This window comes from Pseudorca crassidens, chromosome 3 (genome assembly GCF_039906515.1).
Source record: "Pseudorca crassidens isolate mPseCra1 chromosome 3, mPseCra1.hap1, whole genome shotgun sequence".
NCBI classification, from domain to species: Eukaryota; Metazoa; Chordata; class Mammalia; order Artiodactyla; family Delphinidae; genus Pseudorca; species Pseudorca crassidens.
The window spans coordinates 96002110-96146288 of NC_090298.1; positions in this window are offsets into that span (position 1 = coordinate 96002110).

Here is a 144179-nt window from a genome sequence, read left to right on the forward strand (position 1 = left end):
AAGGAAAAAAGAAAAAACAGAGAAAAAAGAATAGGGATGGGACCTGTACTTCTGGGAGGGAGCTGTGAAGGAGGAAAAGTTTCCACACACTAGGAAGCCCCTTCACTGGCAGAGACGGGGGTGGGCAGTGGGGGAGGCTTCAGAGCCATGGAGGAGAGCGCAGCAACAGGGGTGCAGAGGGCAAAGCGGAGAGATTCCTGCACAGGGGATTGCTGCCGACTAGCACTCACCAGCCTGAGAGGCTTGTCTGTTCACCCACCAGTGCAGATGGGGGCTGGGAGCTGAGGCTCGGGCTTCGAAGGTCAGATCCCAGGGAGAGTACTGGGGTTGGCTGCGTGAACACAGGCTGAAGGGGGCTAGTGCACCACAGCTAGCTGGAAGAGAGCCCGGGAAAAACTCTGCACATGGCTAACAGGCAAGAGACCATTGTTTTGGGATGCGCAAGGAAAGGAGATTCAGAACACCGCCTAAACAAGTTTCAGAGATGAGTGAGAACTGCAGCTATCAGCACAGACACCAGAGCTGGGTATGAAATGCTAAGGCTGCTACTGCAGCCACCAAGAATCCTGTGTGCAAGCACAGGTCACTATCCACAACTCCCCTGCCAGGAGCCTGTGCAGCCTGCTACTGCCAGGGTCCTGAGATCCAGGGACAACTTCCCCAGGAGAACACATGAACGCCTCAGCCTGTTGCAACATCATGCTGGCCTCTGCTGCTACAGGCTCTCCCTGAATTCCATACCCATCCCTCCCCCTGGCCTGAGAGAGCCAGATCCCCCTAATCAGCCACTCCTTTAAGCCCCACCTGTCAGGGCGGGGAACAGACGCCCTCAGGTGACCTGCACACAGAGGTGGGGCTAAATCCAAAGCTGAACCCCAGGAGCTGTGCGAACAAAGAAGAGAAAGGAAAATCTCTCCCAGCAGCCTCAGGAGCAGTGGATTCAATCCCCACAGTCAACTTGATGTACCCTGCACCTGTGGAATACCTTCATGGACAATGAAGCATCCCAAAATTGAGGTGGTGGACTTTGGAAGCAACTATAGACTTGGAGTTTGCTTCCTGCGACTGACTAGTTTCTGATTTTTATGTTTCTCTTAGTTTAGTTTTTAGAGCTTGTTATTATTGGTGGATTTGTTTATTGGTTTGGTTGCTCTCTTTTTTTATTACTTTAAAAATTTTTTATTTTAGTAATATTTTTTATTTCTAATTTTAATAACTTTATTTTATTTTACTTCTTCCTTTTTTTTCCTCCCTTTCTTCTGAGCCGATGGGTCTTGGTGTGCTGGCCTGGTGTCAGGCCTGAGCCTCTGAGGTGGGAGAGCCGAGTTCAGGATATTGGACCACAAGAGACCTCCCAGCCCCACATACTATCAATCAGTGAGAGCTCTCCCAGATATCTCCATCTCAACACTAAGACCCATCCCCACTCAACAACCATCAAGCTCCAGTGCTGGACACCCCATGCCAAACAACTAGCAAGATAAGAACACAACCCCACCCATTAGCAGAGAGGCTTCCTAAATTCATACTAAATTCACAGACACCCCAAAACAGACCACCGGACACGATCCTGCCCACCAGAAACACAGATCCAGCCTCATCCACCAGAACACAAGCACTAGTCCCCTTCACCAGGAAACCTACAGAACCCACTGAACCAACCTTACCCACTGGGAGCAGACACCAAAAACAATGGGAGCAATGAACCAGCAGCCTGCAAAAAGGAGACACCAAACACAGTAAGTTAAGCAAAATGAGAAGACAGAAATACACAGCAGATGAAGGAGCAAGGTAAAAACTCACCAGACCAAACAAATGAAGAGGAAATAGGCAGTCTACGTGAGAGAGAATTCAGAGTAATGATAGTAAACATGATCCAAAATCTTGGAAATAGAATGGAGAAAATACAAGGACTGTTTAACAAAGACCTAGAAGAACTAAAGAGCAAACAATGATGAACAACACAATAAATGAAAATAAAAATTCTCTAGAAGAAATCAGTAGCAGAATAACTGATGCAGAAGAACAGATAAGTGACCTGAAAGATAAATTAATGGAAATAACTACCGCAGAGCAGAATAAAGAAAAAAGAATGAAAAGAATTGAGGACAGTCTCAGAGACTTCTGGGACAACAATAAATGCACCAACATTAGAATTATAAGGGTCCCAGAAGAAGAGGAAAAGAAAGGCACTGAGAAAATATTTGAAGAGATTATGGTTGAAAACTTCTGTAATATGGGAAAGGAAATAGTCAACGAAGTCCAGGAAGTGCAGAGAGTCCCATCCAGGATAAATCCAAGGAGAAACACGCCAAGACACGTATTAATCAAACTATCAAAAGTTAAATACAAAGAAAAAATATTAAAAGCAGCAAGGGAAAAACAACAAACAACATACAAGGGAATCCCCATAAGGTTAACAGCTGATCTTTCAGCAGAAACTCTGCAGGCCAGAAGGGAGTGGCAGGATATATTTAAAGTGATGAAAGGGAAAAACCTACGCCAAGATTACTCTACCCAGTAAGAATCTCAGTAAGATTTGACGGAGAAATTAAAACCTTTACAGACAAGCAAAAGTTAAGAGAATTCAGCACCACCAAACCAGCTTTACAACAAATGGTAAAGGAACTTCTCTAGGCAGGAAACACAAGAGAAGGAAAAGACCTACAATAACATCCCAAAACAATTAAGAAAATGTTAATAGGAACATAAATATCAATAAGGCATAATTGATGTCAATCATAGTAAATATCAATAAGGAACATAAATATCAATAACATAAATATCATAAGGCAAATGCTAACAGCCATAAAAGGGGAAATCGACAGTAACACAATCATAGTAGGGGACTTTAACACCCCACTTTCCCCCATGGACAGATCATCCAAAATGAAAATAAATAAGGAAACAGAAGCTTTAAATGACATATTAAACAAGATGGACTTAATTGATATTTACAGGACATTCCATCCAAAAACAACAGAATACACTTTCTTCTCAAGTGCTCATGGAATATTCTCCAGGATAGATCATATCTTGGGTCACAAATCAAGCCTTGGTAAATTTAAGAAAATTGAAATCTTATCAAGAATGTTTTCTGACCACAACGCTATGAGACTAGATATCAATAAGAGGAAAAGTAGTATAAAAAATACAAACACATGGAGGGTAAGCAATGCACTACTAAATAACCAAGAGATCACTGAAGAAATCAAAGTGGTAATCAAAAAATACCTAGAAACAAATGACAATGAAAACATGATGACCCAAAATCTATGGGATGCAGCAAAAGCAGTTCTAAGGCAGAGGTTTACAGCAATACAATCCTACCTCAAGAAACAAGAAACATCTCAAATAAACAACCTAACCTTACACCTAAAGCAATCAGAGGAAGAACAAAAAACACCCAAGTTATCGGAAAGAAAGAAAGCATGAAATCAGAAATAAATGAAAAAGACATGAAGGAAAGATAGCAAAGATTAATAAAACTAAAAGCTGGTTCTCTGAGAAGATAAAATTGATAAACCATTAGCCAGACTCATCAAGAAGAAAAGGGAGAAGACTCAAATCAACAGAATTAAAAATGAAATAGGAGGGAAAAAAATGAAATAGGAGAAGTAACAACTGACACTGCAGAAATACAAAGGCTCATGAGAGGTTACTACAAGCAACTATATGCCAATAAAATGGACAATCTGGAAGAAACGGAAAAATTCCTAGAAAAGCACAACCTTCCGAGACTGAACCAGGAAGAAATAGAAAATATAAATAGACCAATCACAAGCACTGATATGGAGGCTGTGATTAAAAATCTTCCAACGAACAAAAGCCTGGGACCAGATGGCTTCACAGAGGAATTCTATGAAACATTTAGAGAAGAGCTAACACCTGTCCTTCTCAAACTCTTCCAGAATATAGCAGAGGGAGGAACACTGCCAAACTCATTGTATGAGGCCACCATCACCCTGATACCAAAACCAGACAAGGATGTCAAAAAAACGAAAACTACAGGCCAATATCACTGATGAACATAGATGCAAAAATCCTCAACAAAATACTAGCAAACAGAATCCAACAGCACATTAAATGGATCATACACCATGATTAAGTGAGGTTTATTCCAGGAATGCAAGGATTCTTCAATATACGCAAATCAATCAACGTGATACACCATGTTAACAAACTGAAGAAGAAAAACCATATGATCATCTCAATAGATGCAGAGAAAGCTTTTGATAAAATTCAACACCGATTTATGATAAAAACCCTGCAGAAAGTAGGCATAGGGGGAACTTTCCTCAACATAATAAAGGCCATATATGACAAACCCACAGCCAACATGGTTCTCAATGGTGAAAAACTGAAGCCATTTCCACTAAGATCAGGAACAAGACAAGTTTGCCCACTCTCACCACTCTTATTCAACATTGTTTTGGAAGTTTTAGCCACAGTAATCAGAGACAAAAAGGAAATAATCCAAATCAGATTTGGATTATAAAAGGAATCCAAATCAGAAAAGAAGTAAAATTGTCACTTTGCAGATGACATAATACTATACATGGAGAATCAAAGTTGCTACCAGAAAACTACTAGAGCTAATCAATGAATTTGGTAAAGTAGCAGGATACAAAATTAATGTACAGAAATCTCTTGCATTCCTATACACTAATGATAAAATATCTGAAAGAGAAATTAAGGAAACTCTCCCATTTACCATTGCAAAAAAAGAATAAAATACCTAGGAATAAACCTACCTAAGGAGACAAAAGACCTGTATGCTGAAGACTATAAGGCACTGATGAAAGAATTAAAAGGTGATACAAACAGATGAAGAGATATACCATGCTCTTGGATTGGAAGAATCAACATTGTGAAAATGACTGTGCTACCCAAAGCAATCTACAGATTCAGTGCAATCTCTATCAAACTACCAATGGCATTTTTCACAGAACTAGAACAAAAAATTTCACAATTTGCATGGAAACACAAAAGACCCCGAATAGCCAAAGCAATCTTGAGAAAGAAAAATGGAGCTGGAAGAATCAGGCTCCCTAACTGCAGACTATACTACAAACCTACAGTAATCAAGACAATATGGTACTGGCACAAAAACAGAAATATAGATCAATGGAACAGGATAGAAAGCTCAAAGATAAATGTATGCACATATGGTCACCTTATCTTTGGTAAAGGAAGCAAGAATATACAATGTAGAAAAGACAGCCCCTTCAATAAGTGGTGCTGGGAAAACTGGACAGCTACATGTAAAAGAATGAAATTAGAATACTCCCTAACACCATACACAAAAATAAACTCCAAGTGGATTAAAGACCTAAATGTAAGGCCAGACACTATAAAACTCTTAGAGGAAAACATAGGCAGAACACTCTATGTTATAAATCACAGCAAGATCCTTTTTGACCCACCTCCTAGAGAAATGGAAATAAAAACAAAGTAAACAAATGGGACCTAATGAAACTTAAAAGCTTTTGCACAGCAAAGGAAACCATAAACAACGCGTAAAGACGACTCTCAGAATGGGAGAAAATATTTGCAAACGAAGCAACTGACAAATGATTAATCTCCAAAATATACAAGCAGCTCATGCAGCTCAGTATCAAAAAAAAACAAACAACCCAATCCAAAAATGGGCAGAAGACCTAAATAGACATTTCTGCAAAGAAGATATACAGACTGCCAACAAACACATGAAAGAATGCTCAACATCACCAGTCATTAGAGAAATGCAAATCAAAACTGCAGTGAGGTATCACCTCACACCGGTCAGAATGGCCATCATCAAAAAATCTACAAACAATAAATGCTCGAGAGGGTGTGGAGAAAAGGGAACCCCCCTGCACTGTTGGTGGGAATGTAAATTGATAACAGCCACTGTGGAGAACAGTAAGGAGGTTCCTTAAAAAACTAAAAATAGGACTACCATATGACCCAGCAATCCCACTACTGGTCATATACCCGAGAAAACCATAATTTAAAAAGAGTCATGTACCACAGTGTTCATTGCAGCACTACTTACAATAGCCAGGACGTGGAAGCAACCTATGTGTCCATCGACAAATGAATGGATAAAGAAGATGTGGCACATATATACAATGGAATATTCCTCAGCCATAAACAGAAACAAAATTGAACTATCTGTAGTGAGGTGGATGGACCTAGAGTCTGTCATACAGAGTGAAGTAAGTCAGAAAGAGAAAACCAAATACCGTATGCTAACACATATATGGAATCTAAAAAAAAAGAAGAAAAAATGTTTCTGATGAACCTAGGGGTGGGATAGGAATAAAGATGCAGATGTAGAGAATGGACTTGAGGATACGGGGAGGGGAAAGGGTAAACTGGGACGAAGTGAGTGAGTAGCATTGACATATATATAGTACTAAATGTAAAATAGATAGCTTGTGGGAAGCAGCTGCATCGCATGGGGATATCAGCTGGACCTAGAGACTGTTATACAGAGTGAAGTAAGTTAGAAAGACAAAAACAAATATTATATGTTAACCATATATGTGGAATCTAGAGAAATGGTACAGATGAACCAGTTTGCAATGCAGAAATAGAGGCATTGCATATGATAGAGGCATTCCATATGATGTATGAGATAGAGAAATGTTATTTAAAGTATTTCAGTCTAGTTTTTTATTCTTCGAAGAATCTGTTTACTCTTTCCTTCCTAATTACATAATGGGTAATTCAAGGGGATGAAAGTACATACCTGCTTCCTGTGACAAATCCAATGCCTGTTAAGGCTGGTTGATTAAAGAAGCCATAGTTCTTGGTCATAAATGACTCCGAGTCTACGATAAGGCTCATGTACTTCCAATGAAGTCTTTCCTGTCGTGGAACAGGAAACAAGATTGCAAATTTGAGCATGGATGCTAATGACTAGTATTGGGTGCTATTTATAATCAGTGACACAGGAAATTAATTAGTTGTTTTCAATACAGTGACTGAGCTGATCCCAATAGAAAAAGTGCATATGATTTTGTAAATGAAAACTATTTTTAAGAGGGCTGAGACATTTCATGGCTTTGGTAAGGTTAGGAAGAAAGCATGCTGAGTAGTTAAAAAATGTCACAACTGGCAATTTTGATTGTAGCCAGAGATGATTATTTCAAACTTATTTTAATAAAATAAGTAACATAGAGTATTTGAAGGAACTTGGGTATGTATTTGTAGAAAAAGAGACCTTTCTACTTTGGTAATGACTATCATCATAAAATAATGTTATATTCTCTACATATACAAAGCATTTACCCTGTGGGAATAAGTATGAAATGTGTTAGTAACTGACCTAAATTACAAAGATACTCTTTAATGCACTATGGGAATATTTATGAGTGAATACCGTGTGACCTGAAAGAGCTGATGAATGTTGTTTGCTAACGGGCCTAACTTGTTCCCAGAGAGCCATTCACAAACTGGCAGCATTTGGCTGATTATGGGAAAGCATGACCCTCAAAATAAAAGTGAAAATTGCAAGTGCCTCCGATAAAGAAGTCTAAGGTCAGAAAAGGGCCAGTCTGATTCTAAAATGCATACTACCTGCACAGTAATCGGAAGGATCACCTAGATGGTGGCCCGGCATCAGGACAAAACAACTTGCGTAGTGCTTCCTGTACTTAGTGTCATTGATTCTTCCACATCAACAGGTTTAAACCATTTAAGTAATTTAATTCAGATGACTAGTGATAATATTTCTTTATTGACACCCTATAATGGACCAGACCTTTTGCTACAGGATTTACCTGCCTTATCTGACTCTCTTCTTGCAAGAACCCTTAAGAGGTACTTCTAATAGACGCATTTTATAAAGGAGGACACTAAATCTGGGAGTGAGGTTCCGAAACTTGTCCAGGATAGCAGAGCATGGCAGTGGCACAGTCAGGACTGAAGCCTGGGTATGCCGAGTTCTGAGGTGGAGATCTTCTATCCCTAAGGTAGGTCTTGAAACTTAGTCTTCAATATCCAAGTCCGCTGCTCTTTTTTCCACTTGGCCCATCGTAATCCCTTCTTTCTTCCAATAGATAATCAGGTTTTCAGCATTTGGGGGTTCTGGGTTGTTTTCTTAACTTTGAAAATTTTGCGTGTGTATTTTATAAGAGATTTGTATTTTTCAGAGTAGTTTTAGGTTTACAGGAAAATTGAGCAGAAAGTACAGAGTTCCCAGTTACCTCTCCCCTCCCCATACAGTTATTATTTGCCTCTTGCATTCTTCTTACAATTGATGAACCAATAGTTGATACATCATTATTAACTAAAGTCTATAGTTTACATTAGGATTCATTCTTTGTGTTACAAACTCTCCGGGTTTTGACATGTGCGTAATGTCATGTATTCGCTATTATAGTATCATGCAGAATAGTTTCACTGTCCAAAAAATCCCCTGTGCTCCCCAAATTCATCCCTCCTTCCCTTCTCCCAGGGCCTTGGCAACTACGGACCTTTTTACTGTCTCTGGAGTTTTGCCTTTTCCAGAATGTCAGATGGTTGGAATTATACAGTATGTAGCCTTTTCAGACTGGCTTTTTTGGGCATAACAATATGTATCACTCCATGCTTTTTTGTGGCTTGAAAGCATAATTATTTGTTTCTTTGCTGACCTACACAGTAGACTGGCAGAAGCAAAGTCCTACTCAGAGTTTGTTTTTTCCTGTACCAGTGTCTGCCGGGTAGGAGGTCTTTAAGACGACAACACTGAATATTGACTCCATCTTCTCAGTTGTTTTCTTTTACTCATGTGGTCTTGTTACTCCTTTCCATTTGAAGAATAAAAGAGGACCAGGACCACAAGATGCAAAAAAAGAACCCAAGTCAAAGGGACGCTGGGATACTTTCCCCCTTAGCCACAGCTGAGCATGGGGCTGACGGGACCATACCCAGTCTATCAGGGCACCTTAGTCACCTTAATGATCCACACAGTTAGTAGCATTATTGATTGGGCCACCAGGAATATTATTGATCATAGAGATGACCAAAATTATTGGAGCAGCCAAATTGTGGTTCAGTCCAGTGAGTACATGCCTATTTGATGAGTGTTCCTGTAATCTGGTGATTTTTCTTTGTTTGCTACAGAATTCCAGCATTAGAAAGAATCTCAGAAATCATGTAGCACAACATTCTTATTTTAGAGATTAAGTCATTTAGTTCAGAGGTTAAAATCTAGACCCAGGGCCGGTGGCTAGTGTTTGAAACACTGGTCCCCAGGCTCCTAATGCCTTTTCCTTTCAACAGCACTCTAGTACCAGTGAGTAGTAGAGTGAGAAATAAGCTTCTGTTTTTATATGTCTCTTGCATTTCTTTTTCCCTGTGACTGCAGTGTATCCTAGCCCAGGCTGTCTGGTCCCTGTATGACTAATTTTATGAATAATAGAGTTCTGTGGACATGTAAGTTCCCTCTGAAAGGAAGAGGTGGGTGTAGCACCAAACTCGTACCCTCATGCCCTGGTGTTGACTGTCTACTGTTTTAGAGCCTCTTAGGGTGAGTGTATGTGTGTGTTTGTGTGTGTGTGATTGTTGTTATATTGTATTTAATGTTATAGATATTGCACATCTTTCCTGAGACTTAGAGCTTTTTTGGGGGAATTTGTGGTTTGGGAGTTTATTTTCTTGAAGAATAGTTAGTAGAATCAAGGAAAATAATGTAGACCTAGAATCTCAGCTGTCATTCCTTAATTATGAACAATGTGTTGGAGTAGAAAAACCAAAGGAGGGTAGATTGAATCATTCATCAACCTTTCATTTCTCTTTTTAATGATCAAAGGTAATATATAAGAATCTCAACCCATTGAAAGAAGTTAATAAGAAACTTAAAGGGAGATTTGACAAAATAGACTGAACTGATAGTATTTGAATGGTGTACATTTCCAGCCACGCTGACTCATGTTACCTGCAAGCCTGGAGATCCCACAACTCTTAGGTATAGACCTGAGTGTGCAAAGTGGGGCAGAAAACTGGCTTGTGCCCTCAGAGTGGTTGAGACTGGGTCCCACCAGGGGAAGACCTGTTCCAGTCCAGATTCTGTTCTTAAGAAGTAACGGAAATGATGCCTGGATGACAGTGATGTGACCACAGCTCAGTACCCAGCTGGATACCTTGTCTACCAAATCAGCTCTTCTGGAAACAGACACTTGAACAGGAGGTAAGATTTTGTTGCTGTTAGGCTTAGGCTTCCCAGAAACAATGACATGTTCTGAAAATCTTCGTAACACTTTCAGAAGTTCCAGTAATTATTTTAGACTCTGTAGACTCTGCTAACAGTAACACAGACATTGGAAACATCCCAGGAGCTGTTTGCCAAAAGGAACACCATAAGTGCACCTTATGATTCACATCTGACTGTTCACCTTTCCAAATTCCACGGGCGCTTCCCCAACCCCTGCTTTTGCTCTTCCTCTTCCCAGAGCCTGGGTGGCCTTTATTTCCTTTTCTCCCTCATCCTTCAAGGTTGAGTTCAAATGCCCCAACTTTCATGGTAAATACCCACAAAAATGTTAAAACCCACACTGACCTTATAGCCCAGCAATTCATTCCTAGTTATTTACCCAATCGAAGTGAACATGCATATTCACAAAAGACTTGTTACAAGAGTGTTCATAAGAGCTCTGTTCAAATAGCTAAAAACTGCGAACAATCCGAATGTCCGTCAGCAGATCCTGGATAAACAGACTGTGGTGTATTCATACAGTGGAATACTACTCAGCAATAAAAAGGAAGCAATTACTGGTTTTCATAACATGTGAATACATTGTGCTCCATGACAGATGTCAGAAACAAGAGTGCATATAGAGTATTTCCATTTATATAAAATTTAAGAACATAGGTAGGTGATACTAATCTATGGTGAAGAAAATGAGAACAGTGACTGCCTTTGGCCAGGAGGGCAGTGGAAACTGATTAAAAAGGGCTGGAGGAAACTGTGTGGGATGATGGAAGAGCGTTTGAATTCATGAAACATCAAACTGTAACATCTAAGATCTGTGCAGTCACTGTAGGTAAATTAAAACAATTAAAAAAAAACATGGAAGGAAACACATCATTTCTTTTCTAGCTCTTAGTTTTGCTTATTTCTTATTACTTTAGGCATTATGCTTTCCCAGTCACCTCTCTGCAAACTTACTATCAGAAAGACAATAGAGTATAATTACACTTAATGTTTATTTCAATCGATGGTTTACATCTCCTAGTTTCCAAGTCCAATAGTGGATTTAAAGTATTTTTCTTCAGGTCAAAGTATTTCAGACATTACACAGAAGACAAGAAAGATATTTGGGGGTATTGCAAGGCTCTTTTTGGTGCTTCTGATATCACAGCCAGGTGGTTCACTCACCTATGGAGGTTATTCCTAATACCTATGTAGTTATATGTTAAGGATAGTTTTCTGTTTGCCTTTCTTTTCCATTTCTTCTCACTTACCCCTACACAGAAGACTGTATAGGTTTGTTTGTAAACACACATTATCTTCCTTTAAAACCCACTCTCAAAACTTTCTGCTGAATCTTTTTCTTTTATGGAACTTCCAAATTATTTTATGATTTCCCTTGGCATGTCTCTCTCCCCCATTGAACTTGGAGCTCTCTTAGGGGTGCGAAGTATCTTAAAAAGTCATTGCCACAGTGCCCAGCACAGGATCTGAAAAAATTATAGGCATTCAATAATGTTTATTGAAAAAATTAATAAATGACACTATTTTTTTCCTTATGTGGCTGGTGAAGTGAAAAAGAGCTACATTCAGAGAGGCACGAACTTTTGGATGGTGTGTGTTTTACAGTTATATTATCTGTGCTCTCAAAACCATCTCGTTTTCTTCTTACTCTTACCCTTGCCTCCCCATATGACTATTTTATGACCGTATCAGTGTAGTATAAGTGTTCGTACTAATTTCATACTAGAGAAGTCTTTGAAAAAAATGACATTATAAAATGAAAGCAAGTTGAATCCCCAAACGGGATTTCTTTTCAAATGAGATTACAGAGTTTAACACCTTGGCCTTTTACTTTCTTGAAGTCAATGTTTTTTTCACCATGCTTCTCAAAACACAATATGTTCAGATTGGATTGGGCTTCAAATGTAATATTTAAACCAGCAACATGTCTGACAGATCCCAGAAATGAAATATGTCCCTTTCTTTAGCAAGGAGCAGAAGGCAACATAAAGCAGCTGCAAGAATGAATTCACCAAGATAGTTGACATTTTCGAGCTGACTGCCTCTTAGAGAAAATGATGTCATCCTCCAGCAGCCTAATGACAGTCATCAGCCTTAGAGGACACATGCTAATAAGGTTCATTGCTTACCTACTTCTCTTGTTCAGCCAGCGTGAACTTGGATGCCCATAATTTGGCTTTGTGTTCCTAGAATAATTTCTAAGAGGGACTGGAGTGTGAAACTCAGGGAATGATTTTTTTTTGGTCAGAAAAGGGAACTAATAGATTTCTTCCTTCTTCCACTGACTCAAAGTTCTATTTCCAGTTTGCTCATCAATAACCACATTCGGGTTGACTTGTCTTTCTAAGGTGTTGGAACCAGTGATTCAAAGGTGAAAGACCATTGCTTCAGGATGCTGGGGCAGTTCTGACAATGAAAAAGAAAAGGTGGCATAAAGATCGAAAATTTTATTTTCAACCATAATGAACATTACATCTGAAATGTCTAGAATACCCAGGGTAGGTGTCCTGGGTTTGGCTTTAGTCCTGGACAAAATTACGGTTTTCAAAGGAGTTTTGAGATGAATTTCCACAGACCATATATGAACAAGGGAACAAACAATACCAGCTTAAGGGAATGAACTATGCCGTCTCGCCCACAGCTCTCTGACAAGGACTTTCAAATCTAGTATCAGGACTCACCTCGAACAAAAGACTTGTTAAGTTTCCCAAGCCTTTCTATCTTTATCTCTTCCCCAGTACACAGCACCAGCATAGCCTCTTCTGAGCAATTTTGCACTGGGGACATCCTGATATATCTAATGGCACCTGTATATAAGTCCCTTCCCTAGCAAGGCCCACTGGAAATCGTTCAATTGAGAACTGTCCTGGACAAGTAAAATATGTTGGCTAGGGGCCAATAAAGAAAGTGCGCCATGGGTTTTGGACGAAATCAGTGAGTTGCAGGTATCAAAGGACTGTAATTCAGAGTAGTGTTTATTGCTAAGGAGGTTTTATTGGACCCTACCTTTGCCTTCCTAGTCTCCCTAGAGAGGAACTTTTGGAAAAAGAAGCGCTTCTCCACTTGGTTGAATGCTTGAGAGTTAGACATTTAGACCCAAATGACAGGAGAAAAACTATCTCCTTAGCAACTGAGGTGCTCCAGGTGATTTCACGACTCCCTACACTGGAGGACAGGCCGGTCACTGACCAAATCAATGGTCAGTGGTGTTTTGTTGATAATATAATGAAAAAGTTAGTCTTCATTGAATCTGTGGAAGCATAGGTTCAATAAATTTAATAAACTAGATAATTTATATCCTCTGGATATGATGTCTGACATCCTTCAAATCAGCTGTATGTTAATTTGGTTAATGCTTATTTAGCACCAATTCTGTGGAAGACCTCTTCGAGGCTATGGAGGAGGGAGAAGATAAAGGAGATACTGTAGTTGCTTTCAAGGGTATGCACTCCAAATTGTGTGTTAGCATACTTACACAAATAACTTACGTTTCATGAGGCATATGTCACATATATTTAATCATCACAACAGTCCTGTGAGTTGGGTACTATTATTAATTATACACCTTTACCTCAGTGTGAAGTTTTTCTTTTGTCTATGCCTCAGTTTGTTTTCTGTAAAATGGGAATGTTAGACTAATACTGATAATAACAATGGCTAACATTGATTATGTACCATTTGTCAAGTGCTTTGGAAGCATTAGCTAATTTAATCTTCACAGCAACTCTGTGAATTCTATCCCCTTTTACAGAAATGCAGCAGGGTTAAGTAACACACCCAAGGTCAGAGTTGCAACTCAAATCATCTGACTCCAAACCCAATGCTCTTTCCAAGATGCCATGCAGCTTTCCTTCTAAGTGGTAAGCAGCATGTACAATAGGCAAAGGGCACATGAAATCCATGGAGGGGGCGTTACTTCTGGCTGTAGAATTCCAGAGGCTCTATGGCAGACTTGGTATTTTAGATGTACACCTGGAGGCTCAAGTTTGACCGTGGACTGAGGAGGCAGCACAGTGAGCCCCCTTTATAGGTGACCTTCTAGTCCCTTGTAGATGTTATCTTTTTATTCTTTCTTAATTCGAAAACTTATTCTTGACAACTTTCCAGGTAGGAAATCCTGTTTCCTATGATGAAATTGTTGTAGTTTTTGTCCAGTGCAGGACTAATCTTTTATTTGTTTATTTATTTATGTTATTGAAGTATAGTTGATGTACAATACTATATAAGTTACAGGCGTACAATATAGTGCTTCACAATTTTTGAAGATTATACTCCATTTATAGTTATTATAGAATATTGGCTATCTTCCCTGTGTTGTACAATATATCCTTGTAGCTTATTTTATAGCTAATAGTTTGTACCTCTTAATCCCCTACCCCTATACTGCCCCTCCTCCTACCAGGAGAAAAGAACTTGAGGCTGCATTTGGGGCAGAGTTAGGTGTGATGGTCATTCATGGAGAGATGCAGATTGGTTTTGGGTGAGGGGTCAGGGATGTGGGTTATGGTCTTGGCTTTTCTTGTTACTGTTTTTATGTCTTTGATGAGCATTCTCCTTTCTCCAGGCTCATTTCCTTCCTCATGTGTAAAACCACTCTATCTTCTGGACTTCAAACAACTGTTGGTAGTTTCCAGTGAGACAAGGGACATGAGAATGCTTTGTGAATGACTCCACCAGTGTAAGGTATGGCCACAGTCATTCATGATTTTTCTCTTAAGCAGTATTGATACACATACCCTCTGGATTTTTCAGACATCATGGAAGATTCTTTTTCTCCAGGGAAAAAGAGAATCCTGAAATATCAATTAAAATCAAACTTTTCACAGCAAATAAAGTACCTTTGTGTTATCTAAGTATGTAATCTCCATTTTTTAATTCACTTAAGGAATTTTGAAGAACTAGATCTCTTTGATATCTTACATTAATTTTTTAAGCCATGCATAAAAATACTTAGAAAGGAGGCTGTAGGCAAAATGAGTGCAGAAGAGGCATGATGGAATTCCTTTCCTTATAGGTCAGGTCATTAATGTTGGAAGGAGAGAATCAAGTTCAATGACTTTGAGACAAAGAGGGAAGAGATGGACTTCACTCTCCGTGTTGACAGGTAAGAAGAGACATTTTATGGCCCAAATGATAAAGCGGAGTGTTCAAACCATTCTAGTCAAGTGGCCCAGACAGTGGAGTACCAGAGAAACACTATTCTGAAGGCTCCTGTTAAGTGATATTCCTGGTCATTGTCAACATGGAAATCCCACAACAGGGCAGAAACATTCACTCTCTTCATTAACATTCTCCTTGCTCTCAGTTTGCATCTCTCTCTCCATTTTCTTGCTCTGAATGGAAGTTTCCTGGGAAACCTTTTCTATGAATGGAATGTATGAGGTTTGTCCCGTGAGAGAAAAATAAAAAAACACAAGGAACTACAACAAAAAACTTCTTCCCCTGAAATATTGCCTTCAGGAGCAGATAACACCTATCTTTTTTCAAGGATGGGTGAAGAGTCCCACCCTCTGGTATTCAGTAGTACCAAGTATGTTTCTCCCTCAGTTTAACAGCAGAGCTTCCTTTCTTACTGATTAAAAAAATTAAAGGGGGTTTAAAATTACGTAGGTAAAAAAAAACTATGGTGGAGCCTTCTCAGTCACAGATAAGCATCAGCTCTTTCTGATCTGCTCTATTGTCAGCTAAGGAATGGCTCAGTTTGTGCATTATTCTCTCTGTGCCAAACAGAAGGGAGAGTAAACCTTATCCACAGGCTCCTGTTACCAGCAGACACCCGCTCCCATCAGATGTGGACTCTGGGGACACAGCACATTCACCAATTAAAAGAAGGGGAACAGCCAACATTTACACAAGTTACTGATATACCCTCTCCCAGGTAAACCTTGAGTTTTTGTCTGTACAGTGTCGTCTACTTTGTTTTTAAAAAAACAATGAGAGAGAGAATATATAGACTCCTGAGTTGTATTGCTAACACAAGGAACACTTGAGGGGTGGGGATGAACCACCGCTAATTAAAATCAGGTTTTTTGTTTGAAACCTCTTACTACTTTACTATAGCAGCTTCCTTGCTATAGTAAGCATTCTGTTCCTGAGCCGGGTAAGACATGTCTTAAAAAAAAAAAAGAAAAAAAGAAAAAGATAAACAGCTTTACTGAGATATCATTGACATACCATTAAATTTACCCAAAATATATAATTCAATGGGTTTTAGTTTATTTATGAATTTGTACAGCCATCACTATAATCTAATTTTAGAAAGTTTTTATGACTTCAAAAGGAAACCCAGCACCCATTCGTTGTCACTCCCCGTTCCCTCCTCCCCCACCAGCAACAACTAATCTACTTTCTGTCTCTATAGATTTGTCTATGGAATCTTTCATACATGAACATGCAGTACATGTGTTTTGGTGACTGGTTTCTTTCACTTAGCATAATGTTCTCGAGGTTCATCCATGTTGTAGCAGTACTTCATTTCTTTTTAAATCACCAAATACTATTCCACTGTGTGGATAGAACACATTTTGTTTATCCATTCATCAACTGATTGACATTTGGATTTTCCCCCCTCTGGGGCTATTAGGAATAACACAGCCATGAACATACATGTACATGTTTTTGTGTTGACATATATTTTCATTTCCGTTTGGTATTTACCTAAGAGTGAAATTGCTGGGTCATATGGTAACTTGATGTTTAATATTTTGAGGAACTTCCAAACTGTTTTCCAAAATGGCTGGTCCATTTTACATCTCCACCAGCAATGTATGAGGGTGACACCTATCTTTTTGCAATTTTCTCCTGTTTCTGGGGATCTAAAGCCCTGTGAAAGATTAGAAATGTAGCAGGTAGTTCATTTTGACACTTATTTAGGAAGTCTCCCGTCTCTTCCCAAAATACAAACATTTCTGTTGGTCTAATGAGGAGATGCTATCACCTATGAAGCAGCAATACAAATTTCTTCTTTGATTTATAATCGTCTTTAATAATTACAGAAGAATCTGTATGTATTTAGCTTTCTATGTATATATGTTCTAGAGTACTAATGTTCCTTTCTTTTGAAAATGCACATTCTTCAGTGTTTTCCTAGTTACTAATTTGTACCTTGATTACAGGTCATTAATGCCTGTTTTAAAAGCAAGTTCATGTTTGCATTTCAAGACATACTGTTTATTTCATACCGACTCCAAGCAATTCGATTCTTCATCCATAGAAACATTTAGGCCAAGTTATAAAACAGCTACGGTAAGCAGACTAACATTTAGTCTTTGGAATTGAAGCGTATTTATCTTTTATTTATACTTGACCTGAAAGTGTTAGGTGTGGAATGAATTTTTGTGACTCAAATGTTGTTCCACTGGTAAAACCCTTCTCTTATAAACATAATAGATAAGGCTACTAAGATAAACCTATTTTTAAGATTAAAAAAAAATTGTACATTTAGATTCATTTCTTCATTGTGCTTACTTAATGTGAAGGATAGTTTAAGAACTAATCGTTTTCCTGTTTCAGACATTAGTTGGCATTTTAATTTCAACATTTGCTAATAAGTTAGGGGTCCAGCTCATCTGCGTGGACCAGTTTGGAGGAGCATCCTTAATGAGCAGTGAGCTTTCCCTAGATACTACCACCCATGCAACTTGAAACCAAGGCTCCTAATGACATGTGTTGAAGGACAAGGCTTGATTGCAGATTTCCCTTTGGCTTGTTTCATCTCCGTGTGCTGACCCTGGATTATGCAGATAATATCCTGCTTCTAGTAATCTGGCCCCCTGTGCCAGACCTTGGCTGTCATACTACATTATAACCAATGGTTCAAACACTTCTTTTACATAAGGACTGTCTTCTTCCCAGCAATCCCTCTAAGATATTCATGGCTAACTAAAAATACTGCTGAATCTTGTTCTTGAGTAGAGTTTCAAGGTTAACATGAGAACAGTTATCACTTGCTTATGCTGCATAAAAATCCGTTTTATCTTTGTAATAATCCTTTTATTAAAAAAAGCATTGCCATTCCTCTGCTACGTTAGTGCTTTCTCAGATACCAAGCAGACTGTGGCTTGCTGGCAAGAAAACAGGTTGTGATTATTTATATGCCAGTATGCATTTGTTTCCATCTAGTTATATACAATTAATTTATGATACTCAATCGTGATGGCAAAAAGAATTTCTACCACACTAGCTAATATTTCCAACAACAGAGGAACACAAGTAATTTGATAATGTCTTGTGTGTCCAGTGAAGTAATTTCCCTATTACTGGTTTATAGCAAGACCTTATAATTAAATCAGAGTGAAAAAACACTGACAGCCAACATTGTGTCACATTGACTTCAAGTGTAATGTCAGAAATTTCGTGGATGGTCATTGAGGCATTGAAAAAGCACAAAGAATAGAGAACAGAAATGAGGCCATGAGGGTTTATATTCAGTTTCCTGCCTTCCCAAAATAAGAAGGGTAAACATAAATAAAACTATTTGCTTAACAAGGCACTTGAGTTTCTTTGTAAATGAACAATTGATAAGATGGAAATCTACCCTCAGATTTTTTCAAATAAAGTAAATCTCTTAAATCTGTTTTTTTTTAAAGAAGTTGTCTGTATATACAATACTCCTATGTCTATATATATATATAAAATCTTTAAAAAATGGATTTAAGAGAATTACTTTATATATTTTATATATGTATAAAATATACGTATGTATGTATACATATATATGTATAAAATATATAAAGTATACATATATATAACAAATTTGTATGTCACTCATTAAGGATTTGAGAACATATTTATGCAGGTTTTTCTTTCCCATGTCTGCCTATGTACTTTTTCAAAAGGCTACCTTTTCCGGAAAAGGAAAAACATTAACAGCATTGCAAGATTAAAACTATGTTTTATGGCAAACGATTTAAAACTTTAGGAAACCGTCTTTAAAGGCTGCAAATGAATGCCTGCTTTTCGCTTAGACCAGTGGTGATTGTGTATCACCTAGAAATACAGAGACACTCTGTAGAGCATGTGTACTAGTGTGCGTTCCTGTCCTCATTATAACGTGGCCTGGGGCTTGGAGCTAAACATTTTTCTAGGACATAATGAGCTGTGTACTGTAATGAAGGTGTTTGAAATTGATTTGACTGTTATTTAGTATAAAAAGTCCCAGATCAAAGACTCTGGCAAGCCCATAGACACATAGGCGTCCACAGACAAAGGATGTCGTGTGATGGTCGAGGGGGAAGTGGAGAGGTGTGGTGGCTTAAGCTGTGCCAAGGAATCTATCAAGCAGTTATTTGCTCGTTTTTATTTCAAGTCACCATACATCGCTTGCAAACTGCCATATGGCACTAGATGATTTTGAGGATTATTTTGAAGAATATTGCAAGCCCAATTTAATTTCCCTCTTGTTTCCTAGTATTTTTGCATTGCTCCTTCATCACAGTCATGGACACCCTCCCAAGCTAATTTGTAAAATGAATTTTACTGAATGCCATTTAATCTTATTGCCATAGTTACAAACCAAGAAATCAAAGATTGCTAGGCTGAGCTGAAAATAGCTGATACACGGAAGAGGACTAATTCTTATGCAAAGCTCTGTACTTGCATACAATCTCTGATTCAAAGAACAATGGAAAGTTTGATCCTTGAAAACCCGACCTTCTGATGCCTTTTCACTCTTGAACACAGAAAAATCATAGGTTTGAATGCAATGTGTAAAGACTATAGATGAGGTTCTGCTTTGCAACTTGCTGTTTTAGCTTCTATGTTATTATTGCAATGAGTTTTGATATTTGTCTTGATATTTTCGTAGGCAATACTGGGGATTTTTATAACCACTTACAAATTGTAAAGCTAGGAACCCATGTAATGTTCATAATTTAAGAAAGGCTTAAATTATCTCTGAGCATTAGTATTTATAATTGACAAATTATATCTATTTGTCTATCAGCCTGACAAATCTGTCTTTCTTTCTGTCTATCTGTCTGTCTATCTATCTATAATTCTGTCATCATAAAGCAAATCCATAACCTGGGTAAATGCATGTACTCAATGGGAGAGGCTCAGGATTTGTTATGTGAAAAGAAATTGAGGTGCTAAACACCAAAAAGCTTACTTTTGTAGATATACGTATACCAAGATTATACATACCCATATACATATATTGAATGTAAAGAGATAAAAGAGTTATCAATATAATTAAATATATTTGAAGGAGAGTTATATGCTTGTTTGATAAGTAATCAGTTTTAAAGATTTTTCTCAACACCAAGGGTCCTTTAATCTAATATTCAATATACTAAAAACCCATTCTATGTGCTAATGATTTGTCACCATCTAGTTTGCGTTATTCTTGGTCCTTAAATCAATTTCTTTTGACATTTAATATTTCATTTCCTTGGCTTTCCATTCTGTCACCTGTAAAATGAAGGGTTTAGACCTTTGAGATCTTTATCAGGCAGAAAATTCTGATTTAATTGTTATTTAATTTCACTAATTCAACCTGCAATTTATCCAGTTTAATTTAGATGACTAAGGCTTTGGTGTATTTGAATACAATTTTATGGTATTTGACCAACAATTCAAAAACAACCATAGTCACTTAAAGATTCTGAGTAAATAGGAAACACAGCATGTAATGAGGGAGTCAGCACAATGAGGTTCACTGCACTTGCCAGGACAGGAAGCCAATAGGCCAGAAGCTGTATAGCTATTACTGTATAGTGCTTGCTGACTGTCCTGGGGCTTCTGTACTTTCCTTTTTATATGCAAAAGTCTCCAGAGGACTTTGGGAGTCCTGGAGAACTGCTTGTTGAATGTGGGAGGCACAGAGGCTACCACGGTGTTTTCTTTCCATAATCACCCCACTCAAGAGGCTGTTTGGGCAGACTGGCCTCACCCATGTAGGGTAAGGAGTTGCTAAAACAGGATTTTGCAGTGTACATTCTAAGGGACCTTCTGTTACTTTGAAAGTGTGGGAAGTGCTGGGTTAAGCATAGGAAACAGGCTTCCTTACTGTAGGACTTCTCTAGGTCTTTATTTATTTACTTTTTATCAGTTTTTTTGTTTTTACATCTTTATTGGAGTATAATTGTTTTACAATGGTGTGTTAGTTTCTGCTTTAAAACAAAGTGAATCAGTTATACATATACATACGTTCCCATATCTCTTCCCTCTTGCATCTCCCTCCCTCCCACCCTCCCTTGCGTCTCCCTCCCTCCCACCCTCCCTATCCCACCCCTCTAGGTGGTCACAAAGCACCGAGCTGATCTCCCTGTGCTATGCGGCTGCTTCCCACTAGCTATTTTACATTTGGTGGTGTATATATGTCCATGCCACTCTCTCGCTTTGTCACAGCTTACCCTTCCTCCTCCCCATTTCCTCAAGTCCATTCTCTAGTAGGTCTGCGTCTTTATTCCTGTCTTACCCCTAGGTTCTTCATGACATTTTTTTTTGTCTTAAATTCCATATATATATGTTAGCATACGGTATTTGTCTTTCTCTTTCTGACTTAACTTCACTCTGTATGACAGACTCTAGGTCCATCCACCTCATTACAAATAGCTCAATTTCGTTTCTTTTTATGGCTGAGTAATATTCCATTGTATATATGTGCCACATCTTCTTTATCCATTCATCCGATGATGGACATTTAGGTTGTTTCCATCTCTGGGCTATTGTAAATAGAGCTGCAATGAACATTTTGGTACATGACTCTTCTTGAATTATGGTTTTCTCAGGGTATATGCCCAGTAGTGGGATTAGTGGGTCATATGGTAGTTCTATTTGTAGTTTTTTTAAGGAACCTCCATACTGTTCTCCATAGTGGCTGCACCAGCAGTGCAAGAGTGTTCCCTTTTCTCCACACCCTCTCCAGCATTTATTGTTTCTAGAGTTTTTGATGATGGCCATTCTGACTGGTGTGAGATGATATCTCATTGTAGTTTTGATTTGCATTTCTCTAATGATTAATGATGTTGAGCATTCTTTCATGTGTTTGTTGACAGTCTGTATATCTTCTTTGGAGAAATGTCTATTTAGGTCTTCTGCCCATTTTCGGATTGCATTGTTTGTTTTTTTGTTATTGAGCTGCATGAGCTGCTTATATCTAGGTCTTTAAAATGCCAATTTCCAAAAACGTAAGTCCCCAAAAGTGTGATGGAGGATGCAACACTGCTTACTTTTCTTGATCATGAAAGCTTTTCTCCTCTGGGCCGCCAGTATTGTGTGGAATGATTGTGTCATTAAATGCAGTTGGGCAGAGTAGCAAATAGGTATTTTCTTGAGTGCCACATTTGCTCAGTCGGCAGAGACTTCCTGCGGTTATTCTAAGAAGGGCTTGGAGTGCTGGCTCTGGTTAGAAGGGAAGAGAGGGATAGTTGTGATGGACGTACATGGATTTGCCATCCCTGCTCTTGTTCTCAACCCTTTCTGAGTCTTTCAAACATCGCTCATAAATATATCCATATCCTACCCTATTTGGAAATCCTGGAGATTCCAACTGCAGTGTGACTGAGTCTAAGATACTCTTGATTTCACATAAGTTGGAAGGTCAGAAACTACCATGGAAGCTCTCTAGTTGGCTGCAGGCCCACCAGCTGGGGCTCTGTCCAGTGAAGGTGCTGCTTTTAGGGCAGGGACTATTAGAACCAAAAGGGCAAGAGCCCCAGATTGACATCAACACACACTTTCTAGGTCAACACACACTTTCTAGGTCTAAACTTCATTCACACAAGTACAGTCAGTGAACCACTGCACACATTCAAGGCATGTTCATCTATTTATTATGAAAGAGGAATTATGTTTTGGGCTTTTTCTGAAAAACCTGTTGAATAAAACCTTATTAGCTATTTGCTTGGAGCAAAAAAATCATTTATTATACACTATGTAAACTCTAAAATATTTATTAAGCTTCACTGAAAATGTAGTTTCCACTCCTTGCATTCTTGTGAATATATATTATCACATTATATCCAGACCAATTAGACCAAGTAAATATAATCCAATGAAATTTGGATGATGTTAGCATCAGTCATACTGAGTTATTGCTTGAACCATCGTCTACAATTCATCATCAAAAATGTGGCAGATATGGTTTGTTAAAGACAATGTAGACAAATTTTAAAGGTAAATGACCTGTAGCTAATGACAAATAATAAAATGTTAGGGTTAAATTAACCCCCCAAATGTCTATGAGAAGAACCGAATATAAGAGCAGACAGTTTGAACCAGACAAAAAGACAGGAGCCCAGTGCCTTTGAAATAGAAGACTTGTGTGGGACCCACTGTCTTGCAGGCTCTAGTGTATGCTTTGCCCTTCAATTAATAGGGGAAAAGGCGAGAACACTCGAACTGCTGTAGGATGCTTAGTACAGCTACAGATAGAACAAGAAAAGATGCTAGCTCCTCCCTATGAGTTCTTTACCCAGAACTGTTTGTGGAAATCATTATCAAAATATTGGTACTTCAATTTCAAATTCTTTGATCAAGCTACCGTTGTTGGGAGAGTTGGCTAATATGGAAACTTTAATAATTTGAGAAGAGCAGTTTTTTAAGAACTAATGGCATCTATATTACTTATGTTTGGAATACACCTGTGGTTTGACTTCATGCCTTAAGTAGGTGTTTCTTATAAACAAAAACAACCAATTATAGATCTCTATCTTTATTTCTAATCATCTATCTATCTGTCATTTATCATCTATTTATATTTTTCCCAAAACAACAAATTATGGATCTGTCTTTATTTCGACTCATCTATCTACCTATCATCTACTTGTTTCCCAAAATAGTGGCGCTGACCCACTTCTTAAGGATTGCTTAAAGACAGACTAAAACTCTATGCATGCTACAACCAAAGTAAAAATCAAATTTTTAAAAAAAATTTATTTATTTATTTATTTTTGGCTGCATTGAGTCTTCGTTGCTGCACACCGCCTTTCTCTATTTGCAGCGAGCAGGGGCTACTCTTCGTTGCGATGTGTGGGCTTCTCATTGAGGTGGCTTCTCTTGTTGCGGAGCACGGGCTCTAGGTGTGCGGTCTTCAGTAGTTGTGGCTCGTGGGCTCTAGGGCATGGGCTCAGTAGTTGTGGCGCACAGGCCTAGTTGCTCTGCAGCATGTGGGATCTTCCCGGACCAGGGATCGAACCCCTGTCCCCTGCATTGGCAGTTGGATTCTTAACCATTGTGCCACCAGGGAAATCCCCAAAATCAAATATTTTTGAAGGAGAAAAAGGCATCATATTAAACATGGTTACCAACATTTAAAAATGTGGAATATAAAAAGTCCGTTGCACTTATGATCACGAGTGAATGTGTGTGACTGTGGCCCTCTTTCCAGCCTGCCTTTTTGTGTCTCCTCGACAGATATTAAGGCAGAGATTGGGCTCACATATGCAGTCTTGAGAGTCAACATCCAAATGTTTTGGGGAAGATCTACTTGCATCTCCCAGGCCTAACCCATAGTGATCATTAAAGGAAAAGTTTTTGAGCAGTGAACAAATAGAAAATGGGTGGGAAAGATACATATCTAGGATCTTTGCAGGCATCTCTGATCTGTGGGCTTTGGGGGGGTTTAAATCTGAGTTCTGAGCACTTATTAAGTATATGATAGATCCCCTTATATTTTGGAAAGGTAAACTTCATAATGAGGTAAAAGATGATTTTAATTAATTCAGTAATTTAATCTTTATCAAAGCCTTTGTTACTGCATTTTTCTTTTTCTTAGAGCGAGCGTTGGAAAGACACAGTTTTACAAAAAAGTTTTCATATGATACTACGGTCTGGAATTTCCTAAAACATTTCCAGTTACAAAATGTTGAAAGAATTATTTCTCCTAAAAAATCAGTGTAAGTATATGGAACATTTTTTGAAAAGACGACTAGTGAGCAAAACCAAATCTTTACCTCTTCATAAGTAATATTAAGTGTTAAAAATATACAGTGTGTTACCAAAGGCTGGGTCCAGATGTGCCCCATAGCGACATTTTGGCATATTTTGACATAAAATAAGAAAAGTTTTAAAATCCTTCTAAATGGCTCAAGTTAATGAACAAGTAATTTAAAGTGAGGCCACGATAAGTAATGCCCCAGGAGGAAGACGAGAGTAGAAGAAAATGACATGTGATGTTGTCCCTTGAAATGAGGCCAGCTGAGCACAGCAAAACCCTTGGAGGCACGCATGTTGAAGAGGCGAGGATTATTGCTGTGAAACTTCACTCATCCTGAGCGCTGTGCCGTCCTGCTACTCTACCTTCCTATGTCTATAGGTCCTTTATGGTCTAGATTAATTTAATCAGAGAGCCTCACTTAACAGTTTTTTGAATACTGCCTACAATAGAAGCTTTTTATCTGAAGCAGTGGGGACTGGCAGTGGGTCAGTGAATTAAAGTCAAAGCAGGGAATCACACAAAAATATCCTTTTTAACTTGAATATTTTATTTTAATCTGACATATATAAATATACATATACATTTGATATTGGCCCACGGGCCCCTCTTTGGAGTTTTCCATAGCTTTTCTCATCTAAACTAGACCATAATGCATTTCATTGATTTCCATTATCAGGGATTTGTTTAAAATGGAGCAAGAACTCAAATATACATGCAGAGCAGTTTGAGTGCAGAAATCTGTATTTTTCCCTGATCATTTACATTTGTCTGGCCCATAACTAACTTAACAGCATTTTTTTTTCTTGGTGACTCATCTTTATCACGTTTTTCAAAGCGTGCCTTTGATGTTCGTGAGAACGACAATGATTTCTCTTATCCCACTTTTATTTCTTTATTAATGATAATAAAATGTGCAATAGGTACAAACGGGTGCAGAGGGCAAAAGTCTACCAAACTCTGAGAGGAGCACCACCTGCCAGAAGCATGCCATGTGCTCTGGCATGAGTCACTCCATTAAGGGAGCTTCGACTGTGGGTGTGACAGGTTTTAGGAGGTGAGAAAACAAAGGGGAATAAGATGCTTTTATGGGATAATGCAAGAGGCCCATTAAACATCAAATGCACACACACACACACACACATATATATGTATATGTATAATTAAAAAAAAATACATACAAAGCCGTATAAGGGAACCAAGGACTGGGCTTCCCTAGTGGCGCAGTGGTTGAGAGTCCGCCTGCCCATGGAGGGGACACGGGTTCGTGCCCCGGTCCGGGAAGATCCCACATGCTGCAGAGCGGCTGGGCTCGTGAGCCATGGCCGCTGAGCCTGCGCGTCCGGAGCCTGTGCTCTGCAACGGGAGAGGCCACAACAGTGAGAGACCCGCGTACCGCAAGAAAAAAAAAAAGAGAACCAAGGACTAATTTGTGTGTTTAAAGAAGCTTTCCTTGATCAACACAGTTCACACTAATCTTTCTCTTCTCGTTTATGGTTATTTCAAATATGCTTCATACGAATGATAAGGAAATGAGAACAAATTAAGGTTTGTTCTATCAAATTAAGGTTTATTAGACTTCTATCAAATTAAGGTTTATTAGAAAACATTGTAAGTTAGAGTTAATTGTTGCATATAGTGTGTATCATTGAAACGCTCTGCTTTGGTGGTGCCGTTTCTATGGGGGATGGATATGGTGAGTCGTGTCTAAAGGGGTAGGGGGGAGGTAAAGACGTCTAGTATAAACTACTTTAAGGCTGAACTGAGAAAGTTCTTATAAATCTTTGACAGAGTGGCTGCAAACTTTTTGATATTTCCAACTATGCTGAATTTCACCAGGCTAAACTTGGTTCCAGAATATCTATCCTGTCAATGGTCTGCACGGTGTGCTTGAATTGATGATTTTCTTTTTGATGACATTTCTAGGCCATAATAATGACTAATCAGGGAAGCAATCAATGAAATGTGCATAGTGCCTTTGATTCAGTAGGATTAGAGTAACTGCATAATGTGACAGGGTATTGTGTCATTTAAAACATTTAATTGAATTAAACACATGGCCATTTGCTGTTAGAACCCTAACACCTACACTGACAAGCCAAAAATAGATTTGGTCATAAAGACTGGACATCATCATTGAAAAGCAAATCGTGTTAATAGAAAAGTTTTAAATCAATAAGGTAAAAATTTAAGGTATTTTTTTGAGTCAGGATATGTTTGTTGGAGAACAAAAATAAAAGTGAGAAAAGCACAAAATCTCTTTGGAATTTTTGTAATGTTGGAACCTTACATATAAAACATTTGAGTGACTGTTATTCTTATAGTAAAGTTTTCTTTGGCTGAGCTTACTGTGAAAGATAAAGATTTAACAATAGACCCTTAGATAAATGAGAAACAAGACAGAAATTCAAATACTGAAAATATTAACACTTAGGAAAATAAGGTGAAATACAACTTTTACATTACATCAGTGGCAGGGAAAATAATCATTCATCACATACAAGTTTGTTTTGTTATGAAAAAAATGTAAGAAAATCATTCAAATTGTTCACTGTTACCCTGGCCTTCAGAAGGAACCTCTGTCCTAGGTTAAACAAAAGCTTGCAGTTGGTAGTAAGCAACCACGAATGTCTGGGGATGTCTTTTTAGCTGGAAATGTATGAATTAAAACTTGAATAAATCATTATCGTTGGGGTTTCAGTTAGGTTGTTGTACCTTGGAAAAATATAGTACCGATCTGCCGGAAGCCAGAGAATTAACCTTTTTCTATTTGTTTTTAGAGGCACGTTCTCATTTTGTACTTAACCATAATTACTTCCACTTTTCACACTGATTCCCTATTGTTGCCAGTTGTAAAATTTCTGTTACCATGTTTTGATTGCAGTGTGTTATGAGGAATGTGTTCAGATGGGAAAAAGCTTTACTAAGGCCTTATTCCCTAAGATGTGGGCTGCTCGTCCTGAGTTTGCCAGGCTGAGAGTCAACATTATTAATAATTTTTAGGGAATGTCCACTTTTCCCCAGATGTCTATAGTTAGCATTTCTAATATGAGGTCCTTTATCTAAAATTTTATTTAAATGTAAAAAAGGATTGGTTGAAAAATGACCGACATTCTCTTTTGAAACAGTAATAGGTAACATTTATTGAGTGCTTAATGCATGCTAAGTTTTATAAACATCACTTCACTGACAGAGTGGCTGCCGCTCTTTGATATTTCCAACTATGCTCAATCTTCAGTTAGCCTTCTGAGATTGGTAATGTTCTTATTTCTGTTAAGAATCATTTTCAAAAAAGGTAAAATCATGACTATCATACACATATAAAAAAGAACGTCTATTAAAGATTTTATTCTATTCATTAATCAATGAGAGAACCAGGCAGATGTTATAGGTGATGCAAAAGAGAATCCAAAATACAAACACATTTGCAGATCAGAACCATTGAAATGAGTGTACAAATGGAAGCAGAACATGTTTTTCCATAGCAGAGTAAAGAGAGTCCATTGAACTTGTACTTAACTGAACAGAATTTGCATGTCTACAGACAAATATACTGCATTGCTGTCAGTTATTTATGACGTACAGAGTTGTAGAACAGCTCCCTGGAGGGATATCCCCTAGATAATGCACAGTTTTCCACTTAAGCACATAATTTCCCCTCCATGCCCACGTGTGTGTGTGTGTGTTCATGGATTGGAGGAATTAATGTTTTTATTTTAATTTTTATTTTATATTGTAGTTGATTCACAGTGTTGTGTTAGTTCAAGTGTACAGCAAAGTGATTCAGTTATACATATACATGCCCATTTTATAGATGGTGATATCAAGGTTCAGAGGGGATGGGTTTTTGAATGGGTAATGTTCATTAGTAGGAAAAATCACCATATTGTGGGAAGGAGGAGATATCTGAGTTAGTTAGTGGAAACAAGATACATGAGGTGAGTGAAGTCACTGAAAGATGTCCGCAGCTCCAGAACCTTGTGGAGAAACTAACCAAATAATGAGTGGAAGAGGACTGCAGAATGTTTACATTTGACCCATTTGAGGTCTGGGCAAATGAGGCAGAGGATCCAAGATGACTGCTTGTGCCCTGCAGCTGATTCCTGACAATGGGAGCCCCTCTCCAAATGCATGGCATTCCAGTGAAAACAAATGCACCAACTATACAAATGGTGCTTAGAGCTGCATTCATTTTTCTTCTTAGTTTCACCTAACGTGAAAACCTGGGGAGGAGCTCTGGAAGGGTTTGTGATGCAGATAAAGAGTGAGGTTATTTTGAGCCTATAATCAAGACAGCTTCTGGGCGTGGTGCAGATTGCTCTTGCATCTCTGACTCTAACACAAGTTAAGATAGTTGACAAACTGTGTAGTTACCCTTTGTTATGTCATCACTTCCTGGAAGGAAGCTAGGTAGGACAGGGATATGACACAGGCTCGTTTCCTTGGTGCTCTGGTGGGTTATCTCGAGGCTGGAGCAGTTGCTCAGATGGCTCTCATCCCTGCCACTTGCCAGAACTGGGAGGGTTGAGCCAACGCAGAGGAGGTAGTAAGGATCAAATAGAGAGCATACATGACATACTGATGGACACAAACCTAATAAGTGACAAAGCCCACATTCAAACACCACTTTGTTTAATTCCCAATTGTGTTCCTAAGTTCTCCACCACACTGTTTACCCTGTTTCCTTTAAAAAGCTGCATGCCAGAGGTCCAGAGTAACTGCTAACTGTTCTAGGTAATGAGCTGTTTATCAGTCTCCAGTGTCTCTTCACGGAGTCATTTGGTGGGATCAGCATTGACTGATTGGTGACAATCTCTGCTCTGTGCCATTACTACGGGTGAGAGCGGTTTCATACACCTTTCACAGCAAAGTGACTTCATTTAGAGTATAAACTGAAAGCCGATTTCCACTGCATGAGGCCAGGAAATGTCCAGGGTGGCATCACACACCATCCACAGTGTCTTGGGTCTTATATTTATCCACTTCACCTTTAGTATCATGTTGGAAATGCATGGGCTCAAACAAGAGCAAGCAGTGGGAAGTCTTGAATATTGTCCCAGCCCTTGAACATCATTACCTTTTCTGTGGCTCCATTTTTCTCATTAACGAAACAAAGATAATAGCATTTGAGCTATATAGCTTCTGTGTAATTAATTCCATGAGAGAATGTAAAATGGGGAAAATGTTTCACATGTAAGAAATGATGCTGTTTGTTGTCAACCATAGAAATGCAGATTCAGGCACTGTCTGTAACAACCAGAGAGCCAGAGTAAAGTTAAGGTAATTTGGATATTGGATAATTCAGAACAGTCCCTTAAAAATGCCTCTTGTCCCAGTGTTTTAGTTGAGTTTCTCTCCATTGCAAGTGATCAAAAACCTAATTCAAATGATCTCAAGCTAAGAAGGGTTCTGATTTTATTTTTCATTTAGGACACCTGAAAAGTTCAGGGGTAGATATGGCTTCAAGTGTAACTTGACCTAATGGTTTAAATGTCAGTATCAGGACTTGGTTCTTCCCTCCCCTCCCCTCCCCTCCCCTCCCTCTCCATCTGGACTTTGCTTTCCTTTGCATTGATTCCATTCTCCAACAGATTTTCAGACCAAATAGCAAAATATCTGCTAGTCACTTGGAATTTACATTGGAGAGAGAATGTTTCTCTCTACGGTTCCTGCAAAAGATATGGGGTTAGGTATGATTGGCTCTACTTGGCTACTCAGGCCAGTTTTTGGTTCTAAACTCACCCTTAGGGCTGGGATTGGAGTCAGCCTCATAGATGCCATGTGAATTGAGATGGGGAGGAGAGCATTCACAAGGAAAATAAGGGTACTCTTACGAGAAAAAGAGCAAATGTTGTCAAGGCAGAAGTGGAAACATTCTGAAGGTATTTGCGATAGAAAGAAGATTGAATTATCCTGATTGACTAGATGGCAATCAATACTATAAAATATGAAAAGCACATCAATTAAAATATCATTCTTATTTTGCTATGGGGATGTTAGGGAGATTGAGGTCAAGAGGAAAAATTGCTTGGAGTTAGAATAACAGTCCTATCAGAAATATGTCTTGAAGGGGTTACAGAATAAATGTTTATTTAGTTGGATTTTTAAATTTTATTTGTCTAATAGAATAATGGAAGTTCTAGGAGTAGTGATATAAACTTATCATTTATCTGTCTACCCCTGATACTCTGAAATATGGAACCTATGTTAAAAATTTTGTGGACTCAATTTGTCTTTTCTTTTTTGAGAGAGAGATTTTCATGATGTCGGCTGTTTTATTCATTTGTTCAATAATTACTTATGGAGATATATATACAAGGCACTGTATACTCCAGGAAAAATAATTTAGCCATGGTCTTGCTGTATTTTAGTATATGTTTTCCTGATTGAAAAAAATGACATGAGTTATATAGTCAATTAACAAAAGATGAAATTTAGCAGGCATATGGAAAATTGCTTAACCTCAGTAGTAAATAGAGAAATAAAAACTTAAATCAGTTTCCTTCCTGGCTCATCAGTGTTGATAATATCAGGGGAGAAATGGTAAATATAAATTATACAGTCATCATAGAGGGAAATTTTGCAATCTATTAAAATTTAAATTATACACAAGGACTCACATAAAAGAAAGCTTATTGTGGTATTGTTTGTGATAGAAAAAAGCTGTACATAAACTAAAATTCTAGCAAGGGATAAATGGTCAAAATGGTCAAATAGGCTAAAGAAAAAGAGTCCATGCTTAGGAATGTGACACAGCCATGAAAAAGAATTTGGTATGCTCTAATTTAATCTAACATGGATATATAAATATATAGATTATATTGTATCTATATACAAATATGTTTTTAAATACATAGAAAAATTTCTGAAAATAGACACATCCAACCTAAATAGAATAGTGTTTCTGCTGGGCCCCCAGAGGATGTGAGGAATGGAATTGGCTGATGGGGTGGGAGTGGGGAGGCTTCATGTTACCCTGCATTGTCTGAAGAGTTTATGAGAACGCTCTCATCATCTACACTTACAAAATTGAAATCCAATTAATTTTTAAATTGGAGAGATACATATAGCTATGAGTAAAATATATACTGACTTTCTGCAAGCAATCCATTTATTACTGATTCTGTGTAAAGAACTTTATATTTTGATGTAATTTTATTCTTTTCATGAATATATTTAAATATAATTTTTATATCATTGTAAGACATATGTCCAAGAGGTGTGAAAAATCTGTGCTCTTCAATACAGTAGCCACATGTGACTGTTTAAATTTAGATTAATTAAAATTATATAAAATTAAACATTTATTTTTTCAGTTGCACTAGCCATGTTTCAAATATTCAGCAACCCCATGTGATTAAGAGCTACTGTACTGGAGAACACAGATATAGAACGTTTCCATCATCACAGAAAGTTCTATTGAACAGTGATTGTCTAAACGATTTTATTTTCCAGGTTCTCCCCTGTCCTTTGAAATTGTGGGTTGCTTTTTTTTTTTTTTTAAATAAATTTATTTACTTTCTTTTTGGCTGCATTGGGTCTTCGTTGCTGCACGTGGGCTTTCTCTAGTTGCGGCGAGCGGGGGCTACTCTTCATTGTGGTGCACAGGCTTCTCACTGCGGTGTTCTCTTGTGTGGAGCACAGGCTCTAGGTGTGCAGGCTTCAGTAGTTGTGGTGCATAGGCTTCAGTAGTTGTGATTCGCAGGCTCTAGAGCGCAGGCTCAGTAGTTGTGGTGCACGGGCTTAGTTGCTCCTCGGCATGTGGGATCTTCCCGGGCCAGGGATTGAACCCGTGTCTCCTGCATTGGCAGGCAAATTCTTAACCACTGCACCAGCAGAGAAGCCCCTGTGGGTTGCTTTGGAAAACATAAAATGTATTAACTCTGACCAATGAAAGGGAAAAATCCATATATTTACATCTATCATCATCTAGCACTTCTTAAGTTAATAGAAAAAAAATGTTTTCTCAAACCCATGAAAATTTAGTATTTGGAGATACTCATATTTCCAGTGTTTGTTTGAGTGAAGGCTTTCTTTAAAGTTGCCCCAGACTTTCATAGGAGAACCCTGAAGTGCCCTAAATGAGGGTTGAGGCATAGTATTAGAGTCCACTTTGCACCAGAATGGAGTTCACCAAATTTCCTGAAACTTTATTAATATGGAAAGCAACCAGCCCCCAGTAGGAGAGATTTGCCACCTTTGCTCTTGTGGCCCACACTAGGGGACCTGCGAATTTTCAGTGAGTTGATACATGTGCATTGTCCCATTGGAGCTTTGGGGTTTGTGAAGTTTTGTTGTGCATTTTCTAGGAAATTCTATCTTTGCCTAGTTGTAACTGTCGTGAGCTCAGAGTGCGAATTCCTGGGCTAATATCTTCAGCTCCAAGAGAGTCTGTAGGGTAATAGGTATAACCTTGACTGTTATGACCATGCCGAGAAAACAGTGGCCACTTCAGATTCAGGGAGAAAGAGATTGAATACAGAGAGTAAGGAGCTGACACAACCATTGCAAATGTGGGGAGTGGGGTGGGGTTTAGGTTAGGAAGGTTGCTTTTGGGAAATCTTAATGTAAGTGAGCAGGACCGTATGGGGCCTTCCCAGGACAGACCCTTCCCCCCTATCCTCTGCTCTAGCTCCTCTCTGAAGTACCTAGATACTAGGATCTGATGCACACTTACTGAGTTGTTTTATGGATGCTAAACCCAGCACCAAATGAAAGAAATTAACTACTTGATGATCCTGAGTCCCCAGGCCTACTGGTGCCTAAGGATTAATAATGTTAACTGCCCTGTTACCTCACCATCAACCAGTCAGAGAATTGTCCATGATGAGACCACTCCCCCACTCCTCCCCCATGCCCCCACGTAGGCTTTAAAAGTGCTTTGCTGAAACCCTTTCTGGGAGTTCAGGGGTTTTTTTTAGTACGAGCCACCTGTTTTCCTTGCTTGGCCCCGCAGTAAACCTTTCCTTGCTCCAGGCTCCGACGTTTTGGTCTATTTGGCGTCACTGTGCATCGGGTACACGAATTTGTGGCCGGTATCTTTAGCTCCTAGTAGTTGGAGGCAAACACCATAGTCACCTATCTACCCATATCTACACACCTGCCAGGAACTGCTGCTGGAGAAACATGGCTTCTTCTTTTCTGTCTCATCCCTCCAAATTGAGCATAACTGCCAGACATTGATGGAGTCTAGCTGGAGCCCTGCTGGTATGGAAGGCTGAGAAACGTAATTGCCAAGCTTTCTGCTCCTGAGGGATAGATGAGAGCAATGAAGGCAAGGAAGACACAGAGTGCTACAAACAACATCCAGCAGGCACTGTCCCACCCTGTATCCTAGCACACTGCCGTTGCACGTGCAGAAGTGGGAACGGGGCAATCCTTTCTTCCAACCTCTAATTTGGGACACATTTATTTCTATGATTTGTTCAGTAAGTGCAAACAATGAAGATGAGGATTTTGAAAACTCTCAAGGGTCATTTAATTCACCGGGTCCCCAGATTTGCTGCCTATCGGTGTCACTGAGAGGTGTTCTAAAAATCCCGATTCTTGAGCCCTACCTCAGAGCTCCTGAAGGGGAATCTTCACTCTGGGGGTTGAGGCTGGGGATGGGAAGAGGGATCATTAGCCATGGATGGTACTGATCAGGCACTGCTTGTCAGACCAGCATCTGGGAGACTGATGATACATTTTTCTCCTGTTTTCTGGGAGGCCATGCAAATTCTTCTTAGAATGATGAGAATCTGTCCTCTGCTATAGCTGTAAATTCTGGCTTTAGAATGGAAAAGCCCTGGCAGATGCTGCTACCTAGTCATATCCTTGGGGGTCCCAATGGCTGTTTATGAAGTCACAGTGTCAGCCTGAGCATGGTCCCTGAGATGATGAAGACATCCCCAGAAAGGAAATGTTGATAAAACCCTAAGTATTGGTAAAGTTTTGTTTTGCAGGGAGAAGAAAGGGGAAATGAAATATTTTGAAATGGCTTATATCAGTAATAAACATATGTTTTCTGCATTGTGCAAAGGCCAACTATTAATAAGCATTACTGCTGTCACTGCAAATAAAAGACACACAAAACACATACTGGGGGACTTCCCTGGTGGTACAGTGGTTAAGAATCCGCCTACTGTTGCAGGGGACATGGGTTCGATCCCTGGTCAGGGAGGATTCCACATGCCACAGAGCAACTAAGCCCAACAACTACTGAGCCTGTGCTCTAGAGCCCGCTCGCCACAACTAGAGAAAGCCCGCGCACAGCAACGAAGACCCAACGCAGCCAGAAATCAATAAATAAATTTAAAAAAAGAACAAAAAAACCACATACTGGACTGATTATACTATTTTTTTATTATAAAAACATATATTGGGCTTCCCTGGTGGTGCAGTGGTTGAGAGTCCACTTGCCGATGCAGGGGACACGGGTTCGTGCCCCGGTCCGGGAAGATCCCACATGTCGCGGAGCTGCTGGGCCAGTGAGCCTGTGCTCCGCAATGGGAGAGGCCACAATAGTGAGAGGGCCGCATATCGCAAAACAAAACAAAAAAACAAAACAAACAAAAAAACATATATTAAGCTGAGGCCAACTCTAAAACACAACTTGTGTCTGTGAAGGGTGCTCAGGGAACTTAGCGGTGAGTAGGTGTTTGTTGCAAAGGTATGGCAGGTACATTAAAAATCCTTTTGTTTGTGTGATTAATTGGGTATTCTCTGGGAGCATGAAATATTAACTGATTTCCAGTTTTCGTTAAGGGCTCTGGTTAATTTGTAGGGTGACTGGAATATATGATTTGCAGTATATTCTTATAACTAAAGTGGGAGGAGGAGTGACCTGGTAAAGAAAACAAGGGATTGATCTCTGCCGTCTACCGTTTCACAGCCTAAATAAATTTGCGGAGTAAATGTGTGCTTGTTGGGGTATCTTGCCCTCTCATCTTTTTTTCCTTAGCTTTTTATTTTTAAAACAGCTTTATTGAGGTATAAGTGATATACTGAGAACTGCACATATTGAATAAATACAATTTCTTCCACCATTATCTTGTGCCAAAATTTTAAAAACGAATTTTTGCCAGAAGAATAAAACCATGTAAAAGTCATTCAGCCATGTAGATTCTGAAATCAGACTTGCTGGTGCAATAAACTTGATAAATGATGCTACTTACAATTGATGAAATTTCCTTTTATGATTCTGTGTTCAGAATGGAAAATCTGTGAACTTTAAACATACATGGAAATTGGCTGACTTTGCAGCATGCACTTTGAGCCATTGGACTTTGAATGTTTAAAAAATACTCATTTCCTCCAGTGTCAAAAGAAAATTCTAGACAGTGATGTCAACATGGGTACATGAAAGGAAAGAGTTTGAGCTCTTTACACCAGGCAGAGATTGTAGACATGAACTGACACTGGAACTACATGGAACATAGGAGCAAAGCAAAGATTAATTAAACTGGCAAAATTATCTGATTTCAGGTTCAAATTCAAGTTCAAATATCCAGATCTACCAAATATCAAAGTTTGGTTTTCAGATCTTACTTCCTGTTTGAGGCGAGGAAGAGGATATTCTTGGCTATCCAGTCAGAGAAAACAATTGGATTAACCAAGATATTCTTCATGACAATAGTAGCAAAAATGCAACATGACTTTTAAAAATCTTGATATTAGCTTTAAGAACTGTTCTTGATTTGGGGGAGAGTCAATAACAGAATCTGAAAAATCCTCTGAACATTTTATTCATAAAAATAAACATGTTTCTGGAAACATTTTATATATATATATATTTTTTAATTTCTGTAAATTGAATCATATAGTATGGATTATTTTGTGTGTCTGGTTTTGCTTTCAGTGACATGTTTGTGAAATTCATCATTGTTTTATGTGGTTGCACTCATTTACAATGCTTTATTCTTTCCTATGTTTGACTATATCACAATTTAATTATGCGTTTTTCTGTTGGTGAACATTTAGGTGGTTATATGTTTGTTATATGAACAACATACATGAATGCATGCATTTCTGTGAGGTATATGCTTAAGACTGAAATCACTGCATATGCAAATATTCAACTTTAGTAAATTATGCCAAACTGATGTTCAGACTTGTGCAAATTTATACTCCCATCAATAGAATATAAGATATCCTTTTGACTCATTTTCTTGCCAAAACTTGGTGATGTCAGAAAAGCAAAAAAAATGATCATATTATGTTGCAATAGTGGCTTCTTGGAAGCAAGACAGACCAGTGATTGGGAGAGAGCAAAGGGGGACTTTTGTAGGTACTGACAGTTTTCTGGTTTTGACCTGGGTTATGCTGCTTTGATGTTCACCTTGTGATAAATTGTTGAATTGTACACTCTGTGCACATTTCCGTATACTCATTATTTAACAATTAAAAAGTAAAACAAAAAAATGTTATCATAAAATTTCACATATGATCTAGGATGTTCACAGATGTTTTCTGTTGTAAATGATTAGGAAATAAATAATCTTAATTGTGAAAATGAAATTTAATGTTTGACATTGTCCAGCCAGGAAGTGGGAGTTTCCCTCTTAAAAATGACTCCAAAATGCTCTGAAAATTAGGGGGGAATAAAATATTTGTGTTATAAATTCATGAATTTGTGCTATTTTAAAAAATAGAATCTTCATTCCTATTCAAGATGGAAAGTATTATGAAAGCAATCAGCGTTTTGACTGTGGGTTTAGTAAAACTCTGAAGTTGCATCTTGGCACCGTGGGGTCCACTTATGTCAGTCATCAAGTGGGGCTTCATAATTGTTAGCGTGCCTGAGAACTAACTGAGGAGATTATCTCGGTTACAGATTTCTGGGTCCAAGCCCCCAGAGAGTCTGACTTGAAGGTTTAGGGCGGGTCCAACAGTCTGGGTCTGAACAAGTGCTGCAGGCAATTTTCATGCTCCTCTGAGCACAAGCTGAATAATGCTCATTTGAAGTGATGAATCTCTTGGTCCATCTCTTTTTCTTTTTTTTCAGTATTCTTTTCTATCTTTTAATTTGCCTCTAGCACTTGATCTCTGTTTCTTTCTTTTCTATTTTAATTTAGAATTTTCCTAATATCTGTGAGAGTATAATTTTTCTCTTTTTTCTAACACTTTATTCTGTCTCTGTTAACATAATCCTTCTTAGATTGTGTTTACTCTGATTTCCTCCCTCTTTTTCTTTTCTCTTTTCTGTCATTTTACCTTAGCAGAATGTTCCACAGAATTTATTATAAATAATATTTACTAAATACATGCCAGTTTAATGGTCTTTTCTTAATTTTAAACACAGATAGGTGAAACATCTGCTGTTTCTCTTTCTTTAAATGTGACAAAAGTTAAATTAGGTTGCTTTTTTTACTAATGTGTTCATTTGTCTTCCTACTCTATTTTGCTGATTTATATATCCCTAGTTTAGGTATTACTGAAGAAAGAAACCAGGGAAGAATTCGAGATGCCTCTGTATCAGGACATAGGCTGGGTTATAGTCCTTTATAAATTGTTCCAGAGGAAGCTGGGCACATCTGCTGACAACTGACAGACTTTCACTCCCTTTTCTCATAGGAGACAAAGAAAAAGAAAGTAGATTGTTTCCTTTGAAAGATATGTTAATTTTTTCCTAGGAAATCAGATCACTATCTTGGGAAAAAAATGATCAGTTGACTCTAGCTGTCTACAAGAAATCAAAATATAAATTACCTAGCTCAGTATTTGATACAGAACAGACTGCCAATAAATTTTGGATGAAAAACTTCTGGCAAAATGTTATTCCTGGTGTTTTTGAATATATGCCAAATATTAGCTATTAGCTATAGATTTAATGTATGCTGTCATAAATGCCATATTTGTATACATAACATAAAAGAAAGTAAAATCTGAAATACATCCGTATTAGTGATCATTTGTATGTACTGAGATTTCATTCTTATATACTTCCCAGCCCAAGGCTGGGAAGCTGCAAAGCCTAGTGATTAAGAGCTATGGAGTCAAGTGGACCTGAGTTCAACTGCTAGCTTGACCACCATATAGCAGGAGACCTAAGTTACTTAGCCTCTCTCAAGTCTGTTTTCTCATCTGGGTAATAAGAATAGTCGCTCCATCATTGGCTTGTTTTGAGGCCTCAGTGAGATATATAGGTAAAGCATTTAGCACTCTGCCTGACACATAGCAGTGTTAGACTACTGGAACTATTATTATTCTTCCTGAATACAGAACATTTGTTACTTCCCAGAAAGTCTATGCTAAGGAAAGGAAACTATCAGCTTTTACAATAATACTCACCATTGCTTCTCATTTAAAAAAATTAAGGGCTTCCCTGGTGTTGCAGTGGTTGGGAATCTGCCTGCCAATTCAGGGGCCCTGGTCTGGGAAGATCCCACATGCCACGGAACAACTAGGCCCGTGTGCCACAACTGCTGAGCCTGCACTCTGGAGCCCGCGGGCCACAGCTGCTGAGGCCCGCTTGCCTAGAGCCCGTGCTCGACAGCAAGAAGGGCCACCGCGATGGGGGGGCCCACGCACCACAGCGAAGTGTGGCTCCTGCTTGCCGCAACTGGAGAGAGCCCACGAGCAGCAACATAGACCCAACTCTGCCAAAAAAAAAAAAAAAAAAAAAAATTAATAATCAAGATATTGTTTATGATGCCTAGAATGCCCAAACAAAACCATTGAAAAGCCATATCATTTCAAAGTCTTTGCTTTATTAACCGAAATATATAACAAATACAACCAAGGTGTATAACTTCCACCAAGGGTGCTGATCTTTCACTGGAAAGTACATGGGCTCCAAAACTGCCTCTCGCCCTATGGTCTTGAACAAGTCGTTCAAAATCTTTGAGCATCATTTATTTTTTCAAAATGGGGCTAAAATCCTATGTCATAAGATTGCTGCAAAGATTGAGACAACAAGTGAAAAGGCCTAGCAACCAGAAGTTGGAATAGATACCTCTCGGTACTTTCTGCAAGCGTATCTGTAATTCACAACCCTTGGGGTAGGGATGGGCCTCAGCCTCCCCGTCAGAACCATGGGACACTTTCCCTCCCTTGGTGACTCAACCATGGTTGAGTGGCTCATCCAAGCTAGACCAATCAGACTCTCTTTTCTGGTCATTTGTAATTGGGACACAGAGACTCTATTGGCCTTGGGCTCTGAAGGTAAGAGGTCAGTGGTCAGCCAGGGATGTGCTGGCTATTTTTTTTTTTACCATCGAGGCCACTTTTCAGTAGTGCAAAGAAAACCATTGGGTAGAGAAAGGACAAATAAAGGCAACACCCAGAGAAAAGTAAGAGCAACAACAGCCTGTGTGAACTAGAATTTGATCAGTGTCATATTGGCTCTGCAGTGCCCATGTTTTGGACCTAGTGCCTTATCAGGCCCTACTCTGATGCTTGCCTTTGGGTATTCCTTACACTTGATGAAAATGTTTCTTTTTTGTTAAGCTAGCTTAGGTATGTTTTCCTTTGTTGCAATCTCATGATTAACTTCGGAAAGCAAGCACTCACCAAATGCTAGTTTCCTTTTCATTTACTTTAAAAGTTACATAAAATCATAAACAGGGCTTAAAGGGCATGAGTAAGGTCATGGCCCCCTCATTATTCAGGTATGGAAAATGAGTCCCAGAAACGTGTTTGAATGATATGTCCAGTATTACATGAGAGCTAACAGAAGCGTCAAATTTAAACCCAAGTACTTCGCCTACCAACTGCGTGACACAAATAAGAACTGAGGTTTGTGTGTATGAGTGTGTATGGCAAGGAGGGGGGAGGGACAGTGGTTTACATAGTTTACATAATTTTGTTTCCATGACCTACCCAGATGCATTTCAAGCTTTTGAACAGAGATAGAATGCTTCTTTTGGGATCAATTGCTTCTCTGTTATTCTTGGTGAGGTTGGCTAATGGTTAACTGAGCCTGTTATCTTATGTGAACATATTGTGTAGACATGTATTTAGGATCTTTTGAATATAAATGAAATTCATTATGAGTTTTAGAATTTCTGATGAATTAAAAAAGATGGACCCCTTACATGAAGTCATTTCAGTAACCAGAATCGGAATCATGAGAAGTTTCTTGCCTCTTTATTTCAAGGCTCCCAAACGTTGGAGGCAAATTCCTTAAGAGATACTCCTGTTTACCGTGAAACCCAAGAACATAAACAAGTCGAGAAGCATGCATTCTAAAGCCTTGCAGATGCTCAGCTTTCTTCCACTTAAAGAACAAAGCCTGAAAACATTCCTAGCTATATGAAACGTTTCCTTTCTTTAACATTGTTTTATTACTTTACTTTTTATAGTTAGGTTGAGAAACAATAGTGACGTCTTGATGATATGGCAATTTGGGTCTCCTTTACTAAGTCTGGGACCTGACACTGTGTGCAGAAGAGGTAGGTAGTGTGTGGGAATCGGGGTTTTGAGGGTCCTGAGTCCACTAGGTAATATCTGCCCCACGTGGAAAAGATTTCTCCAGTGACCTCCACAACCCACATTGAACTTTTAAATGGTATTTCTCTGTTGAATTAAATTGAATTCCATAAATGTTTATTGAACATCTATTTTATTGAAGTGGTAATGTTGGTGAGGATTGGGGATTGGGTGATGTTCTATAGAAATGAACAGTGCACGTTCTCCATCCTCAAGAAATTTACAACCTAGAAGTTTACCTAATGATGTTTCTGATCCATATTTTAATGAATGGTGGTCCTCAGTCTTAGAAGATGCACATGAGAATCACCTGGGGAGATTTAAAAACTCTTAATGCCACAGGCTGTGCCCCAGACAAATTAAATCATAAATCTGGGGGTGATATCCAAGCATTCGTAGTTTTTAATGCTCTCCATGTGATTTCAATGGGCAGCCAATGAGTATTTCTTGAAGAGTTATAGGTATGTCCAGATACTGATCTTGTTAACTCTTTGAGCTGTTGTGCAAGGCCTGGAGTAGATGGAGCCCGCATCCTGTTAGCTCTGGCCACAAGCATTCTCCACCAGTAAGCTGTTAAAATATATTTTCTAGGTACTGATATAAAGAAGGTTGCGGAGCACAGAAATGTCTCATTTAAACCTTATGATAACACTGTAAGAGAACCATTTGTTTCAGATTTTACAGATGAAGTATTTAAAGTTTTGAGAACTAAAAACTGACTGCACTAAAGTCACAGGGTCATTCACGGAGCTGATATTTGGACCATACTTTCCTTACATTGCAGCTTCTTAGGTATATTACATTGCAGACTGTGAAAAGGACTGTGGAGTCGTGCAAATAAAACACTATGGAAACCCAGAGAAATAGACATTGATTCTGGTCTAGTGTGATCAGGAAAGAATTTGTCATTTGAGCTGTACCTTCAAGAACGTATGGATTTCCAGAGGTAAAAATATGATGTTATCCTAGGTTTATATAATAAATAGTGATCTTATTTGGCTATAAAATAAAACATTAGAAGCTTACTATCCTGGATCCCTAGTAGAATCGTTTGGAAAGCTTTCAGAATGTATTAATGCCAGAGCCCCACCATAAAAAATCAAATCAGAGTAGTGGGATAGGACCCTCTGGGATGGTGTGGAAGGAAGCAGCAGGAAGTAAAACTGGTTTGGGGTTAGATTGCAGAGAATATAGAATGTGAAATTTACTTGATTTATTACTTAGGTAATGGCAGGCCAGGGAAGGCTTTTTTAAGCAGGACAGTGATAAAGCAATCAACTTATAAACTCTGTCTAACTCCCTGCTGTCTTCTGTTTTGTTACTTATTTAGAAAATATCAAGAATCCCAGTGGAAGTGGTTTTAAATCCAGGAGCCTATCAGGATTCCCTGGGAAGGCTTTTCAATTACACCCTCTTTCTCTGGTTCTGGGACGATGCCAGAGTCTTGAGGACGCCTGGATAGTTCCGCAAACTATATTGAAAGAAAACCCCTTCTCTGGCCTACCCCAATTTTAATATATCCAATTAGGGGACAGAGAATGTGAAGTTAGGGAACAGGCTACCATCCTCACTTCTGACGCCAATTTCAAATTTAGGGAGTCCCCCAAACCACCCTCCATTTTTTTTTTTTTTTTCACCCTCCATTTTGATAATTCACCAGAAGGACTCACAGGATTCACTGAACTCTGTTATGCTCCCAGTTCTGCTTTATTACAAGGAAGGATCAGAATCAGATGAGGGGAGAGATGCCCGAGGCCAAGTCCAGGAGGGTTCCAAAGGTGGACCTTCCAGTTGTCCTTTCCCAGTGGAGCTCCGAGGGAGGGGCCATTCCCTCCTGTGGTCTCAGGAGGGTGGGACAAACACTTATTGATTTTATTTCTTTTCCTGTCTTCCTACAGCTTGGCCCTGATGTGACATAGTCTCAGGAAGTGCAGAGCAGTGTAAAAAAAAGCCCCCTTTTCTAATAAATTGATCCAAAAGGGGAGCTTCAGTGAACCAAAGAGAACTGAAGAGATCTCAAGAGAGGATGGATCTTGGGAAGGGACTCTATAAAGTTGTTTATGAACTCCTGTGAACTCTGGGGATCACGTCTAACCTACACATGTGAGTATCTTACTCTAAACAGTAAACTGTAGATTTTGAAGACTGAATTATAAGATAGAACACTGCCCAGATCCCAGATTGGTCACTGGATAGCAGACAGAGGATAGATCCAAAGAGCATTACAGAGGCTTTGAAAACGGAACTGACATTGGAACCACAAACACAGTGGAAGGCTGGTCATAACTTGAGACTGGAATCGAACCAGGTTGATTGTCTACTGAAGCAAAAACGTCAACATTTTCCATAGAATTTAAGTGAGACCTAGAGTCTTACAATATTCAAAATGTATAGGATACAATTCAAAATTACTTGGCACAGAGGTAGCCAGGAAAATCTCAACTCACATGGGAAAAGACAATCAATAGATGCCAATGACAAGGTGACACATGTTGGAATTACCTGACATAGACTTTGAAGCAGCTATTATAAGAATGCTCCAACAAGTAAGGGTGAATACTCTCAAAAAGAAAGGAAATGTAGCAAGTCTAAGCAAGTAGAAGATACAAATAAGAACTGAATGAAAATTTTAGAATTGAAAAATATAATAACCAAAGTTGAAAACTTACCTGTTGGCATAAGAGCAGAATGGCAATAACAGAGAAATCAATGAACTTGAGGACAGATAAAATTACCCAATCAGAGTAACAGGGATAAATAGTATTAAAAACAGGAAAAGAAACAAAGTTTCACAGAACTGTGGTTGGAAAAATCATACTACCCAATTTTAAGACTTACTCTAAAGCTTCAGCATAAAGACAGCATGGTATTTATGAAGGACTAGGCCAGTGGAACAAAACAAGGAGTCTAGAAATAGACACACACACACAAATATAGCTAATTTGTTTTTGACAGAGGTGCCAAGCAAATCAATAGAGAAGGCATAGTCTCTTGGTGTTGGACCTCTGTCTGTAAAAAGAAAACCTTTGATCTAAATCTCTCGTATTATTCAAAAATTAACACACAATGGATCTAACATCTAAATGTAAAATATAAAACTGTATGATGTTTAGAAGAAAGCATTAGAAATCTTTATGACCTGGAGTTAGACAAAGAGTTCTTAGAGATGGTACCAAAGACAGATCCATAAAAGAAAAAAACCCATAAATTAAAATTTATCAAAACCCAAAACTTTAAGAGAATGAAAAGACAGGCTAGAGATAGGGAGGAAATACTTGCAAATCACATATCCAAATAGCTTGTATCAAGAGCGTATCAAAAACTCTGAAAACTCAACATGAAGAAAACAAACAATCCAATTGAAAAGTGGGTCTGAGACTTGAACAGACACATCACTTAAAGAGGAAATATGGGTGATAAGTAAACAGGAAAATGTACCCAATGTCATTAGCCATTGGAGAAGTGCAAATTAAAATCATGGCATACCTGTTACAATGACTAAAATTTAAAAAAAAATAAATAATATCAAGTGTTGGTGAGAATGTAAAGTAACTAGAATCCAAAGTGGTACAGCCACTCTGGAAAACTGTTTAGCAGTTCCTTGTAAAGTTAAACATATACTTACCATATGACCCAGCAATCCTATTCTTAGATAATTTTCCAAGTGAACTGTAAACGTATGTTCACATAAAATCCTGTACATGAATATTTACTGAAGCTCTGTTTATAATCACTAATAACTGGAAATAACCCATGTGTCCTTCAGTGGGTGACTGTATAAACACACCATGGTGCCTTCATATAATGGAACACTAAACATCTCAGCGGTAAAAAGGAAGAAACAATTGATGCACACAAAACTAGGATGAATGTCAAAGCCATTTTGCTTGGTGAAAGAAGTCAATCTCAAAAGGTTACATACTCTATGATTCCATTTATATGACATTCTCAAAAGGACAACCCTATAGTGATAGGGAACAGAACAGTGGTGTATGTGTTGGGGTGGAGAGGATGTAACCCTATGAAAGATAACATGAAGAGGTTTTGGGGGTGATGGGATTGTTCTGTAAACTGTAGTTTATACATGCTTTCCCCACATAGATTGTCAGCTTCAGTGATGATTCTATGATTTCATTATCAGAGCTTATAATAGAAGCAGGGCATAGGTTTTCTTTTTTTATCTTCCAAAAATTGAATAAATGGAGAGAAACCCACAGGCTTCAGGAAAAATGGTCTTTCTCCACTGGGGTAGTACTGTCATTGTTATCTTAGACCAGGGGTTAGCAACCAATAGCCCTCAGGCCAAATCCTGCATGCTTCCTGTCTTTGTAGAGCCCCAGAGTAGAATATTTTTTACATTTTAATGGTAGGTAAAAATCAAAACAAAAATATTTCATAGGACATGAAACGTCAAATTCAAAAGCAAATTCAAATTTCAGTGCACATGAATGAAATTCTGTTGGAACCTGGCCATGCTTGTTCATTTACTTATGGTCTGTGGCTGTTGAGTAATTGTGACAAAGACTGAACGGCACTCCCAAAGCCTAGAATATTCTTATGTGGCCCTTTATGGAAAAAGTCTGCCAACAATTGTTTTAGAATACTCCTTAGATAACGTAAGTATTTTTATTTAATAGCAGAACCCTAAGTGGATTAAGATCTAGTTATACTTTGACTCCATGAATAACTTTTGACAATTTTTTCAGAAAAATAATTTTTCTTACATAAACAAGAATCTTAAAAAGATCCACAATATTTCAGATATTGTCCCTTTTTTCCCCCTTCAAGATCTGATATTTGATCAAGGAAAGAAAGTTCAAAAGTGTCCCCTCACTGACACTAAAAGATGGGGAATCTATTATCTTTTTTATTATCTGTGGGCTGCTTATTGGTATCTCTGTATTAGAGGTTAATTATAGCAGCCCATTCCTGGGTGATGGGTTGTGAAACCAGAAGTTATCAGAGATAAACATTGCAGGATCTGATTTACTTGTTCATGAGTATACCATAAAATCCTCAGTTAAATTACATTTTATAACTATAGCCTCCAAGTTTTTAAATACAGCCATTTGATTACTTCATCGTTGTAAAGGCTGACTTCCTTTTTCCTGCGTGGCAGTGAGTAATTTATAACGTCTGTTAAGTGAACAGTATTTACCAAGTGCTATCAAACAAGATAAAGATATATTTCACTGTGTCTTTACAGCAGTGTAGATAGCTAGAGAAAATATATTCACTACTTATGACTGCACTCCATGACATTAGAGTTCTATGAAGCAATTTATGTCCTACCTCTATTTATTCCTTGCTGAGTGTGTTTTTGAAGACCACTTTGGACGTCTTCTTTGAAAGGAAAAAAATGATGCCTTTAAAATATGATTTTCTTTAAATGCAGCTTCAATGACTGTATTCCGTATGTTGGGAAATTTATGTGCCAATCACATGTGATATATTGAATCATGCCATGACTTCTGTTCACAAAGTTAAAGACTATATAAAATAATAACTTGTCTATTTGTGGTGGTTTCATATGTCAATGTAATAGTGGGTACAGAATGTATTGCAAAAATACAAAAATATCAGCTATATAGTTTCCCAAACATGTTCATGTACATTATCTCAGTTGATTATAATACGAATATAATCTCAATATGAAATATACAGGCAGATATAATCATCTTTATCCTACAAAGGAGGGAAATGAGATTCAAATAGGCTGAGCGACTTACCCAATGACACAGTTTATGAGTGGTGGATTGAGGATTAGAACAGAGATCTTCTAATTCCCAGTCCAGAGATTGTTCTGCTACAATATATTTGCTACCTTATTCCTTATTAAGAAAAATACTCTTTTGTCCTATACATGGTAATGTTCTTTTTAAACCAGGGAATGACTTCTATATATATTAAAATTCAGAAGTGCAATCATTTTGCATAAGTGTTGCCCTTCACCCTATCCTACCAGATTTCTAGATCCCAGCTGTATAATGGAGTTGATTTATACATAATTTCCTGCCTGAATTTGGTAGTGAAAATACTAAATGAAAGTGTTATATGGGTGTGGAAACATGTAACCCCCATTGTGGAGTTAGAACAAATTTCTTTGGGGGTTTATGTTCGTGCGGTGTGGTCAGGACTGTTTCTATATTGATCTTTTCTCAGCAGCACTAAACCTCAGACAGTAGGAACACCACTGAAGTTTTACTTAACACCAGAGGCAGGATCGGTCTTCACAACTGACTCATGCAGTTAACGTCATAGGATGTATTGAGGTGGCAGATTGTAATTTCTTACCCAACAGTTTGTAAATATTAGATAAGTGGGGGGCTGTGGCATGTATTACCTCAGAGCTATATTATATGAACAGTTTATTTTAAAACAACCAGTTGAGCTGTTGGTACATAAAACCAGCTACCCTTTTCCTTTACCATTCCCATGAGGCCAAATTTCTGATCCTGGGTATAAGTCAGCGCCTATGGCCAGGGTTGCCTATGGATAACATGTGTGTGTTTGGCAGAATCCTTGTACTCAAACTCCTCAAAATGTTTTTTTCCAATTCTCTGTCTGTTGGCTTCTGTATTAGTGATTTTTCTCACCCTTCTGTGATCCACCTTTCTCTGCCTTTTGGGACCTTGACTACTTCAGTGGATATACTCCTTTTTTAATGGAGTTTATCATATGCTTGTTGCACTGAGCCTTTATTGGTTTTGCAAAGGGAAAGAGAACTTTGTTTCCTTGAAATTCACCTTCTCTATTTTACCTTGCTAGATATATCTGGTTTCCACTTTGACCTTCACATTATTCTCTTCTTTAAAAAAAATTGTATGTATTTAAGACGCACAGCATGATTTAATATACATATACATAGTGAAATGATTACTACAGTCAAGCTAATTTACATATCTTCTCACACAATTGCCTTTTTTTTTTTGGTGGTAAGTGCATCTGAAATCTATTCTCTTAGCGTATTTCCAGTGTTCAATACAGTATTAATTTAACTATAGTCATCATGCATGTAATTTAGTAGTTTTCCGGTAGCATCTGTAGGATTCTTTATGTATAGTATCATGTCATCTGCAAACAGTGACAGCTTTACTTCTTCTTTTCCGATTTGGATTTCTTTTATTTCCTTGTCTTCTCTGATTGCTGTGGCTAAAACTTCCAAAACTATGTTGAGTAAGAGTGGTAACAGTGGGCAGCCTTGTCTTCTTCCTGATCTTAGTGGAAATGCTTTCAGTTTTTCACCATTGAGGATGATGTTGGCTGTGGGTTTGTCATATATGGCCTTTATTACGTTGAGGAAAGTTCCCTCTATGCCTACTTTCTGCAGGGTTTTTATCATAAATGGGTGTTGAATTTTGTCAAAAGCTTTCTCTGCATCTATTGAGATGATCATATGGTTTTTCTCCTTCAATTTGTTAATATGGTGTATCACGTTGATTGATTTGCGTATATTGAAGAATCCTTGCATTCCTGGAATAAACCCCACTTGATCATGGTGTATGATCTGTTTAATGTGCTGTTGGATTCTCTTTGCTAGTATTTTGTTGAGAATTTTTGCATCTATGTTCATCAGTGATATTGGCCTGTACTTTTCTTTCTTTGTGACATCCTTGTCTGGTTTTGGTATCAGGGTGATGGTGGCCTTGTAGAATGAGTTTGGGAGTGTTCCTCCCTCTGCTATATTTTGGAAGGATAGGTGTTAGCTCTTCTCTAAATGTGTGATAGAATTCTCCTGTGAAGCCATCTGGTCCTGTGCTTTTGTTTGTTGGAAGATTTTTAATCACAGTTTCAATTTCAGTGCTTGTGATTGGTCTGTTCATATTTTCTATTTCTTCCTGATTCAGTCTTGGCAGGTTGTGCATTTCTAAGAATTTGTCCATTTCTTCCAGGTTGTCCATTTTATTGGCATAGATTTGGTTGTAGTAATCTCTCATGATCTTTTGTATTTCTGCAGTGTCAGTTGTTACTTCTCCTTTTTCATTTCTAATTCTATTGATTTGAGTCTTCCCCCTTTTTCTCTTGATGAGTCTGGCTAATGGTTTATCAATTTTGTTTATCTTCTCAAAGAACCAGCTTTCAGTTTTATTGATCTTTGCTATTGTTTCCTTCATTTCTTTTTCATTTATTTCTGATCTGATTTTTATGATTTCTTTCCTTCTGCTAACTTTGGGGTTTTTTTGTTCTTCTTTCTCTAATTGCGTTAGGTGTAAGGTTAGGTTGTTTATTCGAGATGTTTCCTGTTTCTTAAGGTAGGATTGTATTGCTATAAACTTCCCTCTTAGAACTACTTTTGCTGCATCCCATAGGTTTTGGGTCGTCGTGTCTGCATTGTCATTTGTTTCTAGGTATTTTTGGATTTCCTCTTTGATTTCTTCAGTGATCACTTCGTTATTAAGTAGTGTATTGTTTAGCCTCCATGTGTTCGTATTTTTTACAGATCTTTTCCTGTAATTAATATCTAGTCTCACAGCGTTGTGGTCGGAAAAGATACTTGATACAATTTCAATTTTCTTAAATTTACCAAGGCTTGACTTGTGACCCAAGATATGATCTATCCTGGAGAATGTTCGATGAGCACTTGAGAAAAATGTGTATTCTGTTGTTTTTGGATGGAATGTCCTATTAATATCAATTAAGTCCATCTTGTTTAATGTATCATTTAAAGCTTGTGTTTCCTTATTTATTTTCATTTTGGATGATCTGTCCATTGGTGAAAGTGGGGTGTTAAAGTCCCCTACTATGAATGTGTTACTGTCGTTTTCCTCTTCTATGGCTGTTAGTATTTGCCTTATGTATTGAGGTGCTCCTATGTTGGGTGCATAAATATTTACAATTGTTATATCTTCTTCTTGGATTGATCCCTTGATCATTATGTAGTGTCCTTCTTTGTCTCTTCTAATAGTCTTTATTTTAAAGTCTATTTTGTCTGATATGAGAATTGCTACTCCAGCTTTCTTTTGGTTTCCATTTGCATGAAACATCTTTTTCCGTCCCCTTACTTTCAATCTGTATGTGTCTCTAGGTCTGAAGTGGGTCTCTTGTAGACAGCAAATATATGGGTCTTGTTTTTGTATCCATTCAGCCAAACTGTGTCTTTTGGTGGGAGCATTTAGTCCATATACATGTAAGGTAATTATCGATATGTATGTTCCTGTTCCCATTTTCTTAATTGTTTTGGGTTCGTTATTGTAGGTCTTTTCCTTCTCTTGTGTTTCTTGCCTAGAGAAGTTCCTGTAGCACTTGCTGTAGTGCTGGTTTGGTGGTGCTGAATTCTCTCAGCTTTTGCTTGTCTGTAAAGGTTTTAATTTCTCCATCAAATCTGAATGAGATCCTTGCTGGGTAGAGTAATCTTGGTTGCAGGTTTTTCTCCTTCATCACTCTAAATATGTCCTGCCAGTCCCTTCTGGCTTGCAGAGTTTCTGCTGAAAGATCAGTTGTTAACCTTATGGGGATTCCCTTGTGTGTTATTTGTTGTTTTTCCCTTGCTGCTTTTAATATGTTTTCTTTGTATTTAATTTTTGACAGTTTGATTAATATGTGTCTTGGCGTATTTCTCCTTGGATTTATCCTGTATGGGACTCTCTGTGCTTCCTGGACTTGATTAACTCTTTCCTTTCCCATATTAGGGAAGTTTTCCACTCTCATCTCTTCAAATATTTTCTCAGTCCCTTTCTTTTTCTCTTCTTCTTCTAGAACCCCTATAATTCGAATGTTGTTATGTTTAATGTAGTCCCAGAGGTCTCTGAGACTGTCCTCACTTCTTTTCATTCTTTTTTTGTTTATTCTGCTCTGCAGTAGTTATTTCCACTGTTTTATCTTCCAGGTCACTTATCCGTTTTCTGCCTCAGTTATTCTGCTATTGACCCCATGTAGAGTATTTTTCATTTCATTTATTGTGTTGTTCATCGTTGTTTGTTTCATCTTTAGTTCTTCTAGGTCCTTGTTAAATGTTTCTTGCATTTTGTCTATTGTATTTCCAAGATTTTGGATCATCTTTACTATCATTATTCTGAATTCTTTTTCAGGTAGACTGCCTATTTCCTCTTCATTTGTTAGGTCTGGTGGGTTTTCACCTTGCTCCTTCATATCCTGTGTGTTTTTCTGTCTTCTCATTTTGCTTATCTTACTGTGTTTGGGGGTCTCCATTTCGCAGGCTGCAGGTTCGTAGTTCCCATTGGTTTTGGTGTCTGTCCCCAGTGGCTAAGGTTGGTTCAGTGGGTTGTGTAGGCTTCCTGGTGAAGGGGACTAGTGCCTGTGTTCTGGTGGATGAGGCTGGATCTTGTCTTTCTGGTGGGCAGGTCCACGTCTGGTGGTGTGTTTTGGGGTGTCTGTGGACTTATTATGATTTTAGGCAGCCTCTCTGCTGATAGGTGGGGTTGTGTTCCTGTCTTGCTAATTGTTTGGAGTACGATATCCAGCACTGTAGCTTGCTAGTCATTGAGTGAAGCTGGGTGCTGGTGTTGAGATGGAGATCTCTGGGAGATTTTCGCCGTTTGATATTATGTGGAGCTGGGAGGTCTCTTGTGGACCAGTGTCCTGAAGTTGGCTCTCCTACCTCAGAGGCACAGTACTGACTCCTGGCTGCAGCACCAAGAGCCTTTCATCCACATGGCTCAGAATAAAAGGGAGAGAAAGTAGAAAGAAATAATTAGTAGACGTAGAAAGAAAGAAAGAAAGAAAGAAAGAAAGAAAGAAAGAAAGACAGGAGAGAGGGAGGGAGGAGGGAAGGAAGGGAGGAGGGAAGGAAGGAAAAAAAGAAAAGATAAAGTAAAATAAAATAAAGTAAGATAAAATATAATAAAGTTATTAAAATAAAAAAGTAATTATTAAGAGAGAGAAAAAAAAAAAAGGACAGATAGAACCCTAGGACCAATGGTGGAAGCAAAGCTATACAGACAAAATCTCACACAGAACCATATACATACACACTCACAAAAAGAGGAAAAGGGGAAAAAATCATAAATCTTGCTCTCAAAGTCCACCTCCTCAATTTGGGATGATTCGTTGTCTAAAGGAGGGAAGGAAGGAAAGAAAGAACGAAGATAAAGTAAAATAAAATAAAGTTATTAAAATAAAAGTTAATTATTAAAAAAATTAAAAAAAAAAAAACGGACAGATAGAACCCTCGGACAAATGGTTGAAGCAAAGCTATACAGACAAAATATGACACAGAAGCATACACATACACACTCACAAAAAGAGGAAAGGGGAAAAAAATCATAAATCTTGCTCTCAAAGTCCATCTCCTTAATTTGGGATGATTCATTGTCTCTTCATGTATTCCACAGATGCAGGGTACATCAAGTTGATTGTGGAGCTTTAAGCCACTGCTTGTGAGGCTGCTGGGAGAGATTTCCCTTTCTCTTCTTTGTTCTCACAGCTCCCAGGGGCTCAGCTTTGGATTTGGCCCCGCCTCTGCGTGTAGGTCGCCGGAGGGCGTCTGTTCTTCGCTCAGACAGGACGGGCTTAAAGGAGCCGCTGATGGGGGCTCTGGCTCACTCAGGCCGGGGGGGGGGGGGGGGGAGGGAGGGGCACAGAGTGCGAGGCGAGCCTGCAGCAGCAGAGGCCGGCATGACGTTTCACCAGCCTGAGGCGTGCCATGCTTTCTCCCAGGGGAGTTGTCCCTGGATCCCGGGACCCTGACAGTGGCGGGCTGCACAGGCTCCCCGGAAGGAGGGTGTGGATAGTGACCTGTGCTCGCACACAGGCTTCTTGGTGGCGGCAGCAGCAGCCTTAGCGTGTTATGCCCCTCTCTGGGGTCCGCGCTTTTAGCCACAGCTCGCGCCGTCTCTGGAGCTCCTTTAAGCAGTGCTCTTAATCCCCTCTCCTCGCGCACCAGGAACCAAAGAGAGAAGAAAAAGTCTCTTGCCTCTTCGGCACGTCCAGACTTTTTCCCCGGACTCCCTCCTGGCCAGCCGTGGCGCACTAACCCCCTGCAGGCTGTGTTCACGCCGCCAGTCCTCTCCCTGCACTCCGACTGAAGCCCGAGCCTCAGCTCGCAGCCCTGCCTGCCTTGGTGGGGGAGCAGAGAAGCCTCTCGGGCTGGTGAATGCTGGTCAGCACCGATCCTCTGTGCGGGAATCTCGCCACTTTGCTCCCCGCACCCCTGTTGCTGTGCTCTCCTCCACGGCTCCGAAGCTTTCCCCCTCCGCCACCTGCAGTCTCCGCCCGTGAAGGGGCTTCCTAATGTGTGGAAACCTTTCCTCCTTCACAGCTCCCTCCCACTGGTGCAGGTCCTGTCCTTATCTTTTTGTCTCTGTTTATTTTTTCTTTTGCTCTACCCAGGTATGTGGGGGGTTTCCTTGCCTTTTGGGAGGTCTGAGGTCTTCTGTCAGCGTTCAGTCGGTGTTCTGTAGGAGTTGTTCCACGTGTAGATGTATTTCTGGTGTATCTGTGGGGAGGAAGGTGATCTCTGTGTTTTACTCTTCCGCCATCTTCCCAGAAGCCTCTTTCCTCAATGTTTTATAGTACTCCGTGTACAGATTTAACCTGCTTGGTTAAATTTATTTTAAATATTTTATTTTATGCTACTGTAAACGGGATTGTTTTCTTAATTTCTTTTTCAGATAGTACATTGTTAGTGTGTAGAAATGCAAATAAATTTCACACATTTATCTTGTATCCTGAAACTTTACTGAATTCATTTATTAGTTTCAACTGTTTTTTTTGTGTGTGTGTGGAATCTTTAGGGCTTTCTGTATATACGATCATGTCATCTGCAAACAGAGACAGTTTCACTTCTTCCTTTCCAATTTGGATGCCTTTTATTTCTTGTTCTTGCTTAATTGCTCTGGCTAGGACATCCAGTACTATGCTGAATAGAAGTGGTGAGAGTGGACATCCTTGTCTTATTCCTGATCTCAGAGGAAAAGCTTCTAGCTTTTCACAGTTGAGTATGATATTAGCAGTTGTTGGTTTGCCACATATGGTATTTATTTGTTGAGGTACATTCCTTCTGTACTTAATTTGTTGAGAGATTTTCTCATGAAAGAGTGTTGAATTTTGTCAAATGTTCTTTTTTTGAATCTGTTGAGATGATCATATAATTTTTATACTTCATTCTGTTAACGTGTTGTATCACATTATTTATGTATGTTGAACCATTCTTGCATCCTGTGGTTAAGTCTCACTTGGTCATGGTGTATGATTCTTTTAATGTGCTGTTGAATTAGTATTTTGTTGAGGAGTTTTGCGTCTGTGTTTATCAGGTATATTAGTCTGAAGTTTTCTTATAGTGTCCTTATGTGGATTTGGTATGCAAATGATACTGCCCTTGTAAAATGAGTTTGGTAATGTTCCCTCCTCTTCAATTTTTGAGAGAGTTTGAGAAGGATTTGCATTAATTCATCTTTAAATGTTTGGTAAAATTTACCAGTGATGCCATCAGGTCTTGGGCTTTTATTTGTTGGGAATGTTTTGATTACTGATTCAGTCTCTTAGTCATTATTGGTCTGTTCAGATTTTCTATTTCTTCATAATTCAGTCTTGGTAGGTTTTATGTTTCTAGGAACTTACCCATTTGTTCTAGGTTATCCAACTTGTTGGTATATAAATGTTCATGGTAGTCTCTTATGATCCTTTGTATTTCTTTGATGTCAGTTGTAATGACTCCTCCTTATTTATACAGGCATACTTCATTTTATTGTACTTCACAGATATTGGTTTTATTTTGTTTTGCTTTTTTTACAAATTGAAGGTTTGTGGTAAACCTGCATCAAGCAAGTCTATTGTTGCCACTTTTTCAATAGCATCTGCTCACTTTGTGTCCCTGTGTCACATTATGGTAATTCCCACAGTATTTCAAGCTATTTCACTAGTACTGTATTTGTTATGGTGATCTGTGTTCAGTGATCTTTGATGTTACTGTTGTAATTGTTTTGGGGTGCCACAAAGCATGTTTATATAAAATGATGAACTTAATAAATGTTGTGTGAGTTCTGACTGCCCCACTGACTGGCTGGTCCCCAATTTCTCTCCCTCTCCTCAGACCTGTCTATTCCCTGAGACACAAGAATACTGAAGGCAGGCCAGTTAATGACCTTACAGTGGGCTCTAAGTGTTCTCGTGAAAGGCAGAGTCAATCGATGTGGCAAACTTTGTTGTCGTCTTACTTTAAGCTATTGCTGCCGCCCACCCCCACTCCCCACCTTCAGCAACCAGCACCCTGATCAGTCAGCAGCCATCCACATCGAGGCCAGACCCTCCACCAGCAAAAAGATTACAACTCGCTGAAGGCTCAGGTGATGGTTAGCATTTTTTAGCCATATAGTATTTTTTAATTAAGGTATATACATTGTTTTTTTAAGACATGATGCTATTGCACAGTTAATAGCCTAGAGTATAGTGTAAACATAACTTGTAAATGCAAAGTTTGTGTGACTCACTTTATTGCAATATGTGCTTTATTTCAGTGGTCTGGAACCTAACCTGCAGTATCTCTGAGGTATGCTTGTACTTTTATTTATTTGGATCTTCTCTCTTTTTTTCTTAGTTAGTCTAGCCCAAAGTCTGTCCATTTTGTTTATCTTTTCAAAAACTCTGTGTCTTATTTTCATTGATCTATTTTACTGCTTTTCTAGTCTCTATTTTATTTATTTCTTCTCTGATCATTCTTCCTTCCTTGTGCTAAATTTAGGTTTAGTTTGTTGTTCTTTTTCTAGTTCCTTGAGGTGTAAAATTAGGCTATTTATTTAAGATCTTTCTACTTTTCTTAGTATAGGTGTCTGTTGCTGTGAACTTCCATCTTAGAACTGCTTTTGCTGCATATCATCAGTTTTGGTAAGTTCTGTTTCCATTTTCATTAGTCTCCAGATATTTTTTTATTTCCTTTTGATTTCTGATTTCTTCTCTCACCCGTTGCTTGTTCAGGTGTATTTGTTTAATTCCACATACTTGTGAATTTTCCAATTTCCCTTCTGTTATTGATTTCTAGTTTCATACCATTGTGGTGGTAAAAGATTCTTGACATGATTTCCATCTTCTTAAATTTGTTAAGATTTGTTTTAGGGGCTAACACATGATCTATCCTGGAGAATTTTCCATGTGCACTTAAAAAGAATGCATATTCTGTTGCTATTGGATGGAATGTTCTATATATGTCTATTAGTTCTATTTTACCTATAGTGTTAAGTCTACTGTTTTCTTATTGATTTGGGGTCTGGATGATCTATCCATTGTTGGAAGTGGAGTATTAAAGTCCTCTGCTATCACTGTGTTGCTATCTATTTTTCCCCTCTGTTCTATTAATATTTGCTTGATATCTTTAGTTGCTCTGATACATTACTCTTTTATTTAAATATATGTATTAAGTCTCTATCACATGCCAGAGATTATTTTAGGTTCTTGGGATGCATCAAAGAACAAAACAGAAAAATACAAATTTCTCTAGTGGAATTTATATACTAGCGGGGAGTGGGTTTGGCGGGGGATTTGGGAGAGAGAAAGACAATTAGTGCTGAACAAAATTAGCAAGTACATTGTGTAGCATATTAAAATGAGGAGAGAGGATGGCTGTGCAGATATCAGGGGGATGAACACTCCAGGCAGAGGGTAGCAACATCCAATGTTGAGCTATTCCTGGCGTGTTTGAAAAATAGCAAGAAGGCCGGTGTAGTGGAGTGAGCAGGTGAAGAGGAGAGCAATAGGAGATGAGGCAGAGATGAAAGGCGTGGGGTGGGGGAAAATCATGTATGGCTTACAGACCACTGTAAGCCTTCCACTTTTATCCTAAGTGAGGAGAACCATTGAATAATTTCAAACTGAGAAGGACATGGTCTGATTTACATTTCCATAGCCATGTCGCGTCTGATGAGCCCATCAAAGACAGTCTTCATTTCTGTTGCAGTATTTTTGCCTAGCATTTCCTTTTGGTTCTTTCTTACAGTTTCCGTCTCCCTGCTTACATTATTCATTTCATCTTGCGTACTGTCCACTTTTTCCATTATAGCTCTTAATCGAAGTTATTTTAAATTCCTGGTCTGATAATTCCAACACCTCTGCCATATCTAAGTCTGCTTCTGATGCTTGCTTTGACCCTTTAGACTGTGTTTTTTGCCTTTTACCAGGTTTTGTAATTTTTGGTTGAAAGCCAGACGTGATCCTTCTAGGAGTTAGGCCGTGTTTATTGTTTGTTGTACCTGTGGAGTCAGAGGCTAAAATTTCCCCTAATGTCCTTGGTTTTGTCTTCTCTGTTTTCCTTGGGTATCACTAGAGAGATCTCAAACAGAGTCTGGATCTTGGAGTACTTTTAGCTGTAATCCCCTATTATAATAAAGAAGCCCTATTGATATGGTGGAAAGACGTGGGTGAGAGAAAGCATCTATAGTCCCATGACTCTCAGGCTTTTAGTGAGTCTGAATTGGTTATTTCCCTCCCCCCAGGTCAGTTAGGTTCTGGTAAAATAGTTTCCTTTGAGGGCAGGCCTTGTTAAGAAAGGTGACGGAAGAGAAAGAAAATACATGAGAGGAAGAGCCATGCCAGGGGAGGACTTGTGCACAGGTTGAGGAGAATGCCACCTATTCCTTGCCCATCTGAGTCTGTAGAATGAAATCGCCCATCTCACTAAGAGACAACTCTACTTTTCAAGTTGCTCTAGCCAAAAATCAGAGAGGGTTCATGACTGCTTTCTTTCTCTCATAACCCACATCCAACCCACTAGGAAATCCAGACTGTTCCATATTTGAAATGTTTCCAGAATTCAGCTGCCTCTTACCAGCTCTGCTACTGATGCCACAGAGCTGGTCTCCATCCTCATTTACCTACATTATTGCCATGGCCTGCTGACAGCTTCCTCCTGTTTCTCCCTTCTAAATAGTACTCTTGTGCTCCAGACCCTCCCCTCACAGGCCACAAGGTCCTGTACAATATGGCCCAGCACCATCTTTCTCACTTACCTCCTTTCACTCTCCTCTTTCACTGTGTCTTCTCCAGCCAGTCCACATGTTTTCTTTCTTTCTTTGCCGCGTATGTCTCTACCTCAGAGCTTTTTCACTTACCGGTCCGTCTTCCTAGAATGTGGTTCACCTATACAGATTTGTGACCAGTTTTCTCACTTTTTTCACTTCTCTCCTCAAATGTGACCTTACTGAAGAGGACTTATTGACCGTACTGTAAAAAAAAATCAATCTCCCATCTTTCTCTTACTACTTGGCTTTATTTTTCTTCTTAGCATTTAGCACTACTTGGCATAATATAGGTATGTTTATTGTTGGCCTTCTCTTACTAGAATGTGTGTTTGATAAAAATAGTCTGTTTACAACTGTGTCAGAGATACAGTAGCCTTTTTGTTGAGTGACTAAATGAATGCGTGAATGCGTGAATACCTATACTTCTTTTCAGAGGCTTTGGTAGTCCAACCGCTGGTACTACGTATTCTTAAATTGTGAAACAGTCTTAGTCTGGGTTCTCTCCAAAGCAGAATCTCAGATAAAGACTGTGTATAGACAGCTTACTGGGATCGCGATCTTGGCAGCAGGAGTGAGGGGTGCGGACACTAAGCAGTGAAGGAGGGAAAGCTGTTATAAGGATAACTTATCCACAGCTACCAGCATCTGATGGTAACAGTCCCACAGGACCTTCTGAGTAAGATCTGTCCCCAACTGGTTTAGCACAGTCTCTGAGGCATTAACTCCCCTGAACTTCTGGGTCATTTGCATATGAGTGCCAAGTGAGTAACCACTAGATTTTCACATGATGATATCAGGGAAGCCCTGAGGTAAGAAGCCAGAAGTCCATGTCACAGGCCAAGGTGAGGTGCTGGTAAGTTACTCGTGCACAAACTTGGTCATAGTCCAGAACTAGCTGCTGGAGCAATGACTGGAATAAGAGGTAAGGCCAGGAGGATTTGAAGGGATACATAAGAGGTGTTCAATATAGTCCATTCCCTCAGATTCACCACGCTCTACGGTGAGTCCCTTCACGTTGGTGAGCAGTCACAGTATCAGCAGAGACTTAATTAAAACAAGTAAAATGACTACAGTCTCCGCTCCTTCACCCACATTCTAGATTCCCTTTACTTTTAACCAACAGTTTGGCTGGTCTAAGTTGCTTGTCTGTTAGATTGACCCAGAACTTCATCCCTGAGGGTATGAGGCTTTAGCTGCCTTGGTCTTATGGGGCTGTGATCACTAAAATGCCCATGCACCATTATCGCCAGATATGGGTCCTAAAGCAGCATCTTTGTTGCTTTCTATCCCATCTTAAAATCAATGCCACTTATTTTAGGTTTTGTCCCAGCAGCCCCCTACTTACAGATACCATTCTTTACGACATCCAGCTTTTACAGCATTTTAACAACTACAGAGCTCCAGTGGCATACAGAAACCAGCATGTATTTTTTCTCACATATCTTTGGATCATTTGGAGCCGGTTGGGATAGTTCTGCTTCGTATGTCTCATTCTAGGACCCGAGTTGAAAGGGAAACAGGTAAATGGGTATGTTTTTTCTCATGGGGATGGCTGAGCACAAGAGGGAATATTTCAAGCTTCTGCTGGTGTTACGATCACCAATATCCCACTGGCCAAACCAAGTCACATGGGCAAGTTGAAAATCAAAGTGCGGAAAAGATAATCTACCCGCGATGAGTACCAGCATGGATGTGGATATACAAAACTACTAAAGAGGAGTGAAGAATTGAAACCAATAGCTCAATCTACCACAGGGAGTGAAATAGGAGGCGAGAGAAGGCTAATGTAATAACCTATTCCTAAGTTGGCCATTGCTGTAAGCAGTCGGTGTGAAATTCTACAGGACCTCCTGAGAAGTCCTTAAAAGATGCCTTAGAACCATTTGCTCAAGTGAAAGAAAGGGAAAGGGTCTCTCCATAGTTCCTTCTGGGTTACAGATGTATGAGTGCTGAGCAGGCTCCTGGGGGTGCTCCCTCCCCTGGTATCACAGAAGCCCTTGAGCAGGAAGTAAGAGGCCAGCAGTTTCATCCCACAACAACACATTGCCAGTTTTCAACTGTGAAAAGGGGACGACTGTGTGGAATGAGTCAAGTCAAGGAGACTTGAAATGCACAAAGTGTTTCTGGTAAAGCCCCTATCTCACCTCCCACACCAGTATCACCTTTAATTCTGGTGTTCAGCTTTCCGGCCCCCAGGCCCCATACACCAGTGGATATCTAATCCTGGGTCTCATTTCAGCAGAACCTTGTTCTTAATGATGCTTTAATCTAATATATTAAATGTTGGTTGATTGAGGCTTTGGGTATTACCATGCAGATATTTTTGTTCTAAGAAAGGGTATGCTGCGGTGTGTGCCTCTGACAAAGATGGAATAACGGGGATTGAATTTATAATCCTGCCTGAAAGAACTAAAAAAAAGAATATCTCAGACAACAGTTTACAAAACATTGGCTATCAAGCAGTGAAGGGCAGTGATCCGTTTGCGAGAAGTCTTGTGATTGCTCCAGCTCACTGCCTGGAGAGAGTTTACAGGACACAGCACAGGCATGGAGAATGCAGGTGAAGCCTGACAGTCTCCTTGATTTGAGGAGACAGAGCTAGAAGTCCAGGGAGGCCAAAGCAGGTAGAGTTTGCAGGGAATAGCAGTCGGGAGGAGAACACTGTACAGAAAGAGATAACTTCAGAGAATGGTTGAAGGTCCAACTCGAGTCTTCAGCTGAATATTACTCAGTGCATGCCAGGGAAAGGACCATGTGGAAGGCGTAAAAGGAAAAATCTCTGGTGTTCACCCAGGGCAGGGCATATAGTTCCTGTTATCACTAGCCAAAGCAGAAAATCTCATAATTCATGGGGCTTCAAGTTTGAGTATTTAGAAGGGTTTTGTCTTAGTAGGGGAACAAATATTGTTCTGTACTAAACACTGATCTATCTGGTCCTTAAAAGCAAGACCTGAAAGGATCAAACTGACCTAAAGCTGTGAAATTCACAATTCATAATATCCAATAAAAATCACCGGACAAGCAAAGCAGCAAGAACATACAGCCCATAATGAAAAGAAAAATCAATCAAGACTGACTCAGGCATGACACAGATGATAGACTTAATAGACATGAACATAGAAGTCCTATATTCCCTATGTTCAAAAGTCATCAAGGCATAGAAGATATTAAAAAAGACCAAAATTGAACTTCTAAATGAAAAGTAGAATGTGTAAGATGAAAAAGATACTGGATGAGATTAATGGAAGATAAATATTGTAGAAGAAAAGATTAGTGAACTTGAACAAATAGCAATAGAGACTATTGAAAATGAAATGGGGAGAAAAGAGAATTAAAAAAAACCCTGAGCTGTGAAACAGCTTCAAGCATCTGGCCCTTGGAGTGGGCCCTGCTTCCCCAGTGCCCAGTGCAGGGGTTCCTCCTGCAGCAGGCTCCTGAAGCAGGGCCGTCTTCTCTCATTCCTGGCTCCTGCAGTACACAGCGGTCAGCAGCACTCTGTGGCTAGCGGATTCCCCCTCAGCAGTTTTATAGTAGAATACCCCTAGGGAGACATGTCTCCATGAACGGTTTTCCCTGGAGGGTAGATTTCTCTCATCTTTTACTAATGTGAACCATAGTGACTAGTCTGTCATTGATGAGCTACACCATGCCTTCTCCACCAGCATCTGGATTTCAGCCACAAAGCAGGGGTGAATCTTCCTTGGGTGCTCTATTTCAGCCCTAAGGATTGTTGGTTGCTCCTAATGACTGCTATGCCTATTTAGACTTCTTTTACTTCTTATCTGCCAGTACCTCATTACTCCATTCCCCAGTTTTAGGTAATTATTCCTAATTTTATTTATTTATTTATTTATTTATTTATTTATTTATTTATGGCTGCATTGGGTCTTCAGTGCTGCGTGCAGGCTTTCTCTAGTTGCGGCGAGTGGGAGCTACTCTTCCTTGCGGTGCACAGGCTTCTCATTGTGGTGGCTTCTCTTGTTGTAGAGCATGGGCTCTAGGCGCGCGGGCTTCAGTAGTTGTGGCACGTGGGCTCTAGAGCACAGGCTCAGTAGTTGTGGCGCACGGGCTTAGTTGCTCTGTGGCATGTGAGATCTTCCTGGACCAGGGCTCGAACCCATGTCCCCTGCATTGGCAGGCAGATTCTGAACCACTGCGCCACCAGGGAAGCCCTAATTATGCTTTATCTTAAACTTCCCTGTTTAAATATGTGTCCTCATTCGACCTTGAATATTACACTTTCCAATTCATTCTGTTAGACCATCATTGCCCTGACACTAAAAGCCAAATAAAGATATTATTAAAAAAAGAAAACTAAAAAATAATATCCCTTGTGAACATAGATACAAAAATTCTAAATAAAACGTTAAGAAATTAAATAAAAAGTGTGACACATTATGACTAGTAGGGTTTCTCCTAGGAATGCAAGGGTGGTTCAACATTTTAAAAAATCAATGTAATTCAATGTATTATCAAAGTAAAAATGAAAAGTCATGTCATAATCTCAGTAAATGCAGAAAAGAAAATTGACTAAATCCACCATCTACTCCTGATAAATACTTTTAGCAAACTAGAAATAGAAACAAAATTCCTCTATGCTAAAACCATAGAGGCATTTATGACAAATCTGATACAGGGCATCTATAAAAAATCTACAGCTAATATCAAACTTAATTGTGAAGACCAAATAATTTCCCCCCTGAGATCCCTAACAAGACAGGGATGTCCACCCTCACCAGTGCTACTCAACATTGTACCAGAAACTGTGGCCAATGTACTCAGGCCGAAAAAAGAAATAAAAGGCATCTACATGGGAAAGAAAGAAGTAAAACTATCTTTACACTCAGATGATATGATAGTCTATGTGGAAAATATGATAGAGTGTACAAAAAAGCTACTGGAGCTAATAATTGAGTTTGGTAAATTTGCAGGATACAAGATTAACATAAAATTAATTATATTTCTGTGTACTAGCAAAGAACAGAAATCCAGAAAGTGAAATTAAAAATGCCACTTGCAATAGCATCAATACATGAAGTACTCAGGGATAAATCTGACAAAAGGTGTGAAAGACTCGTTCCCTAAAAACTACAAAATACTGCTGAGTCAAATTAAAGAAGATCCACAAAAATGGGAAGATATACCATGTTCACGAGTTGGAAGACTCAATATTGTTAAGATGTCGATCTACCCAGATTGATCTATCGATTAAGTGAAGTGCCCATCAAAATCCCAGCAGGCTTCTTTGTGGAAATTGACAAACTGATTTAAAATTCACATAGAAGTGCAAAGGCTCTAAAGTAACCAGAACAACATTAAAAACATCATTATAAAAATGTAAATTGCTTTTTTTTCAAGAATGATTTCAAAAGGGCACAAGGAAACTTTTTAGAGTTTTAGATATGTTCATTATCTTTAATTGTAGTAATGATTTCACATATGTACATATATATCAAAACTGACCAATTTATATGCTTAAATATTCTTTTGTACTTGAATTAAACCTTAATAAATCTACTTTTAATAAGGAAGATGTACAGTAAGAAGTCTTTACTAAGTTCTATCTTTAGAAATTGCTCTGCCTCATTTATGAGGCAGAGCAATTTCTAAAGATAGAACTTAGACCCTGAGCAATTTCTAAAGATAGAGCTTAGACCCTGGGACGTATGTGTGGAGATATAGACAGCTATTTCAGTCTCTTTGAATTATGCCCTTTTATGGCAAACATCAATGTGGCTGGTCCTTTACTACTACCATTAATCTCTAGCTTTTTTCCTTTCCCTCTCCTCAGTTGCACTCATGAAAGAAAAAAATGCTTCTGGACAGGCTTATGATGTGTGAAAGATGTGAATAATTGCCTTCTTGATGGGGACAGAGGTACTTCTTCTGTCTTTGTTCTTGAAGACCCACTGTGTGCACACTTCAGTTATTTTGGGCACAAAGCACTTTAGAGATTGACTCCAGGAGGAGAAAGCATGAATGAATGGGTCATAAATAGGCTTCATCAGAGGCCTCAAATTAACTTATTTTCTTTTTTTTCCTCTGTCTCTTTATCCTTCCATCCCTTGGTCCCTCCCTTCCTCTCTTCACTTCTTCTATCCTTTTTCCTTTATTTCTTTTTTCTATTACTAGGGCTTTATCATCTTTTCCTGTCTAAACACTGAGAAATTGTTGACATATTGGGGAATGAGGTGGTCCAAAGTTGGATAAGTGTCTGTTTATTAATTATTTTATAAAAAATATACTTTGTTCATGGATGGATCTTCTCATCCATTGCAGATTCAGTAATGCAGATGCTTTTAGGTTGATAAACTAAAGATAAGTACTCAAACAATGTGACAGGGAGATGTTATCTCTGCATAAAATAACAAAGAACAAGTATAGTGATTATTTGAGGTTTCAAGGTTCAGATTTTTACTCTTCACACTTGGTTTAAAAGAAAAACTGACCCCAACTAAAACGTTTTCTAAGTATTTTCTTTTGCTTAGATTAAGAAGAGAAAATAACTTTACTAAGAACTAATCAGAAAGGGAATACTGAATATAGCCTGAACCAATTCTAGGAGATCTGAACTTGAAATTAACTTAAAATTCCATTACAGTATTAATATTTAGTATCTATGTAGCACACTATTGCCCAGAGCTTCCTAATCATCTGAGTTACGCCCTTTCATCACTTTTAAAATTCCATTTATTCGTTGTCAAGTTCCAAGAATCTTGTTTAGTGGCTGATGTTTAATTTTACTGACAGTACTCTGATACTGCAGAGAAAAAAAATCTTAGCCTCTTGAGCTATTTCTCAATAGGAGCGTGGACTCTACTTGTATAGTTTAAGAAGCTATATTTTTACGTCCATGCCACAGCTGTTCTAAGGCTTAGGATAAGAATTTAGCAACATGCTGACTCACCAGAGAGATTTTACAGTAGACAGCGACTTGTAAAGACTGGGCGCCCTGGTAAAAGAAACCAGTAAACCGATGCTTAGCATTCTCGGTGCTCCTGCCATGAGGCCCATTCTCTGTTAAGGACAGTGAGAGTTGCAAATTATTCGAGGCCTTGAGTAGGTCTGTGCTGATGAAAGGCACCATCACTAACATTATTCATGAAAAAATATGAAAGGCCATCTGTCTCTCTAAAGGCTCATTGGGTGCACTTTTAATGAATGACAGATGAAGTGCAGAGGCTTTGTTGTGAAGGGGCTGTGCCCTGAGAGAGGTTGGATGACTGCTGCTCTTCCGGACGCTTCTCCAAACATTCTCCCAGTCTTTCCCCATCATGGATTTTTTTCCCCCTGATGGTCTTCAGATTCTCACATTTCCTTTTTTTCTAGGCGTTTAGGAAATTTGATTTCTCTCATGCCTCTGTCTGCTAAGTCTTTTATTTCCACACCCTTTTTTCCCCTTGCCTTTAGTTGCTTGAGGTAAATGATGGCTTCCTAGGGTTAAATAAATCCAAGTCGCTATTGCTTACGCCAAGGTTTTGTTCACGTCCCCTTTTAGGTAGCCTACCTTGGTGTAATCTTTGAACTAGTTGAGCTGCTTCCTCTCCCATCCCATTCATTCCTGCTTTCCTTCATTCTTTTCTTTTCCTCTCTAACACGTCTGCTCTGTTCTCCTGAAGGTCACCTTACACAGCCACATCTCCTTCTTTCCTCTCCATTTCCAAATAATCTTGATTTGCTTTCCTCCTCCAGTGTATTCTCTGTTTACTTCCAGAGGAATAGAAATGGGCAAGATAGAGTCTTACCTGGGATAGTCAAGAATTCTGCAAGGTCAAGTTATTGTTGAGGGAGGAGATTCTAAAGACAGAGGAACTTACTTGGAGATGGGAGCACAGTGGCTGATGGGTCAAAAGTGTCAGCTGGAACTGCACACGTGGGTGAGAAGGGGGAAAGGCAAAGTCAAGGAAGGGTGTCAAAGGGTATCGAACTGTTGAGACTGAAAGAAAGGAATTGGGAATAGGATGTGCATTCAACGTAAATGAATTTTAAGAAAAAACCTGGTTCACATCAGGCTACAAGGGAAGTTAGGATCGGAAGCTAAGGTAGTCTCATGGATAAAATGCAGACATGGAGGTCTGGCTTTTAGTCACTTTGCATTCTCAGGAGGGCTACTAAGTTCAGGAGCGTGGCTAACTGTTGAATGAGAATGAGTCGCCTGCCCCTGGAGGGCAGGATCTGCAATCTCATTGGGGTCTGTGAATCCAGTGCGCCCAGGTCTCAATCTCTCACATGCATGGTGGGAGGCCAGTACAGTGAGACCAAAGTAAACAGAGCTCCACTGTGAGCATTTGGCAGTCTTTACCATCAAGGAATCAAATCCGAAGGCTGTGAAATCAACTGAGGGAAGTCAAACTTAGCAGGAGAAAGGAATCATGGAAATATTGAGATTACATGTTTCCAGAAGTGATTTAGAGCTCAATTTTTTTTTGTCTTTATCACTGTGTGTATTCTTTTGTTCTTTATAGGAAAAAGAGCCAACTGTTTGCACACATAGCTTTCCTTGCTCAATATATTACTGTAAATATATACACACATATGTGTGCATTCTTGTAAGTACACTCATTTTTGTGTGGGCAGGCGGAGGCATCATATGTGCAGGGCTGTGCATATCATAGTAAAGAACAGCTGCTTTTCAGAGCTTCTTTTTTTGTTCAGTCACGCTGGTGACAGATTTCTGTGATCCTCCTTAGAGAAACATTTGGCCCTGCCTCCCTGCCCTGCTGGAGTCCCTAAACTGCAATAGCTTTTCTTGTTGCCCGTCCAGGTTTACCTTCTCATACTTCGGTGTTTCTAGGTCCTCATCTTCTAGTGCAAAAGTCAAAGCAAGCACATGGCAGAGCAGGGCAAGACTGTCCTAAACAAAACGATACTACAACATGGAATAAGTTTGTCTTCTGTGTTGCTCCCCTCCGTCCACACACCTCACTCAGTCTTCATGCTTCTCACCAATATTCTCATTCTTTCTCTTCTTCCCTCTCTCTTCATTTCTACCCCGCCCCCAATGCACATCCCTTCCTAGTTAAGTGCTTTCTGGCTTTTGATTTCTGCTAGGTAGTCCTAGGTCGCTCTGGAGGGGAGGTATTCACCACCTCTGCGTAGTGAGAATAGATATTAACAGGTTAAACATTTCCCTTTCCAGGAAATGCATTTGCTTAACTATAGATGCAATGTTTTAACCAAAGACTGGTTCAAAGATGGACCTTTTGAAAAGTCTGACACTGTAATGTGTTGGGGCTGGAGAGAACAGACGTTTGAGGCAGACCGACTTTCCATGGCTTCTGATATCACACCATAAAGGCTCAGTGGTCCATGATTGAAATCAACCCAGCAGATACTTGGCTGATCAAGTGGAAGATTATGCTGCTTTTGAATTATACAGGACCTCCTGCCCTCATCAGATGAATCAACACTGACGCTCAGAAACCTGTCAGGGTATCTCCTTGCAGGATCAATCGATAAAGGAAGATCACAGCATTAAGCCATGTGCACCAAAGAGTTCAGCTTTCTTTCATGGGAAAGCTCTTCTAGGTTTGTGATCATAATGGGGTATTAATTTGCTTTATGGTGTATGCTGGGATATTTTTCTTTCTCCTGCCGGAGAAGGCATCTGTCTTTACCAATAAATCTTGCAAAGTTTGCCACTTTTGAGGAGTCCTCTGGTTCAAAGCAGAACTGTTCTTATAACCTCAGGAAAAAATTTCAAAATCTTCTGCTCTCTCTTAAATATCCTTAGAACAAGACATGTTAAAATCTTATTTCGTATTGCATGCCACACATTCTTGTAGTAAAAATGTCCCTCCTAAGAGGTAACTCAAATTTCTTTTTTGGCCCCAATTTCAGCCATTTTCTGAACATGGCTAAAGTGAGAGTCCAGAACCTAAAATTTTTTCTACAGCTTGAGGGAGACTAATATGTCTGCAGAGACCTGAGCAGAATACGAAGTGTCCTTAAAACCTTTCTGGTCCTACCATCTATCCATTTGGATGACTTTTCCTTGTGATCCTTCGGGATTCTGGGTCTCCCCGTCAAAGACGAGACAGACAGGAGCAAAGATGCTCAGTAATCCTTTTGGCTTTTCTGGCCACTGTAGAATTGAGGACACCTTCTTAGGAAAAGAAGGCAATGAAGGTAATCCTCAGGGGCCCTGGGTGGATCAGCTGTGTAATGGGGAAGGACTGGGCATGCTCCTCCATTGCAGAAGGAGAGAGCTGTGCTGGGGGACAGATGAGGTTGGCTCAGCTCGGCCAATATCCGTGGGTCCCCAGCCTCAGCCTGGCCTCAGTGTTAACCTCAGCGCTGCTTTTTTTGTGACTGTTTCCTCCGCCCGATTCCCCAGCTGGCCCTGTGCTGGGACAGCCTAATTCAGGGGTTGTGTGGAGGAGGCGGCCTGCTACTGAGAGCCCTGGCTGCGACCGTAGAAGAGCTGATTAGCTTTTAAGAGCAGACCTCCAGCAGACAGGCAGGGGTCTAAAGAGTAAATAGACGTGCTGGCCCTGGAACCTTTTTTTAAAGGCCCCAGAGGAGTTTGTTCACTGGCTTTGAATTTCTATAGAAAAGCTCTGTGAAACTCTAAATTAAACCAAGCTGACCCCTTTCACAGCCCGAGTTATTTACAGTTCACAGGTCTTCGGAGAGTTCTAGTTTGCATGGCAGTTGAAAATAGGTCCCTGGTTGGCAAAGGTAGCCTACTGTGGGGCTATTTGCATCACACTACCTTGCTTTCCTTTGGTGTGGGCGAGAGCCCGGCAATGGAAGCCAAAAGATGTGGTCTAGCTGTAAACAGGCCTTTGTTTTTCAGCAAAGGAAAGGCACCGCCAGTAGGAATATCCACAAAAAAGAGCCAGTGACTAGAGAGCAAGTAACCGAGTTCTCGCTATAATTAAATGCATTCCTCAGAATAAAAACCAAGGAGTAGGAAGGAACCCAAGTAACACCCCCTCCCGCTCTGTAACTGATTTCCTTTGCAGTTTAACAATCAGATCAGTCAAGAAGACTGGCCCTGATTGCAGTGCCTAGTTTCCCCTTTTGCTCCCTACTGGAAGAGTAATTAAGTTAGAGAGCTCTCAGTGCCTGAGATCTGGTTAATGTCAAACTCAAATCAACCACTAGTTCAGGTTTGTTGATAGGCGCATTGAACTTACCTTGGGTCCTCCCTTGGAACCACTGTGGGGTTTAGTACCAGGGCAAGTGTTGGATGGAGAGGTCCTGAAACCCCTCCCAAACCTTATTTCCTGTGATTGAGAATGTGCCTCTCTTTCCCAAGATTGGTAAACTTGCTTTGGCCCATATTTAGGAGAAACTTTTTGCGATTCATCAAATAAAGGAGAATAGCTTGCCAAGAGTTAAGTCTGAATTTAGTCACAATTTCTGAAAGCTGGATTTCGTGGTCAAAGCGTAACAATAAAAGTTGTAGTCTAGAATCAGGCGGAAGGTGAGAGTAGAAGGCCTGACTGAAGAAAAAGAAGAGGTCATCTTACACTTCACTCCTTTTCTCTTTTCTCTGCAATTCAGTTAAAAACACATCATACTCCCTTTTCTATGGAGGAAAGCATACGAAGAGTGGATATTGGTAGTGATGGTGGTGACTGCGAGTGTGGTGAGTGATTAGAGTGGGAAGGATGGCCACCCAGTACGATGATTGCAGAAGAGTGAGGAGCCATCAGTCAGGTCTTTAAATTGTTTATACTGTACTTGGAAAATAGGGCAAACACGTGAAAAAGGCATGAAACCATATTCATGCAGAAGAATGTGTCAGAAGTACTTGATACAGGTCACGCACTCAAACAACATTCGTGAAGTACAGGAATGAATGGGTAGAATGAAGGTGGATGGATGGGTAGGAAGCCAAGTCCTTCAGCAGAAAACACTGCCATCACAGAAGTATTCTGCCGAAATGGAATTAATTGTCCATCTCCTGCTGGGAAGAACACCGTGGGCCATATTTCTTAGTCGTACAGCTAAATTTGAACAAATGTAGGTATTATGTGAATAGATTAGGCAGTGTATGATGACTAAGCCTCCATATTCCTATGCATTAAAATTATCCTTATGTAAGCTGTAGGCAAAAATTTATGCTGTGATATAGAAACTAGATTATCAAATGTGGAAATTAGAGTACGAGTTTTATATAAGTCTAAGGAGAACAAGGTAGGTTGGCAACAGAGAAAGCAGTGACCAAGAGGATAGGAACTGAGCCCTAAAGATGGGAGGAAAAATAAGTCTACATGACATGTTTAACGTTTAGACTGGAGACACGCATATGGGAGTCCACAGTGTTCTGGGTCTGTATGGGAGCCGCTCCTCAGTCTTTGAAGATCCAGGTCAGATGTTGTTTTCTCTGGGAAACCTTCCTGACTGTGTAGTCATTCCTTTCTCTGCAATCCCCAGGGCTTCGTACTGCCTTGCAATTATTTTCCTCCTTTTGCAAGAGCAAGAACCTAGCATATGTTAGCAGTCAATCAGTGCTTGTTCATTATAGACCAGGAACCGTGCTAGTTTCTTTCAAATAAAGCAACTTATGCAATCCTTGCAGCAACCTGTTCATTCTCATCATACATACGAGGACCTTGGGCTAAGTGTGATATGTGTGGTAAGAGGGAAAGGCTTCAAACCAGAGGTCTCCAGACAGCAGGTTCACTGCTGTTTCCGCCATAGCAACTCCATTCTCTCGAGCAGTGCTTTATAATAGGATAATTTTAGACACGTGTGAAATTTAAACATTTTTAGTAGCCGTGTTAAAAAAATGAAATGGGTGAAATTACATTTTTGTGATAATATTCCATTTTAGAATAGTTTTAGAGTTACAGAAAAGTGAATATAGGTAGAGATTCCTGTATACCCTGTACCCAATTTCCCCAACACTAACATCTCACATGAGTGTGGTATATTTGTGACAACTAATAAATCCATACTGATATATTATTATTAAGGAATATCCATGCTTTATTCAGATTTCCTTTGTTTTTACCTTATGTCCTTTTTCTATTCTGAGAGCCTATCCAGGATATTCATCGTGTCTCCTTAGCTTCCTTTATGACAGTTTCTCAGACTTTCTTTGCTTTGATGATTTTGACAATTTTGAGGATACTAGTCAGACATTTTGTAGTAGGTTCCTGAATTGGAGTTTGTGTGATGTTTTTCTCATGATTATACAGGGATTGTGATATTATTGTCTGTAATAAGATATATATATATATATTTGATCTTCGTCCCATTTCTGGCAGAGCTCCTAAAACCCTTGGAATTTCCTAAGTGATAAGAGCAATAGAGGTGTCTCGAAATTCATAACAAACCCCTTTCTACCACACCTGCGTTTATGTTAATGAGGTGACTTTGGGACAGCACCTAAGGGTGGGGGCTGGTTGCCAGGGGAACCAACCATGTGATTGGAGGGTTGGGATTTCAGTCCCACCCCTGACCTCTAAGGAGGGGAGGGGGCTGGATGTTGATCTCCAATGTTAAGGTTAACAGATGATGTTAACCTTGATCACCTGTCAGGTTTCTCCACTGTAAAGTTACTCCCTCAGCCCTTTCTATACTGTACTCCTTGGAAGGAAGGCTTAAGGGGTGGGGAGTTACGTTCTGTTTCCTTGAGGAAGGAGTATTTACATAAACCATTTGGAATTCCATGTGAGAAATTTATCAATTGTCCCTCATTTCTTTATTGAAAATAAATAAAAACATCATTTATCTATAGCAGTATAGATACATGACTATTTAATAAAATTAGTTTATATATATATTTTTAACCCCATAGATAAAAAAATTATTTCAATTCATAATCAATATGAAACATTTACGAGATATTTTTCATTTTGTTTTCATAAAAGTCTTCAAAATCTGGCATGTAATTTACACTTATAGCACATCAAATTTGGATGTTAAATTTTCATCAGCAATACTTGATCTAGATTTAGATTTCATAAAATTTACAGTTGAAAAGGTAGATTCACACACCCAAGTATCTAAACATACCTAAAATTTGTTCAGTAATTAAAGCAGGTGCCCCAAAGTCATTTTCCTTTAATATTTGCATCTATTTGACAAAATTCTTCTTTTTTTTTTTTTTTTTTTTTTGCGGTACGCGGGCCTCTCACTGTTGGGGCCTCTCCCGTTGTGGGGCACAGGCTCCAGACGCTCAGGTTCAGCGGCCATGGCTCACAGGCCCAGCCGCTCCACGGCATGTGGGATCTTCCCAGACCGGGGCACGAACCCGTGTCCCCTGCATCGGCAGGCAGACTCTCAACCACTGCGCCACCAGGGAAGCCCCAAATTCTTCTTTTTTAAAGAAGAATTGATTTGACATAGTTTCAAAACTATGTCCAAGTTAATTAAATTCACTAACTCCTGTGTCAGCTCAGTATTATTGCCATCGAATTCTACAGTATTGCATAAAATGAAAAGCATATTTAAATTTATCACAATTAACAAAGCATTATTCAACTATTCAATTTTTCTTTTAGTTTTGGCAGCAATTTACCTAACACTGTTGGTTATGATTAAGATCTTTGCTAAATCAATTCATATTGGAAATAACTGCAAAGTAAGTATTATTGAATTTTACTATGAAAAGCTTCTATTTCACCATAAATTCCCATACTGTACCGCTAGGTCACGAATTAGCTTTACTTTCTTTGGAGCATCAAATTTAGCTCATTTATATGCAGTGTAATATCAGTGAGAAAACATAAATCACACTTATTTTTTGTGGCATGAAGCATATTGCCATTTTTTTTTGTTTTTGATTATTGAATATTTGGCAAGCATTTCTTTTGTTTCAAGAAAATCTTGAATTAGAATTAACATTATAGCAAATCTCTGTAAAACTCTTCCACAACTCAACCCATGAGCATTTGCAAAGAATAAAGATCATTAAATTGTTTTCTCTTTCTTTTGACAGTTTCACAAATGGATGATTTTTCATTTGCTATGTACAGAATGATTTTAAGAACTCTATACATGACATTTTTAATGAAGTCTTCCTCGGAAAACTGATCACAGATACTGTCAATATGTATCATACATTAGTATAAAACAATAAAGGAAACACCAGTCTCTTGTTTTAAAATTCCCATAAATCCAGATTTTTTTGACCTATAATATAGCTAGAACAATGTCTGCCATAATAGGAACTAATATTTTTCATATCCAGCTAAAATTCTCTGATAATTTTAAAAGATTAAAAAATACCTATGCCATGAATTGGATTTTTTAGGCTGGGAAATAACAATTTTTTTTTTGTATTTTTGGAAGTCCTTGGAGATAAAATACAACCAAAATATTAATCAGGCAGTGACATATATAACTCAATAAATAGTAAAAACTTGCAATTTAAAAAATTTTGAATCAGTTAATCTTTAATACTGTTTGTGAGATCTTGGATTCTATGTGCAATCATTTGGTGGCTTAACTGAAGATCTTCCACTTTTTGTAAAACATCTTTTAAACCTTGTTCCTCATAGTTTTATTTATTTACTTATTTATTGAAGTATAGCTGATTTACAATGTTGTGTTAATTTCTGCTATACAGCAAAGTGATTGTTATACATATATATACATACTTTTTCATATTTTTTCCATTATGGTTTATCACAGGATATTGACTGTAGTTCCCAGTGCTATACAGTAGTACTTTGTTGTTTATCCATTCTCTATATAATAGTTTGTATGTGCTAACCACAGATTTTTTTTCCTCATAATTTTCTGACAAAATTTTAATAACAAATAATTTATTTTACTATGTCTTCATCTAAAAATGGTGTTCTATTTTGTATAAGGATCCAAACTGTTACATAGCTGGTCAGACTTACAAATTCAGATGCCACTGAAAAATCACTTAAAGCTTTATTGGACATTAAATCTGATGTCAGTAAACTAATCTCGCCGAATACTTTTTGACAGTTTCAAATTTTTTATCAAATTCAAAATGTATTTGCTGAAAATGGCTCTCAACTTTGCCTGCTTAATTTTGTATAATTTTTTTAAGACAGCAAAGAAGCAGATTTTTCAGTTTGCTCTGCTGCAGCAAATTGTAATTGTCATTCTTTGTGAAAACTCTGACGTATTCTTCCAGTCTCTTTTTCCTTCCTACTGTTATGGTCATAATACTAACTCCTGATTTCCACTTGATTTTCTATGAGTAGTATGTCTTCATTTTAAATTTGAAAAATTTTCCATACTTATTTTTTTGTACTAGAAATGTGATTTAATTCTATTATGTTTTTTTTAAAAAGTAATTTAATTATCAAGTGGACTTCCGTAGATATCACTGTAATTTATGCTGTCTATATAAAATATTCAAATAAACATATTACAATGTTACATCAGTCCATAGGAAAAAAAAATTATTCAAACTGAACCAATCTGTTGACAACTAGGAGACTGGTCATGCGTTTCCTTGTATGCTCAAAATGGCGCATGAGCCAGAAACACGCACTACCATACAATAATTATATCCTACAAAATGCAGTGATTAAAGCAAAATGTAATCTGCTAAAACAGTAGTGTTTAATGGAAACAGTTTACACTGCTTTAATTTTTAAATTTAAATATTAAATAAAAATTCAGTCCTTCAGTCACACTGACTATATTGTAAGTGTTCAGTTGCCACATGTGGCTGGTGACTACCATGTTGACAGAGCAGCTCTACAAGCTACAGTCTGAATGGCCTGACTTTTACTCCAAGGTCAAGGTCTGAAGAGAAGCAAGCCCTTAATCCCTTAACTAGGGGCTGAAAAAATAACTAGAGATAATTTATAGAAGCTTTCTGCCTCAATACGCTTTGTGTAGTTTTGTTACAAGGGAAAAGTAAGAGAAAAACAGAAAAAGACAAAGAGGTTGAGAAGCACATATCCATAAAGTAATGGTACTTAATAGCTGATAGCTCATTGGAGGTAAATTTCCCTGTCTTTTACACCAGAACTCATCCTAAGGCAGGAGGTGTCTGATAGCAGATATACATCATTGGATTTTAGGCTGTAAAAGAGAAATTTGACTTGCCCTATGAATGGATGCTGATGAAGGGGAAGAAGATTTGGACCTATTTTCCAGAAGGACCTTGTAAAAATCAGAGCCAGACCATGAAGGTATGCATTGCCTTAGGTGGGCCCAGGGCCTCTCACTGGACATGTTCAACTACAGACTGAGTACAGAATCCAGGACATTTCAGCATCAGATGGAAAAATAGATTTAGATGACCCAGAAAGTCTACTCCAATCTTTAGATTTTGTGAGTCACAATCAGCAAGGCATAATTGGCTCTTTTTCTCTTTCAAATTAGGAAGCCACCAGGTGTTACAGCTTTTCTGTATTCTTTTTTCAGTTTGTGAAGTGGGTGGTACTTTCGTATTTCATCCCAAATCTTAACCAGCAGAACTGTTCTGGCCACATAGATAAGCACAATCCTTTGACAATTTCTCTATTGACTAATACATGACTCACTTTGCCTCTATTTATGGACTTATTTTCATCTTACTCCCAGAGAAGATTTGAAGTAGCTCACAGTAAAAACAATATACTTAGGCACTTTAGAAAACAGGGCCTAACAAAGGATTGTATCAGGTTACAATAGTCGTTATTTCCAAAGAGAGAAGAATCCAGCTCCCCTATGTCTTTTTTGTAAGATTGGTGACTTGAGCCCAAGGTGTTTAAATTTAAATCAGCAGTCTCTTAATGACATGAATGAGATGATCTTACTTTTAAAACATAGTTGCAGATTAAATTATCCGAACACTGGAAGAACTCACCCATCCTTGAAGCTCTATTTCTAAATGTAAATGAATAGCCAAAGTCAAAACAGAGGAAAGCAACATGACAAATTTCAAATTAACTTTTCCCAAATGCACAGTGTTTTCACATATTTAATGGATTTAATGCATAGCCACCCTAAGCAAGAATCTGCTTTATTAGAAAACCACATCAAATCTGACCCAATATAATTAAAATTGTCTACTGCTACCATGTGAGTAATGTAAGTTGTGTTTAATTCATTGATTAAGGGTCTCAAGCTAGTATTTTAAAAATAACATTTCAAAGTGATGTTTTACATTTAGAATTTGCTCCCCTTTTATCCTTCCATAATCAATAAAATAAGGATGTTGGGCTAGATAACCTCTGATACAGTGCGCTTTCTAATTAATAATTTTCAATATTTCTTCTGTCCTTGTCTCTTTCATGAAAGAATCTACCTTATTTTCTACCCTAGAGAAGTCCTGTGGTTCCCCACCCCATGCCACCCTTCAGCCTTCACCTATATTCTGTAATGGTCCCCCTGACCATTCTTTGTTGTGACCACTACATATGTGTAGTTTACCCAGAGAGACATACACACCCATCTCTATAGAATGAGGCAGAGATAGAAACTGCAGCACAGAGAGAGAAAAGACAAGGCACAGCTCCAGAGTGGTTGAGTCTCCAGAGGGAGAAATGAACAGCAGTATCAATGGTGGTTAAAACTTACAAAGTAAAAAAAAAACTGAATTCCTGTCTGCATTTTCCCCCAATTGTTCCAGTGGGCAGTTGCTACAGAGATCAGTCAGTATCTGTCCAGGAATTCTCTTCTACTGAGCTCTTGTACCCCATGTGATTCTTCTCAACATCCACATCCTTCTTTTGCTCTTTACCCCTCAGGCAACTGCTACTAAGTACTCAACTAAGACTTCTTTCCATTCAAGGATTTCTGCCTTTGTTATCTATTTCTAACAAACTTGAATGTCCTCTACTGTCCTAATGTTCTATATTTCAACTTTTATTCTAAAGCCAAAGAGGCAGGTGGCTTAAGAATAAAATATGTAGCTCCCCTATTCAGATTTCTCACTCTTCTTTTTCTTCTACTTGCTTCCATGACATAAGAAGCTTTGCTAATTGTAACTCGATAGTGGTTTCTTCTTTCAGTTCTCTTCAGTTGTATAGTCTGTCATGAAGGTTGATAAGTTTGAGGGCAGGTTGTAAGAGTTCAGTGAAATGCATTTTCTTGGTGTAGGCTGAGAGGTTGAAAATGATCAAATCAGAATGAATTAATTGGATAGAGAAAGAAGCAATGTGCAGATTGAGGTAAGATATAATCAGTAGAGAAAACAGCTCTTAAATTAGGTTGGGGTACACTGGAATGAGTTTCTAGGGCAGTGTCCTTGTATCCATGGGGTGTTAGGGAATGAGTAGAGGCAGAGAAGGAGAGATTTAGGTGAACTCTTTAAGAACCTACTCATTTCATTTTTATTCAGCAAATATTCACTGAATTTTTATGTGTCAGTAGTGTACTGAACAAAACCACAGTGCATGTAATAGACACAGCCCAGTCCTATGAAGCTTACTCTTCGATATGAAGATAGACATTAAATAAATGGGCTACAAATAAAGTATGTAATTGCAGAGTTATTCACTCTGCACACAGAAAGTGATTCTGACCATTTGGAAGACAACATACATCTCAGAGAAACTTACCTCTCTCCAAAGGACATGAGAAGGTGTCTGTTGGTTTCAGAATTAACATTAAGATGCCACAATACAAGTGCTCAATTGTCCTGGTATGACTCCTAACTCTACCTAGCTAGGTTGCCTTGAGCATGTTATTTAACATTATGAATCCACTCACTAATTTGAAAGCGACAACAACCTAGCTCACAATACTGTTCTAAATACATAATGAAATCATTTATGAAAAGTGTCCAGTAGAAAAGTGGTAGGTAATACCATAAAGGAATGTTTGACAAAACAGTCACAGTGCTTAGTTACATAACCAAATTTTTCATTTAGTAGAAACATGTATTAGCAAATGTAAAATAGTTAGTTAGTGGGAAGCAGCCGCATAGCACAGGGAGATCAGCTCAGTGCTTTGTGACCATCTAGAGGGGTGGGATAGGGAGGGTGGGAGGGAGATGCAAGAGGGAGGAGATATGGGGATGTATGTATATGTATAGCTGATTCACTTTGTTATAAAACAGAAAGTAACACACCATTGTAAAGCAATTATACTCCAAAAAAGATGTTAAAAAAAAAAAAAGTGACCCTCTCTAAAATTTTGGGTCCGAAAAGGATTTGCAGGGAAGAGAAAAATTGTAGACCATGGGTCTCTGTTTAAGAAAATAGTTGTACTGATACTTTCACCAAAGAATTTTTAATAAAACCAAGTCAACAGAATTTTAAGTGGCTACTGTTGATGTGTCAAAGATGAATAACAAGTTTTTTTGGACCCAAGAAGTCTAAAATCGGTTGGGGGGGTTGCTGTAAGACAAATATTCTCAAAATAATAATTTTTGATATTTCTTTTATGTAGCCTGCATTTTTTTCTCTCCAGTTTCCTTCCCCCACAACCTCAGAGAATAGGGCTGTGACAGTGTATCAGTTAGGTAGTGCTGCCTAACAAACTACCCCCAAACTCAGTGACTTAATATAATAATTATTTCCACTCATGTGTCTGCTGCCACACTGGGGGTCTGCTGATAGGGGCTGAGCTCAGTCAGCTAGGCAACTCTGCTTCAAACTGAGGGTCCAGCTGGACATGAGTTTTTGATATGGGTTGTGTTCACTTTTGCTGCCTGAATATTCATTTTTGGGCACAGCATGAAGGGACATCAGCTACTCTGTGAGGGGCCTTTTTCATGGCATTTGCAGAGGCATGAGATTGCAAGCAGAAATCCATGATGTAGTGAAAGCCTAGGCCAGCACTGGCATGCTGTTACTTCTGCCCGTAGGCTGTTTGGCCAAAACAAATCACACAACCAGATCCAAAATCAAGAGGCAAGGAAATACACCCTACTTCTTGAGACCAAGAGACTGCTTTCTCAGCTGACAAATGTTAGGGATTCTGTCTTAAAGTAGGATGGGAGTTATGTGCAAGATCAGAACGTTCACATCTAATTTGAAAGAATTTTCACTGATCAATAGGAAAAAAGAAGAAAATGGTAAAGAAGTATTATTGAATTATGAATTTCTCCATGAGAAATTCTAACATACCTTTCAGAGTTTTGAAAGATTCCTTTGCTCAGTTGTTAAGCACCACTGGCTAGTATTTTGAACATTTCAAAATAAACTGTTTCAGTGGAGCTGAAATGTACTAATTTTGAATACTTAGCCATCTGGAGCATTAGATGTTTAATTACAGCTAAAAACTCATGAATGAACAGTATGAGGCAGTTTTTCTTTCCAGTGGATCCCAATTGTCTTTGTCTTTATTTTCGGTAGAGAAAAAAAAAGAAGAAAGATGCCAGTGGTCATATTGTCCTATTTCTTGGGCTTTGTTCTTTTCTTCTCTTTTTGTGTAAGCTGATCTTAAAAACATTGTCAAACCTTGCCAAGATCTCTGTCTCATTTCATAAAACATCAACTATAAACGCAAGTCTATCTGTTACGTAAAATAACAATAGTCATAGGAAAGTATTTTATTATGTCAACTTCATTTAAGGTCAGTTTCCTCAAAGCTTATGAGTTTATATTTCTTTTGGAGCATATTCCTCCCTGTTCAATCTATTTAACACCCTTAATAACTAACCACAGTCATAGACATAAAAAAAATGATGGCTCTATTTTCAGTATGAGAAGTAAAATTATAACAATTGAGCTAAAAGTTAAGAGGTTTTAAAGAAATTAATCAGATGAGATTCTATATTTAAAATTTCATAGCATTTATAACATTATAGATTTTACGAATCTCGTTTTTCCATTCTCTCCTGAACATACTAAAGGTCAGTAAAAACCAACTCGGTAAACACTATTTAATGCCCCTAAGGTATGTGCAACCCTGGCCAGGTAGTGCAGAACTTGTAGATCTAGTTTAAGACCCTTCCCTGCCATTGAAGAGCTTGCAATCTGGTTGAGAAGCAGAGAGACTGGTATGAAATAGTCAATTGCAAGTCTAGCAGTATATTATATGCTACATTACTCAGGATTAAAGGTAACCCCCACTTCTCCACCCTATTTTAATTAGGTCTGTCCTCACCATCCGTTATTATCTCTTAGCACACCTTGCTTATAACCCTCAGAGCATCTATCATAGCTTGTGATTCTATATTTGTATGCTTGCTTATTGCCTGCTACCCCCATTAGATCAGAAGCTCTGATAGCAGGTGCCTCTTCCCATTGATCCGCTGATACTAACACCGTGTGCTTACGGTAAGGGTCAGCATCTGTAAATACTGTTGAGTGGTTGACTAAGTGAATGAGTGAAATAAAAAATAAATGAATAAATATCACTGCCTGAATAAAATTAGAGGGTTTCAGTTTGATTTCGTGCATTAGTTGGAAGCACATAGTTTTGGGGTGTTGTTTTTGCTGTTGTTTGGGAGGTGTTATGGTAGACGCAAGAGAAAAGGGCGGTCACGGAGGCAGATGTGGAAGAACTGTGTGTGTGACCACGCTACTTCTCTGCCACCCTAGAGATGCGAGTCCACGCTTCGAGGGGCAGAGAGTGAGGCTGTGGCCAACCCGGTCTCAGCCTTCTGGTTCTCAAAGGTAGGTCTTTGGGAGTCAAGTGTGTCATAAGAAGAGCTCCTCATTACCGAGCATGCAGTCATAATAGCAGTTACTATCTACAGAGCACTTGCAATGTGCTGCAGCCTGTGGCTAAGGGCTTCTACAGTGTAATCTCTGAACAGCAGCCCCAAGAGGTAGATAATATTACCAAACCCATTTTCCATTGATGTGACTAAGAATCAGGACGGCCTAAAGGGTACCAAAGCGTCTGTGCTGCGATTAGAACCCAGGTCTTGCTCCCTAGCCCATGCCTCTCTCAAGGAAAAGAGAAAGGAAATAAAAATATTCTTCTGATTAATTTCATTTGGTTCCCTTTCTTGTGCATGAAGACATCTTTGGGACAGGCATTTATGCATTCATTCAATCCATCAATAGTTGTTGAACATCTGGGTCCTTTAAGCTACAAAAAATTCACTCATTCACCTGGTCAACTAGTTCCTGAACACCCCATTACGTGCCAGGTACAGTTCTAGGTGCTTATACTTTATCAGTAAGTTACAGTTAAAGACTCGTACCCTCATAAAATTTATATTTTAGGTAGGGAGATAAACCATCATCAATAAACAAAATAAGTAAATTATGTTGTGTTTTAAGAGGTGTTCATTGAAATGGAAAAACAAAGGTCAAGGGGCCTGGCCAAGGGGCTCAAGGAAGGAGGAAAGCCAGGTTGTACATGTAAACAGAGATTTCAGATGAGACCTCAGCAACAAACTGACGTTTGAGCAAAGATGTGAGGAAGTAGGGAGTGAGCCATGAGGATCTCTCAGAGAAGAATGTTCCAGGTCAAAGGAACAGCTGATCCAAAGGCCTTAAGGTGGAGTAAGGACAGTGCCTTCCAGGAGTTCACACTCTTGTGGCGAAAAAGCTAATAAACAAACAAAGTAATTATGAATCATTGTCCTTGAGGGTAATAAATCTTAAAGAGAAGGTGTGCCTCATGCGATGAGATCACAGAAGCAAAGGAACTGAGTGCCCAAGGGCGTTTGGAAGAGCCTTGCTGAGAAGGTGATGTTTTCATTCCTTTCCTTAAACACAGAAAGTATTCAGGTGGATGGAGCGGACTTGCCAGAAGGCAGCACTGCACATCCAGGAAGAAAGAAGAGCTTTGCCTGGTGCCTAAAGGGGACAAAGGAGGTGATGGGTTAGAGAGGTGAACTGGGGTCAGATCATCAAGAGCCTTGCTTACCGCTAGAAGAACATTTCAGTTCTTGAAGATGGTGTGGAGGCCCTGAAGGATTTAAGAGGCAGTGTGTTTTTATAGGTAAGAAAATTGAGGCTCCTGAGAAGGTAAGAAACTTCCAGGAGAGGGCCACAGAGCTACTAAGTGGTGGGTCCAAGATTCAAGCCCAAGCTTGTCTGACCTCTGAACCATGATGACACCAGAACTCCCCCTACGTATGTAAGGGTGTGATGTTAGTTACTGCAGAACAGTTAACTTTGTGAAGTGGGTGCTGTTCTGGTTAGGGAAACCTGGTCAGTGGTTACTTGCCTTGTCTTTGGGAGGTGCAGAATCCACTTTGTCTGGCTCTCTACTTTTCCAAGGAACCCAAAATTTATGTCACCAGTTATTTTACTAACGTTTACATTACAGACAGAAGTGGCTGTAATACATCTCCCTTTTAGTAGTTGAATAGATGGTGTTACAGGTATATTGACTTCACTGAAGTCACCCAGCAAGTCACTCCCAGACCTGCATGAGAACAAGACTAAACAACCTCAAATAAAGATACACCATGAATGTACCCAGTTGACAGGAATATGTTAGGCCCTTTTTTCAGGAGTTAGAGCTATATGTGAAAACAGTTATGTTGAACAAACTTAAATTTGGTGTTTAATTTTTTTTTAATTTACTTTTTTAATACATTTATTTATTTATTTATGTCTGCGTTGGGTCTTCGTTGCTGCACACGGGCTTTCTCTAGTGGCGAGTGGGGCTACTCTTCCTTGCAGTGTGCGGGCTTCTCATTGCGGTGGCTTCTCTTGTTGCGGAGCACAGGCTCTAGGCACACAGGCCTCAGTAGTTGCGGCACGTGGGCTCAGTAGTTGTGGCTCGCAGACTCCAGAGTGCAGGCTCAGTAGTTGTGGCTTAGCTGCTCCATAGCACGTGGGATCTTCCCGGACCAGGGCTCGAACCTGTGTCCCCTGCATTGGGAGGTGGGTTCTTAACCACTGCGCCACCAGGGAAGTCCAAGTTTGGTGTTCTAAATTGGAGGTGTGTTGAAATTAGATGAGTAAATATTACATCAGTTGTGCAAGATACTTATAGCTGGTTCTCTCTCTCTTTTTTGAAAAAGTAAATATAAAGCTACTGATATAACACATTGTTCTTTTCAGGGATATTTTTACATCACGATTGTTAAAGAAAAGTCATGTGTTAGCCTGAATGTCTTGTTTTGTTAATGTAAGTGTGAATATACATAAGTTTAAAGTAAGGCCTGCAGTATTTACATCCTCTCTACTGATGTGTGTGTGTGAGTGTGTGTGTGTGTGCGTGCGTGTACCTGTGTGTTCTTTAGGGAAAGATTTACAGAAGTATCAAACTTTCAGAATATACTTTTAAAATGTAAGAACATGCTCATGTTCAGTATTAGTAGTGGGAAGATAGATCATGGATCTGAGAACCAATATATTATTTAGGGCAGGTAAACTGAGGTTTTTTTTTTAAAAAAAGGTCTCTAGGGGACTCCCCTGGCAGTCTAGTGGTTCAGACTCTGTGCTTCCACTGCAGGGGACATGGGTTTGATCCCTGGTTGGGGAACTAAGCTCCCAGATGCTTCATGGCATAGCCAAAAAAAAAAAAATCTCTAAAGCTCAGTCACTTAAAGAACAAAAAGTCAATCTCTTTCTCATCTTAGATTCAGGCTGGGAATTCAGATGTAGGGAAGCTTTCCTCCATGCTTTGATTCAGAAATCAAGGCTGCTGGCTGCTTTGACATCTTTAATGTGTGGCTTCCAGGTGATCCTGAGTGTTGCCACTGCAATCTGTCTGAATGGGGAAAGAGCATGGTGGAGCACACTTGGATGTTGTTCATGGGTCTGGTCTGGAAGGAGCACACATCACCTCCACTAATATGCCCAGGGAGAGAGTTCAGCCACATGCCACACCTAACTTCAAGGGAGGCCGGGAAATGTAGTTGTGCCCCCAGAGGAGGGAGAGTATATTTTGATGGACAGCTAGAGGGCTCTGCCTTAACTGCTTACAGCTTTTTATTGTTTTTTTACATGCTGATGGGAGAATGATTCCATTAGCAAAAAGTATCCCCCCTTTATTTGCTACAGATTCTGTGCACTAAACATTTATACTCAAGAAAGCCAAGTCTCATGGGTATCCGCTTGCTTGACTAACATTTCTCATTTTATGAACTTTCCCATAATTTATATCAGTTGAATTATAGGTCTTATTCACATTCAGGGTGATACCGATTTGCAATTATTAACCACTGATTCTCAAACTTCAGCAGGTTAAAATCAGAATCTTTTTAGACTTCAGATCAGAATCACCTGGAGGGCTTGTTAACGCACAAGTTGCCGGGCCTCACTCCCAGGAGTTTCTCATTTAGTAGGTCTGGGGTGGGACCTGATAATTTGCATTTCTAACAAGTTTCAGGTGATCTTGATTTCGCATCCGGGTCCACACCCTTTAAAAACCACTGCCTTGCCTTCTACTAAGGTGCCTGCGTCTTTCTCCGCCGGCGTTCTCTCCCACCGTCTTACATCAAAACTAGCATTCTCTGACCCCTGCAAAGGACTTGAAGAGATATCTGCCCACCTTCTGTAAGACAACGCGAAGTTCTTCTTGAGCTGGTAAGTGTTTTGGGCTAAATGTTTTGAATTGTGCTTTGACTCACTTTTAATTGGAGGGGTAACTATGACTTGTTTTACTGTAGCTCTGAAGGGTAACTGGTAACCTTCTACCCCTGTACCCCAGACTTCTTTTTCTTTCGCTTGGGTTTTCTTGTTGCGCTGTCTGAATTCAAGTGTTGCTGTCCACTGGCTCACAAATGATATTTAAACAGCCTTACTCAGAGGCTGCAATGCGTTGCTTTCATCTCTCCTAGAAAGTGAAATACAAGTCAGCGTTACTTGGGAAGTTGTGTTTGTTGTATCAAATGGCTAGCTGGTCTGGGACTTTTAAGATATGTTTTTAAGTTAACAACCTAATAATCTTTGGGATAAGTAAAAGAATGTATTTTTTATGGTTTGACATCTTTACTTTCACTTTTTTTTTTTTTTACTTTCACTTTTATTATTATTTGAAATAATAGGCTCGCTCTTGGTTGCTGCAGGTTGCCTATATAACCCCAAATTAATCACACATTAAAATGTGTTGTTGTTCTTGTTGTTGCTACTCAGAGAGTTATCTCCGGCAAACAGGCGTCTACATGAACTACAGTCATATCCTTTAACCCAATTTGCTTATTTCTCTTGGTGATTTCACAGTAAGACACAACAGGTGCTAATCTGCCTGGGGCAGGAAAAGTGCAAAACAGATTTGAGACAACAGTTTTAAGTCTTACAGGTAGTTAACTCAGCACTATTTAGCTGGATTTGTACCAAGTGGTTGGTTGCTCATGCTGAGAAAAATAATACTTCGTCCCTTTCATCAGTGGATCTCAAAATGCTTCCCAAATGTTAATTAATGCTTATCACACACCCCATCACCCCCATTTCCAGATGAGAAAACTGAGTGATAGGAGCCAGCAGAGTCATTAGCCTGCAGCCCTGAGGCTGGGTGCAGTGAAGTGAAGGGCAGAAAACTCATTTGGTCTCCTGACCTTGGGGTTATGCTTTTTCCTGTTGATGGATCGCTGTCGCCACATCTTAAACTTGGGCAAGCAAGTCTAGCCCTTGGGTCAACCTAACCTATTCAAAACACAAGAAAAAAAGTGGGAATTTGGGAAAGATATGCTGTTACGTTTTATATCGATAAATCCTGAAGGGAGTGTGGGCGTGTAAGCACAGGTGTGTATGCTTCTGAACACATATCTAACCTTGAGATAAGATTCTTTCGTGCTTAGACAGCATTCTGTAAGTTTATTGGACTTTGCCCCGTGGAGAGGGTGACCAATGAATGCCCTGGAGTAGGAATGGTCACGTTTTTGCATATGTTAGGTTATGAGTTAGCTGGGAACAGAGGCTCACCTCAGGGAGGGGCTACACCTCAACTCAGCTTTCCACGGGACAAGAAGCTTTCCTCCCTGAATGGAAGGGGTACAGTGAACTCAGCTCCACACCAAGTGCTAGCACCTGGCATTCCCAAGTAGCTCCCTGAAAGGCAGGTGCCTGGCCCAGGCTGCCTGTCTGCTACTTGCAAGGCTACTCTCCCACTTGTCTTAGGGAAAGGGAGAGCAACAGTGGGGTGGGCTCCTCTCATGGAGCATACCTCGAGTGTGGCCCTGTGTGGGCGCAACTCTACTCGCTGGGCACCCCTCCCTACAGGGAGACCTGTGCGCCTTCCAAGGGCTCTTCTTCGAGTTCCAGCTTGGACCAGGTGACACTGCTGGTGTTTGCCCCGCCCTTTGTACAACAAGCCCATGCTAGGAGGTAGAGGGAGTTCTTGCTTCTCATTTGGGCCCTCAGTTCGGGCATCTACATCAAACAGTAGGAATGTTTTTTTTCTTTGAAGGTGAGGACGAAGCAATTGAGAGTCCAAGCTCTGCATTTTACAGGGCATCAACATTAACATAGTATACGTTTAATTAACATTTCATATATACATCTATAAATAATAGTGGTGGACATTGATCAACTTCAGGTTTTCCCTATGAAAAAGCCTTCAGATACCTTAAGGTGGTAAGAAACATAGTTGCTGCTTTCCTATATATATAATCTGTACGTTTTTCTTTTTTGTCTGAGATTTGGGTGTTTCCCCTTCTATAGCTGAGGTCATTGTTGCTCTATGCTGCTCCATAAGATGATGTAGAATTTTTATTACTGCCTCCCTGTTAGTTTGGTGGTTCCCAAGTGATAGTGTTCCTTGGAATGATCTAGAGATCTTGATTTAAAAAAAAACAAAACAGAAAAGCAATTTCAGCTTCCTGTCCCCACCTGCAGAGATGCAGATTTAATAGGTCTGGGAGGGGCCCACATTGCTGTGTTTTTAACCAATATGCCTAGATCATTCAAATGCATGTGGTCCATGGACCACACTTTGAGAAACGTTAGTTGCTTTATGTTTTAAATTTCATTTATTTTTTTAAGTTTATTTACTTTTGGCTGCGTTGGGTCTTTCATTGCTGTGCACGCGCATATATTGTAATATAGGACTTAAAATTATAACCAACTTTCAAAGATGAGTGGGTATATATATACTCTCTTGAAATTCTTTGTTTTTTAAATTTATTTATTTATTTTTTGGCTGTGTTGGGTCTTCGTTGCTGCGCGTAGGCTTTCTCTAGTTGCTGCCAGCGGGGGCTACTCTTTGTTGCGGTGTGCAGGCTTCTCATTGAGGTGCCTTCTCTTGTTGCAGAGCACGGGCTCTATGTGTGCAGGTTTCAGTAGTTGTGACATGTGGGCTCAGTAGTTGTGGTGCATGGGCTTAGTTGCTCCATGGCATGTGGAATATTCCCAGACCAGGGATTGAACCTGTGCCCTGAATTGGCAGATGGATTCTTAACCACTGTGCCACCAGGGAAGTCCATAGTTGCTTTATTTTATTATTATTTTTTGCTGTACACGGACCTCTCACTGTTGTGGCCTCTCCCATCGCGGAGCACAGGCTCCGGACGCGCAGGCTCAGCGGCCATGGCTCACGGGCCCAGCCGCTCCGCGGCATGTGGGATCCTCCCAGACCAGGGCACGAACCCATGTCCCCTGCATCGGCAGGCGGACTCTCAACCACTGCGCCACCAGGGAAGCCCTATTTTTTGCATTTGTGTATTTTGAGTACAGCCTTTGCCAAAGCTTTACTCATATAAAATAGCGGTTGCTTACTTTGTTGGTTAAACACCAAGAATAGTTTTTGCCACTTAACTGGTCTCAAAGCCTCTCTCTTACCTGATGTCCTCTCCTGCCTGTGATCTCTTTATCCTCATGTGTTCATTTTGGTACACAAAGGTAAAAGAAAAAAAAGTGTGTTCTACAAGAAGTGTAACTTTTGGTAGGAGTCCTAATTTAGAAATCTCCCTGTTACATGTGGTCCTAACACCATTAAGCACCTCTTAGGTGGCAATTAATGAGTTTTTGTTTAAATAACTAGAATAGTATGCTTTTGGGTGGCCCAGTTCTTAGGAAACGATTATTATTGATCAATCAAAAAGCTGTTTCTGTGTCTATATGTATATACATATATAGAAATACACATTGTACTGTACATAATAAAAAAATGAATGGGCAGTCTAAGTTTAGCAAGTTTGATTCCAGTCCATGGCAGCAGCTAATACTATATATTACTTGAGAGATGGGCAAAGTATGACGTACAGGCTAAGTCACGTCTATGGCCTGTTTATCAAAACACAGCCAAGTCCGTTTGTTTACGTATCATCTATGACCGCCTCTGTGTTACAAAGGCACAGTAGTTTTAACAAAGGCTCTGTGGTCCACGAAGCCTGAAATACATACTACCTGGTCCTCCACAGTAGTTTGCCTTCACTGGCTCTACATGATATGATGGGCCATTTCTGTGGTCACTGCCCATGTGGAAGATACCCAAGAGCATAAGTAAAATTTGTCGGTGTGGGGCATTATATTTCCTATTGGCCTGTCTGGAGAATTGGGATCACTCACTGGTTGAGTATTTTACTGGATTCCCTTGGGCGTAAGCATGGTGGAGCTACGTTTAAAGTACGCTTGCAGGGCTTCCCTGGTGGCGCAGTGGTTGAGAGTCCGCCTGCCGATGCAGGGGACATGGGTTGGTGCCCCGGTCTGGGAAGATCCCACATGCTGCGGAGCAGCTGGGCCCGTGAGCCATGGCTGCTGAGCCTGCGCGTCCGGAGCCTGTGCTCCGCAACGGAAGAGGCCACAACAGTGAGAGGCCCGCGTACCGAAAAAAAAAAAAAAAAAAAAAAAAAGTACACTTGCAATAGGTTACAAAAACTTGGTATTGTGTAATGCCTCAAAGTGTCTTACACCACGGTTTTGCAAACTGTACTCTGAGAAATGCTAGTATACCTTTAGATATGACTGTATATAAAAAAATAAGTTTGGTAAATGATAGACTCAATTCTGTACAAGCTCTCAGGTTTAATATCCTTCATTTCTAAAGAAAATACAGCATGGTGTGTTTTCCAAACTTTTTTAACCCAAGTGGTTTTTGAGGAATACTGACTTCTTTTTTTTTTTTTTTTTTTTTGGTGGGAGCATGAATTGGGACATGCTGGCCTAAGTTAAGCCCCTGCTTTATTTTGCTGCAACATGGTTCTAAATAATTCTAAATAAGCAGGATTTGTCTTTCTGCACGGTTGGGTCAGGAAATTCCATCCACTTAGTTGCAGCTCTGCTCACCTTGTTGAAACACTATTAATGTGTGGCTTCAAATTCTACATTCACACCATTCCACTGACTAGAACTGCTCATTCTAATTGTTTTCAACACTGTTGCTGTTTAAAAAAACAGCCTCCAAAGACTGCCTCCAGAGCTTGGTCAATTATTTAAGATGCTGATGCAGAACAGCAGTACACCCTAAGAAAGATGTACCATTAATTAACATGTCTTCTAACTTATCATTGTCCTTCTTCCTTCTTATCCCATTGTCAAGTTTGTTTAGTTTATTAATAACTAAGGAAGAATTTTGCTGCAGTGTTTGAGGTCTTATAAAAAAAATGTGCATTATATACAAAAAGCATTGGTTTTTTTCCCCCCACCTTCCCTTGTGTGTGTGGGTAGAAGAAGTGGTGTGACACATACGCGGAGAAGAAGCTTATATCCTGTGCAGTGTTTTTTGGCTGTATTAGGAGGTTTATCTTGAAATTCATCAGCGGCGTGAATTCATGATAAATATGCTTGAGCAAGGGTCTAATCACAAATCACTTACTGTGCTTAGAACTGTGATTGTACTGCCCAGACTGATCCATCCCAAACCACTGATTCACTCAGTGACTCTGGGATACACTTGTTACCCTTCTACTCTGAGCCAACAGTTCCCTGTTCACGTTTATGAGACTTATAGAGAATGTATTAATTTTAATTCAAAAGATGTTACGCAGGCATTTAAACTGCTTTCTCCAAGCTAGTTCAGATGGTTATCTGGAAACCTAACCCCCTGGAGCCATAAATGAGCAGGTGTGGAATAGGCAGCCTGAATCCACTGGCTCAGGACAGACAAGTATAAAATTAACTTGAAACACAACAGAGACATTTCACTCGTACCCTGAGACCTGAGCTCCTTCCACAGTGTTCTACAAGTGAGTTTGCTCTTCTGAAAGCAGAGCTCTAATTTATATTAACTGTGTGTGATGTATCTGTAGGTGTCGGCCAGCCAGTGCCTTTGTGGATCAAGGCAGCAGTGACCAAAGGTAGTGGCTGTTCTTTTTTCCCCATGCTCTCTTTGTGAGGAAGTCCTAGCATCTTAATCAGGAACAGCACATGCCTGTAGGAGTCTGATGTTTTTCTCATTATAATTCACACCTGTGCAAACAGAGTGCCTCAGTCCTAGGAGGTAAGCTCACCAAACACTGCTCACCAGTGCTTCTCTTTCCACTCCCTGACTTTGAGTTTTTGCAGTGGTGTGTTGGAGGTGGCTCACAAAAGACAATGCTGTGCACATCTAACGCCATGTTCAGTGATGGCAGGTGGCCCTCAAGTTGGGAGTATTTGCAAATAGGGCTCTTCCCCCAAAGAGGACTGGCTGTTAAACATTTACTAGCACGCCGCTGGGTCCTTTCTGTCTAGTCTAGTCTCCCAGGATTGTTTTTTTGGCAGGTACAACTTCAGTATGTGTAGAACTCAATCTAAATTGTTCTACTTCTTTGGACTTTATCTTTGATTCATTTATCAATATATTTATATTTGAGTACATCCTATATACTAGGCACTGTGCTAGGTTCTAGGGAAAAAATATAATGTCTTATCCTTTAAAAAATAGATAAAATTAATAAAACTCATTATTTTTAATAAATATTTAATAAATACTTGATAAAACTGGCTTATTATTTTCATAATATTGCACAAACATGACTGTTTAACTCCAGGCTATTTCTATCACCCTCAAAAGAAGTAGCAGGTCTCTTCGTCTCCTGTCAACCACTAGTTTCTTTCTCTGGATTCGCCTGTTCTACTGGACATTTCATATAAATGAAATCATACTATAGATGGATTTTGTCTGCTCTCAGTTAGCATAACCTCAGGATGCACCCATGTTGTAACAACATGTGTCAGTACTTTATTTATGGCTGTATAACATTCCACTAAATGTACTACACATTGTCTATTTTCCTATAATGGACTGTTTTCAGTGTTTGGCTAGCATAAATAATGCTGCTATGAATATCCATGTATACTTGATTGTATGACCATCTATTTTTTTTAAATTTATTTTATATTCTGGTATAGTTGATCTACAGTGTTGTATTAATTCCAGGTGTACAGCAAAGTGATTCAGTTATACATATATCAATTCTTTTTTAGATTTATTTCCCATAGAGGTTATTACAGAATATTGAGTAGAGTTCCCCGTGTTATAACAGTACATCCTTGTTGATCTATTTTATATATAGTAGTATATATATGTTAATTCCAAACTCCTAATTTGTCCTCCCCACCCCTCTTTCTCCTTTAGTAAACATAAGCATAGACATTTTTTTCTGTCTTGTGTCTGTTTCTGTTATGTAAATAAGTTCCTTTGTATCATCTTTTTAGATTCCACATATAAGTGGTATATGATATTTGTCTCTGTCTGACTTCATTTAGTATGATAATCTCTAGGTCCATCCATGTTGCTGCAAATGGCATTATTTCATTCTTTTTTATGGCTGAGTAATATTCTATTGTGTATATGTACCACATCTTCTTTATCCATTCTTCTACCGATGGACATTTAGGTTGCTTCCATGTCTTGGCTGTTGTAAATAGAGCTGCAATGAACATTGGGGTGCATGTATCTTTTTGAATTATGGTTTTCTCCGGATATATGCCCAGGAGTGGGATTGGTGGATCATATGGTAGCTCTATTTTTAGTTTTTTAAGGAATCTCTATACTATTCTCCATAGTGGCTGCACCAACTTACATTACCACCTATCTATGGATTTGCCTAGACCTATTTGCCTAGGAGGGGTCCCTTTTCTCCACACCCTCTGCAGCATTTATTGTTTGTAGATTTTGATGATGGCTGTTGTGACTGGTGTGAAGGTGATACCTCATTGCATTTTAGAATCTTTTGGGTATATACATAAGAATAGCACTGCTGGGGGTTATGATAACTTTATGTTTAATTTTTTGAAGTAATGCAAAATTGTTTAAGTGTCTGTACTAGTACACATTTTCACTTACATTACGGTTACAATTTTAATGTATCCTTGCCAACAACTTTTATTTTGTAATTTTTAAAAATTACAGCTGTTTTAGTGGGTATGGAGTGGTATCTCATTGTTGCTATTTTTTTTAATCTCCCTGATGCCTAATGATTATTGTTCATGTGCCTATTGGCTATTGTGTGTTGTATTCAAATCCTTTGTCCATGCATGCTAGACTTTCATCAAATATCATTTGTAAATATCTCTTTCTTGATAATGTCCTTTATGTGTAAGTTTTAACTTGATGTCTGATGTATTTTTTCACTTGATTCTTTTGCTTTACTTGTCATATTTAAGAAACCGTTGCCTAATCCAACTTTGTAGATTTCACCAATGTTTCCTTCTAGGAGTCTGAGATTTTTTGTTGTTGGAAGTTTTTGACTTGACTCAATCCCTTTACTTGCTATAGGTGTATTCAGATTTCCTCCCTTCCTGAGTCAGTTTTAGCAGTTGGTGAGTTTCTAGGAATTTGTCTGTTTCATCTAGGTTATCTAATTTGTTGGCATACAACCATTTACTATTTTCTCTTTTTATTTCTGGAGAGTTTATAGTAATATCCCCACTTTTATTTACTGACTTTAATAATTTGAGCCTTTGAGATAGGTGGTTAGGTTATGGACTTAAAATTAATAAGGGCCAGATTTTTTCCCTTACAAGCTAATAAGTTAGTCTGCCACAGTTAGGTGGATGCTAGTTGAAGATACAGTGCTCCTGGGTCAGAGACAAAGGACAATTAGCATTAGTGAGAACAGCAACAGTTTTTGGTGCTACTTCTGTAGGGCAATATGAAAAAGATGACACTTAGACATACAATGGGTTGTGTCAGAGGAGAAGAACCCGGAGCTCATGGAACCCAAATCTTTTATAATGGGAAGTAAGCATGCCTGCCCTTTGCCCCACAGGGAGGTACTCTTTAACTTTTAAACCTTAAAGTATTTAACACCTTAAATATAGTACGCTTGTACTCTTTGCTATACAAACACCTTAAATATCGTCTGGAACAAAGTGCAGTTTGTGCCTCACATGCAAAGGCATGCAGAAAAAAAAAACATGGAGAACGGTCTCCTTCAAAGAAGAGTACACAGAAAGTAGGGTATGAGAGGTGGCAAGGACTTTGGATTTCACTTTGTGTAAAGGGATGTCATTTTAGGGTTTTGAGGAAAAGTGGCACATGTTCTTTTTTTTTTTTTTTTTTTTTTTTTGCGGTATGAGGGCCTCTCATTGCTGTGGCCTCTCCTGTTGCGGAGCACAGGCTCCGGACACGTGGGCTCAGCGGCCATGGCTCACGGGTGCAGCCGCTCTGTGGCACGTGGGATCTTCCCGAACCGGGGCACGCACAGTGTCCCCTGCATCGGCAGGCAGACTCTCAACCACTGCGCCACCAGGGGAGCCCCACATATTCATTTTTGTTTTGAAAGAATCACTCTGCTTCTGTGTAGAGATTAAACTGTATGGACGAAAGAGTGAGAGCAGTTAGGAGGCTATTAAAATACCCAAGACAGATTATGATTAATTTAGTGGTAGAGGTAGGGGATAAGTGGTCAGATTGACAATTTTGATGGCAGAATCCACTGGATTTTGGGTGGGTTGGATAAAATTTGGGAGGAGAAGAGTCCACTGGGATGGACAACACTGTGGTAAAAAAAAAATAGGTTGGGGGACCATAATCAAGAATACTGTTTTGGGTGTCCAGTTGACATCCAGGGGAGATGCAGGGGACATCACTGGATATAGGAGCCTGTGGTTAGGGAGAGATCAAAGCTGGAGATGAACTATTGACTCCCAAATTTTATATATGTCATTTAAAGTCTTGAGGCTTTGTAAGATTGCAGTTTCTTTTTATACTCTGTCCCATTGTATTCAGAATACTGAACCCTGGTGTCCTTCTGACATTCGGAGGTCAGAAAGAAGAGGATTCAGCAAATGAGAGGAAAAACCAGGAGACAACTTGACCTTAGAGCTAGATAAATAAAGATGACAGTGATGGTGATAAGGGTGACCCCAACACTAGGTGGGGAGCTTTGCTTACAAGATACAGATTCCAAAGTAACTTTCAGAGTCCGTTGGTATTTAAATTGGAAACAATGTAATTGCTAATCTGCTGTCCATGGAAGTTAAGAAGGAATTTGGAGGGATGGGGGGAGAGTTTTGGTGAAGGGAACTGGGAATAAGGGGAGAGTGGATGCCTGGACCACATGGTGAGGTGGCTAGAGAACTTGTAGACTTGTTATTTTAATTGTTAGGAAGTAAATCCATCTTTGCCCAAGCCTTCAGTAATGTGTGCTACACAGAAATGCTTTTAGCATGTGTGTGTGAGAACTAAGACAGTTGTCTACATCTGATGCAGAGCGGAGGGGAGGGGCAGAAGAAGCCACAAATCTAGAGAGAGGAGTAAGATACAGATTTCTATAGGAATGGCAACTTGAAGCTAGAAGGGACAAGGGTAGGGAAGTCACAGGGAATGCAGAGACCTTTTGGTCAGAGGATCAAGCTGGGATCTAGGTTACACCCAGGTAACCTAGTAGCTGCCTCATTCTTCCATCATATTAACTGCTTTGCACCGGGACCTCTTGCCATTTAACTTCTAGTATTCATGCTGATTTTCATAATTGCTTGGACTCTTAGTCTTAGCTGCCACTGGACAACACCATTGTGCTGTCAACCTTGCTCTGGCCTTGCCCTTTACTTCTAAAACAGGCCAAGTGAGATTGAGGGTTATTTCATGCTTCTAACTAAGTACAAGGAATTACATTGAATAAGGATGTAGCCTTCTCTGAATCAAGGAAGAATGTATCTTTTATGTTTTTAGCTGCCAGATTTTCAAAACACACTCTGTCTTTTCCCTCACTTCTGGGTTCTTCTTGTTGTTTTTTGTAGATGGTGGTAATTAATTCTTGTCATCACTTAGGCAAGTTAACGCCATATTTAAGGAAAAATAAAAATGTTCTTCCTAAAAGGAAGTTTTGACAAACCTCCTGTACCTTTTAGATAATGGTTGATAATATTTTTGATAGAATCTGAATCCTGGTTTCAATATTTGAATGCTAGAGAGAGAACACAGAAGTAAACCAATTGTGTTGAAGTAATGGAAAGAAAACTGGATTTATGAGTCTGATCTTCCAAACTCTCCAATAATTCCTCATAAATGAATAGGTTAGGTAGTGCTACTCCTCTGGTCTGCGCTTGACTTTATCCTTCTTCTCTAACCCTCTCTCAACTCTCCCTCCCTTCCTTTCTTCTTTTATTCCTAAATGTACCCCATAAACCCCAAAGCTAAAAAAAATATTGAACCACAGTTGAATCTGAGTCCAGATCTCAGAAGTTCAAATCTCACCTTCAGCACCTTCCATCCTTGGGAACTTCTTAAGGTAACTCTTCTGCCTTGGTTTCCTAACCTTTCAAATGGGGGTAATAATATTACCCTATCACATAGGGCTGTTGGGGAAATTAAAATAGACAATAAATACCAAGTGATTACAACAATACCGAACATACTAAGCACTCAGTAAATGTTACCTTTTGTTATTCTTCAAAGAGACTCATACTTAAACAAGAAACTAGAGAAAAGTGTTTTGTAATGATGTCCTTTTGTATAGAAGAAGCTGGAGCTGGGACAAAAAGATCAAGATAAAGGCCTATGTTCTCTGAGTGAAATCAAGAAAGACTGCGCCAGGGGCTTCCCTGTTCGCGCAGTGGTTGAGAGTCTGCCTGTCGATGCAGGGGACACGGGTTCGTGCCCTGCTCCAGGAAGATCCCACATGCCGCGGAGCGACTGGGCCCGTGAGCCATGGCCACTGAGCCTGCGTGTCCGGAGCCTGTGCTCCGCAACGGGAGAGGCCACAACAGTGAGAAACCCGTGTACCGCAAAAAAAAAAAAAAAAAAAAAAAGACTGTACCATCATCTAGGTAGCTCTGCCCTTTAGATGCTATTGAAAGAGCATGTGCTTTGATACCTACAGGCCTACCCCTGGCCTTGAAAGTAACAAAAAACAGTGATTTTGAGTAATTTATTTAACTTCTGGAGTTCTGATTTCTTATATCTAAAATGGGAATAGTAAATTGGAATCGCATATACTATGGAAATGTACCTTGAAAACATTACCAAGACTCACCCTGGGTTGGAAGCGTTTTAAGATTCTACTGTAAGTAAATGAGGGCTGGGTATGATTTCACAAGGTTCATCTGGTCTTTGCAGACTGACTTAGCCACACAAGTTCTACTGTTTCTAGGGAAATTACTTCAATTAATCCCTGAATGGCAGCTCTCTCCCCTGGCACAGCAGACAACAGCTGTTCAATACAGGAGACAGCAGTCTTGGTTTGTGAAAGGGAGGACAAATTTTTTGTTCAGCTGTAATCACAGAGGACTTAAGGAGGGTGTAGAAGTTTTTCCAGAGCGGAATAATTTCCTCTCCTTTATTCAAAACAGAACGCAAAAACAGATGAATGATTCCTACCTGTGTCATGACAAAAGAAATCCAGTTCAGTCATGGTCCTTCTCTCCCGGCTACCCATCCTTAGGACCCAGGCATTCAGTCTCAGAATCACCAACAGACTAGAATATAATGGCTGTTTTGGAGACGTTATGATCTATCTTGTCATGAGGCCTTCTGGGGACACTTCAATCCTTGTATTAATACACAATACCCTGGAAATGGTTCTTTGGAAACCATCTGAATATATTACAAAACACTGAGGTTCAGCAATCCCAACTCAACTGACTGAAAATTCTTTTGATTTTGATAATTATTTCAGGGTACAGACAACAGTACACCACCTTGAAGCACCTTGTTTTTTCCCCTGGAACTTGCAGGGAGCCATACGTCTACATTAGAGACCTGTCTCACACAGAATTTCATTGGAAAAACCAGAGCTATTATAAATAATCTCTTGTACTAGCTAAAACCATAAGCTTTTTTTTTTTTGATTTTGCAGTGCCTCTTAGAAATGGTCAAACTGCTTTATATTTAATTCTTACAAAAACAGTTTGCCCTTGTACAGGTCCTTGGTTTTCTCTCTGATGTGTTTGTGTAATTTTTTCCATTAATGGATTCAGGCATTTTGGCATTAAAGGCATTCAGGCATTAAAGGCAGATTAATGGATGTTTAATTTAATAAACAGCATAGGATTAAACCCAGTACCCGAAGTGAGGTGATGTAACATATTTTAGCAAGGGTCTTAGTTTTTCCTCTTTACTCCCAAGCCCCAAACTGGCTTCTACTTTGACAAAATTATTTGTATATTTCTTGGAGCTATTTTCCTGATCATGCAGGGTTTGAATCCAAGGTGGCCTATTTGATCCATCTGTGTTTCTGTTGAGGTTGGTTCGTGGCTGAATGGTTTACTGAAAAGCATTAAGAAAAGTTCTTTAAATATAGAAAATTGGTCCTTTCAGCTGGAATAGGTAATGCTTTCCTCACTATTTTTTCCTGTGGTTAGTCAGAAACAAGTTAGAGAAAAACTAGTAGAATATGGGTGGGAATAAGTTGTATGGGGGGGTGCTCTAAGTTGTCAAGATGACTCTCTAGAGGAAGTTAAATGTAGATCAAAGAACTAACCATGCAGGTCAAAGGAAATGAACAAGGACAAATAAAGCTCAGGAAACAAATTAGAAGAAAAAAATAGTATCGTAATCTAGTTTTATAATAAAACAGATCTTATGTGTTATCATTGTCATTAGCTCATCTAATCAAGAGAAAGAATACCCAAACGCATAATTAGGAATGAGAAATGTGAAAAACCTACAATTAGAGAATATAGCCAAAAATGTATGCAAGAGTAGGTAAATTTATATAGATAAACTCCTTTTCAAGGAAAATATGGATTACCAAAACCAAGAAAAGTTAAACCTGACTAGACCAATAATCATAAGGATGAGAATATTTAAAAAAAAACCTTAAAGATTTGAACCGTATGATTTCACAGAGGAATTCTTTTAAACATTTAAGCAACAAATAATCACTATGTTACTTCTACTGTTCTCGTTTTATCTGGTTTCCTCCCTACCCCACTCCATCCAGGAAATCTACCTTGACCACATCAATACCCACGTACCTACCCCCTTCTACATAAAATAGATGACTCTTACTCGCAAATGTTGATAAAACAACTCTAAATAGAAAAATTTCAAATAGAATTTAAGAAAAAATATTAACCCTAATCAAATAGGGTATATGACAACTTCTGTGATTGTATGTGAACGACTCGACTGAGATCCTTCAAGACTTCATATTGGTTTATGGAATCAGCAGGCCCAGGCTTCAGTGTGGCTTTAGACATAGAAGTATCCATAGGCTCAAACAATGTGTTCTTTTATATCAGTTCTGCTTTTCCCTTTGTGTTAAAGTAATTGAGCAAGGAGGCCATTAGCCTGGGGCGGTTCTAATGCCTTGGTAACCTAGGTTTTCCTTGGCTTACCTAAGCCAGAGTCAGTGCGCTCCAATCTAGGAAAATGAAGCTGAAGAGCAACCAGCACAAACAGCCAACTAGGCTTTCCCAAATAAGGCAACTGCCTAAGTGATAGGCAGTCAAATCATTTCCTTGCTTTACTTCTACATAGTCTCTATAAAAACCTCTTCCCCCGTTCCTATCCCTGAAGGGTTCCTAACCACTTCTGGTTTGGTGCAGTCTGATTGGAATTGGTGTACGCTTAAAGAAAACTCTTAGCTGTGGCACATCAAAATGTATCTTTTAACAGTTGACGACACCTTTTTCCCTTTGTAGGGAAGGGAAGATGGCTGAAAGCAACTTGATGCTCATGTTTTCTAACCTAGGAGAGAACTCTGACCTTAGTATTGCATGCTCGCTTCTGTCTCATTAAACCCACTTAAATTTTTTCTAGACTTTGTCTCTGTGCCCTTCTCTATTGGCAGCAATTGAGGGGTCCAGTAAATGGAATAGGGGAGAGGTAGCCTCTCAAAGAAAGGGGTGCTGGTGCATTAATATGGTCTGTCCATTATCAAGGGTTTGTTCTAAGAATACATATCTGGTTAGATATTAAAATGGTCTTAGGTGAGAACAAACATTAGACCAGCTCTTTAAATGCCAAAAATACATTTAATATAATTGAATATCTGTTCTCAAAGTAATTTTAATTAAAACTGTAATTGAAAAATTCATTAAAAAATAAATATCTCAGTCCGCCCGCCAATGCAGGGGACACGGGTTCGTGCCCCGGTCCGGGAAGATCCCACATGCCGTGGAGCGGCTGGGCCCGTAAGCCAAGGCCGCTGAGCCTGCGCGTCCGGAGCCTGTGCTCCGCAACGGGAGAGGCCACAGCAGTGAGAGGCCCGCGTACTGGGGGAAAAAAAAAAAAAATGTATCTCAAACTAACAGGTAGTATAGAGCTTGACGGTGAAACACGTGATAAATTGTCAATAGTGAGTAGTTTGAAGAGAGCTTGTTATCAATACTATGACTTACCTTGTTTAGGGGATGCTTGCTAATGCACTTAGATACTATAACAACAAAAGGGATGATAGTATTTGAAGAAAGAATGAAGTTATTATTGCAAGCCGATTATTTAACTGGAAAATTAAAAGGATCAAATGAAGATCCGTTGTGTACTCTGTTATGGCACCCCTCCCATTTCACACAGGTCTTACCCATCCCAAAGCTTTGTATAAGATAGTGATTCTCAAGAGTTTCCCAGGAAACTTTTAGGGGATCAAAACAGTCTCTATAGTAATACTAAGATCTAATTTGCTTTTTGCTTTGTGTAGACATTTGCACTAAGAGTATAAATCCAATGGTGGGTAAAACTGTTGACATCTTAGCACAAACTCAATATTATGTACTCATAGTACAGAAAAGGGCTAGTTTGAAGTAATGTCTAGATAAAGCAGTCTAAAGGATTAATTGACACATGAATAAACATCTTTGTAATATTCCGTGTGACAAAGTGGGAAGTACACAAACACTTCTGCTGCAAATGAAGTATGAAGGTTATCCTGAGGCAGAGACATCTGATTTTTTTTTTTTTTGAGTTGTGAGTTGAACTAGCACCTTCTTATTTTTGAGAACCATATACCCTTTTATTTGAAAGTATAACTGACAAACTATAGTTACTTATACCTAGGTTTATTTTTTTAAATAAAATTTCTGCAAAATACCACTTCAAAGAAAAAAACTGACAGTGTTGCTGATGATAAAAATTTAAGCTTTCAAAAATTTTTTTTTGAAAACTTGAATCTATCACTATGAGCTTGACATTTTTGAAAGACTTAAAGCTTTTTTCTTTGACGTTGATAATGTTAACAAATGTGATTTCTATTGCTAAGGTATAATATGCTAACATTTGGAAGATCTACCTCTGAACGCAGGGATCTAATATTTTCAAAGTGGCCAATGCGTGACTTCCAGAACCTATCAAGTAGATATAAAGGATCCCTTCCAAGTGCAAGACAGACAAATGGATTTTCGTATAATAAAGCATGAGGAATTAATTTCTATCACTTCAGATTTCCAAATTGCAACTACCACTTGCCAGGTTTTAGTGGGGTATCCAAAAATAATATACACAATTATTTTTCTGATAAGGCTATATTTTCTTACACTTCCATCAGAACAACATGTTGCAATAGACTGAATACAGAAGCAAGTAAGAAAATATAGTAGAAAGTTATCTCTTATTAATGCAGACATTGAAGAAATTTGTAAAGATGTAAACAGTAAAGCAATGCCACACTTCTCACTAAATTTTTTCATTTTGAAATACTTTTTATAAAAAGATCTTATTTGTGGTAATGTGATAGGTTTATTAAAATTTACGAATAAAAATTTTAAATAGTTTTAATTTCAAATATGGTAAATACTGAGAACCCATGTAAAAATGCTCTTTGAGGAGCCTCAATAAGTTTAAGGATAAAGACAACTCCAGTCCAAGGTATTAGCATGTGCTAGCAGGTCTCAGTTGCAAATCTTCCTCCCATCTATACCTCTCTAAGCCCTGACTGCATGATTCGGTCTGAAATGTCCCCCACCTCCCAGAGAGAGTTATGCTGCCTAATGAGGAGCTCCCATGAATTCCTGAGTTTCTCCTCCATGTCACATGGACCTCCCTTCAGGCTGTATTCACTCCTGCTGCCATCTTACTATGTTAAGGAGATCTGTTTCTTGGGCTTCCCAAGTGTTTAAAAGGGCATTTGAATCTAGTTTTAAAATCTGGAGCAGAGGGCGATGTTAGGCTTGCTGTTAAGTTTTAGATCCTCTCAGAATACATGGGTTTGGTTTTGGAGTATAATTCAAGTACCAAATTGTGATGATTATAACTGATACGATTCTATTTCAGCCTCACCTTATTCTGTTACTGGTCACAAAGGCTTCTTTTTTCCTTCCTCCCTCTACCCTCAATAGTAGTGTTATCAAGTGTTGTAGAGTATCACAGCACAAAAAATGAGGTTCAGACTCATGGTGGTTAAGTCAGGCCAATTTGTATAAGCATCAGGGACTAGAGACTATTGCTTCTTCTCTACCGTCAAGTGCAGGTCACTTAGCAACCTGGAATAGGTACTAAGAGTCTATGGAGAGAAGAGAGCAATTGGTTAGTTTAGTTCTGATGAGATTACCATGAGCCAGTGAGGCTCTTCCAAGGATTCTCTACCATCATTTTTCTTAATAAGCTTCATGCATTGTGGATCAGAGGGCTCTCCCACTTTTAATGTACCCTGATAAGTGAATTCGGGTGGGTGAGCACATTTCCGCCAGGAATAAAAGCCTCACTTAAAAGTGAAATGAAAACCGACCAATAACAAAGACATGATTAATTTCAAGTAGAAGAAATAATTCACAAAGCTAACATCTGTCGCTTCTCATGGGTAAAGTATTTTCTTTTATATACTTTGGTAGCCCTAGTATATATTAGTAGACAGAAACCAACCAGAATAATCTTATTTAACGCTCTTAGATTTTTCACACCACCAGTTCCATGAGCTGAAAGTGGTACAAACTTCAAAGTGTACCCATAGGTACATCATTACTGTTCAAAACACCCTTCCTCAGTAGCCCACAAACTTCCCACCCCCTGAGTAGGTGAGCAGCAGTTACACCATATCGTTCTTGTCCTCTTGGCAAGGTGCCACTTCCTGTGGTTGAAGGAAGAAATATAAAAACTTAAATACTCGTGAAACTGCATCACTCAGTGTTTTTTATGATTTGTATGGAAATGAATCATAACATAGAGTAAATTTTCCCTCAAATTCAAATGATTTGAATGAAATGAAAGAATTGTATATGGCACAGATGTAAGCTCCATGTAAATTCTTTGTTAGTTTTTATGAAAACTCACCATTGTCTATTTTATTCACTCACCAAGAATAAACTTAGAATATTAAAGTCAGCCCATAAGACTTAGTTTTTATTTTTCTTAAGGTCAGATGTACTGGTGTTTCAAGAACACTTCACTTAAAAATCTGAGTATCTGGGCTTCCCTGGTGGTGCAGTGGTTGAGAGTCCGCTTGCCGAGGCAGGGGACACGGGTTCGTGCCCCGGTCCAGGAAGATCCCATATGCTGCGGAGCGGCTGGGCCCGTGAGCCATGGCTGCTGAGCCTGTGCATACGGAGCCTGTGCTCTGCAACGGGAGAGGCCACAACGGTGAGAGGCCCATGTACCGTAGAGAGGAAAAAAAAAAAAAAAAACTGAGTATTTTTGTCTTCTGTGTCTTACTTCGCTTTTTCAAAGGGGAGGGTTTAGTTCATTACTGAAAGTTACTTGAAAGTTGATGTTGAAGACCATTCCATGTGGAACTATATGTTTTTGCACACATGTTTATGTGTATATGTATATTTTAAATATGCATATACATATAAATGTATATATGTATATTTTTCCTTTCTCGTTCATGTTTATTTCAAGGGCTTGATAATCCTTCCAATGTTAACTTCTAAGCATGAGCTTCCATAAAATGAAAGGTCAACATAACAGATGACATACTCAAATCAAGATTTCTTATAAGCTTGTCCTTCTGAGTGTTTAAAGTATTTCTCCAAAGTGTAGTCTGTTTCCAATATGTTTCTTGCAAAGGCTATAATTAAATGGAATATAACACATAGGGGATCTGAACTCTTTGGCTTATTGTTACTCTAAAGGCTTTAAGACCTCCTTTTATACAAGTCAAAATATGCAGCATGGTGAATGGTGAGTGACAGTTTGTGGTCTTGACGCAACATTCCCCTGATCATCAGATTTTGAAATTGCTTTGCCAGAATCCTGGATAGCCCCCCACCCTTTTTTGTTTAAGCACCACATGGGGGAAGACTGGATGTTTGATACCTGTACTTCTTGTCATCACGTTATGTACACTGGGAGAAACTGACTCTGAGGTTGCCTTTTTTCCTGGATAGAAATAAGAGCTTACACATCTAGATCCCCATCATCTCTCTGCTAGAAGTTAGATGGAGGCATATCTTTATATACTGACTTGAAAAGAGAACACAAACACATAGCGTTTCAGTTAAGTAAGTGTTTCTCCTGCACCTGCTTGATGCAATTCAAATCGTGAATGTATTGTTTGATGTCTTAATTTCTTAGAATGTTAACATTATGTCTCCTAAGTCAGTGTCAGAACTCCCTCATTACTGAACACGTAGGAAGTTGAACACAACTCCTGAGAAACTTATGTATTAAAAGGAACTCATCCAAGCGCAAATAAAAATAATTCATGTGAGTTTCTCTGTGGTTACTGTGGGTATCAGGTTTGAATGAAAGGAGTTTTGGTGGCTGGACTGTACAGTAGGAAAAATCAGATCAACTCAGGAAATGAGGTCCTGAGAGAAATGGTTCTAAACTGTGTCACAACAAACAGGGTTGGGTGGGTAGTATACACAGTTGACAATGTTGAAGAGCTTGGTTTTGGGACTGTCAGTATTAATACCAAAAGTTACTTTAAAAGAATCAACTTAATACTCTTAAAAAACAAAACAAACCCCCCCACCCAAAGTGAAAAGACAGCTCCCTTCTGGCTGTACTTCAAAGATGGTCTGCTTGATAATTCTTTAATGCTGTTGTGAGCTTGACATATTTCTGGCTAAAGACACTCTTAAAAGAATATTTGTTTGAAATTTCTCATCCACCCCATTTCTTCCCATTGCATAGTTGCTCTCTGCCCAGGGAAGGGTGTTCTCAGCTGTGGCCGACAGCTCTTCTCTGTCTTAAAGATGCTCTGGTGTCTCGCTCAGGGCTTTGAGCCACTATGTGCAGGAAGGGAAATGCGGGAGGCATATTGATGTGGGAGAAAAGAGATCATTTCAAAAGCAGCATGCTAATAATTTATAAAAAGCTACTTAAAGAGCCAGTTTCCTTCAGTGCCTAAAACACTCCCTTGAGTGAGTTAAGAAGCAGCTTTGCTCTCTCAGCACTCAGAGCCACGATCGGGAGCATAGTTCTGGTTTTGTGTATGTGGTTTCTTAGCCTGAAAGAGTTAAAGTTTTTGAGGAAAAGCAGGCATGTGTGTGCTCACGTGTGTTTCAGTTATACCAATTGACTGTTTTAGTCAAATATAATAAAACTGTCTTAACTTCTACTTGACAACACAGACCTAGTCTTCTCTAACAATGTTTATAAAAGGTTCACATCTTATCAAGTATCATGTGTCATGAGAATTTAAACATTTAAAACCAATTATTTCACTGAACTGATACTTTGATTATCAATGGATTCACTATATGCTAAGCACATGTGGGTTTTGACAATCTTCCTAACTTTATCTGCAAACTGCCTTATTCTTATAATCAGAACTCAGGTCAGATTAGGTAGAATATGGCTTGAAAAGCATTAACATGTGGAATATGTAGCTTCTTAATAACTTTGAAATGAAAAACCTGTCTCTTCTTACATGTTCTAATTGTTCATAACCCCTCTGGCTATAGAATAACAATGTTACCTTCAGCAGATTGATGGAAATAGAAGGTGGGAAATGTCAGTTTTACAACTGCCTTGAAGTGGATTGAAATAGAAGAGGTGTAATTCATCAGCCATGCCTGTCCTTCCTCTCCCTTTGCTAGTGTCCTTTATCTCCCATTAGTGTCTGGTAGAAGTCCTGTATGTCTTGGAGCTGTCTACCATAAAGGTGCTGGCTGTGATCCACAGTGGTGAACCCAGCTAACGGGGGAAGTGTGGAATGAACTTACGTCTACAAAGTCTTATTCTCTGAGGACATCCTTGTGGGTGCAGGTTGCAGAAAGCATCTTCAGTGAACCTGCTTTAGGTTATTCTATCTTTTCAGATTTGCTGCCTCCACCGTGCAAATGACTTTTAAAAGCCAAAGAAGATTCTGTTCTCTTGTGTATTAACTAAAGATAGAAGTATGGGCTAAGAAAGCCAGAGAAACTTCAAATATTAGCTGACTTTCTTTGTTTTTTTTTTTTTCAGAATAGCACTTTCCTTCTGATTTGGTATCATTTTTGTCTATAGAAGTAGATCTTTCAGGGTCCAGCGACCTGAGAAGTGCTGTTCGTTGTGAGGTGGTTGGTGTCTCAGATCAGCCTTGTTGGCATAGAATGGAATGTCCCAGTGATGGCAGCTGTGCTTGTCTCCTTGCTTGGTCTAAACAGTTTTTGCACATATATCTGGTGATTTATTGCAAGCCCAGCTGCTTTGCTTATTTTTTCATTACTTGAAATTAAAAAATTCATTTGTAATTGAAGCTCAGAGAGAAATAATATTAAATATGACTTTCCCTCAGCCAAGGAGCAGAACATACAAGTTTGTCTCATGATTTACAGCCATCTGCAGACAGATGCATGGTTATTTAGAGGAGACCTCCGGATGCTGGCTGGAATGCATTTTTAGCTGTAGGAGGTGCTTTCTCTTGGGACTTAAGCTTAAAAACAACTGTATGGTTTTCTGATTAGCATGACTAGCACTAGCAATCCAGAAATGAGACCTTAAAACACATGTGCAGACATTTACGCCTACACATCTTCACTCCTGCCTTTAAACACACACACCCCCACACGCACACAGTTACGGTATTGTGTGGGTTCAGAACTAGAGTTAAAGAGAACCAAGTAGAAACATTTCCAATAGATCTGAATGAAAGGAACAGTGGAGGTCAAAAGAAAGATGTCTAGGAAAGGGAGGGGAAAAGCTCCAGAAGCCTCTTAGCAGTTTTTACAATTACTGTGTCCTTCACAGTAGAGAATTGGTGTCCCATTGAACTCCATTCAGGCATTTTTTTTTAAAGCACCATTCAGTTTCTTCATTCATCCATGATTTTCATTTGTGTATTTATCCTACTGTAACAGTTCATTTTAATGAGAGCCTTAGGTGTTCCTTCCTCGTTGCAGGCTCTGCGGTAGTATCTGGATGACCCCAAATTATTAGGACTAAGCCCCTGCTTTGTGAGTGTGTATATGAGAGACAGACATAATACATTATTTTTGTGATGACTGCACGTAACTAGGAGAATAAACAAAGTGTTATGGGACCACAGGAAAAAGAGTGACCAGCAGCTTTACGAAAGAGAGCAGTGGGTATGGTTCTTTTCACTGAATTTCCCTGAGAATTCACTTTTTCATACAATCCTAGGTCCTCTTTCCACTTGATCCTAAGTAACAGGAGAATGTCTTCTATTTTCCAGTATCCACTCATTTTCCTTCTTCCCTTCCTTTCTCTAGGCTTTATTTCCTTTTCTCATTCATTGAAGACTTAAAGACTTAAGAATTGACTCTTCTTTTTTGGTGGATATTCTTAATATCAGCTTCCAGTATGGCCAACTTCTGGCCATGGGCTTTCTTTTCTTAATTAATTAATTAATGTGGCTGTGTTGGGTCTTTGTTGCGGCACTCGTGATCTTTCATTGCAGCGCAAGGGCTTCTTTATTTGTGGTGCGTGGGCTCCGGATTGCGCGGGCTCAGTAGTTGCGGCGCACGGGCTCTCTAGTTGTGGTTCACGGGCTCTAGAGTGCACGGACTCAGTAGTTGTGACATGTAGGATCTTAGTTCCCTGAGCAGGGATCAAACCCATGTCCCCTGCATTGGAAGGCAGATTTTTAACCACTGGACCACCAGGGAAGTCCCTGGCCACAGTCTTTCAAACATCTTGTCAGTTTTCAGCCAGGACAAACAGTAAACCTCGCTGGCAGAGTACTGAACAAACTCATGGATGCCAGAGGCTTCCTTAAAGAAGTACAAAAGATACTACCTTACCAAGATCCAGAGCCACTCCCAGAGATAACCAAAAGAAAGAAAATTCTCCTGAGAGCCAGCAACAGTCAGGAGGACCTGAGCCACAACTGGGGTGCAACCCATATTTCTCTTCATATTTCTGGGGCCCCCTATCTAATGTGCCAGGTCAAGTTCTCAGGACACAAAGTGAGACCAGAAGGCAGTACTGTCGCTGGGAGAGAAAGGATTGATAACCAGTGGGTACCTGAAAGCAAATTCAAAGAACTAATTTTTAATTTTTTTTGCCTGCCAATCTGAATTTGGGAAGGTTGGGACAAGTGAAATTTTACCTTCTTCTCCCAACTAAGCTCCACAGATAAAGATCTGGAGAGGGCTGACTTTGGTAAGAATTTTCACCCTTTTCTAGCTTCTGCAAGTTTTCCCAGGATCCTGTCTACAGCTTTTGAGTGAGTGGGGTGTCCCAGAGGGATTCCTCCTTATCTCCAGAAACTGTAGAGGAGGGAAAAGAATTTTCCTTCTGCTCTTTATGGTGAGGGCTTTGCTGAGACTCCTTTTTCTCTAGGGCACCTCATAAATGGATGAATTACCTGGGTTGAAAGTTCTTCACTGGGGCCACTATAGTCCAAGATCATCCTTGGTGAGGTTAATCTGCTTCTTGAGCCTAAAACTTAAGGCTCCCTTGTGTTGGGCCCCCTTGTGTCATGCCCTCCTGTGTCAACAAGAAATGCTCCAAGTTTGAAAACTCATAACAAAACCTGAGAAGTTAGGGTCCATGAGGGACTTGGCCACCACCTCCAGTGGCAGTGAGCAAGCTGTGAGCTCAAGGGTCTCAGCATGTACGTTCACCTGGTTGCTCGTTGCTTCTGGGGGCCGTTGCGAGTCTGATGTTTCTTCTTATAAAACTAGAACTGTTCAGAGAAACTGAGGCATATTAAAACTCTTGGGAGTTTATTTGAGCAAAAATTAATTCAGTCAAGAAGCATCCCATCTAGCAGGTTGAAAGGAGCACTGAGGGCTTCCCTGGTGGCGCAGTGGTTGAGAGTCCGCCTGCCGATGCAGGGGACACGGGTTCGTGCCCCGGTCTGGGAAGATCCCACATGTCGCGGAGCGGCTGCCCCGTGAGCCATGGCCATTGAGCCTGCGCGTCCGGAGCCTGCGCTCCGCAACGGGAGAGGCCACAACAGTGAGAGGCCCGCATACCGCAAAAAAAAAAAAAAAAGAAAAGAAAGGAGCACTGACTGAGGAGCAGTATGAAATGGAAGACTTGTATAGTCAGAAGGAAGTGGGAACAAGGAAGCTGTCATAATCAACCTACTTCTGATGTCTAGGGTAAGGTTACTTTCTTTAGGGGATAGCAGGGGGTTGTGAAGCAGATTACCTAGCTAGTGCTGATCGGGGCATTCCTTTTGGACTCATTTAAGATTCAGTTTCTGGGAGAGCCCAAACTGTAATTAAGTCTTGGTTTGGTGACGTGGGGTTTAGCATAAGTGACTCAATTTCGGGCCTGGTATCTTGTTCTTATCAGTATATATTTTGGATATTAACACCTTATCCAATACATGATTTACAGATATTTTCTCCAGTTTCATAGGTTACCTTTTCATTTTGTTGATTGTTTCTTTTGCTGTGCAGAAGCTTTTTAGTTGGATGTAGTCCAACTTGGTTTTTCGCTTTTCTTTGTACTTTTTGTGTCATATCCAGGAAATCACTGTGGAGACCAGTGTCAAGGAACACTTTCCCCTTTCATTCTGGGTGGTATATGATTTCAGATCTTAAATTTAAGTCTTTAATCCATTTTGAGTTCATTTTTATGAGAGATATAATAAGGAGCCAATTTCATTCTTCTGCATGTGGTTATCCAGTTTTCTCAACATCATTTATTGAAGACTGTCCTTTCCCCCACTGAATAATCTTGGCTCCCTTGTTAAATATTAGCTTTCCAGAATTTTTTCAGGTCAGCTCTCACCAAGAGACTGTTGAAATAAGGAAACAAGCAAAACCACTATTCCCTATAATAAAAATAAGGAAAGGTCTAGAGATAAGGGGCTCGTTTAGGTTCAAAGGCAGCATCCCTGTCACTGTGTACCTACCCCTTATTAGCTGGCTGCTACCTGAGAATGAGGAATGCATTTCTTCAGCCTCAGTTTCTAAATCTCTTAACTGGGGAGCTTGACTAAATCAGACTTGGAACTTACCTTTTCTGCAGCAAATGAGAAGTATGATGACCTGCCCAGTGCAAGTCTCAGGGCATTAACTGTACCTGAAGCTCTTTCTCTCCTATAAAAGAAATCTTAGCAGAAAGCAGTCAAGTACCACTACTCTTGGATGGCATTGAATTCTCATTAATTTATGTAATTGAATTTTGCGATTTTGATGATTATTAGTATTAAGTTACTTGGGATCTTCTCACGTTTTTACAGACTACTCCTGAGAAGGAGAACTCCAAGAAGCTGAAAGGAACATTCTAGATATCATATTTTATTTTGCCAGTGCAGAAAAAGGTTAACATAGCCAGGCCTGAGATTGCTGTTACTGAAAGGTTTGTAAGGGTGGCCTTTGGCTGGCATCTGGGAACTTGACTGAAAAAGAGTTCCCTACACTGATGAGGAGGACCTTCCTAAATGTTAAGGGTGGCTCAATGTGTCTAGACTGTGCAAACAACACACTTTATGTGGAAAAACTCTTTCTGGGGGTCTGGAATTGTGGTCCATGCTAGGTAAAGTGTATCTATGTGACCAGCCTCCAATAAACCTTGGATACTGAGTCTCTGAGCTTCCTTGGTAGACAACATTTGGTAGCTGTTGTCACAATTTGTTGCTGGTGGAATTAAGCATGCCTTCTGTGATCTTGCTGGAGAATTCTTGGAAGCCTGCACCTAGTTTCCTCTGGACCTTACCCTATGTGCCTTTTCCCTTTGCTGGTTTTGCTCTCTATCCTTTCACTGATGTCTTTGTGCTGGGTCTTGTGAGTCAGCTGAACCTGGGTGGTCTTGGGGATCCCTGACACAGGACAACTTAATGATTTCTGTTAAAAAAAATCATTTCTTGAACAAATAATGCCTACGGAATTTATTTTGGGATGAGAAGACAGAAATAACACATAGACATGCCCTAGTTCAGTGGATGAGATTGACTTATTCAGGGGGACAAATGCAGTGGGAACGATGGGCAGGTGGGCAGATGAGAGGGTCTGGGGGGATGAATGTGGGCTGAGTATCTTGGAAGCTAATAAGATTTAAGATGGAAATAAGAGGGCTGTGATAAGTGCTTCTTTTAAACTGTGCTACAATTTCTAAGTGATCTAGAAAGCCTGACCCGAGTTTGGGTATAAGGAGAAACCCCAGGAAATGTTAGGGAAGAGTAAAGTTATGTTTGAGAAGGGCTACCCAGGATTGTATTTAGCCGCCTCCTACCCGAGAGAGAAGGTATTAGCATTTAGTGAGGAACACCTTTTGAAAGAGTCTTCAGGTTGGGGCCCCGGGAATTTCAAGTCAGCGGGAAAAGAATCTATATCCTTAAGTGCAATAAGCATTAGTTTGACGCTTGTGAAAACAATGACTAAACTTAGTGAGTGCTTCCTTTGTGCAGTTACTGTTCGAAGTTTCATACACATTAAATATTTTAATCATCTCAACCTAGGACGTAAATACTTTTATTATCCCTATTTTATAGGTGTAGGGTAGAGAACCAGAAGTTGTTTTCCCCTAGGTTATAAAGCCAGTTGACCCCAACTTGTAACTTCTGTGCTCGACTGCTCTGCTGGAAGTTAGCAGAGGGTTCATTCACTGGAGGCAGAACTTGTTTCCTGTCAGCATATGCCTTTCCTTGGAATACTCCAGAGCCCATGCAAGAGCAATGGAGTACTGGGGAGAAAGAAGCAGTCTCTCCTCCTGCCTGAGACCACGGTGATAGAGCTGTAGGGAAGCAGCCAGTGCACTGTTTAAGTGCCTGGCTTGGAGTCAGAGCAAGCTGGACTGGATCTACTCTGCTGTTACTGGCTGAATGATTTGGAGGAAACCTAGTGTCTACATTTAGGTGGATGATGGGAGGACCAAACGCCATAAAATGATGGCTCTAAGTCCTTGGCACACTGCCTGGTACATAGTAAACACTCAACAAATGGTAGCTCTTATTAATCCGTAGGGGATAGGTTATTCTCACACCAATTTCCATTTCATGGCCACTTTGAATTTACCACTAATTACATTTTGATGGCATTTGTATACAGTATTTAATTGACGGAAAAATCCCATTAATACTTCATAACAAAGTACACAAATTATATGGGGAAAACATTAAGATATTATAAAGGAAGGCCCACTTTTTCCTTTTATTAAACATTTATGTCTCATGGGGATGACTATCACAACGGTAACTTTTATTTAGGTTCCTCATGAGCAAGGGATGCAGTCATTTCATAGCCTTACTCCATTCTTTGTGTACCACCCGGAAAAGTGCAATTCCCCAATTCAACCCCTTCTCTACCCCCACCATTACCATGTCAATCTGCTCCCTCCCCTGCGGTGATTTTTTGAGTCACATTTTTGTTCACTTGTCAGCATTACTGTTAGCATTCCGATAGACCATCAGTTCCCATCTTCTGAATCTTAGTTGCTGGTTACACACACATGAATTGGTTCTCTACCATCTTCATGCTGCTTCTACCAATGTCCTGAATGGCGTTTCTCAACCACATGTCACTGGCTGCCTTCTCATCCCCATTCTCAACCTAGTTTTGAAAAAGGTGAGAAAAATTGTGCCTAGACCCACTCAGGGATTGCCAGTTCTTTCTCTTCAGTGGCATTTGGTGACCTAAAATCGTGTGCCCACCCTCGAATCCTTGTCATGTGCATCCACATTGCCTCTCACAAGGCTGGAGGGGAGGGTCTGAAATGAACTTGCTAACATTTCCACAGAAAGGGACCTTTTGAATATCCATTCTTGCTGTTATTTAAGTCTACTGTGTTGCCTAGATATTTTCCACCTGTACTTCTGTATAGCCTTTATTTCTTAGTCTACTGTTTGCACTGCAGGTGTTTGTCTTTACGCTTGTCCTGACCGAAATCCATCAGTTGTTATTGACATTTAAAATATTTTCTCTTCCAGAGTTCTAACTATAGCACTTTATCAAATATTATATGAAAATTTTATGAGAAACATTGAGAAAATTTTATGGAAAACATTGTCTATTATTTCATTCATTCATATGCAACATCTTCAAAACTCTGCTGTATACACATACCTCCTGTACTATTGCTTAATATGTTTAAAGTCATATGTCCCCGGGTGGGCAGAATTGCTGATGTGATTCACGCACATGGGAGAGACCCACACAGATCTCCTTGTCTTGATACTTACTCTTTTAGTTCAAATCTCGGGTTGGTTAGTCACATCAACAAGACTGTAGTTGGACTATCCTTACTTGTTCTGTGATTGAAAAGGTCACATGAGACGTCAAATCAGACTGCACGTATTGTTTATGGAGGCCGTCATGGTGTCACATGGAGGCCGTCATGGTGTCACAGAAGGAAACTAGATAGGTTTGCTAAGATTTATCCTCCTCTTGTTAGCTACGCAGTATTTAAATCGGGTCTGTTCTTAGAGGGGCTAAAGAGGAGCTATTCTTTGTCTCACTTGATTCATCACAAACAGAATGGGACCCTGACACGGGGAGGTGCTACTGATTGCCTGATAAGTCATGGGAGGGGTAGACAGATGACAGATCAGCAGATGCTACTGCAGTCCTTACCTTGTTTCTTGGTTCTGCAGCTGTTCCTGTGATACGGCTGATGCAAGGAACATAATGCCCTTTCCCTCTCTCTGGTTCTGTATGGGTATAAGAATTTGAAATATCATAAAAGAAACATACCCATCCATAGAATTAAAAAATGTTTTTTTTTGTTTGTTTCTTTAAGTCACATTTGGAAGTGGATTTGGGAGGTCCCCTGAGGCATCTGTTCTCTAAGTGCTTATTCAGGAATCTCAGTACTGCTGCCTTTTTCATTATGTAGTTAGAGCATCTTGGATCAAGAGCTCTGAGAAGATCATTTGGGGTATTTAAGGGGCCAGGCTTGGAAGTGGCAAACTTGACTTCTCTCCATAATTCATTGTCCAGAATAGTTTACCAAGATGTAATATGGGTAAAAAATACACTTTTTTCCTCCAGAGGAGGAAAAGAAAATTCTAAGTAGATAGCATTGCCTTTTACCTTCATGTAAAGACGTGGTCTTGCCTCTGGGTTTGGGACTGATTACTTTAAAAGTCAGGGGAGAAAGGAGAAAGTGTAGTCTATACCCACGGTATAGACTCAATATGTATCTCATTCTTCTTATTAGGCTCCTGCCATATAGCTGAGTCCAAGTCCTCACCTTGTAATAATCACAATGTATTTTCTATTGTCGCTGTAACAAATTACCACAAACTTAGTGCCTTGAAATAACACAAGTGTATTACTTTATACTTCTCTAGGTTCGAAGTCTAACACAAGTCTCACTGGACACTACAAGAAGGTGTTCACAGGGTTGTTCTTTCTGGGGATTCTAGGGTAGAACTAGTTTCCTTCTCCCAGCTTCTAGAGGCCACCCACATTCTTTGGCTTGTGGCCCCTTCTGTCTTCATATTCAATAATGTTGTATCTCTCTGACCCTTCTTCCATGGTCACATATCCCTCCCACCCTGACCTTAGCCAGGAAGGGTTCTTTTGAGGACCCAAATGATTAGGTAGTCTAGGATAATCTTTCCATCTCAAGGTCCTTAACCTTAATAATACCATCAAAGTCCCCTTTTCCATATAAAGTAACATATTCACAAGTTCCAGGGATTAGGATGTTGGATATCTTTGGGTGGGAGCCTTATTCTGTCTACCACTCCCAGCAAACACTTACATAGTGGTTACTATCTAGCAGGTTCTTAATGTTCCACATATATACTTCTCTCATTTAAACCTCATAACAATTCTGAGATAGATCCTAATTATATGCCCATTTTCAGGTGGATTTTTAGACGAGTAAACTATGGTTCAAAGAGGTTAACTTATCCAAGTTCACAGAGCTAGGAAGTATAAGAGGTCACATTCCATCCTAAGTAGCAGACTTCGGAATCCAGGCACTTCATCCTAACGTTATACTACCTATATACTGTAACATAGTAATGTATAGTATATAATATATACTTCATAGTGAGTATATAATAATATATAATACATAGTGAATGATACTAGAGATCTGGTATACATTTTAATTTATCACTGGAACCCTCCCTGTTTCCTCTTCTGCTACTTTGCTTCCATTCTTTTGCAAACCAGCCCCCTCCCTTGTTCTAGAGCCCTGCTTATCTACAGGCCTGGAGTCCTGTTACTGACTTGGCGTGTATGCAACTTGCTACTTCCTGACACGCTTGTTAATGCTAAGTCTGGAATTCCCCAAGTGTGGGTTGGGCAGACTATTGATGGTCCATGGATGGGCATTGTCTATTTCGGTTGGCTTTTAACATTTCCGTATAAATCCAGGAGAAAGTTGCTGCTCAGCTTATGTTTTTCAGACACTCTAAAACCTGTTAATCTCTTGTTCACAAAGAGAGAAGATCTCATTTTGTTAGAGATCTATAGAGCAGGATAAAGCCCTGCAGAAAAACAGGGTTGGCCAGCATTTAATAACATTGATTATTTTGGTTACCTACTAATGATGGCAGGTAATTCTGTGTTCTCATTTATAAAGTTCTTTAAAATTTTATTTCAATAAAGTATACCTATTTCAAGAAAATAGTAAATACTTACAGTGGAAAAGTAGATACATGGTGATGACAGTAATTGTGAGGGACGCATATGAGTGGATCCCATTTGCCAGATGAAGTGCCTATGGCCCTCCTGCATCCTGGACTGTCCCATGCTTCTAGACGACCATTGCCTGTGGGATCTTCCTGGCTATTCGGATCATAGCCTCTGGGTACCTGTCTGCCTGACAGGACTCCCTGCCGTGTCCTGTATTGCTTCCCTGATGTCCGCCTCACCTCAACTCCAAATCCCAGCCACGCCCACCCTCATCACTCAGTTACACAGTGCCTTTTCTGGTCCTCTGTGTGACGAGATATGGCAGCTGTATGGGCTCAAACTGTTCCACTGGGATTATAGTCTGCGATCTCAGACAATGAACCATGACTCCCCAAAGTTACAAGCCCAGACATTCCAGCGAGAAGGAATGCTGGAAAATGCCTTCTCATGTCAGATGAGATTTTGCAAATGCGAGAATATACTTTGAGAGAAATGTGAGGTTTTATTTTTAATAGTATGCCTGTTAGAGATGGAGTTATAACTAAAATAAGGAGATTTTCTCCATCAGCAAAACCCAAAGCCACTCTCGCTACAGTCTGGTCACCCCTGACAAAGATGAAAATGTAAGAACAGTTTTGACTGTTTTCAGTATGAGGTTTATAGCCAGATATTTGCATAACATAGTGGGCTTACATAAAAACACTAAAAAACCCGAACAAACCCACAATTGTTTGTGTGAAGATAATGCAAAAGAAAATATTAAACTCAGAAGTTGCATTTTTACTATCTTCTCTTAGCAAATGTGTTTTTCCTTCATGAAGAGGGCAGCAGTTTCTCTGCATGTCTTGTACTCATCATACCTAGAAATACTGTTGTTGATGTTTTATATTTTGATTAGTTTAATCAAATAAAACTAGATGCTAAGCAAAACTGTGAAAGAGGCAAACTCTATATTCTAGCCACCCCATTCCTCTGCTTTTAACTACATGTCTAGGTTCGTGTTTCCCTCAGATGCAAATACTCTAGAGCTGTTTTTGTAGGATGGGGATGCCATCGATCAAAGGTAGTGGGTGTGGTTTCTTTGTAATCTTCCGGTTCGTCTACACAGGGATTTTAAAGAGCAGGGTGCGAGCAATAAATTTTGGTCCCATTGATGCCTGCTTATCCCTTGCCTATTGGCTTTGTTTTTACTGCCATTCAGGGAAAAAAATTATCCAGTGAACCAAATATACATAAAGGTGTTAAGGGACTAATATATTGCTTCCCTTAGGAGAAAATTTTTATGTCCTTTACAACACCAGGATGTTTTATTTCATGTTAAGCTATTTAGAAGAAAAAGCAACTGAAAGCTTTAATTCCATATATGTATTCGAAACTGAGATGGCTCGGAGCACACCAGCCTATGGAGGTTAATAAGAGACTAGCAGCAATCATAAGAAAACTTGAAGAAAATTTTTGTTTTGTGGCAGGGAGGCACTTAGCCCTCTCATCTTTGTATTCAATAACTTTGGGGTTCCTTGGGGGACTCCTTCCAATCTTTGTCCTTATGGTCACTAGGCCTGCTGTTCATCCTGTTTCTGGAGCCAGTAAGGTCCTCTAAGGCTCAATATCCGATACCCTTATCTTCTGATTGTAGAGGTTTTCTGTCCATGTTTTCACATGTTCCAATCACAAGCCCCAAGCAAAAGAGTCCTCTTCTTCCTCAGGCCTCTGAGCTTTGGAATGCTGTTCTTCAGTGAAACAGATGCTGTAGTGAGTTGAATGGTGGCCCCTGCAAAAGATATGCCTGTGTCCTGATTTCTGTAAGCTGTGAATGTGACCCTACTTTGGAAAAGAGTATTTAGGGATCTTGAGATGAGACCATTCTGAATTACCCAAGTGGGCCCTAAATCCAATGACAGTATCCTTATAAGAGACAGAAGAAAATACACAGACAAAAAGGAAAGGCCATGTGAAGACAGAGGCAGAAATCAGAACTTTGCTGCCACAACACAAGGAATATCTGGAGCTGTTGGAATCTGGAAGAGTTTCGAGAATGTTCTCCCTTAGAGCCTTTGGAGGGAGCGTGACCCTGCGGACACCTTGATTTCAGACTTGTGGCCTCCAGAACTGAGAGAATCAACTTCTCTTTCAAGCCACCGAGTTGGTGAAAATTTGTTAAAGCAGCCCTAGGAAAGAAATACAGGTGGACTTTTCAGACATTATTTATTTCAACCTCTTGACTCCATTCCTCGGGGTTGGGTTTAGGACATGGTATATGCCAGTCTCAAAATCAGGCCTCAATCAGATGCTGACTCCTTGACCCTGAGCTATACTATATGCCTCAGTTTTCTCTTCCTTTAGGTTCAAGTTTTTGTGATTTCCCTTCAGGGACTTCCCTAGAACCTGTGAGGGACTCTGGGTGTCCGTACAGGGGGTGTGTCCCTAGCAGCCATGGTCACTTACCCTGCCTTAATAGAGAAGTTCAGAGGTAGACACCTTACTCTCACTTAGCCAATCAACTGAGATGGGGGAATTGGGACCCAGAGCAGTGGGCCGATGGAGTAGTCATATGTAATTTCAGAAGTGGGTAGGACCACATTGCATGGAGTAAACTGAGGCACAAAGGAAGTGTCTGCAGATTAAAAAAAAAAGTGAACCCACAGATAGGAGAATGAAGCATGTTCCCAATGCTGTCCACTTTCTGGTCCTTCCTGAGACCTGTATTTTGGCTCTTTGTTCCCAATCATGAATGTAACAAGTTCCCTTTTTTTTTTTTTTTTTTTTTTTTGCTTACAGAAGCTTGATTTGGTTAATATTATTTGTCATGAAAGAGTCCTACAGACACGAACTGTGGGTTCTTCAGTCAAGCCTAGGAACAGTGAGGCTCAGACCGGTTCCCTCCTGGCTAGCATTTGCAACCTGCAGAATATTTTTGTCACATTATCTCATTCCAACCTTGCATGGGAGGATGAGGTACGAGGCACTGGGGGCAGGAACTTTGACCCATACTTGGCATACGAAGACACTGAACTTAAGAGAGTGGTAGCAGCTCTGGATTCCCAGTGCGTTCTGCTCAGTACAATTCTGTTGTATAAAACAAATGCCCACAACAGAACTAAACAACCCCAGTAGGGCCGGCTTATGAAAGCTGCTTCACCATAGAAGGTTCTGAGCAGGAGAAATAACAGGACCAGTGCGTTTTGTGACTAAATTCAGGTCAGACAGTGGGAAGGAAGGGGTTGGAGCAGGACAGAGAATGGCCCAGGCTGAGAGCTGTTAAGAGCTCTCAGCCCTGCCCCCAGAAAAGATGACAGGGAACACTAAAGAGGTAATTAGGCCCCTGATGTGAGAAGCAGTCACAAATAAGCCGACAAAGCCGTAAGTAAGCCAGAGGCATCCAGTAAGGATTAAGTACCATTGGCTAACCTGTTAGCTTAGAAGTAGCTGGCTTTTAGAAGACAGTTTTACTTTAACTCATGCATTGACCTATACCAGTTAATTCTAAAATGGAAAGCAGGCGTTGTGGTTACATGTTTCAGGTTTTAACATTTTAAAAAGAGTTTGGGAGCACAAATGATGAATACCAGAAGGCTCCTGCAATTTCTGTCCTACTCACTTGCAAACCTAGCTCAAATTCTTTTTTTTTTTTTTTTTTGTTTGTTTTTTACAGTATAATTATCAGTCACTACTCTTGTTGCTACAGCCTGTTTTTCCTCTCTGAGCTTTAGGTTTCTAGCTGTTCGCCCAGCAGGAACAAGGCAAGTACAATGAAGAATCCTCCCAGTGGTCTGGTCATTCATTCAGTCAACTACGTGCCAAGCATTGTTCTAACAGCTCGGGATATATCAGTGAAGAAAGATTGCTGCCTCTTTGCAGCTTACATTAAAAAGTTTGGTAAAAAGGAAAAGGGCAATAGAGCAGGAAAAGGGATGGGAGAATGGGTTGGAGTTTTCCGTAGGGTAGGTTAGTTCTATTTTGACCCACACCCACTCTGCTGACCTTTTGTAAGATCTCCTTTGATCGGCCCTTTGATCTGCTCCTCTACAACCCTTAATGTTTTACGATGGAACCATGCTCCTGATTTTAGGTTTCCTACTTAAATCTATTGGAATTGAGGTAACACTTGCTAAGGGCTCAGGATTTGGGCCATGTGGCAAGTAAAGAAATTCTCAGCCATGAGGCTGATATAATATTGTGTCCATGTGTTACCTACCTGCATTATAATTATTCCAAAGGCTTAGAAAAGAAAAGGACAACCTTCCTTCCTCTTTATCATATTACAGTTGACATTAATTATGCTGCCTATTTGTCCTCCATCCACCTTATTAGGAAAATAGAGTAGAGGAAAAGTCTGTCTTTATCAGTCTGGCTATTTCTGACATGTTTAACAGGAATAAAATAACTAAATTATCTATTTTTCAGAAATAAAAAGAATTTTCCATTGGTTTACCTTTCTTGCCTTCCCCACCTTCTGAAGAATTGACACTAGTAGGGAACTTCCTTTGAAGTCAAGCAAATGAATGCTTGAGATTTCAGAGGGTGAACTTTATTAAACTTCCTTATTTGGAAAGCCTTTCTACCTTTGAGTTCTTAGCTTGCCCTGGAGGACCGGCTACATAATTTTCAGGGCCCAGGGCAAAATGAGTACTTGGAGCTGGTGTTCAAAATTAAGAATTTCAAGATGGCGATAGCAGGGCATTAAACCAAATGTGGGACCCGGATGACCTGGCCAACAAGCTGGCTGTACCAATTTGTATTACTACCAACAAGGGTTCCCTTTTCTCCACATCCTTTCCAACACTTGTTAGAAAGGCTATTACTAAGAAGACAAATAAGAGGTGTGGGGTGATACTTCATTGTGGTTTTGATTTGTTTTTCCCTGATGATTAGTAATGTTGAATGCCTTTTCATGTACCTCCTGGCCATTTATACATCATCTTTGGAAAAATGTCTGTTCAAATCCTCTGCTCATTTTAAAATTTGATCACTTGGGTGGTTTTGCTAATGAGTTGTATGAGTTCTTCATGTATTTTGGATATTAACTCTTTATCAGATACATGACTTGCAAATATTTTGTTCCATTCAGTGGGTTGCCTTTTTACTTTATTGATGGCTTCCTTTGCTGTGCAGAAGCTTTTTAGTTGGATGTAGTTCCACTTGTTGAGTTCTGTGTTTGGTGTCAAATCCAAAAAATCATTTCCAAGGCTGTAATCAAGGAGTTAACTGCCTGTGTTTCCTTCTAGAAGTTTTATGGTTTCAGATCTTACATTCAAGTCTTTAATCCATCTTGAGTTAATTTTTCTGTATGGTGTAAGATAGTGGTCCTATTCACTCTTTTGCATGTGGCTATTCAGTTTTCCCAGCACCATGTATTGCAGAGATTGTCCTTTCCCCATTGTATGCCCTTGGATCGTTTGTCATATTAATTACCCATATATGTATGGGTTTGTTTCTGGGCTTTCTATTCTGTTCCATTGGTCTGTATATCTGTTTTTTATGCCAGTATCACGCTGTTTGGATTACTATAGTTTTGTAGTGTATTTTGAAATCAGGTAGTGTGGTGCCTCTCATTTTGTCCTTTTTGCTCAAGATTGCTTTGTCTAGTTACAGTTTTTTGGTTTCATATGAATTTTCGGGTTTTTCCTTACTTTTGTGAAAAATGCATTAGGATTTTGATAGGGATTGCATTGAATCTAAAGATGACTTTAGGTAATAAGGACATTTTAACCGTATTCTTTCAATCCATGAACATGGGATAGGTCTTCATTTATTTGTATTTTCTTCATTTCTTTCATCAGTGATTTCGAGTTTATAGTATAGAGATCTCTCACCTCTTCAGTTACGTTTATCCCTAAGTAATAATTTATTTTTTTGATGCTGTTGTAAGTTAGATTTTTTTTCTTAGTTTCTGTTTTGTATAGTTCATTTTTAGTGTATGGAAATAGATCTGATTTTTGCTTGTTGATTGTGTATCTTTCAACCTTACTGAATTTATTAGTTCTAAAGAGTTTTTTGGTGGAGTCTTTAGGGTTTTTCTATATATAAGATCACACCATCTTCTTCCTTTCCAATCTGGATGTTTTTATTTCTTTTTCTTGCCTAATTACTTATTATGACTACCAATACCATGTTTAATAAAAGTGGCAGGAGTGGACATCCTTGTCTTATCTCTAGTCTCAGAGGAAAAGCTCAGCTTTTCCCTTTGGGTATAATGTTAGCTGTGGACTTGTAATATATGTCCTTTACCTATGTTGAGGTACATTCTTTTTATACTCCCTGAGAGTATACTATTTATTTATACCCAGTGAGAATTTTTATCATGAATGGATGTTGAATTCTGTCACATGCTATTTCTGCATCTATGAGATGACTGTATGATTTTTATCATTTGTTTTGTTGCTGTGATAAAGCTCATTGATAATGCGAATGTTAAACCATTCTTGCATTCCTAGAATAAACCCACTTAATCACGGTGTGTGATCCTTTTAATGGTCTGTTGAGTTGAGGATTCAACAATTAAGAAACTGAACTTTTTTGTCTAACCCTGCCTAGGTGTTGGTTGTCTCTCCAACATTTGTGATGACCCAAGCAGCCTACTTTGTTGCTAGTAGTTGAGGGTGTGCCAAGACCTATCAGTGTTCCTCAGGGGAGGATCTCAGTAAACATATAGATTCAAGCTAATTGGTTGTTGGATCCTCAGGCTGCAGCTTATAAAGTTTGCAAATATATCTATTTCAGGGCAAGACTGGGAGATGGGTGTTTCTGTCTGTTCCTTCTTTACTGAACCCTGGTCTGATAGCTGGTTAAGAACTGTTTCCTTGTTTGCTCCCATTCCCAATGAACCCAAGTCCTGCTGGCCACCAGAGCCAGGCTATCAAGGAGTGTGTCTTTTGGATGGCAGCCACAAAAGCTAGGGTGCCAGATATGTGTACAAGCTTCTTGCTTGGAGATACCACTGACCTGGGGTAAGGCAGAGGAAGAGTGCAAAGATGGTACTTGCTAACCTCTCTCTTTTGGAGAGTATTTTAGTAGGCCCCTAGTTGTGTGTTGAATTGAATGCCTGCAACTTGGGCCGAAGTGTTGAGATAAGCAAATAGGCTTCTTCCACAGAAAGACGGCACATTTGTTTGCTGCCTCTGTGCTGGGCCCTGAGGGGTAGCCAGGTGAGCCCGTGCAAACCCCTTAAGAACTGTTCCTCAGTTGACTACACGTTCAGTTCTCTCATAGCATGTGCCTTTGATGTCATGTTGATATCACTTTTATTTAACTTTATTTAAAATAATGACTTAAAACGAGTTCATATTTATTTAAAAATTTAATAATTTTTAAATAAAATTAAAAAAATTTTTTTGGTAATCTAAGCATTTAACATTACTTAAAACTACATTTTTCAAGTTTTAAAATTAGTATCTACTAGGTCTGTCAAATATGTATAGGGATCTGGTAAAGATTGTTTTCTCTAACTTTGTTCTTATATTTTGGGGCAAAACGATTCAAAATATGAATTTTCATGGCTTTTAAATTTTTTTTAAACAAATCATCATAGATGTATACACCTGTGTAACTACCACCTCAATCAAGATATAGGGCATTTTAATCATCCCAGGGAGTCCCTTTATTCTCCCTTGAAGTTGATCCTCACTTTCATAGTCAACTACTTAACTCTATCACTATAAATTAGTTTTGTCTTTTTTTGCTCAGCATGTCTTTAAGAATAATTCATATTGTGGTGTGTATAAGTAGTTTCTTTTTATTGCTGAGTAGTATTCCTTTATATGAATACCATAAAGTGCTTATCCAGTCTCCTATGGATAGACATTTGGGTTATTTTCAGTTTTTTGCCATTACAAAAAAATCTGGTGTAAATATTCTTCTACAAGACCTTTTTACAGACATGAGTTTTCATTTCTCTTGGGTCAATACCTATGAGTGAAATTCTGAGTTGCAGGAAAATGTTAACTTTATAAGAAACTGCCAAAGATTGTTCTAAAGTTTTCACAGCAACTTAAACTCTCCACCAGCAATGTATGAAGGTTGCTCTACATGCTAGTAGGTAAAAGACGCTTGATTCTGGTTGCCCTCAGTGTTCTTTGTGTCAGTTGGTTCTTTTGATGAACTCAACAGAGATAGGTTCTTGGTAAATTAAGGAAGAGGGAACACAGTCAACACTGTAAGTGGCTCAAAGAAGCAGTGGGATTGGAACGAGCCACAGTAACAGGCTGATGGGAGGAGCCATCAACTGATGGCAGGGTTGGAAATTTCAACCACCCTTCGAGGATCGAAATACCAGGCAAGAGTATCTAATTTATCTTAATTGAGTCATAACTTGCCTCTTGGCTAGGGACCAGCAGGGCCCCCGAACACATTTTCTGCCATGAAGGTATTAATTCCTCAAATGTTAAGGGGATCTGTTAAGGAGAGGAATTAGATCTTTGGTAGTCAAACCCAACAAATAGCCATTATAATCTTCTGAATTTTCAGGATGATATTTCTCTCGTTGTCCTAATGTATATTTTCTTAAGTATCTTTTTATTTTTGCTCTTTTCTTGCTTATTCATCCTGGAATGAGGGAGAATATCTGCAGACCCAGTGTTTGCCAATGGACATAACAACTTTCTTTCCCATGTTAATACCAGTTCTTTGGCAGTCTGATCCAGCAGAGCATCTGAAAATACATCATCTCAGGAATGTCCTGCTGTGAGGCTTTTGAAAAAAACTCTTGACTTTCCAATTCTTTGAGTACTCTTCAGGAATTAAACCTATGCACACATAAGGGGACATGACCCCTTCTTCCCTTTGCTTCCTATTTTATTATTATGAGATTGTTGAAACGGTCCAGTGGCTATAAGAGGGATTTCTATTAGATGGTACTTCTCTAGCCACCTCTTGGCTGTGGGACAGTGGCTGAACTGACTGGTACAGAGCTGGTTTACCTAGTTAGGGGACAGGCAAAAGAACAGCCCAACCAAGAGTCTCCTGACTGCTTTCAAGCTGCTGAATCAGATTGCTTTCTGCTTGGGAAGCCTGTGTCCATTGCCAATAACTAATCCAAATTGACTCCATAGATTTTATAGCTCTTTCTTCTAATTTTTACTAGTTTTTCCCCCAGTGTTAAGAGTTTGATCTGTCCCAATGATTTTATACCTGTTATATCAGAAAATTGGAAGGGATAACAGTAGCTGACAACCATTTTGGACTGAATATGCATTTATCACAGATTGTGTATATTAATAGCACAATTAAGCATAGTTGTTTAAATAGTCTTCTGTATCAATTAGTGGTACCTTCAGTAGTGCAAAGAAAAGTTGAAAACTAAAACGTTTCTATATGGAAATCTTCTAGAGTGTGTCTACTACTTCCCTGGAGAGTGCATTCAATGGTTCATTCACCAGACATGTATCCTGACAGGCCTGTGTGATCAGCTTTCCTAGAGGCATGAACACCAACAAACTATAACAAGATTTTGGACTCTAATTTTGGAGAGATGGTTATTTTCTCAAGAATAACAATTTATTTTAGGTACATTCATACAACTACCTCAATCAAATGGTGTGTTTCTGCCATTGTCTTCCTTGTAATGGTATTTAAATCTGTTCTATTTAATAATAAAAGTCTGACTATGTGTTTTTCATACATATAAATTGCTGTAGAGGTTTATCAAAATAAGTAGGGCTTCTTATGAAATGGCTATAAAAAGGGCAAAAACTAGACTGACAAACTCATAGCAGGATGGATGAGAGAGCAGCAAATGAACAAAGTGTAAAAGCAGGTTTCTCTGTTTTCCCTGACTGTTTATAAGTAGCTAATACAATTTGTCCCAGTGCTGAGGATAATCAGAATCTATATCCCTAAACTCTTTGACTGAAGTAAGCTGTAAGCAAAGAAAGAGACAAGCTATAACTCAGAGAAATTTAATCCATTCATCAAAATTAATCCACATGAATAAGTAAAGCTAGGCATAAAGAAGAGAGAGTACATGTCATGTTTATCATTTTCTCCAAGTTTGAAGTCAAATGCATGGGAAGAAACTCGGTGCATTTCATTTGTGACGCTTTTGAAGTCTTTGCTTGAAACTGCAAATTATTGCTTTGCTTCTTAACATCAAGCTCTAGAAGTGGTTGTGGTTAATTTTGAAAATATTTTGTTTATTGTCTCTTGTCAAAGAAGAATATATCCTGATTGATGGATGACAAGAACTACTGCTCCTTCCTATAGAGACACGTACCAACATGCTCCTGAGTAACCAAGTGACCTCCAAAGGGAACTGATTAAAAACGTTCCATTATGGCATCCAACATACCACATTAGAGAGCTAGTTTGGTAGGAACCGTATTGGATATCTAGCATTTTTTTCTGCACAATAACAAATAATGAAAATTATCTGATGTTTTCCATGGGAAGAACTAGAACTGAAGGTTTTTCTGAGAGTTGAATGACATCTGACAGGGACTCCCTAATCCCTTCCCTCTAAATAACTTCTTGAGAATTCAGGGTTTTGACCCAGCATTTGTCTGCTTTGTGTGAGCTTCTGAATAGAAAGATATCAGGTAAGTATGTGATATGGAAATTAGCTCACAAAGACAAGGTTGCACAGGATTTTTGTAGCCATGTATTACCATAAAATCTACAACTGAAGAGCCCAGGCATAGAGAGAAAGTTGATCTTTTTTTTTTAAATCTTTATTGGAGTATAATTGCTTCACAATACTGTATTAGTTTCTGTTGTACACCAGAGTGAATCAGCCATATGCATATATATGTCCCCATATCCCCTCTCTCTTGAGCCTCCCTCCCACCCTCCCTATCCCACCCCTCTAGGTGGTCACAAAGCACTGAGCTGATCTCCCTGTGCTATGCGGCTGCTTCCCACTAGCTGTTTTACATTCAGTAGTGTATATATGTCAATGCTACTCTCACTTCGCCCCAGCTTCCCCCCCTCCCACCCCATGTCCTCAAGTCCATTCTCTACGTCTACATCTTTATTCCTGCCCTGCAACTATGTTTATCAGTACCATTTTTTTTTTTAGATTCCATATATATGTGTTAGAATGCGGTATTTGTTTTCCTTTTTTTTTTTTTTTAAAGAAGAATGTCTCATTATTTTGGATACACTCTTGGGAATCTGAGTACTAAGGTCAAGTTCAAGAAATACTTTTTACTTTGGTTCTGTTTTTTATTCAGTTATTTCAAATGACTTTTGAAAACCCTCTGCTCCATTAGAAAGGATTCCTTTGACCATGGTGCATGGGAAAAGGGGGAAGTTCTATTCCAAAAGGGAATAAATTGAAAGTACTTAATCCTAATTCATAAAACGTTAGACTAGAAACAACCTTTGAGATCATGAGTCAGATCTTTCTGAAGATAATCATTTGATCTCACTTAAGCATTTCTAGTGATTGGAAACTCATGTTTTAGAGGATCTTTATGAGGAAATGACTACAAGTTCTTACCTTGAGATTAAACCTGCATGCCTGTAATTTCTACATCTCAGAGCAATACAAAAGATGATTAAGCTGTTCATATAAAACAGCAGTTGTTTTAGGGCTCTTCAAATATTTGAAGAAAGCTTGTGTCCTCACATAAGTGTGAGAACACAGCTAGCTAATAAATATATGACCAGGACTAGATGAGTCTTGAAAAAGCATATTAAGCATTTTAGGAGAAGGTAGTATTTACCATTTACAAGAGGCGTATTTGGTGCCTGGCATCAAGCTAAGTATGAATTCACTTAAATATAAAACTTAGTTACTTTGAGCCTCAGGTTCTTATTCCTAAGTGACACGATCAAGGTGATATTGCCAGGAACAAAGAGGCAAGGAGCTTCCACACCAGGCTCTCTGGCCCTTGAACTAACCTCCCTCTTGATCACTTGGCTGTGATCTAATTTGTATCCAGCACAGTGCTAGCCACTTAGACTCTTTCACTGTAAGCTCCTTTATGTTATACTCTTAAGTATCCTAGTTAAAACATAATCCATGTTAAAAATAGGTATATGTGGATTGTTAAAGGAGCACATGAATAACATGCTATTTTGCCAGGTAAGACAGCTACAAATTCTTTGGCACTCCTCCCATTGAGAGGTGGGATCTTTGTTCCCTGCCTTTGGTTCTGGTTGGGCTCTGTGACTAAGGTACTGGCAGCTTGCCTTTCCTGTCTGGGAAGGCTTACACTTGCAGTGTACCCTCTGGGCAGCCCATCTGCCATGATGTGAGAATCTCAGTTCACCTAGTGAACCTATGTACAGGTGCTTTCATCAGCAGCCACAGCTGAACTCCCATGTGACAGCCAGAATTAGCTGTTGGCCATGAGAAGGAGCTATTTTCCGTGTCCTGACCAGGTGGACCTTTCCATGACTGCTGCCCTACTGATTGCAACCTTGGAGGACGTTCTGCATGTGAACCATCCAACTAGCCCAGTCAACCTACAGAAACATGAGAAATAATGAAAACAATCTTGTTTTAAACCACTAAAAGTTTCAGTGTGGTTGTTAAACTAAAATAGATAACTGGTCTAAAGTTTTACGGACGGTTTCTTAGTTAAAGGTATATCGCTTAACATGACCTTCTTCTACGTAAGTAGGTCACTTATTTTGAGTTAGAAGATGAGTTTGAGTTATCCATAGAAGGTCAAGGGAATTGGTAGGAGCAAAAGTACAGAGGTGTAAACATTCTGATATGTTTAGGAAAATATAAGCAGTTTAGTTTTACTAAGATTAAAATGATAAAGAAGGCTAGAAAGTAGAAAGTTGATCGTGGAGGTACCTACGTACTTGTCGAGGACCCGTGTCTGTGACCTAAATTGTTCTCAAGAAGCTAACAGTCTTAGGTTATCAATTAATTGGGTAATGAACCTATGGGCTCATTCCAAATTATCTACAAATATATTAATTAGCAATGAATAAGGCTTATTCATCCAGCCATCCGAAGATTTATAGAGCAATTACTTTGTACTAGATGTTAGAGGGTTTAGGAAACCAAAAAGTCATGCTTCCTTGAAAAAGCTTGGAGTGTCTTTGAGATCGAAATATTGAAGTAAAAACATACAGAACAGCAAACGATAGATGGAAAAATAAACCTTCTAAATGATCTAGGAGTTGAGAGAAGAAATCATGATTGTGAACTCCAGCCCAAGAGGGATTGTGGTTATTTATATCCTAGGAAGGAACTACCACCACCACCCCAAGCCAATACTACAGCAGTACTCATCTGCAAAAAAGATACTTCCTCAATATTTTATGAAATAACAATGAAAGCCAATACTGAAATAGCATTAATAAGCACCATTCTAAGTGCTTCAAATTAACTCATTTAAAGATAATTCATATCAAAGCAATTCTATAGGGTAGTACTAGTATCATTGTCCCAATTTTAGAGAGAAGCCCCAGAGAGTCATTAGCTCACTTAAGGTCACATAGCAGTAAGTGTCAGAGCTGAGATTTGAACCCAGGTTTCCATTACTAACCAGTACAGTACTGCCCCTCATTAAAATGCAGTGGGTCTATCTAAATGTTTTATGAAAGATTACTTTTGAAGGACAAGTTGGTGACCCACTTTTGCTTCCTTTATATATTACCTATGAATATTCTTAAACAATAATAAAAATGTTACTTGGTCAAAATATCAGTCTGATTCATTTATACCATTATTACCTCATACTTTAATGCAGCACTAAATTGATTTTCATTGCTAAGAATACTTTGTTAAGCAAAAGAGAATTGGGGCTTTGTTTTATCACTGAGGGCATTTAACCCAGTGCATATGTCCATTTTTCATCAAACACTTCTTATAAAAAGTCAAAACTTTGATTAAGCTCTGAAGGCTTAAATGCATAAATGCTGAGGGTTGAAAGCGTGTCTGTGCCATGGTTATAATCTTTCCTTGATCCTTTGGTTTGAACATACCCATCAAGTTGGCCGTTTGGCCAAAGAAAGCAGCTGCATTGAGAAGAATGTGGGTGAGGGGAGAGCACACACATCAGTGGCAAGAGTGAGAAAGGATTGAGACTGCTTTTGCTTGTGTAGTAACGGTCAGCAGAGGCTGTTCCCAGAGACCTGTGCACACACGACGGGCTTTCTGAGTTCTTTTATTTTGTTCTGATTCTTTTCCCAAACAAAGTTACATTCAACTTAGTGGTCTTCAGAAAATTACTGCCTCATTAGCTTCCAAGGGTAATTGGGAATAAGTAGACCACCAGTACTTTAACTTGTCATATGTACGTAGATTAGACCTAGAGGGATGAATTGTTTGGAACATACTGACAGAAGTAATAAGCTGTGATTTACTGAGCATATACTATAGGCCAGGCCCTGTTCTAAGCATTACCTCATACCAACCCTATGAGATAACTACTACAATCCCATCGTAAACAATGGGTTCAGAGACTGTTAGTAACTTGCAAGGGCCATGTAATTGGTGTGTGTTGGAGCCAGGTCTTGAACTGGTGGGGTTCTGAGAGGAGTGCTTTGTGACGCTCTGAGGACAAAGTGGCCATTGGAGTTAGGTCAGCCTGCTCATTCTCTTGTTTGATGCTGGGAACATTCTCTTCCCTCTGAATGAGGCAATGCCACACTCACAGTTAACCTTACATGCATTTTTACCTCCCCTCTCGGGAATTTTTTTTCGAAGTCACCATCTGGTGATAATTGAATAATCCCTGTCTGCCTCAGAGTCTTTGTACCGGCATACCATCCTCCAGATTTTAAGCAGCCTATTCTTTAGGGTCTTTCAGCCCCTGCTAGATTTAAAGGATAGAACACGGCGTGCCCTTTCCGGGAAGAGTGCTTGAAAGTGGATCCGGCTGACCAAAAGCAAAGGAAAACACAAGAAAACGAGTGTCAACAGACCGGCATGGTTCACTGAAACCAGGATAAATTTAGAGAATTAGACAATGGAAATCTAATCACAGAATTCAATGAGAAATCTTAGAACTCTTGCTGAAAATGCAGACACAAGTGATTAAAAAATGACATATAAAAGTAAACTGGATTCTATAACCCTGAATTAAGAACTTGGAATTGGAAAAATGAGTAGGCTGCTTAAGGAGTGGTGATCAGAGCCCCTCAGGAGAACCCACAGGCTGAACTGGCAGCCCTGTGCCTCATTGTGGGTGGAGGTGGAACCAGCGCTCCTAACAGAACACAAAGCAATAGGATAAATGGCTATTTTGCAGGCTTGCCCACAATCCCCGTCTGAGATTTTCTTTATCCATCAATGCCAAGTGATGCTTTAATTGGGACAGAGATCATGCTTTGAAGGTGCTCAGGTTTTAGAGCGTACCATCTTTCCTGCCGTCCATCCTCTGATTCCTTCTCTTGGCATTTCAGAATCCAGTGGGCACCCTCTTGATCTCAGACACTGAACGTGTGTATTGGTGGCAGCTGCCAAGGGAATGAACAGGAGCTGGCAGATGTGGCAACAGCTGGAATGAACTCAGTTCATTTTGAAACTGCTTTTCAAGTGAGGCTCAGCCAGACAGCTCCCTGACCTATTCTTGTGTGTTCCCTTGCTTAGTTAAAAGTGCAAGACACTTATACTTGAATTAGAAAGTCTTAGAAAATGTTTTAAAATGGAATGTTTTGATCTGAAGAACTAGATGGAAAAGTCAGGGCTTCCTAGCCTGCCTAGCTCCCGAGGTGTATGTAATCGTCTATGTAGTCATTGACCCTGGTAAAGCTTTCTCTAGAGAAGTTTTCCTAGTTAGAAAGTAAACTAATCTTTGAGATCTTCAGTCTCCATATCACTTCACCTGGGGCTCTGAGAGCTAAACCTGGGTTCCATTCGAGCAGAGGCAGGAGAGAGTCTCATTTAATTGGGCTGGGGTTTCGTTAGCCTACCCATCTGGATTTTCAGAGGCCCTGCAAGTGGTTCTTACATCCAACCAGGTCTGAGAACCACTGATTTAGATAGAATTGTTGGAGGCAATCATGGTGCCCTGTTGGTGGGGAAATTTGTAATCCTCTCCCCTTTGATGGTTAGGTTTATTGACATCAGCGTGACTTGGAAGCTAAGGAAAAGGCTTAGAGAGAAAGAGAGACTTGGGATCCAAGGGTGTATCCATCACTTTCTCTCTGTGTGATTTTGGGAAAAGTAACTTCAGGTTTTGTGTCCTTCTTTTAAAATGATGATAATAGCACTTTCCTGTAGGGCTGCTGGTGAACTAAATGAGATAATTCATGGAACGTGTTAAGTACCAAACCTGGCACTTGGTATATGCTCAATACGTGTGGGTTTCCTAATGTCCTTCCCCCCGGGACAGCCACATTCTAAAACACATGTGTATCTGTGTTTATGTTTACATTTAATATTTAGGTTAACTCTTTTCTAGAACATGGGTTTGCTCTAGGCAAAATAATAACTCAATAAATATTTGTCTATCTGAAGTGGATAACGAAGTTGATATATAACCCCAGGTGGAAAATATGGCTGGAAGTACCCTAACGTAGAACGGAAGTACCGCCTGGCATTTTCCCTACTGTTTCTTCTATATCTGCTTCTCTCTGATTAACAGAAGAATTCCAAGATGTTTCCTCAAAAATCAGCAAAAATAGTACTTTGCAGCATTAATACACAGCCCTCTGATTTTGGTGTCACGGTGCGTTTTGTGTGGGATGAGTGGGCGCTTGTCTTGGAACTGTCTTCCACATTCAGACCTCATGTAAGACTGATTGACAGTCAGCATTCTTCTGTTATGGAATTCTGATGAACATTTCTAGTCAATCTTACTCTGTTGATGAGGAAACTGAGGCCCTATCAAGTTAAATGATTTTCCAAGTTCTCTCTGCAAATAAGTGAATGAACTGGGTGGTGAATTCAGCTCTCCTGTCTCCTCCCACGTGCACCCACCCACTCCCACTCCACACTTCCCAGTTGTTCTCAGTGGTCCATAGGGACCCTTAGCAGACTTGAATGTGTGTAAGGATGCCCTGTGGATTTTGTACAAATGCAGATCCAGATTCATTACGTCTGGGACAAGGCCCGAGTGTCTCCGTTTCTAACCGGCTTTCGGATGTCAGAATGCAGCAGCCCTTTGACTGTGTGACAGTGACATCCAGGTGCTTCACTTAGGTGCTCCGTGGAGTGAAAGCTACACCTCCACCCCACACATACTCATCTCTTACCTTTTCTAAGCAGGCAGCTCTCATTTGGAAAGTGTCTGCTCCTTGCTCCATGCATCAGAATCCCACCTTCCATCCAGGCCTCCCTCACTATTCCAGCCTTGCGCATCTTTCCTCTCCACTCTCACAAATTAACATTTAATAATTATCTTGATGTTTCATGGATTATTTCCTGTATAGTAGTATCTTTATAACTACATTATGAACCCCTTTAGATGGGAATTCTGTCCTGATTTTTCACAATTCTGCCTGGGTGTAAAATGACCAATAAATGTGTGTAGGCTAAGAAAATGTACCCCGGTCAGCTTGACTGGTACCTGGTAGTGGGGAATTGCAGACTTTCTTTTTAACATGTGTATGCTGAAATAGACCCTACTGTCATTATTTTCATGAGCATGGCTTTATTATTTTTTTTCTTTCCTCAGGTGGTTGGCTAGGTCTCTGCACGACAATGCTTTTCTGTATGATTCTGATATGCCATTCGCTTCACTCAGGCAGGGTCAGTTCTAGCCAGTTGTTGCTTAGCGATGATAATGACATGTGGAGAATCGTCTGACGGGCTTTGAACACCCCGAGCAGAGGCTAGCCAAGGGCAGCTGGTTGATTAATTGTGGCCTCTAGTCATCACCAGGGGACCAGCACTGATGAGGGAAGAAAAATGCTGAAACCCCTGCAAAATGCATTTGAAATCAGATTGCTGGTACAAATACGCATTTTGAAAAATTAGATAGTAATAAAATCCTTTATACATAGTAGATAATCTTCATGTGCCTGAAACAATGGAGATCTGGCCTGAAATCACATGTTCTCCCCAACAGCCCAAGAGGTGATTTGCCAGTGTGTGTGGCTCCTGCTTTCCAGAATTCTCTGTGGGTGATGAATGGTGATAGCCATGGCACTGATGGCAGAATGGTCACCTGAGGAATAGTCACTTGTAAAATGTCACTTTTAAACAGTGCCGTTTATGAACGATTGGAGTTTATGTTTGGTGCTCTGTTTTTTTTAATATAACTCAGAATGAGCTGATTATGTTCCTGTGCCTGGGGCCTTTCAAATTTAAGTCGACAGTGGATCACAAGTGCTAAGTTATAAAATCCTGAAAATAGGGCTTCTATTGGAAACCTTGGAATTGCACGCTAGCAGTTAGAGAGACTGATGAATGCTCTGGATGACCTCATCCTCTTTCCTCCTTCAAGCCCCAGAGCTTTGCAATCATGTTGCAATTAGTGATGTGTAGTGATAGTGTGTGTACAGAACAGTTGTCATTACTGATGACTGTTTCTATTGTCATCCTGACAGTATTGTTACTACTTCTTGGAACATTGAGACCCTGCAGTGTCATAGGCGTAGGACAGAACAAGTCTAGGAGTCTGAAAGATACTTGAAATAAAAGGGAAGATGGACAGAATCCCAGAGAGAAAGACATCGGAGACTGATGGGAATTCCAGCAGCTGACCATCAGATGCAACATACAATGCTGGGAGGGAGGATATGTATGTTTGTTTTTAATAAAAATATTCTGGGCTTCCCTGGTGGCGCAGTGGTTAAGAATCTGCCTGCCAATGCAGGGGACACGGGTTCGAGCCCTGGTCCGGGAAGATCCCACATGCCGCGGACCAACTAAGCCCGTGCGCCACAACTACTGAGCCTGCGCTCTAGAGCCCGCGAGCCACAACTACTGAAGCCCACGCGCCTAGAGCCCGTGCTGTGCAACAAGAGAAGCCACCGTGATGAGAGGCCTGCGCACCGCAACAAAGAGTAGCCCCTGCTTGTCGTAGCTAGAGAAAGCCCAGGCACAGTAATGAAGACCCAAGGCAGCCAAAACTAACTAACTAACTAAATAAATAAATAAAATATATTCTCAAGAGCCTCAAGCGGTACAGAAGATGGCCAGTGACATTACATTTTGTGAGGTCTATTGCTTGGTTCTCTAGAGAAATATCCTAATGAGATGTAGTTAACTCACATTTGGGTTAGTGTCACTGCAGAGAATCTTTCTTGTGATTCTCTGGCTTCCCTTATTCTTACAACAAGGGGTAAAATGTTTTAAGGTTACTTCTGGGCATTTGCTCATTAGTGGCTAGGGTCCCTGAACTTTGAAAATGAGATGTGAAGAGTCACAGATTCTGTCTACCTCTAGCAAATCCCTAAATAAATTTGAAGTTTGTTTTCAACCATGGCTCTGCTTGGTTACAAAATACTTGTTACTGCTGTCATCACACCTGCAGCTTTTATTACTGTATTCTTTTCTGGAACATCAAGGCCCTATGATGCTGGGATGCTATGCATATGAAAGGGCAGAGCCTGGAATCTCAAAACACCAAAGGAAAGATAGAAAAGCCCAAAAGGGGGAAAGAGAAATTGTGCTTAAAAAATACATCTTTTAGGGCTTCCCTGGTGGCCTTCCCCGGTGGCTTCCCCAGTGGTTGAGAGTCTGCCTGCCGATGCGGGGGACACGGGTTCATGCCCCGGTCCGGGAGGATCCCACATGCCGCGGAGTGGCTGGGCCCGTGAGCCATGGCTGCCGAGCCTGCGCGTCTGGAGCCTGTGCTCCGCAACGGGAGAGGCCACAACAGTGAGAGGCCCGCATATCGCAAAACAAAACAAAACAAACAAAAAAAAACAAAACATCTTTCTCTCCATACCCAGTACAATCAGACCCATCCCTTTAAAACATTACATTTGTGAAGTCACTCCCATGCTCAAAATCTTCAATGGTTCCCCCAAATCTATAGGATAAAATATACATACTGCATTCAGCCTTCAAGACTTGCCCCCCTAATCTTCCTTGCCAAATCAAACTGCATCTCACCCCATTTTCACTACGTGTAAGGTTTTAAATTTCTGCTGCGTATGTCTTTCTTTTCTAATTAGACTGTGATTACCTGGTCAGGGATCTGTTTTTATATACCTTTATGTCATTTAACAGTGTCAATGTTTGCCTTCCTTTGCCCCTACTGGGAGAAATCACTTATGACTCCCTCCCTTCCTCCGCTGACCAAAGATGAACCCATCCCCTTTCCTTGCCTGTGATGTGCCTCAGGCCATAGACTTTTCCTGTCCCAGAGTTCATGTGTACTTTGTACCCAGGCTTCAGTCTTGGTTTCTTTCCCAGTGTCCTAACCTGGTGGCTCAGAATGGTCAAGTTCCTTAGGTCCTTTAGCCTGCTGCCTCCCCTTCCGCCCCCATACACTTAACCTTGTCAACTTGTTTTGACCTTGTAAACACTAAGACTTGTCTAGACCTGGTCCAGCTGGACACTGTGGTTTGAGCTGCTCTTCTTCCTTTGAAACTACACCCTGAGGTAAAGATAGGTCTTTGCAAGCTGCTGAACTCTTTCAGGCTTCTAGAGTTTTGTTTTGCAAGGGTATTCATGTACTTTCCTTCTGTGAAGTGTAGCAGAAAGTAAGACTCTAGTCTACCGAAGAAAGTTTTAACTTGAGTTTGGCCTGGACACAGGATAGGCATAATGCCTTGAATATGCTCTGTGTATCTGTGGCTTAGTGACTGAATCCAAAAGGATCCCTGAGGTGTGAAATCATGAGCAGACTTTATAACATTCAAAGGTTTTGGACAATAAGGGAATTGTGTGTAATGTGGGAAAATTTGTTATAATGTGCTGTTATTAGAATTGGAAAATTTTTCTTTGTTTTGTTTAATTGAAGTATAGTTGATTTACAGTGTTGTCAAAGTGATTCAGTTACACACACACACACACACACACACACACACACATATACATTCTTTTTATATTCTTTTCCATTATGGTTTATCACAGGATATTGTATAGTTCCCTATGCTATACGGTAGGACCTTGTTGTTTATCCATTCTATATATACTAGTTTGCATCTGCTAATCCCAAACTCCCAGTCCATCCCTCCCCCATCCCCTTAGAACTGGAAAATTTTAAGAGGAAAAATGATTCATCGTACTTAGGGCGCTAATAATGGTGAGCGTCAATACAGAGACTCTAAATATTCTGAAATTCAGAAAATTCCTACACAATTTGGTGTTTGCTTAAATTATATACATGCCCAGATAAATGCCTTACTTCTGATTCATGTCTCCAAGAGAAGAATTATACACCTGAGGTTATTCCTATTTATTGACATTTGTTTTTACAATCATAATAAAACTTTTAGAAGATTTAAGAACAAAAACTGAGCTAAAAGAACAAACCTGCTTACCATCACATAGCCCAATGATAACTCTGATCATTTTGGTCTCTTACTTTCCCTTTCTCATTACCATATACATAATTTTTACGTATATTAGATCCTTCTCTCTATACTTTTTTGTAACCAGCTTTCTTAATTGACAAAAATTCATGAATGTATTTTCACACCAATAAATACATACACATATCATCTCTTTTAATGGCCAGTAGAGTTCCTTGTACTGATGCCCTGTAGCAGAACTAGTTTCCTATGGCTGGGTATTATAGATATTCTTCATCTTGCTATTTTTAAAATGCTGCAAAATATCCTTCAGTTCACATCTTTGAAATCTTGTTCTTCAGTATAAATATACAGAAATTGATGGCTGGCACGGAAGAATGTGCAGTTTTCAGCTTTTAAATACTTATTGCCAAATTGCCCTCAAGAAAGTTTGTCATTTTGACTTCTCTCCAGCAGTATGGCACTGCTCTTTTCTTTATGTTCCACTGTGTTCTTTAGATTTTTGGCAGGCTGATAGGCAAAACACATTGTGTATTTTATCGTGTTTATTTTTTCATTCATGTAATAGATATTCATGAAATGCCTACTATGTACCAGGGACTGTTCAAGGGATGGGGGTGTCAGAGTAAAACAAGACAGAAAGTTCCCTTCTTACGTGAGGTAAGGATATAATTCCAGTCGGAAGGGGGAACTGAAATGCATGCAAAGTAATCTTAGATGGCGAGAAGTGCTATGTTGAGATTGGGACAACAAATGATTGGGAAGCTGTATTGGAAAGGTGATCAGGAAAGACTCCTTTAAAGAGAAAACATCTATGCTGAGACCTGAATGACAAGGAGCTGGCTTTGTAGTGATCTTGGAGAAGAGTATTCCAGATAGTGCAATGGCTAGTGCTAAATTGCTGACGTCAAAAAGGGAGAAATAATCCAATTGTTCATCAACTGGTGAATGGAGAAACAAAATGTGGTATATCTCTACGTTGGAATATTATTCAGCCATAAAAAGGAATGAAGTACTGATGCATACTACAATGTGGATGAACCTTGAAAACATTAGGCTAAGTAAAGGAAGACAGACACAAAAAAGGCTACATAGTGTAAGATTCCATTTGTATAAAATACCAAGAATAGATAAATCCAAAGAGACAGAAAGCAGATTAATGGTGGCTAGGGTGATGGAGAGTGACTGCTTAATGGGTACAGAGCTTTTTTGGGAGGTTGATGAAGATGTTCTGGAATAAGATAAGGGTGATTTCTGCAGAACATTGTAAATATGCTGAATGCCACTGAACTGTATACATTAAAATGGTTAATTTTATGTTATGTGAACATAAAAGGCCAGGGTGGGTACATGTGACAGTGGTAAGGAGGGAGTTGAGTTCTCTGTGCCTCCCCCAGGGCAGATCATTTTGCTTCTATGCCTTGTCCAATGGCAATAGATTCTTGGCAATATCCTGTGGGAAGAAGGGCTTCCTGACCCTCCTGGAAAGCAGTGGATGACTGCCTGGGCCCTGAGGATGGGAGGGACAAAGGTTTGTGCCCTCTGCCAGCATTCAGTTCTTAGGAGAAAAGGGACAGGGGAAGTAGGTAATATTCTGTGCCTCTCCCCCAGCAACTGTGGATCACCTCCCACAGGCTGGCCTCACACTGGTGGTCGGAGTTCTTTTGTCTCCCCCGCCCTGCATCCAGGCTTCTTTGTGGGAAAGGAGCTAGCCAGAGAATGCAGCTTCCCATGAGTCTGGAGTTTCCAGCTATTTCCTCTTGAATTCTAGCCCATAGTTGGCCTTTATGAATTTTTAGCAATATCAGATGATTTCTTCTCACCTGCTTGTATGCTGGCTATTTCTTACTCTGTCAAAGCTGAAACAGTTGATATGTTTTGCCTCTCCTAGGAAGGGCTAGCTACTCTTTGGAACTTTTTGTTCATTTGTTTGCCTAACATGTTCAGCTCCAGAAAAGTTACTGGTTTGTAGATTATCTGTTTTTTTCTCACTGTTTAGTTGGGAGTGATGTTCACGTACAGCTTTCTACATTCTAAGTGGAAATGAAACTCTGTGTGTGTGTGTATTTAGTTTGTGCATAGTCAAATCAGTTCATTTTTTTCCTTAAAGATTTCTGCTTATGGTCACATTTTTGGAAAGAAAAAAATACTTTGTCACCAAATATTATATAAATATCTGTATGTTTAAAAATATTTCATAGTTCTCTTTTCATATTTAGATTGTTAAACTATCTGGAATTTACTCTAGGGTAAGATTTAAAGTAAATAATCTTTTTTTCTCCAAATAGACAGCTTTTTAGAGCATAACTTATTAAATAATCTGTCATTTTCTCTTTTTATTTGAAATAGTACTTTCATATATATACTTTTGACCTGTTTATTGGTTTTCCATTCTGATCTATCGCTATGTCTTCTTTTTTTTTTTTTTTTTTTTACTGTGTCACTGAGTTTTAATTACTTTAGCTTTATAATATGTTTTAACCAATGGGATAATTTCCCCCTCATTTCTCATCTTTAAAAAAAGCTCTAGTTTATTTTTGCATTTCTTTTTTCTAGATGATCATGAATATTATCTTTCATCTTCTTCAGAAGTTCCCATTGGAATTGTGATTCTGTTAAACTTTACAGCAGTTTAGTGAGAAAATAACATTTTAAAACAATGTCTTTTCAGGAGTGTGCAACATTTATTCCACTTTCTTCTATGCCTTTCAGCAAAACTTTAATATTTTTATATATGTATTTTTTTGTTACTTATTAACAATATTCCCCCCATATTTTCCACCTATTTATTGTTGGCATATAGGAAATTATTAATATTAGTAAGAGCTAACATACTGAACTCTACTCAGGTGTGAAATACTATGGCAAGAAATTTTGTACAATTATATAATTTAATTCTGACAATACTCTTGAGTTGGGTACAAATTTAGATCTATTTTGCATATAAAGAAACGAGAGTTTGAAAAGATTAAATTGTCTGATGTTAGAGATAACAGAGTTTGGATTTGAAAAAGCAGTCTGACTTTAGTGTTATATTTTTAATCAGTCACTTGTTCTAATATTTTACTATGATGATGGTGGTTAATTCTATGAGTTTTTCAAGGATACATCATATCTGAGAATACTACTAATTTTATATTATTATTATAAAGGCTATAATTTCCTTTACCTTAGTTTCTAATTTCATTGGCTAGTACTTTTAGCATTATATGAGATAATACTAGAAATGATATGCAGTGTTGCTTTGTTTTTTCTTTTTAGGTAAATAAAAAAGGAGTAGGATAAGGTGGAGAAGGGCAAAACCAATATGTATGAACACAATTTTCCCCAGAGATGCAGTGAGCCATTCACTTTGCCTACACAGATCTTTTAGTTAGCTCAGGAAATTTTCTTCTATTATATCTGTGAATATTTTTGTTCCACTCATTCCCTTCTATTCTCTAGGAACCCAAATTATCCAGTTATTTTTATTTCTCTTTTATGTCTATAAACTTTTTTCCTATTATTTTCTTCTGAATTTGGGAAACATAATTGGGGTTTTCCTTTTATGTTTCAGATTTGAATTTTCACAAGCTCTTTTCCTATTTGTTGACTCCAAAGTGAACTTCAATGTTTTTCTTTTAAGGCATTAGTTCCTTAGGAAAATATTCTTTTTTAAAAAAACTTAAAAATACTTTAATTAAAAGCATTTGTTAAAAAAGATTTTTTTAGGCCCATTCCTACCATCTCCTCATAGGGCGCCAGGACCATATTGCCTGTGCCCAGCTCTCTGCCCCCCACCAAGGGCTGCCCAGGCAGCCCCAGAGCCCAGCTCACCACATACTCAAAGCATTCTTTTTTCATGTATCTGTTATATCTCTTAAAGTTTTATCCTCAGCTTTATTTTGCATTATTGTGAGCCAGACAGTTTTTAGAAATTTTTATCTCCATGATACCATTTTTTCAAAGACACTTTTTTCCTTTTGAATCTTCAGAATATTATTTCTTCTTTCATGGCTTGTACTTTATTTGAACAGACCCAATTTTTATTTTGTCCTTATTGAGCTACACCTGAGTAAAACAGATTTTGGTGTTTGTGAACACACAACATCTGTGGACTACCTACTTTGTGTTTATGATGGTCTCCTAAGCTTATTAAGCATCAACTGGAGAACAGGTTGATGTGCAAAACTTCTGGCCCAGTCCCTGCATTCACATGGGAACCTGTGCACCACTGAGGTACCACCTATACAGCCTCCCACCCTCAAATTGAGTGTGTGCAATAGAATTTTTTTTACTAGTGTCAGCACAACTCACACCTTTTGATTTCCACTCTAAAACATACACTATTTTTCATTCTACTCTGAGTGTTCATGTATAGTAGGCTACTCCCTAGTGTGTCTGCATAATTCTGCTCCCTCCTGATTATTAATGATCAATTGTGCTTGCTCCCAAACCTGTTTATTCTAGTTGTTCGTGATTAAACTTATGTAATTTAATGGAATATTATATAAACCAATACAAATGTTTGGAAATAAAGACAATATTTTCTATGAAATATAATTTTGGAAAGGAAAATTGCTCCTAAATAATGCTGCCACAATTGATATTGGCAAGAAAATTGTGAAAGGTTGAAACTAGTAAAAATCTGTAAAGATTTTATACTTAACACCATTTTACAAGGGTATTAAGTTTTTCAATGTTCCTTAAAGAACTAAAACTTGAGATTATAGGTAATGTAATTATTCCAAGGTAGAAGATAGGGAACTCTAATCAGTGGGCTCGTTATCAAAGGAAAGGCTTTGGTCTCATATTAATATTTGTGAATTACTTTTTAAAAATTTAAGTTAAAAATCCTCATATGTTCAACTTTTCTGATTTTCTGCTCTAACCAAGGAATAGACCTGATTTTATCAAATGCATGAGCTTCTACACATAATAGCTGTTTACTATCATTGGCTTCTACTAAGGATCTTACTGATTTTTCCCTTTGTGTAGCGCTACTTTTGGGAGTATACCCTTCAGTTTACAAAGCGCCACCATAATACTCTAGACTCTTCTCTCATCTTTGTTTTCCAGGAGCCACTAGAGCTTAATAAATGTCACATGACATTTAAAGAAAAAAGGTAAGGTTAAAAGCATTAATACACATGTGTACACGCACACACACACACAGGGAGACTCTTGTAAGCATTTCTCCCAGCTCTGTAAGGCGAAAGGAAATGTATGACCCAGATTTTCTTGGGGAGAGAAGTTTTAGAGGCAAAGTTTCTGTGATATGCAAAATAAATGAACTCAGACAAACTGCAATGCAGTGGGAGTTCTGCTTTCATGCTATAAACTCATTTGTCAAAATAATAGATGCTATGTCTACATGGATGACCTATATGGTTTCTCATTAACTTGGTTTGATTAGACAGCTAAACTATTGAGACTGAGGAAGATTGTAAATAAAATTGGGGGCTAAATGTTGAATGCATGCGGAGAGGCCAAAACTGAGTGGTAAGAATGTAAATTCACTGTTCAAATAATTTTAGATATATAGAGCCACAGAAGAAATCAGAATTATCTTTGGACATCTTTGTGCTACATTAACAACCACTTATCTGTGTATATCGATAAACAGCTAAAACATTGGAGGGTGCAGTGTATTTAATAACACTGTGTTAGAGGTTGCTCATAACAGCTGATCATATCTGTTTAATAATCTTGGTTATTTTAGGAACCAACTTAAGTGTTGATTGCTATAAAGCATTAGGGATAAAATCATATATATACACTTTCAGATACTTCATTGTTCTAATTATTGGGGCTGACTTGAATTGCATCTTCTTTTTGGCAAATGGCAGTTGGATTCATTGTAGAGAATACATCTTTTACTTGTTCAAAAAAAATAATGACAATGGGCCTGTTTTCAGTTTGTCTCTGTTGGTTGCCGTAGTTTCCTAGGATACAATGACTCCCAGTTTCCATGGGCACACCACTGGCTAGGGCTGAAATGCTCTCTATCACGATGCAAGGGCAAATCTGGGAGTATAGTCTGCCTAAAACCACATTATTGAAAGTTTCAAAATGGAAGCATTAGGGGGGAAAAAAAAAGCAGGACTCTTTTTTTCCCCAAAAAGGCATAATGTTAAAGAAACAGCTGCTAATTGGAGGCAAGTAGAAGTAGCACCAAAATTCATAGAGAAAGCAAAAGGAGAGGGAGATGGACAAAGAAGGAAGGAGACACAGACCAGGAGAGTCAGAAACTAAGGAGAGAAAAAAATCAAAACACATAGTTAAATAAAGTGGGTCACATGAGTTAAATGGAATTTTTTAAAAGACAGTTTATTAGATATGCTTTAACAGTAACAGTGCTGAGTATATCCTTTTGCGTTGTATTGACTCTAGCTTTTGGCACCTTTTTACCTCTTCTTTTTCAGTGTGTGTCAATTAAAAATAAACCATTACCTGAAAAATTCATGAGTATGAAGCCTGTTTCCTCTAGTTTTAAATCAAGTCCTTGTCTTTTCTATGACTTCCCAAGTTCACATTTTTTGTTTCATATGTGGATTTCCTTTGCTTCTTCTTTCCCTGTGTTTTCCAATTTTGTCTGTCTTTGCTTTGAGTTTGTTTCTAGTGACACTATTTTCCACCACTGTTCTGAAAAATAGTAGCTAATATTGTTAGATAAGAGAAATAGGGTGTAAAATATTTGAAATGAAGAGAAAAGAAATAATTATTTGCAGAGATGTTATTTACATGGAACACACCGAAACAATTGAGTGGGGAAATATTTATAAGATTAAGAGAAATCAGTAAATTAACAGTTCTAAAAATCAATCTAAAAATCAATTGCTTTCTGCTATATAAACAATAATTAGTTAGAAAATATAGCTGAAAGATCTCATTTCTAAAAGCAACCTAAAAGTTAAAATATTACTATGTAAACATAACAAAAATTGTGAAGAGCTATGTGGAAAACTGCTTTGAACCTCTATTAAGAGTGCCAACTTTGTCTAAATGAATTTATACATCCATCTAATCCCTATGAAAATATCGATAGTGATTTTTCAGAACCTGAAACAATGCTAAAATTTATCTTGAGAAGTATAATAAGACCAGCTAGAAAAATTCTGAGAAGGAAATAGAGGAGAATAACCTGAAAGATACTTGAAAAAAAATGACTACAACTATATATTTGACCACATGGAAGAAATAGATAAACCAAGGAAAATCAGAGTGCATTAACTGGAATAGGCTAGGTTAAAAAAACAAAACAAACAAATAAACAAACAACCTGTAATCCTAGGCACTTACACAATGAGATTTCTCTCTTTGCTCGTGCTCTAAGTTTGTTTTCGGTCAGTGGAGCAGCAGGTGGCTCAGCGGTAGGCTTCTCTCAGGGACCCAATCTCATGTGGACTCCTGTAGGTTCTAGCAGCATTAGTTGCAAAATAGAGCTTTTCTTCAGTCTTCACAGCAGGATGAGCAAGTCTGAAGACTGGCACATAGTTATTCTCCCCGTCTCAGCCTGGAAATGAAGTCCTTAGGCCTAACCTCAGGGAGTTGAGAAGCATTGGTTAGGAATGTCATGGATACTAGGAATGTCTATGATGGAGAGGTCAGATGTAGTTCCAAATATGTATGGGGATATAGTTTGCAATACAGGTGCCACTTCAGATCTTCAGGAAAAAAGGATATTACTCAATGGTTTGGTTGGAAAGCATTAAGTGCTTGTGTAGATAGAGGAGAATGGA